Here is a 144,179-nt window from a genome sequence, read left to right as displayed (position 1 = left end):
TTCAGCGTTGCATAATTCTAAATATCTAAATATCACTATCACACCATTATCCGCTGTGACATCATTACCACCCATTGCGCATATTTCTGCATATAAGTGAATTTCCCTAAACGAACGCAAGAGAGTTCGTGGATGCTTACAAGGTAAATATAAATAATCGAGTCTGGACCAGACAATCCCATGATCAACATCAATCTAGGCTACTGAAAAACGATGACATGTGTCAACCAAGTTGGTAAACCGGATCACATGATCCTGTTAGTCTCATCTTACTACAAGAACGGGTTAATGAAGACCGGTTGTACCCCAGATCTTCACGGGTCATATGTGCGAGGGATATTTATCGTTGAGGAGCTTATGTAAAAATAAGGATACGGAATCTGCGCCTCTGATATGAGTGAGTGAATGCTGTTTAACGCCGCATCCTCTGATATGTGTTCCGCGTGTAATCTTTTACTTATGTAATTCTACATGCAGCTTTAGAGGGATGATACCATAGCAGATTTGTCAGGCAATAAAACCTTTTGATCATGCTTTTCGTCTCACGGTAACTGTTTAGAGTGAAGGATGCCTCCCCGAAGGTAGTTTATGTCCTGTCACTTTATATTCTGGAGATCTGTTTCACGACCTATTGCCATTTATCCTGATCAGCTCTGGTTTACTCTGGTTGGATCTAATCATTCCTAGTTGCCAGAAATGCGGTGATCTCATATAAGTCAGGTCACTCAGATTTCTTTTATCAAAGGCATGTAGTAACTAGCTTCAAACAGCCCTTTGATTTTCAGGGATGGGGTGCTGGAAGGGGTTTTCTATGTTGTATTTCTGTTCTCATTCACTTTCAAGGAAAATACAAATATTTGTGCCCATTTCCCTAACTTGTTAAATTTTCTGACCTCGAATATAACCATCATGAAGGCAGTGAGTGAGTTTAGTTTTACGCCGCTTTTAACAATATTCCATCAGCATTACGGCGGAGGACACCAGAAATCGGCTTCAAACATTGTACCCATCTTGAAGAGAGGATTGTTGTTGAAGTATTCAAAGAGTACAACGCACAAAAAAAGTTGAAACACCTGTATCTTCTCAGTGAAGTTTTACTATGTTAAGCATTGAGTGTCCCAGATAAACCAAGATAAATGAAGATAAGGGAACAGTCTAAAATTCAAAATATGTATACGAAAGTTTGAAGCTAGCAGCTTTGATAGTAGCTGCCACAAACAATGTATATATACGTCTCACCTAATTTTACATAAATAGCATGTTAGCATGTGAACACATTTCAACATGCGTTTAAAATTATTGTGCGCTAGGCCAGAAGTAAACAACTACCTGTCTGGTTTTCTAAAATCGTCAGACAGAAGTCACACTGTTATGTAGATCACGAGCTCTGGGCGTGCCGCGACGTAACAGATGTCTCGTCAATAACTCACACTTAATTTAAAGCATGTACACACAATGTCACACTCACAATGTATAGTATTCCCAGAAATTATTGAGAATCACGTTGCGTCATGTAACTCATTACGTTTATTAACTTCTGGCGTTTTACTTACGTAAACATGTTAAAACATCATCCTTTTACAGTCTCAGTCTTGTTTTAGTAGTTTGTTAGACCGCCTCGCTCAGCAATGCATGCCTGAATACGCCTAGGCACACTACCCATCAAAGTTTGTAGGTAATCGTGTGACAGGGTATCCCAATATTGGACCACCTCGGCCTTCATATCTTCAATATTTCTCAGTCCCTTTTGGTTTATTCTGTCCTTCATGGCTCCCCACACATTCTCAATTGGGTTTAGGTCTGGGCTGTAACTGGGCCAGTCTAAAACTTGAACATATTCACCCGACAACCACTGTTTTGTGTAGCGCGCAGTGTGTTTTGGGTCATTATCATGCTGGAAAATCCAATCATCTTCATACAATGTTTGTGCTGTCGGAAGAAGGTCACCATTTAGAATGTCAACGTATCTTTCTTTTGTCAAGTTTCCCGTGAAAACACACAATGGCGTCACTCCGCGAGCCGATATGCCACCCCACATGTGAAACTTCGGGCTATGTTTTGGTCGCTGGTAGATAGGTTTGACAGTATCTTTGGTCCAAATTTTCACACAATTAGGGAAAAGCCAAACAGAACTTTCATCCGAAAAGAAAACATTATCCCAATCTTGATTTTCATGAGCCCGACACCAGTTTAAACGTTTTTCCTTTTGTGCATCTTTCATCAACGGCGAGGGAATTCCACGTTTTTTCACCCAATTAAGTCTCTGTAATTCCTGCCTAACTGTTTCGTTGCATACCTGATGACTTCCTCTGCTAATCATTTCATTTCTGATGTTCTCAACACTTTTCAATTTGCCCCCACTCACAATCTGCCCAAGTCTTCGGCGATCCACAACACTGAATTTCCTAGGCCGACCTGCCCCTGCTTTGTGCTCTATCCCGGTTCCTGTTTGAATATTCTTCAAAGTTCTGTATACTGTAGACAGAGGAATACCATGTCTACAAGCTAACACTTTAGCATCAGCCTCACCCCTTTCAAAATCATCTAGAATGAGCTTTCTTTTCTCTCTTGCTGTAAATTCTGCCATGTCAACACAGGAAGCCGTCTGCTCAGACAAGGGAGATAACTCTTGACGTAATGAACTGCCTTCTAAGCCTTCAAGAGTTGTCTCCCTTATTTAGTGTGCTTAGTGCATAGTGAAAGCCCTTTTTCAAATCTTAGCATCATTAGAAAAAAAACCAAAGATTTTCTCAATAATTTCTGGGAACACTGTACATGGGTATACAATCATTCAGAAATCACGAGTTTTAACTTTGATGAGTGAATTCCCAAAAGGGAAACGTTTCTATTTTATTTGACTGATTGGTGTAAACGGTGCTGTCATTAGTCAAAAGAATTTCGTTTCTGAAACCGTATTATCTGTGGTTCGAGTTTCGAATATAGTTAACTCTTGATTACACAATGCTATTTAGAAAGTAGTCAAATGTAACATGTTATATTCTTAATAAACTACAAATTTTAGTACTTCATTGCGGTTGAGTCCCTTCCGGGATTCGAACCCGCACCGTCAGAGTCAGGCACCTAATCGCCAGCACACAAATTCAGGCGCCTAACCCGCTCACCCACCGCAACTTCCACAAACAAATGAACATGTCATATATTACAGTTGACTCTTGTAAATACAGATTGGAGCTGTGCTGTTTCGTTTTGTTTCCGGGGAAAACATGGCGTGAGAAAGCGATAAACTGTTTTGTCACTCGATTCACCATTAACAAACAACACATGTTCATTTATTTATCAGTATGAAAAGCAATATCAATATGAAAGGCAGTTGTATGTTTTTTTAAGTTGGGTAGGCGTGTTAGGTAATATTATTCAACGGTAGATCGCTAGCTGGTTATTTGAGGATGTCAGATGCGTGCGTAAATTTTATTTGAGGACGCATATGTTATAGCTCAAATTACTGAATCACAGCGTATCCTCTGGTATGTGCGATAGGAAACATAAGCCTCTACACTATTGCAGATATAGAGCAATGCATTGCACCATATCACCAAACGGAATTCATCAAAGAGTGACCAGAAATATGGACCCACGTATTTTAAATCAGTATAGCGGCTTGTGAAAAATGAGTAAAGCTACAAATCTCAGCAATATGTTACATAAACTGTGTTATTTGTAGTTATGGATCAGAAGACGACCTCACAAACAAATCAACGAAGTCAATCAACTATAATCAACAAAGTGACATTAAGGTCCCTATCTAAGTTAATGTTAATCGCCACGACCTTCCGCACTAACCTTGGGTTGAATTAAAGGACCGTACATATATCAACACAAACATCATTAAACATAAAACAATATTGATTTGAAGATTTCACCATTTATCTATGGTAGCAGTGTTCTTTCCCAAACAACATGGCTTCCATCCATAATTCCCCCAAAGGAAAGTTCAACGGTACTTTGGAGTTCAAACGACCCATTTCTTTTTTAAACTAGAAATCAAAATATTTCTGTTGACACCTAATTCACAGTGGTACACCCCCGGTAGACCTGTTCCAGCTTTTGACACCAGCATAAGTCACATGACTGTAGGTTTCCTCCGCCGCAAATTGCTACAGAATCTCACTGCCAGACACGGAATTAAGGTACATCCCATCAATCAAACCATAGTCTTCCCTATCGTTCCGTGTTACAGTTATTTGGGTTGAATTTTGCTTGTCTGATTCAGAAGAAACACGTTTATTCCAGAATCCAAGGACATTTTATGTTATCCAGTATCTGCAACCACGTTTCTCCTATTTTGGAATAGGTTTCAGATAATCTGATACCGCGTTAAAATAAGGTGAAGGTCAAGGCCATCTAAACTACGCCATTCGGTGTCAAAATGCTCTTTGTGACATGATCAGACATGAATAGAGGTTTATGATAACATGTAGGGAAACATGCGTTTCCACACGGTTATGACATGGTAGTTTGAAGCTTTAAGCATGTGATGAGGTAGATATGACAGGCCAAGCTCCGCACAGCGATCGTCCACAGTATGTCTCTCAAACTCACCACTCAACTCAAGCTCCGGCACAACGCCGTCGGGTGGCGTTCATGCCGCACTGACCAGCATAAACTGGTTCTTCTGCTCATTTGCGCAACAAAAGTAACGATGGGCGCGAACAGGTGACGGTTAAAACATGTTGCACAATTTTCGTTAGATGACCGACAAATTGTTATATGGCGTCAACATAGTATCCTAAGCAAAAATAACAAAGCAACCAACAACATAATTATCTTCAAAACGTTTTATGTAGTAACACACCCGTGAATCCGGGCACAGGCTTGTCGTACGAGTCTAATGTGAGTGGGGAATCGAACCCGATTCTTCTAGGTGACGAGAAAAACACTTCAGCCACCAGGCAGCCTGACATCCTCTTAAGTACCTAAACAAATCTAGATCACAAGTGATAGCATGTGGTCGATTCCTGTTGAGTTGCATGTTGAGTTGGTAATGATGCTTATCACTGGAGTGTCTGGTAGTGACTCGATTATTACAAATTGTAGTCATACAGTGATAGGTAGACAGGTGGAAGGCAATATGTCCTCTGATCCACCTTATTAGATTAATAGCCAGAATGTTTTTTCGTAATTATATTTATTTGTTGTTTCATGCCGAAGTCGGCAACCAGACAATCCTGTGACTGATATCAGAGCTCCAGACAAATCCATTTACTCAATTAATTACAAATGTGGGAGGAAAAAAACGCGTAAGAATTACTTAAAACCCAATAGGTGTACCTTGAGTATTTTACTCAGTTAACCAAATTGGCTTGCATATGATTCGTCGTGGCGCCCAAACTCTACAACAGCATTATCCAATGGTAGGCGATGCCTGTGTATACATATACTATTGTAGCCGTAGCCACTGTCCGGCATGTACTGTAACAGTCACATGACTTCCTAGGTTGAGTATTTAGAAATGGCTGCCAAATCTTGGCAATATGTCAAACTTTTAGTCCGTTGAGATGCATATATGTTTAAATGATACATTTAGAAGAGTTAATTACCCAATAATTATAAGATACTTTCTGTAAAAGTACTCGATTCTTTTCACCAGTGGAAACATACAAAATGCTAGTTAGTCCTCCAAAAGTGCAATTACTCATGCATGAACAGACATGAGAGTAAATACCCATTTGCATGAAAAATTATCTGGAGCTGTGCTGACATCGTTCTCACGTGTGTTAACCAAGTTAGCGAGTCTGGACACCCGATCCCGTTAGTCGCCTCTTGTGACAAGCATGGGTTACTGAAGACTTCTAGCCCGGATCTTCACGGGTCTTCAGCAAACTGATACGATGACGCGTAAACCGAGTCAGCGACCCTGACCACCCGACCCCGTTTGCTGCTTTTTGTGACAAGCATGGGTTACTGAAGACTTCTAGCCCGGATCTTCACGGCTCTTCAGCAAACTGATACGATGACGCGTAAACCGAGTCAGCGACCCTGACCACCCGACCCCGTTTGCTGCTTTTTGTGACAAGCATGGGTTACTGAAGACTTCTAGCCCGGATCTTCACGGCTCTTCAGCAAACTGATACGATGACGCGTAAACCGAGTCAGCGACCCTGACCACCCGACCCCGTTTGTTGCTTTTTGTGACAAGCATGGGTTGCTCATGGTTGTCAGTTACCTATATCCACTGTCGCTGTTAATCCCCTCAATGCATGCCCTTTGTATTTTTCGTTAATCCCTTATATTATATGCGCCATCTTAAGGCAGTTTATCCTCACTTGCCACCAGGCCACTAAGGGTTAACATAGATTGTAAACCAAAAGTCATTGTGTTCTGTAATCTGATTGGTTATCTAAAAAACTGAAAAAGACGTGTAATCTGAAAAACACGGTCAAATTGTATTCGATTCCCGGAAATTGCAAGACTGTTCTCTGCGCATTGACGCATAGAAACATCGCGAATAATTGCTTTGTTGTGTCATCAACAGTGATGACGTCATTCAAATCATATCGTGACGTAAAGGTAGAATGATGTCACAACTGAGCAATGCCAGATGCTATCATGGGAACCAGCTAAACAGTAAATTCCTTTGCCTTGCTTTTTTTGTTTACAATGTCGATAAACATAGTTGGGTACTGAGACTTATTTTCCTCAAATTTGATATGAACGTGCTCAGCCCCACGTTACACGCCATTTTGTAGCAAGGCGTGGTATGTAATGTTCAGCCACTGGGCTGCTAGTCAGAACAGAAGCAGTTCTTGATGAGTGATGAAATTTATTTTGTTGGAAGTTTGGGAGGAAATCAGAATGAAATGGTGATAATAATGAGAATATGTGTGTGTGTGTGTGTGTGTGTGTGTGTGTGTGTGTATGTGTGTGTGTGTGTGTGTGTGTGTGTGTGTGTGTGTGTGTGTGTGTGTGTGTGTGTGTGTGTGTGTGTGTGTGTGTGTGAGGCTGTGGGGGATTATGAGAGGACTGGTTCTTGTATGGCTGTAACTCAATCAGAGGTATTTCCACCACCCTGCTACAAATGCAAAATGAACCTAGTATCTTGCTCTTTATTTTGTTTCAGTTTGTTTTTGACTCATTCATTAATGTTTTAATGTCTGCTCAATAGAATTTTGTCATGATGCAATATGTACTTTTTTTTCGGAGAATCATTAATATATGCCTTATAGCCTGTTTACTAATCCATTTTTCCATTCTGTCAAGTTGTGGTATATGGGAATAGAAATGTTAACATTAATGCTAATAGGATATTGTTTAAATCAAACTGCGTGTCTGGTTAACAAAACTGCGAACACGCAATCACAGATTACCGATTGAAACCGGCAGACGGTGTGTAATATAAACACAGAAAATAGACTATGTGCAATTTGTAACCACCATTCTATGTGACGAATTTCATATTATCTTATCATGCAGAACTCTATATTTTTGTAATAATCCCTATATTGATAAATGTATTTCCATTATCAAATCTGACTATTATCCTTTTGTACAAAAATTGTCATGTTTAACGAAAATTGTATTACCCGTTTTAGTAATACATGTATTTTATACTAGTATTCATTTACATATAAGCCGTAATGACACATTGTATTTATTAAAATATATGCATGTTCACTGTATTATTCTATATGACTTATAAGAATAAAAATCCCGATTCCTGATTCCGACAGAAGATTTCAAGGTTTCAAGTACAGACTGAAGAGCTAGGGGCACAAGCATACACCAACAAATCTGCTTAGCTACTTGTCCAGCCACTATCGACACTGTCGAAGACCTCATAACAACACTCAACAGCAGCAACAATCATGAATCTAGCTCCACCAAGATTGCTATCGTCAATTTTGTTTCTTCAGTGAAGTTCATGGTTAAAGTGGACAGCAAACCTATTCCATCTATGTACCTGGCAGAATTAAATGGTATGTATATGCAAAATTATAACGTAATGTATGTTACCCACATGCAGAAACTGCGCAATGTAACACCATTATCCCAGTTGTTCTGTTGCAAGGTCAAGGACGTTATCTGGCAGATGAGGAAGACGGCGTAGACGTTGATCCATCTCGTCCCAAACATGCTCTATCGGGGAGAGATACGGTGAATTTGCAGGCCAAAGTAGTAAGTCAGTATTGTGGTGTTGCAAGAAATCCACAGCAACCCTTGCCGTATGAGGGCGGGCATTGTCCTGTTGGAATGTTAACCCAGGATCATGACGTTGTAGAAAAGTAATTGCCACAGGTCGAAGACTCTGATCCTTGTAGCCCACACGGTTAAGCTGTCCTGAACAATCACAAGATGAGTTCTTTGGCGTGCTGTTATTCCACTCCAAATCATCACGGAATCACCACCACCAAAGCGATTCCTCTCCAAGACACTGGCCTGTATACCGATCTCCCACGCGTCTATAGGCAGGTTGACGTCCATCACCATGGGAAAGTTTGAACCTGTACACATCTGTGAAAACAACATTCCTCCACCAAAACAAGGGTATGTGGACATGATTTCGGCACCACATTCGACGAGCTTGTCGATGGCGTTGTGTCAGGATATGTCGTATGGCGGGACGTCGTGGTCTGATCCCGTGATGACGTAAACGTTGTCGAACTGTGGGGTGAATACGGCGAAGTCCCGTGATGCCCCGGGCTGTCATCACTACAGTCTGAAAGCTGTGGCGAAGATGGGTCACCATCTGTCTTGTCTTGGCGTTGTTACACGTGGGCGTCCAGAACGTGACTGACCGATGACGTCATCTATGTTCTGGTAGCGTTTCACCAGTGCCGAGATGGTATTCCGGTGGTAGTGGAAATGTGTAACAACTTGTCGTTGAGACATTCCCACGCGGACCATTCCAATGACGTCATGACGTTGCGCGGAAGTTAGCCTTGGCATGCTATGCGTTTCAATAGCAGATTAATTTTCTTGAACGATCGCAAGTCCAGGTTTTGAGATTTCCAAAGTGACAAGATTGTGCGGCATTAATTTGCTCTGTTTCTCTTTCCCGGAATGCACGTGCAACAACGTATTGCATGTCTCAAGGACGAAACCACTGACGTCGCGGAACGTCGCACGTGCATGCATATTGGATTAATGTCACTAATCTCTTAGTTTAAATTCTTATGTGTCAACACAGGTTTGATATATTTAGATTTTAAATTTTTGTATGCACAGTTTCTTTATGTGTCTATCTATCTATCTATCTATCTATCTATCTATCTCTCTCTCTCTCTCTCTCTCTATATATATATATATATATATATATGACAAATGTTCAGTCTCGATACTACGAGGACAAACCAATGAAATGCTATCAAATACAAAACGTTACAAACAAACAATTTTTCACACACCGTGTTTATTGATATGACATTTCAAGAAAAGGTAAAAATAAACTCTGCTCGATAACGACCGACAAGGGAGCACACATCAAAATTCACATTCCACATCAAAATTGACAAGTATTCTATGGCAGTGAGTGAGACCGAGCCGTTACATACCGTCGCCGTGTTGACGTGGATATACTTTTAAGGGGCGATGGGATTACCTTCTTACAAACCAAGAAATGTCAAGATGGGAGGATATTTTGTGGGGAATTGTCCTGATGGGGAAGTGTTTCGATTGCCACAATTTGAGAACAGAGGTCACCGTTTACGACCGAGATTGACAAGGTAAACAGTATGAAGGATGGTTTGACACAATCCGAATTCAAACGCATAAAATGTAGCTGAATATACGTCACTTTGAACGAGAAACCCAACCCATGACATATAAGACACAGGGTGTGTGTGTGTTTGGGGGGGGGGGGGGGGGTGTTAACATGTGTCCCATTGTACGACATTACTGCGCTGTTTTCCTTTATAATTAATACACATGGAAGGACGAGAAAAATAAAATTGATTACAATATTAAACGACTTTGTCAAACAAGCAGGGATATCAACACGTTGTCCATTGAGAGCCCAAACTGCCATCTAACCATATCTGAATGCATATATAAACAATAAGGTTATAGGGGCTTATAACATCAAATTATAAGGGTTTGGTACCTCAGGGAACGGGCTCAGGGTACATAAGCAAACATCGAGGGTACCTCAACCCATGGTCCGAACACCGCAAGGTTAATTCTGAACTGTTTGAAGCAGGGCTATCGGATCGCATACTTCAGCCAACCTGTGTGAATCGGATTCGAATCTTGCATCTTGCTGTTTTTTCCCGTAGGTATTGTCTTAGTAAAGTCATCGCGATGTAATTCCCCTTCTTAATATTCACAGAACTACATTTCAACGTTTTGTCGAAACTTATTTATTGGAAAGAGAGTGAAATGTTCTAGCCATCGCTTGATTTTGCGGACGACACAAGAAAAACAGGTTTAGAGTCATCTCCCTTCCACCGATTTCCATTCGCAAAACATCAGTAATTTCCGTGCATCACACGTGCTTTAATGAAATTCGAGATAAAAAAAGTAACTACGACGAAGTACCGAATGTGTTGCTGTTGGCAGCGGGGTGTATTGCAATACACCTCGCTTGTATATGAAGTACATCGAAAACAATAGAAGTGCTCTCAGCCAATCAGACAACGACAATGATATACTATCCGCAAAGAGATACGCATAGATACAATAGGTAATTAATGGATTTTTAAAAAGCAAATCGCCTATGCGTTTCTTTTTGGGGGATAATATACAAGCGACATCAAAACATACTCACTCCTCCTTTTAGGCTGCTGATCCGTTAAGGTAGCTGTGATCAGTGGACGGGGACAACTGAGGCCAGACAGTGGTCAAACAAATCCACCCACACAAGTCTGCAATGAAGAGATTTCCAGCATTCCATCTGTACGGAACTGATAAAACACCAGAGTTCTCCAGTGATCATTTCTAATTAATCTTGTCAACGTTGTATATTTTGTACCCATTACATAGAAATGGTTTCATCCACTTGTTCGTTACCAACATCGAGGCCTTTCCTCCTTTGCAGGCGTTGTGGGCTAGCCTAGTGGTTAAAGTGTTCGCTCATCATGCCGAAGACCAGGGTCCAATTCCCTACATATGTGCAATGTGTGAAGCCCATTTCTGGTGTCTCATGCCGTGATATCGCTAGAAGATTGCTAAAAGCGGTGTAAAACCCAACTGACTCACTCATTCCGCTCACGGTACAGCGATCTCTGCCGAAATGTCCTATATTAATTGAATTGTAATTAATTGTTATTGTAAAAGTATCCTACCTTTAATGTTAACTTCAGTGAAAGGTTGATCAACATGGACACAGTGAACGCAGACACTTAAGACAATTATCTGTGGTATTGACGCTTGTACTCCAACATGCTGCTCTAAACTGTTCATCAAAGTGCTGCAACCGCATATTTGCTGGTACGTTCTCGGTCTCCCATAGAATGATAAGTGAGGTTAGTTTTACGCCGCTTTTAGCAACAATCCAGCAATATTACGGTGGGGGACAGCAGGAATGAGTTTCACATCTTATATCCATGTGGGGAATCGAACCTGGGTCTTCGCCGTGACGAGCCACTAGGCTACCCCACGTGGCCACCATGTCAACTCCTCTTTCTGGGCATTGATGCATATTCATGGCACCTTGAGTCAACTGAGCACATTGTTTCACAAGTCTTCAAGAACGTACTTCGATCAGCTACTTGCAAAAATGGCTTAGCACCAAAGCCAATGCAACAAAATGGAAAGATGTTCCTTCTTTCGCTACTGTAATGGAGTTGGCGGTGGAGATTAAGTGTACCAGGGAGAAACTTGAGGAAGACATGCAGTCCTGATCTCGAGATTCTTGTCACCATAGCAACACTAGAAATGATGCCCATGATAAGGAGATGCCACTGACCTAGCGACATATTGGTATTCTCTATAGAGAAGGTACCAGCTCATAGTAATTCAGCTCTGTTTGAAGATGATACAGAACTGATTTCACTATGGTTAAAACCATGGTGCAACACCCCCAGTCTTAACAATCAAAACAGACAAACATCCAATCTGAATGTACACCTGCTGAATTGTCCTACAAAAAACAAAACAAAACGAAAACGGGTAAACTTAACCAGCATCCGGAAGAATGCGTTGAACTACGTGTGGTGCTTAAATATGGGGATTTAAATACTTTGATCCCATAGAAAAGGTACATGTATTTGCCTGCAAGAAATTTCTTGGGGTGAAGATGTGTACAGCAAATGTTACGGTATATAGGGAAATATGGTAGATGCCATATCTTCACAAATAAGGGCGAATAAATATTGCATGAGGTTCCTAAGTATGCCATGCTACCTTTCACCAAAAATACTATATTATGATGTTACTCTATGACAAATAAGGTAAGAAGCATTAGATAACAGATGTTAAACACCTACTATTTTCGGCTGGATTTATTTATGGTATCAACAAAAGGTTGAATGTTCGTCATTATTTTTAATACATTCACGCAAAGATTAAAAGATCTTTTCTATCAAAAATGGTTGGAAACAATTCCATTAGCTACACAATGTAATTATCATTTAAAAAATAATTATTATGATTATGATTATTATTATTATTAAAAACACACATTCATACCAAACGTTATTTATCATGTGTTAATGTAAAAAAAATATAGGACAACTTTAGCTCGTTTCCGTTGTTCATCTCATGATTTATTAATTGAAAGAGGTAACATTATGAATATCAAAAGAGAGGATAGAATCTGTAAATGTTGTTAAAAAATGTTATAAAACACGGATATCATTTTCTTCTAATATGTCCAGCATATATTACTATAAGTAAAAAATATATCAAAGAACTCTATTTTGTCCATCCACCAATAGATCTATTCTCGTCTCTACTGAATTCTTCAAATGGAAGTATCATTAAAAATGTTGCGGTTTTCATTTATCAAGTCATGTCGGTAAGAAAATTGTATATGAAATGTACTGTAGGCTTCCTTAGAACTGAAATAACGGGTGAATTCCGTACCGACTGGAGAAGGAACATTCCCGTGGTCTGGGATACAAAGGGTGTCTAAAAAGAAAAGAAAAATAATCACAGGATATATGATTCTTCCTTTGAGGCACTTATGAAACAGAAACAAAATAATTACGCACGAAGAAGTTATGACTACAATCCGCGAAATTTGGAATTATACTTTTCCATCAACCAACTCATTCTCAGTCACTGCCCCTGAGATTTCTGCCTGATCCTCAGAATTAGCACAGATTCAGTTGGAAGCCGACTCGTGAAGATCAGGGTTAGAAGTGTTCTTCAGTAACCAGTGCTTGCAGTGAAAGGCGGCTAATGGGATCGGGTGATCAGGCTCGCTGACCTGGTTGACACGTCATCGTATCCCAGTTACGTAGATCGATACTCATGCTGTTGGTCACTGGATTGTCTGGTCCATATTCGATTATCTACAGACGGCCGCTATATAGCTGGAATATTGCTGAGCGCGATGTGAAAGTAAACCCACTCACTCAGCCTTTCCTTACTTCACAGTATCTTTTCAGTATATTGAAAATTAAACTCTTTAAATGCCAGTAGGTCAAGAGGTGTGAACGCGTCTATCAACCACCAAAGATCAGATGTCCCTGTGAGCATTTCAGTAAAGAACAATCCAAGAAAATTCGGTCACGGCCTGTAAATGTAGATTGGCGCAAAGTCGATGACAAAAATTTACACATGCACGCGATGGCTTTAACTCACATTATCTGACATTCAGGTTCACAAACAAACAAGGATTACGGCCTTGACCTCGGTGTCTACCACGAAGTTGTTTTCGTTTCGTTGAAAATGAAACTGTCGTACAGATATTGTGGTTATTATGATGCTAGGACAACGTTTGCACTGTGTGTATGTACCTTGAATCTAAAACCTATGTCTCATGGACATAAAATGTTACATCGGACGAATATTTAATAATTATTTCACAAGGAACTGATCATGTAATCTACAAATCACAAACACAGAGGCACATACACCAGCATACACACAATGGAGCGCACGCACGCACCCACGCACCAACACAGACATACCAGCACAAGCAAATAGCTTAATTTCAACGGTGATACTATGGGGGTGGGATGGTGGGAACTTGGAGAACACCCCAAGCGTCTGCTTGGACAGTTGGTACATAGTGTGTCTGTGTGTCCTATTCCCGTGAAACATCGCATGTACCTCAATGTGCTTGAATTTGAACACACACACGCGCACTCACGCACGCACACACGCATGCAGACACACGCGAACGCACAGACACACACACTATCTATCTCTCTCTCTCTCTCTCTCTTTCGTTCGCTCTCTCTTGGAACAACGTAGTTTATGCGGCAAACAATTTCAGTTTCTCACAAGCCATTCGTGATATTTTTTCCACAAAGCCCCAGTTTTTTAAGTAACATTTACCATCAAAATAATGCTTTCTGTTACAGATTTTTGCAATTGAATGGAATGATCTAGATTTTCACTTATTGTACACTTTGCCTCTGTTCTATATTTTATACCTGTCCTATCACACTTTTATGAATTGAAAAGCATTGCTCTGTTTCCCGAACTTATCAGATGGTCCGCTGATGCAGTAGGTCGGGAATGGATTTATATTTTACTTAGATCATCAATGACTTATGACATCAGTGCAGTTATTGTATGACAGGAACTCTTTGATGTGCGAACTAACACTGGCTTCATCAGCAATATTCCAGCAATATGGTGGCAGTCTGTAAATAATCGAGTCTGAACCAGACAATCCGGTGATCAACGCTTTGAGCAAAGTTCTCGCAGTGAGATGCGATGACGTATGTCAACCAAATTAGCAGGCCTGACCACCTGATCCCGTTAATCGCCTGTTACGTCATTAATGGATTGCTGAAGACCAATTGCAACCAATGTTTGCAATACTTTAATTTAGGAGGCTGTAATTTACCTGGGCCTGCTGCTATCTGTGGTTAGACTGATGTTGACATTCCTACATCAAAGTGTAAGGTATCGTAACATTATGAATTGTGGATGATTCCCAAACATTAATGAAGTGAAAAAGGGGAAACCTTCCAGTTTGAAAAATAATTGATCGATGATTTACTGAAGGCCATAAGGGCCTGCGCAAATTTGAAACCACCGGCCTGATACAATAACAACAGTGTTGGGCTTCCGGGGCGACTGTTATTTCGTACGCTGATTGTAACTTGGATCAAATGTTTACGTTCTGTGATTGGGATATACATTTGATAGATGCAGTATGAGAACTACTATTTCTAGAACCGATTTTACAGACGACAGAACTAAACGTAAACTTCACTTGACTTCATAAGACGCAAACTTTCAGAAAATACTCGATGGCAAGTTCTTGACTTGCATGATGCAGGGATGTCGTGTAGCAACACAATGATGACCGTGTCCTAATTCGCCAGGCGTCAATCACACATCGGTTTTTATACATCGTTTGATAACCAGCTCTAGGCAGGAGGACTACAAGTGCCATTCTTAAGAGGAGCGGTGCCAAACACAGTTCTATTCTTACAAATCTGACGTTATAAATGTAAATTTTATTTAGAGACTGTGCTACTATTTTAGCGCGAAAGTCCAATACTTACGACCCTCTTGCAACTAATATCGCTTTGGCAATGGGACACAGTCCCGAAATAATTATCAAAAGTGATCCTATTTAAAGCCATCCTCGATATTTCCAAGGTACACTTTCCGATAAGTCTCCCCTATACCCTGGACGCATCTATGGCCCAAAAACTTTATTACTTCCCTTTGCTGGCTGCGCATTCTGACAGTAGTCAATCAGCTAAGCCGCCGTTACAGCTGAGTTTGCCAGTATCAACAACGGTAGCGGTCGCAGCTGCGAAGATTTGCTCGCAGTGCGACTCAGACCTGGGGGAACTCATACAAACACATTGATAGGTCCGAAAAAATTATAAAATACATGCAAGAACTCCTTCTGTGTCTTTCAGACAACATGTGCACAGTTTTTATCGGTTAGGCAATTTAAAAAGCGAAAGTGAGTTATGATTGGTTCGCTCAACTTCCCAGCGTATACACTTGATTGGATTGAAAGCCAGCGAGGGGAGGTAACAAATTTATCGGGCTTAGCCGTAGATGCGTCCAGGGTATAGTGGAGATTCATCGGAACGAATACCCTGGAGATGTCGAGGATGATTTAAAGCTTCACTTTCGACGAATGCTAAAACTAGTGTTAGCTAATGTCGCTTTATGCAGAGGAACCTGGTCAACTATCAAGCTTTTTTTCACCTTCTCTTTGTGAAGCCTGTTTAACTTACGTCTAAGCTAGCGTTAATTCTAACGTTAGTGGTTGATGTAACCCTTAGCTAACGTGGCTTTGTACAGCGGTGATCTAGTTGGTGATGTATTGATTTAAACACATTTATTTCATGAAAAAGCAAAGACAGAATTTTCATGAACTGGACTGGTCAACAAGCTCAAGAGAACTTACATGAAGACCGCGCGAATATAAATAGATATATGAAACAGTCTCATGACAACATAAGATGATATCTAATGAAAATTGATGTTATGACATGCCGTCAGAAAATTAAAATCATGATGGTTTCATACATTTATGTCGTTTGCGGTCGGGATTCATAGTACTAAAGTTGTTGGTGTTTGTGTGTGTTTTTTTGTTGTTGTTGTTTTCTTTTTATAATTATAGGTTGCAGTGTACGCTTTGCTCAATAAAAGTGCCAAGTTTCAGCCATAAATAGATCGACTGATTTTAAGATATTTGATTGAGTTTGGTTATTCATGGGGGACGTTCCCTTATAAGATTGTTTCTAATGAAGAGCCACTGATATAATAAAATTTATTTACTCTTATAGCATCAACTCTGGGACATACAAAGAAATAATGACGTGCATCTTCGGTAAGATGGCCACACAGACAATCTGCTGTCTCTGATATATGTCTGTTGTATTTGTCAGCATTGAGAACGCTACTTATTCTTCTGTCGCAGAGATCATTATTTCGTTGATCATTATTTCCTTGAACCTTATTTCGTAGATCCTTATTTCGTCGATGAGAACGCTACGTATTCTTCTGTCGCAGAGATCGTTGTTTCCTTGAACCTTATTTCGTGGATCATTATTTCCTTGAACCTTGTTTCGTAGATCCGTATTTCATAGATCCTTATTTCGTCGATGAGAACGCAACTTATTCTTCTGTCGCAGAGATCATCATTTCGTAGATCATTATTTCGTTGATTAAGCACTGCTATGTAATGGTCATCAAATATTACATGAATGGAAGTATCATCGGCAAATAATCGTACATTACTGTCAATGTCTTCAACAATGTCATTTATGTAGACCAAAAACAGAAGCAGTCCTAGAGCAGAGCCTTGCAGGACGCCAGTTTTTACCGGTTTAATATTTGAAGTATAACCATTTATGACCACACGCTGGCATCGATATTCTAAATATCATATGTATTTCAACCATTGTAATAGTGAACCATCAATTCACAACATTTTAGCTAATGTACGAGACCTCTGTGCCACACTCTGTCAAAAGCATATCGTCCATTGCCTTGGCGATGAAATTATAGAAATATGTCAACTGATTCACGCAACCTGGATAAGGTTTTATTGTCTCCAAAATAACTGATAACATGTTTGAATATACATTGCCCAAATATTTTAGACACACAGCTAGTTAGAGCTACTGGTCTGTAATTTATACAATCATTTACTCTTCCCTTTTTTGAATCGGTGATGTATTTGTCCGTACGACATCGTATCCTGCGAGCGTGGGACGCTGCTTAATATGAATGTTTATTGGAAGCAAACAGAGCATCACAAATTAAATGAATAGGTCTTTTGTTATGGAAATATGATTTAGTGAATTTGAAAATTGTGAATGTAACATCTGTTCTCAAATAACAATCTGTTTAGAAACGCATCGTTACTGATTCTCGCCAATGGAAGGCATGATGTTGTTCACACTGGATTGTCTGATCCAGACTCGATTATTTTACAGCCATAACGTGTACATCTTAATGAATGTAGGTCGGTTGTTTGTCTGTGATGCATTTAGTTACCAGCAGGCAGCCAAAGGTACTAGTCGGAACACTGAATCTGCCTAATTCTCCAATTTCCCGTTAAGACTGGCCATGCTTGGGATTCTTCATCACTTTAAGTCCATAAAAAGCGCTTTCAGACGGAAATATGTGTACATACCTGCAATTTTATATACATAGACTACATTAGCTGGCTAACATACATATTTGTAGCCCATAAAGGACAAGGGGCGTGTTTAGTCATACTTGTCAATTGTTTAATCCTTTAAGGCGACCTTGCCCTTGCCCTTGCCCGTGCCTCAAGGCCAAACCAAACAGACAGGGAGAGACGTGCGTCAGGTATACTTGACGGTGATCTTTGAAGTATTGCTGTGACAGTATTGGTTGTCTCACCATTCCAGTGAATTTCGCTCATGACGAGTTCAGCACTTACTGAATATATTGTGTTCCAGTTCACCACTTACTAAACTAAGAACTAGTCTCTGAAATGAACATATTTTACTCAAACATTGTTCATAGTAAAAATAAACAATATATTGAAATGGAGCCCTTAGACTTTCTTCTGAAGCTAAGTGTTAAGGTAATCTAGACTTGCCACGTTTTCTAGACTTGCGTGGTCTTTCTTGGATATATATACTTCAGAGTCTGTACGACAGACTAACCACTTACTGAATATATTGTGTTCGAGTTCACCGCTTGCTGGGTATATTGAGTTCGAGTTCGCCACTTGCGGAACATATTAACTGTGTTCGAGTTCACCGCTTGCTGGGTATATTGAGTTCGAGTTCGTCACTTGCTGAACATATTAACTGTGTTCGAGTTCGCCGCGTGCTGGATTTACTTTGCTTATTATTGAACATTAGAACGCGATCGTACCATGCGTATCTGAACACTGAATTACGACAGTCGTCGTGTTTAGACAACAAGGACTGGTCGATACAGACTCAGCAGAATGTATCTGAGTGGGGCATTCATGCTTAACTGCGGCATGGTATCTCAGTGACCTAGCACTATAAAACCAGCTCAGCAGCCACTCATACACAGGCATGCAACTCAGGCATGCTCGTCTCATTGCGAGGATCAAAGGATTTTTTTTAAAAATATGAAAATTTTGAGATGGCCCTCAGAAACCCATGCTTGCCATAAAAGGCGACTGTGCTTGTCGTAAGAGGCAACTAACGGGATCGGGTGGTCAGGCTTGCTGACTGGGTTGACACATGTCATCGGTTCCCGATTGCACAGATCGATGCTCATGTTGTCGATCACTGGATTGTCTAGTCCAGACTCGATTATTAACAGACCGCCGCCATATAGTTGGAATATTGCTGAGTGTGGCATAAAATTAAACTCACTCAGTCTTTATTGTTATTTCTGCAAGTCGATTGAAAACCGATTTGACCCTCAACTAAACGATCTTGACACAAATGGCGGGCGATAGCAAGCGTCGACCAATGCGATCGTCCGTACTTTCACAGACTTTCGACCATAACAGCGATAAGACACCGTTCTGAAACGCGACCAAATATGATGCATTCGCGGAAATTTATATACTACTAGTCTTTAAGAAATCTTTAAGTTGTCTTTTAAGTATTTAAAAATGCCAAAAGTTACTCTAAAACCAGAAGTTTCATGGCACGATTGGTCCACTGGTGTATTTTAATTATTTAACACTTGTCATCATAGTCTTTCACAAAAGCCGCCATTGACAGGTTGGACATGACAGACAGTGACATTCAGGAAGCACAGGACGGTGTTTGGCATTAATAAAAGGACCTAAAATAGTTATTGTTCATACAATCTTACATTCATAATTAACCATGGTTTCACAAAAAAGTATTCAGCATCGTTTCATTAAGTACACTTCATTACTCACGCACACAAAATGCAGATGGCAACATTACTTAGTGACTCACTAAACACTCATCTAAAGAATGGCTTCATTAAAACTCAGGCATGCACAACACCCTAACACTGGATAGAGTATTACCGATAAAAAATAGGGGAACTGATGAACTGACAGCGAATGTGAAATTGCTCTGAATGTCCACTAAATCAAATCTAGGGGTGAAGTTGAATATCTGGTGTGTCTACCATGTTGGGCAACACATTCACGACACCTCGTTGGCATGCTGTTAATGAATTTCCGGATGGTTGTCCGTGTTATTGCCCGCCATTCGTCCTGAAGAACTGCACCAAGTTGGGTCAGGTTGACGGGTGCGTGGTCCCTGGGTCCCCTGAGAATGTCATCTACATATTCAGTTGAGATCAGTCCAGTGTCTGTATACCCTCTCATCGGAGATAAGCTGTGGCAATTTAGGCCCGATCCTGTCGTGGTGTCGTTGATTTCGGTCTACCACGCCCACGTGTCATTGCAACCCCACCTGTTTGACGGTACATCTCCAACAGGCGTGAAATTACACTTTCTGATTTACCCAACATTCGGGCAACGTGACACAATGATGGGAACACTAAACACTAAATTTAAGGAAGAATAAGGATAGAAATAACAACAGACGTCTGGTTTGAAATACCTACCTAATCACACACGCGCGCTCACGCACGCACGCACGCACGCACGCACGCTCACACACCGATCAAGGTTATTAAGGTCGTTATAAACTGTATGAAACTGGCCCCCGCTGTACTCCAGTTTGATTCCAAGCATGTCGTAACTGGCGCACATGACGCGTATATCGAGTTGTATGTACGTTAAACAATGTAACCCAGTCGCACCATACGACATCATGATGTTTATAAGCTTACATCACGTGTTTCATGCATGCTAGACAAACACACTGAATGAGTCACTTCGTGTCCCTGCGATTCTGCTCAACAGAGACCTAGGTGACTAGAGTATTATAGTAGAGGTGTCAGTGAAGAGAGGACAATGTCGTGACACTCTTGTATAAATAGAGAAGAAAATAATGTAACACCGCTGTATTAGTAGAGAGGGCAATAGTGTGACACAGCTGTATAAGTAGAGGGCAATAGTGTGACACTGTTGTATATGTAGAGAGGACAATAACTTGATACTGCTGTATATGTAGAGAGGGCAATGGTGTGACACTGTTGTATAAGTAGAGAGGACAATAGCTTGATACTGATGTATATGTAGAGCGGGCAATAGTATGACACTGTTGTATATGTAGAGAGGGCAATAGCATGACACTGTTGTATATGTAGAGAGGGCAATAGTGTGACACTGTTGTATATGTAGAGAGGGCAATGGTGTGACACTGTTGTATATGTAGAGAGGACAATAACTTGATACTGCTGTATATGTAGAGAGGGCAATGGTGTGACACTGTTGTATATGTAGAGAGGGCAATAGTGTGACACTGTTGTATATGTAGAGAGGGCAATGGTGTGACACTGTTGTATATGTAGAGAGGACAATAACTTGATACTGCTGTATATGTAGAGAGGGCAATGGTGTGACACTGTTGTATATGTAGAGAGGGCAATAGTGTGACACTGTTGTATAAATAGGGAGGACAATAGTGTGACACTGTTGTATATGTAGAGAGGACAATAACTTGATACTGCTGTATATGTAGAGAGGGCAATGGTGTGACACTGTTGTATATGTAGAGAGGGCAATAGTGTGACACTGTTGTATATGTAGAGAGGGCAATGGTGTGACACTGTTGTATATGTAGAGAGGACAATAACTTGATACTGCTGTATATGTAGAGAGGGCAATGGTGTGACACTGTTGTATATGTAGAGAGGGCAATAGTGTGACACTGTTGTATATGTAGAGAGGGCAATGGTGTGACACTGTTGTATATGTAGAGAGGGCAATAGTGTGACACTGCTGTATATGTAGAGAGGGCAATGGTGTGACACTGTTGTATATGTAGAGAGGGCAATAGTGTGACACTGTTGTATATGTAGAGAGGACAATAACTTGATACTGCTGTATATGTAGAGCGGGCAATAGTATGACACTGTTGTATATGTAGAGAGGGCAATAGTGTGACACTGTTGTATATGTAGAGAGGGCAATAGTATGACACTGTTGTATATGTAGAGAGGGCAATGGTGTGACACTGTTGTATATGTAGAGAGGGCAATAGTGTGACACTGTTGTATATGTAGAGAGGGCAATGGTGTGACACTGTTGTATATGTAGAGAGGACAATAACTTGATACTTCTGTATATGTAGAGCGGGCAATAGTATGACACTGTTGTATATGTAGAGAGGACAATAGCTTGATACTGCTGTATATGTAGAGAGGGCAATAGTGTGACACTGTTGTATATGTAGAGAGGGCAATGGTGTGACACTGTTGTATATGTAGAGAGGACAATAACTTGATACTTCTGTATATGTAGAGCGGGCAATAGTATGACACTGTTGTATATGTAGAGAGGGCAATAGCATGACACTGTTGTATATGTAGAGAGGGCAATGGTGTGACACTGTTGTATATGTAGAGAGGGCAATGGTGTGACACTGTTGTATATGTAGAGAGGACAATAACTTGATACTGCTGTATATGTAGAGAGGACAGTAGTGTCACACTGTTGTATAAGTAGAGAGGACAATAGCTTGATACTGCTGTATATGTAGAGAGGGCAATAGTGTGACACTGTTGTATATGTAGAGAGGGCAATGGTGTGACACTGTTGTATATGTAGAGAGGACAATAACTTGATACTTCTGTATATGTAGAGCGGGCAATAGTATGACACTGTTGTATATGTAGAGAGGGCAATAGCATGACACTGTTGTATATGTAGAGAGGGCAATAGCATGACACTGTTGTATATGTAGAGAGGGCAATGGTGTGACACTGTTGTATATGTAGAGAGGACAATAACTTGATACTGATGTATATGTAGAGAGGGCAATGGTGTGACACTGTTGTATAAGTAGAGAGGACAATAGCTTGATACTGATGTATATGTAGAGAGGGCAGTAGTGTCACACTGTTGTATAAGTAGAGAGGACAATAGCTTGATACTGCTGTATATGTAGAGCAGGCAATAGTGTGACACTGTTGTATAAGTAGAGAGGACAATAGCTTGATACTGCTGTATATGTAGAGAGGACAATAGCTTGATACTTCTGTATATGTAGAGAGGGCAATAGTGTGACATTGTTGTATAAATAGGGAGGACAATAGCTTGATACTGCTGTATATGTAGAGAGGGCAATAGCATGACACTGTTGTATATGTAGAGAGGACAGTAGCGTGACACTGTTGTATATGTAGAGAGGGCAGTAGTGTGACACTGTTGTATATGTAGAGAGGACAATAGCTTGATACTTCTGTATATGTAGAGAGGGCAATAGTGTGACATTGTTGTATAAATAGGGAGGACAATAGCTTGATACTGCTGTATATGTAGAGAGGGCAATAGTGTGACACTGTTGTATATGTAGAGAGGACAATAGCTTGATACTGCTGTATATGTAGAGAGGGCAGTAGTGTCACACTGTTGTATAAGTAGAGAGGACAATAGCTTGATACTGCTGTATATGTAGAGCAGGCAATAGTGTGACACTGTTGTATAAGTAGAGAGGACACTAGCTTGATACTTCTGTATATGTAGAGAGGGCAATAGTGTGACATTGTTGTATAAATAGGGAGGACAATAGCTTGATACTGCTGTATATGTAGAGAGGGCAATAGCATGACACTGTTGTATATGTAGAGAGGACAGTAGCGTGACACTGTTGTATATGTAGAGAGGGCAGCAGTGTGACACTGTTGTATATGTAGAGAGGACAATAGCTTGATACTTCTGTATATGTAGAGAGGGCAATAGTGTGACACTGTTGTATAGATAGGGAGGACAATAGCTTGATACTGCTGTATATGTAGAGAGGGCAATAGTGTGACACTGTTGTATATGTAGAGAGGACAATAGCTTGATACTGCTGTATATGTAGAGAGGGCAGTAGTGTCACACTGTTGTATACATAGGGAGGACAATAGCTTGATACTGCTGTATATGTAGAGAGGGCAATAGTGTGACACCGTTGTATAAGTAGAGAGGACAATAGCTTGATACTACTGTATATGTAGAGCGGGCAATAGGATGACACTGTTGTATATGTAGAGAGGGCAACAGTGTGACACTGTTGTATAAGTAGAGAGGACAATAGCTTGATACTGCTGTATATGTAGAGCGGGTAATAGTGTGACACTGTTGTATAAATAGGGAGGACAATAGTGTGACAGTGTTGTATATGTAGAGAGGACAATAGCTTGATACTGCTGTATATGTAGAGATGGCAGTAGTGTGACACTGTTGTATAAGTAGAGAGAACAATAGTTTGATACTGCTGTATATGTAGAGAGGGCAATAGTGTGACACTGTTGTATATGTAGAGAGGGCAACAGTGTGACACTGTTGTATAAGTAGAGATGACAATAGCTTGATACTGCTGTATATGTAGAGCGGGTAATAGTGTGACACTGTTGTATAAATAGGGAGGACAATAGTGTGACACTGTTGTATATGTAGAGAGGACAATAGCTTGATACTGCTGTATATGTAGAGAGGGCAATAGTGTGACACTGTTGTATATGTAGAGAGGGCAATAGTGTGACACTGTTGTATAAGTAGAGAGGACAATAGCTTGATACTGCTGTATATGTAGAGAGGGCAGCAGTGTGACACTGTTGTATATGTAGAGAGGGCAACAGTGTGACACTGTTGTATAGGTAGAGAGAACAATAGCTTGATACTGCTGTACATGTAGAGCGGGCAATAGTGTGACACTGTTGTATATGTAGAGAGGGCAACAGTGTGACACTGTTGTATAAGTAGGGAGGACAGTAGCTTGATACTGCTGTATATGTAGAGCGGGCAATAGTGTGACACTGTTGTATATGTAGAGAGGGCAACAGTGTGACACTGTTGCATAAGTAGAGAGGGCAACAGTGTGACACTGTTGTATAAGTAGAGAGGACAATAGCTTGATACTGTTGTATATGTAGAGCGGGCAATAGTGTGACACTGTCGAATATGTAGAGCGGGCAATAGTGTGACACTGTTGTATATGTAGAGCGGGCAATAGTGTGACACAGTTGTATATGTAGAGCGGGCAATAGTGTGACACAGTTGTATATGTAGAGCGGGCATTAATGTGACACTGTTGTATAAGTAGAGAGGACAATAGCTTGATACTGATGTATATGTAGAGCGGGCAATAGTATGACACTGTCGTATATGTAGAGAGGGAAGTAGTGTGACACTGTTGTACAAGTAGAGAGGACAATAGCCTGATACTGCTGTATATGTAGAGCGGGCAATAGTATGACACTGTTGTATATGTAGAGAGGGCAGTAGTGTGACACTGTTGTATAAGTAGAGAGGACAATAGCTTGATACTGCTGTATATGTAGAGAGGGCAATAGTGTGACACTGTTGTATATGTAGAGAGGGCAACAGTGTGACACTGTTGTATAGGTAGAGAGGACAATAGCTTGATACTGCTGTATGTGTAGAGCGGGTAATAGTGTGACACTGTTGTATAAACAGGGAGGACAATAGTGTGACAGTGTTGCATATGTAGAGAGGACAATAGCTTGATACTGCTGTATATGTAGAGAGGGCAATAGTGTGACACTGTTGTATATGTAGAGAGGGCAATAGCTTGATACTGCTGTATATGTAGAGCAACCAATAGTGTGACACTGTCGTATAAGTAGAGAGGACAATAGCTTGTTACTGCTGTATATGTAGAGCGGGCAATAGCATGACACTGTTGTATATGTAGAGAGGGCAACAGTGTGACACTTGTATAAGTAGAGAGGACAATAGTGTGACACTGCTGTATATGTAGAGAGGGCAACAGTGTGACACTGTTGTATATGTAGAGAGGGCAACAGTGTGACACTGCTGTGTATGTAGAGAGGGCAACAGTGTGACACTGCTGTATATGTAGAGAGGGCAGTAGTGTGACACTGCTGTATAAGTAGAGAGGACAATAGCTTGATACTGCTGTATATGTAGAGAGGGCAGTAGTGTGACACTGTTGTATATGTAGAGAGGACAATAGCTTGATACTGCTGTATATGTAGAGCAGCCAATAGTGTGACACTGCTGTATATGTAGAGAGGGCCATAGTGTGACACTGTCGTATAAGTAGAGAGGACAATAGCTTGATACTGCTGTATATGTAGAGCGGGCAATAGTATGACACTGTTGTATATGTAGAGAGGGCAACAGTGTGACACTTGTATAAGTAGAGAGGACAATAGTGTGACACTGCTGTATATGTAGAGAGGGCAACAGTGTGACACTGTTGTATAAGTGGAGAGGACAATAGCTTGATACTTCTGTATATGTAGAGAGGGCAATAGTGTGACACTGCTGTATAAGTAGAGAGGGCAACAGTGTGACACTGCTGTATATGTAGAGAGGGCAACAGTGTGACACTGTTGTATATGTAGAGAGGGCAACAGTGTGACACTGTTGTATATGTAGAGAGGGCAACAGTGTGACACTGCTGTATATGTAGAGAGGGCAGTAGTGTGACACTGCTGTATAAGTAGAGAGGACAATAGCTTGATACTTCTGTATATGTAGAGAGGGCAATAGTGTGACACTGTTGTATGTGTAGAGCGGGCAAGAGTGTGACACTGTTGTATATGTAGAGAGGGCAATAGTGTGACACTGTTGTATATGGAGATCGGGCAACAGTGTGACACTCTTGTATATGTAGAGCGGGCAATAGTGTGAAACTGTTGTATATGTAGAGAGGGCAATAGTGTGACACAGTTGTATATGTAGAGAGGGCAATAGTGTGACACTGTTGTATAAGTAGGGAGGACAATAGCTTGATGCTGCTGTATATGTAGAGCGGGCAATAGTGTGACACCGTTGTATATGTAGAGAGGGCAGTAGTATGACACTGGTGTATATGTAGAGAGGGCAGTAGTGTGACACTGTTGTGTAAGTAGAGAGGTCAATAGCTTGATACTTCTGTATATGTAGAGAGGGCAGTAGTGTGACACTGCTGTATAAGTAGAGAGGGCAACAGTGTGACACTGCTGTATATGTAGAGAGGGCAACAGTGTGACACTGTTGTGTATGTAGAGAGGGCAATAGTGTGACACTGCTGTATATGTAGAGAGGGCAGTAGTGTGACACTGCTGTATATGTAGAGAGGGCAAGAGTGCGACACTGCTGTATAAGTAGAGAGGGCATTAGCTGGACACTGTTGTATATGTAGAGCGGGCAACAGTGTGACACTGTTGTATAAGTAGAGAGGACAATAGCTTGATACTGTTGTATATGTAGAGGGGGCAACAGTGTGACACCGCTGTATATGTAGAGAGGGCAACAGTGTGACACTGTTGTATACGTAGAGAAGGCAATAGTATGACAATGTCGGTAAGTAGAGAGGGCAATAGTGTAGCGGTGTAAACGTGAGATGGACACTATTCAGAAAGTGTTTGTCATCGTCTTAAATTAGTTCAGAAGACACCTCGCGGAATGTTTTGTGAAACATGAAGGAGACCGACCTTGATAATCTTGCCACTCGTTAACTCTCGTTACAGTACTGAGTCAACATCATGACATATCTCTCTTCTCGAATTTAAAGCAATTCATTCACAAAGGTCAAGTATCAGGCCCCACAAGTGGGAGCTGAAACACAAACACGTCAATATATCAGCTGTATGGGTATTTTACTGTTAAACAAAGAGGTGTTGAGAAGCGCTCCAGGTCCGAGTATATGTATTTAGACACGGTCAAAATGTTTAGAATCTAAACACATTCAAAACGCGGTGGGCGAGCGGGGGCGCAGTGGGCGAGCTGGCTGAAGCGCCAGTGATCCAGAGAGGTTGAGGTGTCGGGATCGAGCCTACCTGTGACCGGGATGGGGGGTGGAGAATGGAACCCGAACTCAAACCAACCCCATAAAAATAACATAAGTACATAAAGTTATTCCAGTTCCTGTCGTTTTAGGAGTTTCATACACTGTCAACGCGATGTAAAAAAAAAGACGATTGGCATACACCACCTTGTGTTGCGTGACCCCATTCAGAAGTGACCGGATCATGTGATCTGAGGTCATGCATACGAATCGCTCGCTCACGTGATCTCTAAGACACCCCATCGGTCTTCCCAACACCCTGAATAAGAACGCATCGTTTATCTGACAGGTGTGAGGTAATTATAACACAGGGCTACCAGAATGTTTTCACATAGGTTTCTGTTAAAGCAACGTCACACATTTCAGAGCAATTTTTTTTCATGTGATTCGAAGTAATTTCAGAATGATTGAGAAACACGTGTCCCAAAGATTACATTGAGAGACTATAATTTTTTTCACGTTTCGTTCCTTTTTAACTGTAATTAGGGATGCGTGCATTAGGGAAGAAAGTTGATCTTTGATTGTTTGTTTGTTTGTTTGTTTGTTTGTTTGTTTGTTTGTTTGTTTGTTTGTTGGATGCCGGACTCATCAACATTGCAGGCACATATGAAGACGGTCTGTAAATCATCGAGAGTTGATCAGACAGCCGAGTGATCGACTTCATGAGCACCGATCTATGCAATTTTGATACGCTGACAATCAAGTCAGCGAGTCTGGCCACTTGACCCCGTTAGTCGCCTTTTGCGATAATCGTTGCATTATGCGGATATTCCAACGTATGCATGACGCTGAGCATCTGGTAATCATCCCACACAGATACTGTGGTTCTCTGTATCATTAACAGAGCTGGTCAGATTGTTCCAGTTTCATCTCTATAAATAATGATAACTGATGTTCAGTAATCCACAGTCAGGAATTATCACCATTACGTGATCTTTTACATCATATGGAGACAGTTTAGTCATTTATTCGAAATTATACTGTGTCATGGACTTTTGACACCCTAGAAATTTACACCCATTGGTGAAACAATATGCCATCATCAGTGATAATGTATAGTTTTAAATGACACGGTTAGCAATGTTGATAGAAACAGACACAGGCAGGCAAATGTACGGTGGCCCATAAGGACCAGTCGTCTGTTTTAGTCATGCCGATTTATCACCGCTGAATTCTACACGTTGTTTTTCAGATTTTTAAATAGTGCATTTTAAATATATTATATGAATACTGAAACATCGACATCAACAAAGAGTAAAATAATAGCAACATTTTGACGACAACAATGAACATTGTTAATATATCTTATAAACAAAGTATAAAAACAGCCATGTTTGTTATTATATTTTCTCTGTAAAAGACATATTCTAGTAATTTTATTATGTTCGGTTTCATCTGGGATTCGAACCCACACTCTTAGAGTCAGGAACGCCAGCACGCAAATGCAGCCATCTAACCCACTCATCCACCGCGTTTCCGGTCAAAATGGATGTCGGTAGTCTTGATCATGAATTTTGTGTACCCTTCTGACAAGTTGCTTTATTTGCGGACGGAAACGGTTGGGAAAATAGATGTTTCGTGTATACATGAGGGGAATGACGGTTTGGAGTCTACCAATGGTGACCTGCTTTGATACAGTTTTTTTGTTTTAGAATAATCCCCTCACAGTTCCATGCATCTGTACTGGCTATGTTTGAGAGCTTGTACACTCTACTATTAAAAGGCGTCCTCGGGATGGTGTGAACAGTCCTCCACAATAGAAATGACGTCACCATTTGCCAAGTGCTTGCTCGACTTACCATTATTCCCAGAAATAAGGTTCTAATTTGTGATATATATGTCTACAAAATAGCATACGGGATCGTGAAGGAGCCCAGAACAATTCTTAATTTGTTCTTTCTTCAAGATGATCACTGTTCATGACAGTGCTGGACTTATCCAACTGCAGCATTAAACAACAATCCATACCTCAGGAAAATCTAGACTTTTTCATATAAGGTAGACTAACGTTTAGTCTCTAAATATATGTAATTTTGACACAAACAAATAATTCCTTTTAAATTATAAAAGGGGCAAGTGAACTGTAAGAGATCTAAATTTGCTTCATTTATGGCTTTAGCATTGTTAAAAGGGCAAGGCAGAAGGGAAGATAATATTCCAGTACAGTGAGAAAGGCTACATTCACGGCCTTAGCACTACAGATAGGGATGGGCGAGAAGGAGCCACTTTAGTTCAGAGACAGTGAGACAGTCTAATCCAGACAGTTCACCAAACACAGTTCCCAAACCAGGATTAATGTGATCAATCAGAAATCGATCGCAAGAGATATCCAATTATTACCAACACCGAAGTGGCGGAGAAGCCTCACGTCCACAATAAGCTTCGTAATTCTGGACATTGTGGCTAATCAGTATCAACACTGATCTGTCCGAGAGTTCCGAAATAGCCTAGCTTCAAGTCTATTGAAGACAAGCCCATGTATGTTCAGGTATTCTGTACATATATAATCAGAAATTCTAGACCATGGTGGATGGTGGTCTTTTAATGGAAATCGTGTTCTCGGTATCTATATGGTCTGAAATTGTGATTTAAAGTAACACTCACCTCCTCTGAGAGAGTGAGTATGGTTTTACGCCGCTTTTATGTATTTTCCAGCATAATGAATCGGGGGGCACCAGAAATGGGCTTCACTCATTGTACCCATGTGGGAAATCGAACCCGGGTCTTCAGGGTGACGAACAAACGCTTTAACCACAAGGCTACCTCACCGCCTCTAATCTCGTTGGAGACTTGTGCAAGTCTTATTCCATAACCAAGACATGAGACGAGACGTTAAGGTGCTATTAATAGTTCATGGGTCAATGGTATCTGGCTGAAATGCTCTTCTGGAACTCCCACGTATAGATCTAGATGAACGAGTTGCCGTGGAATAGTGCTGTGTAATGGTGTATATGATAAGACCCAGAGTCCCTGAACTATAACAATTTCTCTTATATCCATCATATGTGTGTGCGGAGAGAGAGACAGAGAGAGAGAGAGACAGAGAGAGAGACACCGTATGTATGGTTTCGAGAATAAGGGTCCAGATTGTAAGTCGCATATCTGCCTTTAGAACCCGGCAGGAGATACAAGCAAAGGGGCCGGCAGCCAACGGGAAGAGCATGGACAGACCAGCAGAAGGCAAGTCAAGGAAAGACGAGCACTGGCTAGACAATCTAGCAACCTACTGTCCACGTGTCGGGCTGATTTCGTTGCCCTCACCTGATATTGTTTATCGGAGTCCGTGTAAACAGTTCGTCCGACGGACAACACGAACCTGTTAGGCAATGACTACTAATGGAGCTGACAAATTGGCATGATAATTAAGTGTGTCTAAATATCTTATTATTGCCACTGGCGTAATGATTACCAAACTGACATAGTACTATATCTATTTATGATGCATGTTGAACTCAACAAATATGCCTAATCAAGATAGTATTTCTTAGTGCTACACTGATCCATTCTAAGAAATAGTTATCTACTTGAGGATGAGCTGTTCTCTCAGCCAGCCAGCCAGCTCCCTCCCTCCCTTTTGGCAACATTAAATCGCTCGGTATTAATTAATCACGTGTTTATAAAGAATAACTTTGGTGTTCCGCTTAAGACTAACCACAAGTCTTTCATATGTAATAGTTAAAAGAGTACAAAAACTGTACGTTTAGTCGTTCTGTAAGCGTGGGCTAGTACAAGCAGCCACACATACACGCTGCACGCTGTCATTTGAGGGGAAATATTCTCAAGTACGATAGTAACACTTATTTCCCCTCACCTCGCCTATTTCACTAATACCTACCAGCGAATCACTACAACAAGCAATGTAAACAAACAATTGTCTCATTGTTAAGACGCAACCTTTTTTCACTCAGTCAATATTCCATTCATTTACTATTCTTTCGACATATTTTCTCATTCTTTCTAACCCTGAATGAATGAATTCACTTGAATTGGGCAGTTAATTCAATAAAGGTCTGGTCTTCTCTTACAAATGATGACCTACTCAAAGAACATAGTTTTTATCAACTGCTATATGAATTACACATGAAGAGTTTGCGTTGAAAGGTTTTTATGGATTAATTAATTCAAAAGTGGTGAAAAAAGTGGTGTCTTTTCCAAAGAATTGGTGTATGTGACACAATATGCATTCATTACTTGACAGATAATCACCTAAATTTACTTTAAGTCTCATGTCCAGATTTGGTGCACTTTTCAATACATCATTACGTTAAAGAGCCCGAATCACTTGAGTATGTTGATTCGATATTGTTTGATATCTTGATCATCTTGATCGTTATTGAAGTCATATTAAATGAATGAATGAATGAATGAAATGTGGTTGTGTTGCAGTTATTTACCTTTGAGTTAGTGACCAAATTATCAGTCTTAAATGAACTCAACTGACTGTACCTGTTATGGGATTATACTTCGATAAAAACTAAAAAAGCCATGCTGTGGTTGTTATGCCCGAAATAAAAATTAAGGTAAAATATACATTTAATACGTGTTTGGAGTGCTGAGTTGCAGACACTTCAAATGACCTTTAAAAATTATGTCTACATAACATTATGTGGCTGGTTATGATTCTCCATTTTTGATAAGATCAACGGAGTATTTATGGAAATGAAATTTTACTACACGTGACTGCAATCCAGATGCCATTACAGTTACGTGAACTGCACACATGACAAAGCCTATGCGTTGATGAAAGATGACGTCTACGGTTTTAAACTCAAATATAGAGAAAACTAAACTATGTCCCATGTAATACCATATTTATGAAAAGAGTGAATGGTTTGGTATTTAACGAGTGAAAGCGACTTAGATACCAAAAATACCATTCACGAGTTTCATAAATGTGGTGTTACATGGGACATAGTTTAGTATTTTAATTATTACTCGAGCAAAGTACTTCTTTCCTACAAGTGTGGTGACACTCAGCTTTCCGCGAGTCAAGTAAGGTCTAATACTACTGTGACAGAGTATTAGCACTGTGACGTCATAACTTTGACGTCATTCATAAGGCATCACGCGATGTTAGTATACTATGTGTAATAACTTTATAAAATTATTAAACAGTGATATCTTCAACGGGCGAGTAATAAAATGATTTATCATACAACGGACAGGTGGTCTTGAGTTCGAATTACTGAATAAACATATCCATTGATCCATCTACCTGTTGGTCTATCCAAGACACAAATATGATAGGTAGGTACTATTTTCCCAACATGGCGTCTCCCTTATCAGTTAAACACCGGCAACGAGGAAAAACTTACCTGGATAATTGTCATAATACTAAAAATCTGCTTCTTTCTTGGCTGAAGCTAAGGCATATTATGAGTTTGAGCAGCTTTAGAAATATAATAGCGGAAAATGCCCGTGCCGTACATTGGAAGGGCATTTCATCATTTTCATCTGTTGCGCATGACCAGGATATGTCCGAAATTTTACATTGTGTCATTCGTTGTCGATGTCCATTTTCGATTTTTCTGTTTTAAAATTGGTAATAACTTGTATTTCGGGTAACTGCAACAACTGATTCTGGTAATTACCACTTTTTTTGGTAAATACCACCTTTGAAATTGGCAATTACCTTTTATAAAACTGGTTATTGCCACTTTATTCTATTTACACCAACTGACACGCACTTTATAAGCTAGTGGACATGTACTCAATACGTCTGTGGAGATGTACTTCATACGTCAGTGGAGATTCTTACGTCAGTGGAGATGTACTTCATACGTCAGTGAAGATGTACTTTATACGTGAGTGGAGATGCATTTCATGCGTCAGTGGAGATGTATTTCATACGTCAGTAAAGTTGTACTTCATACGTCAGTGGAGATGCACTTCATGTGACAGCTGACATGTACTAGTACTTCATACGTCAGTGGAGATGTATTCATACGTCAGAGGAGATCTACTTCATACGTCAGTGGGCATGTATTTCGTACGTCAGTGGACACTCACTTCATAAATCAGAAGTGCTTGTCGGCCGGCATGCAGGGTAATAAAAACACTCTTAACGATGTTTGGTATGACGAACTGGAGTCGAACCAATGACGTTCCACACTCTGGGCAAACACTCCTTCCATTAAGCCACAGAGACTTATATCGGTTGAAATTCATTGTTCTGCAGCTGTGCTAATGCTTGCATGTCAGCTCATTTTCACATACTATTCGTCACAGACTGTGAAACATGACATGGGAACAGAAGCGATCTAGTTGAGAGATTGTTGCCTGGTTCTTGTTTTCTCAAGGGGTCGTGTGGTAGTCCAGTCGTTAAAGTGTTCGCTTACGACGCCGAAGACCCGGATTCGGTCCCCAAGATGGGTACAATGTGTGAAGCCCAGTCTGGTGTCCGCCACCGTGATATTGTTCGAATATTGCTATATGCGACATGAAGCTAATCTCACTCACATGTTATATAAAACAATAAATCCTTCCTCAGCTTCCTTATTGGCAATCTGTTACAACGGTAGGTGTCATGAGACAGGTGGTGTAAACCGCTTCATGCAGGCAACAGCCGGGTATATCAGCTGGCAAACTGGTATCACTAACTTCTTCTCACCTATCCTCCAAGCCCGGCACTTCACCAGATCATGTTACGAATGGAAATTGTGCAGTCGCCAAACACAGTTCCACGACTGTTTCAAGATATAGGGGTGAGCGATCTACGTGAAGATAATTTTTCTGATTGAGAGCTATCGGCTTTTTGGTTACAACCAGATGACTCTAGCTGCAAACGCCAGCACCCGCCCACGCTAGCTTGTGCCTTCACAAATCCTACAATTGATTTTGGCGATGAACACCGCCCAATTGCGTTTCATTATTGAATTGCATTCGTCCTTACTGATCGCGGAAACAGTAGCAAACAATTAGGTCAAGGAAGTAGATTCATGATCACGCAGTTACGTCTTAACCAGCAAGCTCAATTTGAGGCCCGGATTCTGTTTGTTGTCTGTTCGTCTTTCAAGGTCAGTGACGAGAGGTCATTTAAAGGAGCAGCTTACATTGAGGGCGTCCATGTGTGTGACTGGGTAAATGTTGCTTATGCAAAGTATGCAAATAGTCATGTCTGTGTAGGTTTGCAAACAGGGGTTGATAGCATGAACAACCACCAGCGCCGACGGTGGTGCACAGTGTTTTTTTATTTGTTATTTGACATCGCCCTCGTTATGTGGCGGCAGTCTATAAATATTCGAGTCTCAACCAGAAAAATCTGTGATCAACATCATGATCACCGATCTACGCATTTGAGAAAAAAATGACGTATGTCAACCAAGTCAGCGAGTCTGACCACCTGATCCCGTTAGTCGCCTCTTACGACAACCACGGGTTCTTATTCGGATCATAACGAATTTTAAATTAATCGATTGGACAATATGGGTTGAACGCTAAATTTAATAATGTTTGTTTTGAATAAATTCATTTTGGACGAATCTGAGTCACAAGGTGTATGAAAGTAAACTAAGCATTGGTGTTGAGGTGTGCGCATTAAAACAGTTTTACAAACTGCCAAATGGTAGCTGTGCTGAAAAATATCCCTGCAAACAAACGATAACAACATTACATGTATCTTCGTCGAATTACCATTTCGGTTTGTTTCATTTATGATCAGTTTCGGGACGGTGGGGCAGCCAAGTGGTTAAAGCGTTCCCTCGTCATACCGGGGTTCAAGGCCGGGGTTCGATTCCCTATCAGCACATTCTGCGAAGCCCATTTCTGGTGTCCCCCACCCTGATATTGCTGAATTATTGCTAAAAGCAGCTTAAAACCATACTCACTCTCTCAAAGGAGATGAGTGTTACTTTTAATCACAATTCCTAGATTGTAAGAATATCGAGACCACGTATTCTCATTAAAAGACCACCGTCTGCTGATCAAGAATAATATGTATGGTTACAATCTGGTTGTCAGTGAGAACTGTCATACCTGGTAGAAGTTGATTTCAGGGTTACTGACAAGATTTATCTTCTGTATATAAAAATGATTTACTCATTACAAGAACAATCCATGGCGTTTTTGCTCAGTAACCGAAAACATATATGAAGATCAGACTTGTTTGCATAGACTTGTCGTCAGGAGACTTGAAGCAAGGCGAATTCGGAGCCCTCGGGCTGATCACTTGTAATGCAGCTTGCAATATGTTTAACGAATGATGGCGGCGTTCGCTCGTCATGCCGTCATGGGTACAATGTATGGAGTCCATTGTTAAGTGTCCTATGCCTTCATATCGCTGGAATATTGTTAAATGCCGCGTCAGACTAAACTCACTCACTCACAATAGCCAGTTTCAGACTTGGGAAGGTTTTCCTTTGCCCGTCGTGGAATTCAATGAGTTTGACCGTTTAAAACAATGGCGTATACCAATTTTGTCTATTCTTCATCGAATTATCTCAAGGTAATTTGTCATACATGGATAACCTCTTTATGTCTTGTTCATTCAAACAAATGATGATGGTGGGGTAGCCGAATGGTTAAAGCTTATGTTTGTCACACCAAAGACTGGGTTCGATTCCTGACATGAGTACCGTTTGTGAATATTATTTGAGGTGTTTCCCGCGGTGAGTATTGCCGTACTCACTCATTCTTATGTCTTGTTCATTTAAATGGATGAAGGCGGTGGGGTAGCTTCGTAGATTAAGAGTTCGCTCGTCACGCCGAAGTCCTGAGTACGATTCCTCACATGGGTACGATGTGTGAAGCCCGTTTTAGTTTGAGAATGGGTTTTTAAAGGTCAATTCCCACATCTTATCAAGGATTAAAACATTTTTATTTTAGAATTTTACTTAAATTATTGTTTTCATAGGCCTCTACATTGGTATTTTACGAACGCTTTAAATTTTAATTTGTGATTGTTTCGGTATAGAGTTATGTATTGTAAACAGGTCCTCTGTCTTTACGTTACTAAAAAACTTCGGGCTTCTGCAAATGAAAGTGCCCTGTAAAATTGCGTTCGACTTAAAACATGTGTCGACAAGCCACTCGGGATCGAAAAAATGTATTTCTTGCGTGATTAAACACACTATAGAAAAGAACCCGAAGGTATATGAAATGGAGCATTTGTCTTCATGCATAGCGTTACGTTAAGTAGGGAATACGGTTACTAAAACCGATGATATAATGAGTGAAAAGGTTTAGTTTTAAGTCGCACTATTAAGCACACCTTGGTAATGTTAGGACATCGCGAAAGAAGCGACCCCGCTAGTTGTGAGTCCGAAACTGGCGGACCCCTATGGCGAGACAGGAACACTGTCAACACTGCTACTATGCCCAGACGTTGAAGCAGGTGATTCACAGTCAGTTCGAGAACTACATGAAGATGCCTTTGTAACTCTTGGGGAGGGTGGGGGGTGGAAATAGCCAGATATTTCCAACTCATCAAGTGCCTCATCCCATTGGGACTCTGGATGGAGTACATATCAAAATCCGTGGACACCAATCAGACGATCAATTTCGTATGGCATCACATCAGAGTTACCGGTTGGAGACTTGTACAGTAAGTCCTGGTTTACCATTACCGTGAACTAACAGGCTTACGGATGTTCCATCGAGGAACCCACCTTACTTCATACTGGCCGATGGTTGCCGTCAGAACACTTACGATGAAGCCATGGTCAAAGAGGAACCAAGCAGGAATTCGACCTATAATTACTGTATATCAAAGAAGACGTGTGGTATTAGGTTCACAGGTTGGGGAGTATGATCATTATATATATATGCTGTATCAAGCCCCTGAAAATGTCCAGACCATAACCGAGTGATGAATAGCAACTAGACATCCAGAATGCCGTGAAGATGACAATCACGTCAGTTTAGGTAGATAGAGACAAGGGATAGAACTATATAAACAACGCTGGTCTGGGGCCTCCAAAACTGGTCGCGATCAAGGGAATAGCTCGGGGAACGCATGTTAAGATTGTGCGACTGGCCTACGAGTTTATTGAGACAATACTGCTGGCAATTTCGGTACCTCACTGCGATTGACACCAGTCTCACAACTTCTGCGAGAGTGAAGAACCATTCTCTTAACTCACCAAACCTAAGGCGGGGAGTGATGGCGATCACAGAACTTTCGGTGAGACCAGTCACCGCTACCCAGTGTATGAAATAATTTTCAGAATCACTAGCAAACCAGGCTAGGAAGTTTTAAAAGTTACCAGTCCGAATGAAAGTTTACTAGTCAAAGTAAATAAAGATACAAAACTCTCAAAAGTAGTTACTTATTATTTTTTTCATAAAATTTAAAGTGAAACATTATACAGATTCTTTCTTTCATAAACTTCATAGTGAAACATCAACGTTACAAATTGTCAGGACCAGATGATTCAGCACAAATTTCAGATTTATATCTATTCGAACAGAGTCCAGTTAAACATTCTTGTCAGTCACTCATAATGGAAACGAGACCATGGCACCATCTGCAAATGATGAAGGATGCGCCGACAATTTTGACTGGTGTTTATATCTTAACAAATCTTATGACGTGCGTAGTTTCAGTAAGCTCAGAAATGTCGGTTTCAAAACAAAACAAAAAATGTTAAAAGAATTAGGAATTTTTTAATGAAAAAAAAGGCCACGAACAGAATTGTTCATAGACTAATTCACACCAGCAAAACAGGACCTAGATTTTCGCAGTTCTCTTATAGTCGTAAGTTAATGTTAATGTATGGCACTTACGACAGTCTTAGCGATAAGAGAGCTTCGAAAATCTAGGCCCAGGCTACACTGATTATATTTTTACTAGCCCGGGAAAGTTTTAGCTAGCATCGGGCTACCGGTCTAGTGGTTATTTCGAACGCTGTTGCTACCCCACCACGACATTATGCGAGGGAGTGCGACCGAGGTCTACTTTTCGGTCATATATCGCTCTCACACCCGTTATAAATACTGTATGAACAAGAAACCAACCTTGGTGGTGGACGTGACTCTCCTACCCATATCAACTTGACTCACCAACATGCAACACCAAGTACAGGTGTGCCATAAATGGTATCAACATCACATCTGGACCAGACGATCCAGTGATCCACGCTATGAGCATCGATCTACTTTACTGGGATATGAGGACAACTGTCAACCAAGTCAGCAAACCTAAACACCCGATCCCCTTAGTCGACTTCCACAACAAGCGTGGGTTGCCGAGACCAATTCTAACCTGGATCTTCACAGACTCAGCTTCAAAAGACCCAGATTTTTTATACATGAATTTTTAATTATACATTTTGTGTATGTGACAAGGTCATGACACTGCTTTTTAGAAAAAGACCATGCACAAAAGACAATGTTTATAAAAATCCTGCCTAGTGATTCTTAAGTGATAAGAAAACATATTTTTGGTTACCTTTCAGCATGTAGAAACTGGCTTACAGTTTGGTTGTCTGTGAGAACTGCTACACCTGGTAGGAGCTGATTTCAGGGATACTGTTAAGTTTTGTGTTTTGTATATGGAAATGATTTACTCATTACAAGAATAATCCAAGATGTTTTGCAAAGTAAGTAAAAACCTGAAGATCAGCCTTATGGGGAAACGTGAAAATCTTCAAAGATGTTCATACATGGTGATGTATATTCAGTCATGCTAATGGGTAGAAAAGTGAGCTAGTCAGTTAGGTTTCAAGTTTAGCAATATTCCAGCAATACTACAGTGAGGGACACCAGAAACAGGCTTTGTTCCCATCCACGTAGAGAATCGATTCGGTCTTCTGTGTTACGAGTGAGAGCTTTAACCAACAGGCTACTGCACAACCAGACACATTCAAAGACACATACAGACAAGCAGAAATATGCCAGATCCAGAATTATAGGCTTCTGTTATAAATAAGAAACATGTTCATGATTTCAACAAGTTCTTTAATGCTTCTGACAAAAAATGCCAACATTTTCACAGACTTCAATGCACATTTGTAACTTGACTCATTTCGGCATAGGCAATTAGACACATTCTCTAATGCGTTTGTAAACAGCACCTTAGTTGAAAGAATGTAGTATCTGTGGTGATATCACTTGATCTACCCAAAATGATATTTCCTCTGGAGCCAGTCGTGGCTGATAAATTCAAATCAATAACCCCATTTGTAGAATCATCCATGACCCATCTCCACTATCACCCTTATGTACAATCCTTCTAAACGTTACTAATAACAGTAATATCCCTCTTGTTCCACCTGATAATTCTTAAAAATTGCCTCACTAAATAAAATAAAATAATCTTTCAACTTGTACCAAAACCACATTTAAGATTCCAAGTTGATACCTACAGGTTCTTCTTCCATCAACTTATGGTGGTCAGGCTTCAGCAGTTGGTTGACACATTTCATTGCATCCCATCTGAGTAGATTGATGCTCATGTTGTTGATCACTGGACTGTCTGGTTTTGACTCCATTATTTACAGACTGCTGTCATATAGCTGGAATATTGCTGACATTCAGAAAAGGTGTGAATATTCAGATTCCACTTTTCAAATTGGTGTCATGCCCTTCGTGAACATCTTTATTACTCATCCCAGTCTGACACTTCTCTGGCATGATCTGTCTAACCTTCATTGAATGTCACCTCAAGTAAAAGCCACCTACACTGACGAAGGAGTGAAGGAGGTGTGTGCTTTCTTGTCAAAGAGACTGAAGCCACAATGGATACATCTAACTGACAGCACTCTCCAGTGTCAGTCTCCTAGACATGTAATCAAAGAGCAAAAAAGTTCCTACACCACTGACTGTGTCAACATTGCATGTTTCAATATCACTGTACTATCTCTATCCAGAAATGCTTGTTATTTTTTTATTTTTAGGTACAAATGCTGCCAAAATGTCTTATACTCTCTAGAAGACACCATTGCCTGATCATAACTGGTCAGCAGACCTATGGTAGAATGTATCAGATCTTGATGCAGAGAGCTATCAATTATAAGTGGCAGGTATGGTTTTAAGATTAACAACTTGCACTTTTCTGTATGTTATGCATGTAAGGGAAAATTTACTTTCTTCAAATAGGAGTCAGCCATGTGACTCTTTTGATATTCTATGGAAACTGGAAAATTCCTAATTATGTTGTAGTCAAATTGGAATATTGCGATGATTGGAACAATCTGTAAACTTGGGAGAAGATTCATATCTGAAGTCAGCTGTTGGTATTAATTGATTGTCAGTAGCACTAAGGACATTCAACATGAGCACTAGGAAGACAGCTGTACCTTGAAAACTCCCAAGGTTTGTCACAAACCATGCTTGATGGATGGAATGATACACCAAAACAGATACTCCACAGTATGTGGCCTCAAAATACTACAAACATTAACTCTATTTCAAAATGAGAAACATACTGACCTGGGGCTTCTTGTACAAAGCACAAAAGTGACTATAAGTCACTGAGGTAACCTTAGAGCAATGTTAAAGAATGTGAGTTAAGGTTAACCTTACTAACAGAAGCCCTAGTATTGCAAAACATGACACAAACTTGCTTTTTACAAACTTCCTTAACAGAAAAACCCTTCCAAACCCTCTACTGCTTCCATGTACAGTTTTCACAGCCTGGCTTGTTACCCAAAAGTTAAGCATAGCTGAAGGAAGGGAAAACTGAACATATAGATTCCCCACGTACATTTGACATGAAAAGAAAACAGGGAAGATAGTTTGTTGCCATTGTTCTGGTAGCCTGTGACACCTATCATATCACTGCCACTCTGTTTTCATAAGTATCATATCACTGCCATAAGTATCATATCACTGCCACTCTGTTTTCATAAGTATCATATCACTGCCACTCTGTTTTCATAACTATCATATCCACCTCTACATCATATCCAAAAATGTCATTGACAGATTGAAGGTCAAGGTCAGGTTTTGACCTTTGGTGAGAAGAAGCTTGAGATGCTCTTCATTCCTGTCTTGTCGACTTTGCTGAGCTTCTTCTGAGCCACGGTCAGCTTAGTCTCCTGAAACAAACCACAATGCTGGTTTTACTTTCAATCGGCAATTTGGATCGGAACACATAAACACCAAGATCACCATCAATAAACCAGCTCAAATTAATGTAAACTGGAATTGCCATATTTGCAGGGGAAGTGAATTTCTTGACAATGGACGTAATGAAATTGACAAGTGCAGAAGTGAGCACAGTTTACACACTCCCGCCTTCCACTTAGGGACATGGAAATGACTGATATTGATATATAATGTGACAAGGATCAGCAACTTACAAGTTGTTAGATGACAACATGTTAGATAATAGTGTTGATTACAGTAATAATTTATGGAAACATTTTTCAGAAAAACTTTTAAAATCGCATAAGGCACAACAATGGGTAATGATTAACACGTGTGTGAAGTTTGATGAACCTAGCATGTAAACTTTAAGAGATATGCTCCACAAAAAAACATCAAACACATTTGGCATTAAGTCGTGTTTCCATGGAAACAGCACAAAACAAAATTCTGAAAAACAGCAAAAGGCACATCAATGCGTAATGATTAACGTGTGAGAAATTTGGATGGAAGGACAGATGCAAGAACAGAGTGAATGCTATATATACACGTTACCTCGTAGCAGGGGTATAATTATTACAGGGATTCAGAAGAATATTCAAAATACTTTTTGTAAGGATTTCAATCAAATTACCATAAGTTACTAGTGTCTATTACAAGGTATCTTTATCTATACACAGTAAATGAATCGCTTCAATATTACAGCATGGATAATAATGGGAGTCCCATTTCAAAACTCCAGGACACCTGCAAATTGAGCATATGAGTTCCAGGAACCCTCAAATAAAGGACCTGAGGTGAATCCCTGCACATTTGACATGTAGACATCCTAACGCCTTAGAATTTACATGAGATGCAGGTCTATGTTTGAATGTAAGGAATTGCATTTAGGCTGCATGCTACACACTTTGGAGTTTTGCTTTTGGGGGCCATTGGATTTGCTGTAGTCTTCACTTGGGGTGATGTCTTCCAACTTAACTCTCTGAAACAAAGAAATGAGTGTGAGAGTGAGTTGTGTTTTACGTCGCATTCAGCATTATTCCATCAGTATCACAAGGAAACCAGAAATGGGCTTGATACAGGTGGGGAATCAAACTCAGGTCTTAAGGTGAACGCTTTCAGCCCAATATACCACCCTCCTACTTCAGATATTATTATTATTGTTTATTCTACCATGACTTCAATAAATACTGGATTGTGACTGGTTAATCAAAGTCATTCAGAGGTTACAATCACAAAATATACCTCTGACTTTCCAACACATTATGTATTTGTTTAAAATCTGAATAAAGCTGTTATGGTAGAATGGTGATAAACTTATTGTGTTGGAAAATCAAACGTATATAACCAAATTAAAATAGCTCTAAATTTTGTAGTTAAAACGTCATGTTACGCGTTTGGTGTCAAATCAGATTTAGAGCTATTATAATTTTGTTATATACCTCTGATTTTCCAAAACAGTATCTTTATCTCCTAATTATTATAGGATATCTATATAGCATGCAACTAGTGCTTGCTCAAGTTGCTGATATTTGTTTCTCTCGATCATTGGATGTCAATCTCAGCATCACCATATTATTAATCTCAACTTCCTGGGGAGTATACAACTCTTTCTACCACTAGGTGAATCGAGTTTATTGAGGTATTCAGTTCACAGCTGGGTGGACTGGTACATAGTCACAATACTTTGTCCAAATTTACAGCACGTTGATGTACCTGCAACTAGGTGTCCGCATGTATTCATGTGGTCACCATCTAGTCATATACCAACAAATCTGTGGGTTCTTTTAAGTGCACACTAGGGTACTGTACACTAGGGGTTGTGACAACACGGAAAAGTGTCTGCACACAAACTTGACTCAAAGGTTGTTACACCCGGTCACAGGTGGGCTAAATCCCGACACCTCAAGCTCACTGGGTCACTAGTCTGGCATGTTAGCCAGCTTGCGTACAGCGTACTGTGCCCCAGGACTCATTCAGTAAAGTACAACTGGAGCTATGATGTGATTCATACCACAGATGAAGAAACACGGAAAAAGTTATACATACATACTACATTTCTTTATGAATACAACCTGTGCAGATAAAGAGTTTGGATTTTTTTTATCAGAATATATCTTGTATCAATGGAAAGATGACACCCCACTGACATAACTGACACAGGACAAGGACCCCAACGTACTTATCGCAGGCATCATACATAAAATGTCAAGAAGACCATCCGTACCTTGGCTGGCGGTTCCTCTGATGGACTCTTGACTGGCTCAGGAATGTCTGCAACACTGCAATTAAGGGGATTTTTCATTATGAGACTCTCCTGTAACCAATGTAACCTAAAAAAAATCAATACTAATAGTTTCATCATGGTTCAAGGCTTAATATTTTGGCGTCTAAAACAACTTTTTCAGGTTGTTTCAATATGTTCATTGCAATCACATAGTAAGCAAATGTTTAATAAGGATTGGTAAGAAACACTAAAAATACCCAATAAAATGAGGACACATCCCAAATGTAATTTCAGAAAGCTCATATTTGTTAAATTAAAAACTTCAGTGACTATTGTTTTGAAATGACTGAATTCCAGACTATGCTGGTACTTTTTGTATATATTAAAATACAACTTTAGTTTACACAATTAAATGGTCTGCTGTAAATTTTTTTATGGAGGGTTATGATTATTTGCAGACTGGCAGGACACTTTAAGTAATGCTTACCCCAGGTAGTCTCTCAGATCATCTGCTATCTGCGGTGGTAGGTAGTCAGACACCATACCACATGCATACTTGATGTACTGCTCTGAAACACGTTGCCAGAACACATACCGGAGTTGACATAAAACCAATTGTCCACAAACACAGCAAACACTTGCAAGCATGGGTATACAGATCAGGTTCATGCACCTGTCGTACTTGGTTTCATACTTGCATACTTGGCTTTCTAATGTAATCCACGCATGGTTTTTGTAACAAGGCTTTCCGATATTGCTTACTCAAGATTTTCACACTTGCTACGTACATGGTTTCTCACATTTTGATAATAAATGCAATTCATCGGTGGTATTCACACATGGTCTTCATATGCTGTGTTAAAAGTCTAGCATGGGTTTCATACAGGACTGAAACATGGCTTTCATACATGAATCACACATGGCTTTCATACAAGACTCAAATATGGGTTTCATACATGAATCACACATGGCTTTCATACAAGACTCAAATATGGGTTTCATACATGAATCACACATGGATTTCATACATGAATCACACATGGCTTTTATACAAGACTCAAACATGGGTTTCAGACATGAATCACACATGGTTTTTATACATGAATCACACATGGGTTTCATACATGAATCACACATGGTTTTTATACATGAATCACACATGGCTTTCATACATGAATCACACATGCCTTTTATACAAGACTCAAATATGGGTTTCATACATGAATCACACATGGTTTTTATACATGAATCACACATGGCTTTCATATATGAATCACACATGACTTTAACGATCACATATACTCTTTGGGGTGCAAATGCATAAATCACTCATCGACATCGTTACAAATTAAACCCTGACATTAAAACTGCTCATTTTGATCTTTAATTACCTTAAATCAAACTTTTTCACAACAGTGCACAATTCTCAACTGCAAACGAAAGAGCAACCAATCAGAGCGGCACGTCTCCATTACGTAATAGTAGGTATAGAATTCATCTACATTTCAGGGGGTAAACTATTTCATTTACAGGTTAGTACATACCTGAAATCGCGACAGCTGTTGTAAAAAAATGAAAGCTATATGTTCTCACAATCTACTAACTTTCAGGTTTGTCTCCTGCTTTGCCTAGTTTCTGAGTTACAACCCTTGTATCCACAGACGATTCTGTCAAAATCACTTGGTGTCGCTAGGTTGTAATCCGTTTTAGGTGGTAAAAACCTACACGTTATTTGTCATCATTCACTTGATGATCAGTTAATGAATTTACAACAGGTATAATTAGTGGTAACACCACTTTGATTAACCGACAAAGGTCCCCATTTAGCATTTCTTGTGTCTGGACCAATCAAAGGATTAACCGATAACACTCTGATTGACTAACTACTTTCATGCGGATTTAAATGGGCATTTTTCAAAAGGTAGTGCTTATGTATGTACATTTATTTATCTTTACTGAATACAACACCCTTCTTTCAAAGGACTAACTGCCAATACATTGATTGATTGCTCATTATTGGCTTACGAAATTACTTTTTCACATATTCGTATACTAGACTGTTAAAAGACACATCACTTGGGAAATCTGCAGATAAATTATATATCACTCGTTTTTGTGGACATTGATGGATACATTCCTTGAACAAGGTAGTGGCCTGACATTGCTCCTATAACTTTAATGTGTTTTAATTTTAATATTGGCATTTTGTTTTTATTAAGTGTCATAGCTTTCAACAGAATCATTGTTTTCATTGTGCAGTGTAATGATACAGAAGACATACACTAGGGCGTGCGTATGAATTATGATTCATATAGGCAACCTATAAAATGTCTAGATATTACATTCCTGTTATACATTCGCAGATCGCTTCTAACTAAGTTTCAAAATGCATACAAGTATGATTATAAAGTAATTAGGATTATGAGACCAAATATAAAGACGTATATTGACAAATGTCTACATACTGGTCAGTGAACATTTACAAACCAAGTAAATTTAGCAAGTGAAGAAATTTATCGCGCAGTATTTTCACTTCGACCCTGATCTCGTTTATGTTATGTTACAGGTTGTGTCATGCAAACTTCTTTTGCTCATGATTCAAATACATGTTTAACTACTAGTAGAAAGTAGTTTTGATGTTCTAACTTGATGAAAACAAACCATAATTCAAATGGACTTTAGTCTGTGACTTCACGATTTTCAAAAATGGCGGCGCCCTGTCTGAGGATGAATGCTATTTAAGTTTGTTTTCACTAACTTACAAAATCAAAATTACTTTCTACTGGTAGTAAAATATGTATGTTATTGATGGACAAAAGGATTTTACATGACACTGCTTATAACAAAACAATTTCAGTCTTGGAAGCGAGGCAGGGGTCGATATAATATTACGATAATATTGTCACTTGGGCTATGACCTCGCTTACGAGGAAGAAAGAGTTATATTCATGCAAAATCCTTTTGGTCAGCAATGTTTAGTAGGTAGTCTTGATTTCATAAACTTTATGAAACTTGAACTCCATTTTCTATCCTGGAAGCGTGGTAGGGGGCGAACCATTTGATTTAGTATATACCACAGGTCTCCACAACTCTCGCTTCGCACACTCATACAAACAATTTAAGCACAAACTACAGGGTCCAGTGGAAATCTGTGCATAGTGACACCATCACCCGACGCCAAGGAGCAAATGATGAGCTTCCTACACATTTTCTACACAACTAAGTGAAAAATGTTCCTTCTATGACGTCACTGCACAGCTCTGGCAACAGAGTTACATAACCTGTCTTTGGTTTCGTTTGCGGGTGACAGAGAAGCAGACGGCTTCTTAGCATCTTTTAAGTGCTTGGTATTAATTAACCACAAGTTTATAAAAAAATGGTATTTCGTTAATGACTAACCATAAGTCTTTCATATGCAGTGGTAAAAAGAGTACCAAAAACTTGAGTTTCTCTAATACATTATCACACATGGCTTTCATAGATGAATCGTACATGGCTTTCACACATGACTCACACATGGCTTTCATACAAGACTCAAACATGGTTTTCAAACATGAATCAGAAATGGCTTTCACACGTGAATCACAGTTTACAACTTGGTTCACATAAGGCTTTCACATAAAGTTTTATCCCTTGATTCAAAGTCAATGATCAGACTTTTCTGGACTAAACTGCTAAATAAATGTTTCAAACACCTTTTTCTAATTAAAAAATCTCAGGCTGAACAAATATCATATATAACAAACTTCGACAATGCACATTTTAGAATACAGATGCTCAGGATGAGTTTTGACCAAAAAGTATCAATAGACAGTGATGCTGAATTGAAGATATGGAGGATGGAACATACATGTGGGATGGGACATACGTGTGATTACTGATTTTCCTCTTTCTACACCTGATTGTATCATGGATAAAGTTTCATGAATGGACAAACAAACCAACCAACAAACTAATGAATGCTCCATGAATGAACGAGTTTTTAGCAATATTCCTGCAATATCAGAGCGGGGACACCACATTGTATTCATGTGAGGAGTCGAACCCGGGTCTTTGGCGTGACAAGTGAATGCTTTAACCACTAGGATCCCCACCATTCCCCACGAATAAAAGATTGATGGATGGATAAAGAAGGGGATCTGCTCTCTCCTACCTCTATCAACAGCTTCCTCCTTCTTGCTGCGGATGAATATAGAGCTGTGGGCACCTGAGGAGCTGACACTTACATCTTTCTGCTGGAGAACATCAGCCACAATCTCCGTCTGTAACCATGGTAACAGTAAGTAGAATATTTATCTATGTCTACAGGTCTACATGACAAAGTCATTCTACAACAAAAATCTGAAGATCTGGGTCAGAAATGTTCTTTACTGACCCATGCTTGTCATAAGAGACGATTGACAGGATCGGGTGGTCAGGATCGTGGACTTGTGTAAATCAATGCTCATGCTGTTGATCACTGGACTGTCTGGACCAGACTCAATCGTTTACAGACTATCACCATAAATCAGTAAACTCAATCAGTCTTGTATAGTCGCCTATCTTCATAAGAATTACAAGGCCTAGCTTAATCAGTGGCTATTCTGCAGACACACCAGTAAGGCCTAGGTTTTGGTATGGCTGATCTCCAAATGGCTGCTTATAATGTTCATGCCACCTGGCATTTTTCTAATAGATGTCTACCCACGAAGGTCTGGGGTAGAATAGGCAAATGTTTGCCATAAAAGGCAACTATGCTTGTCGTAAGAGGCAACCAACAGGATCGGGTGGTCAGACTCACTGACTTGATGCTCATGCTGTTGATCACTGGATTGTCTGGTCCAGACTCAATCATTTACAGACAGCCACCATATTGCTGGAATATTGCTCAGTGCAGCATAAAAGTCAACTCACTCGCTAAAAGATGTCAGTTTCAGGTTAGGTGCTGGGCAGCTGCTCTGATTAAACCATGAGAGGCATGCAAAATGAGTAAGCAAAACAAAATCTAACCTTAAGCTTCAACCATGATAATGTTTTGTCCTTGTCAAACCTGTAGGCTTTAAAGTCATCATCACCTGAAAAATACATGCGATACAAATTTCACATGGTTAAAAAAAGGGTATATCGTCATGGTGATTTATCATGGACCTGACAAAGTAGTATTACCATGGCTACAAAAGAAGACATGTGACTCTTCTGGTCATCTATATATTCATGAACTTAACCATGATGACAAGTCTATCTCAGTGACTCATACTTTCACTTTTACATTATAAAGTAGGGGTTCAAAATGTTTTTTAAAAGCAACTTGCCATAGGGCAAGTGACGTCAAGAATATTCCACTTGCCCTGAGTTTATGACACAATGTTTGATGTTAATGTTTACTGGACTATTTATTGAAGAGTGATAACTTTCAAAGAACAACAGCTCTAAATTAATATTGCAAAATGTAATAGCTACACTATGAGCAGATATGAAATGAAATCCAAATTTATTTGCAGTTTGAAACCATAAGTGGAAATTATCTAGTAGTCCAAAGAAAAGTAAGATACCATTATTTGATTGCCCGAAATGAGAACTGACTCTGTCACTGGTATTATTGTTTCAGACGTGGCATTACAACTCTGTCACTGGTATGTTTGTTTCAGAGGTGGCATTACAACTCTCTCACTGGTATGTTTGTTTCAGATGTGGCATTACAACACTCACTGGTATTACTAATAAAACTAAGGGCAAGAGTTACCTCCCTTAGGGATGCAAAACATCTGGCTAATAAAAGCATGTGAATTCCAATCCAAGACTTGATCAATTAAAATCAAGAGCCCTGATAGCCCATCGGTTATCTAAACAGTATAGAAATAAACAAACATGGAATCACCTTTGTCTGCAGACTAGACTAAAACACAGGACCATTGGGGACACTGACAATATACTGGACCAAGTTGTTCTTGTGGTTGAATTAGTAAATTCAAGTTACAAGGGGCAACATGTAAATAATCGTGTCTGAACTTAACAATGCAGGTGGTGTATATTGTGAGTTACACCATCAAGCAAGCCACCAAGCCAGTCTGTCAGTTAAATTGTCATTTTGTTGTTTAGTATATTTCTCCTGTTTATGCAAAAACGCAGGAGGATGATGGCATGCACAAAGTATAAAATAAAAACGAGACCATGATCTAAAAAGACAAAAGTTATGAGAAAAAATACCTTTGACCTCTGTGATCTGATACAGTTCACTTAATCCTGAGCATTCATGCAGTCTGTTGCATTCTGGGTAATCCTCATCAATCACAATCTGATCTAATGTCATGAACTTCCCAGACTGAAACAAAGAAAATCAGGTCAACTTGCTGACACTTGACTTACCAAAGTTTAGCTGGTTAATCTCGAATTTGAGAGACATTTATTTCCATTATCAAAAAAAATAAGAAATAAGAAAATAAGTAATCACATTTTCACTTCTCAGATGTGGCAGCCTACGTGCATCTGAACCTGACGATGTGCCACCTACCTGTCCCTCCTTCATTAGATATGGCATCACCAAGAACAGTGGATCCACCGTTGTCAACATCAGCATTCCTCCATCTGAAACACCAACATCTCTTCAGGGGTCTACACAACACACGAAACTTTAAAACGGACATAATAAACCCAAACCCTGAATACTATGTCCGGAACAACTAACAAAAATATCTACAGCACATCAAGAGTAGCTAGCTACCTGCTCTGAAGTAATTAGCTACTTTAACTTGGTGTACCTAAATGGCTGCAAGAATTGTATAGTCCCCATGGAGTTGAGATTGAAAAATATGATGTGCAGTTGAAATTGACATTCCAGTCTCTTAATAACCTGAACATGTGATACACAACTCCATTTCAGTACTTTACAGGATCCAAATATTCACTGACAAGAACCCTTAAAATGTATTGATGGGGGTCCCCAGCACCCCCACTCTTGTAAGTACAGATAAAACCCAGCATCTTGTCTTCTTGCAATATGTGTCACCAATATTTCAAATTCCATGTAGCTATTACATTTGATGCTTAATGCCACTCTCAGCAATATTCTAGCCAAACCCCTGGTCTTTAAATAATCTTTTAGACCACACAATCAAGTAAGTACTACTGAGGGCAACTGTATGAAAAATACTTAAGTTTTATCACCAACCAACAGCTTGAGGCGACACCTGTGAGCATGACAAACTTAAGATTTCGCAAATCTTCGATGTGTACCAAACATCACAGGGTTCTGGCACATGTAAGGGAGGCAACTATGCATGACCAGGAGCAGTGCTATGAGAATATTCATTGCATTTATCTCAGTCTTAATGTCTCACCATGCTGGACTGTATCTCCAATAAACCAAGATCTGAATTCCTCTTTATATTGTATGGCTTCATATACGTCTCGACCTCCATTGGCAAACAGGAAAAGGCAGCCAGAATCTGTTATTAAATGGACATAAAAAGATAAATACATCCATGACAAAGAGAAGAAGAAAACAAGAGAGAGAGAGAGAGACGAGTGAGTGAGTGAGTTTAGTTTTACGCCGCTCTCAGCAACATTCCAGCTATATGGCAGTGGTCTGTCAATAATCGAGTCTGGACCAGAAAATACAGTGATCAACAACTTCAGCATCGATCTGCACAATTGGGAACCAATGAAATGTGTGTCAACCAAGTCAGAGAGCCTGACCACCTGATCCTGTTAGTCACCTCTTTCGATAAGCAGTCGCCTTTTATGGCAAGCTTGGGTTGCTGAAGGCCTATTCTACCCTGGGACCTTCACGGGTCAAGAGAGAGAGATTGAGAGTGAGAGGGAAGGGCAGGTAACAAGTCGGAGATAGTAGGTCAGTCACAAGTAGCAGCAACAAGTAGCTTTCTTTCCTACCACTCGAACAGATGTCATATCTGAAGTATGTCTCATCAAGGAAATAAATATTTCCCAATTCATGTTTGAATACTTTTCATCACAAATGTGATCAGCTTGCCTCAGGACCAATAGGAAGACAAGTCTTGAATATTTCAATACAAATGAAATATTGCAAAAATACCTTTTCAACAATCCAAATTTGAAACAAGATTACAATGTATTTAGTTCAATCTGTGAATGTAAGGAAGTGCTTGTTGGAGAAACTCTTACCAGATTTGGGATGTCTCAGTTTGCACATAAATGGCCTGCTTTCTTCACTGTCTTCATCATCCTCCAACACACAATCTGCAAGCAGAACAATTAATATATTATATACACTCAAGTCTCGTTAATCTAACACTGTCCATTGCACAGTAAATTGTGGGATTAACGTGGATGTCGGACTAAATTACATTCATTTAATTTGTTACCAACAAAAGCATCACATAAAGTACAAAGTCAATTGTCAGATAAACGAAGGTCACTCTAACGAGACTTGACAGTAGTTCTCATGCTGAGTGCAATGCAGGGTAGCAACTAATACCATCTTTTCACCCACTGGGTCAATGTATGGATAGTTGCATGCTAATCTTGTCGCACAAGTGTCATATCGCGTTGACCTAGGTCGTAACTACTTGATCTGAGATTCTAACAATTTGATTTGATTGGAAAATGAAACACATGAATTCATTATTGAATGTAAACTTTGGGAACGTTGCCGAGTCGCTAATTAATTGTGGGTGGAACTGTGACATTATATCCTTTGAAAAAGATAGACACAATGTTTCCACTAGTAATGTTAGCTGAGTGAAGAAACTGCAAAGCAAGAAACAGGGTGCTACAGAGTAGTTTACTGTGGGAGGCTGTTCGAGGCGATGACAACTGACATGCATTGTGACATCGGTTATCAAGAAGACAGACATAGTGATGTCATTACAGTAAACGTCAGGCAAAAAGTGTACAACGATAGAACATTCTTCCTCAAAAGTCTTTCTGGAACCAGTTTTGGTTTAAAACTATGAAAATAACAAACATTTTGTCAGTTTAATGCATGTACAACATGGGTAATAAAAACAATACCACACTCGATCTCATTACTTACAAAATTATACAAAACTTGTGGCCTTTCTATGGTATCTGACCGAGTGACACCATAGGAGGGGCACTCCTTTTGTACAATTCATATGTAATGAGACCTTGAGTAGTATACTCTATTTAAGCATTATGACACACTGAACCAACTGCCTTACATTCTTTTGGAAGGCACTCTATTCACAATGGAGGTACTGCACCTTTCTGGTTTCAGCAAAACGTTCAGATATGCTGTTCAAGAAAGTGGCTGTTTTCTTGTCTTCAGTTTTGATCAGTGTGTTCATCCTGGAGTTGGGGGCTCCATGTATACCCTACATTTCACTTTCTGGTAAACACACCTTCATAAATTGGTAAGAATTCCGCCTGTTTTCCCAACCCCCATCAAACACCAAAATTACAAGCTGAGGTATCACTAAATACAGAGACTATAAACAAACAGTGTTTCAGTGTTGGAATATTACACCGTGGAAGGACTGCCCTGGGGCAAATTTACTACTTAAAATTGGGGGATACGTGTGGAACTCTTTCCAATAAATTACATGGGGCAACAGTTTCATTTTCGCTTACAGTGTGTACAAATCAGTGACGGAGCACTGTGCACAAAATTGGAACAGTGACGATAAGTGACTAATTCTGAAAGTAAATCAGCACACCAATATCATACTGATGCGCTGACAATTCCAATCCATGAAATATAGGAGAGGCCACGGTGACGTCAGTGTTTTGATCACGTGACGCGCCCGAGTACTTCCGGTAGGCAGAAGTTAAACATAAACACGAGAGAACCACACAAGCTGCATACATTTGATCGTTGACTTGTCATGCGTAACAACTCCTCCCGATCTGGTTTTCTTTTTTCTTTTGGTGTTGTATAATGAGACAGGTACACAACCTTTATTTTTCTAAAACATTTGTGGAAAGTATCTAATTGACAATATCCAGATTTCATACTTCAATGAAAGCAAGAATGTAATGCAAAAACTCCCAAGTGTTTGTCTCGCATTTCTTTCAAACAATACAAATTTTAAACAAATAATCCCTCACATACTGTTTCTTTGCTTACATATTGTCAGTGACATAATCAGGAAAGGTGAGTAATCTGCCTCACCTGCCAGTCATACATGTTACATAAACACCACCCCAAACCTTCCTTGTCAACTATAACAACACATGCATCTAAATGGCATTGAGTTACCATTTTATCACAGCTTTTCCTTCTTATGAAAACAGATAAAGAAGTAGCATTGATCTAAGCTAAATCTTTAAATGGCATTGAGTTACCATGTCATCACATTAATTCCTACTTATAAAAAACACATACAAAAGCAGCCTTGATCTAGGCTAATCTCACCAACAGGGTGGTTTCAAAACTTTCCAGACACACTTGTAGTAGGCATCAGCAATATATTCTTTATTCCTAACAATTCAATATGTAAGTTAAACAGTCATCTCACAAACATAATTTTCTCGTAGCAGATATCCAGCAAGCACAGAGGTATTTTGTCATCGACATTGTGGTACTGTGTCGGAAAAACGTGTCCACTTTCCACATATTCATATGCTTTCAGTTACTTGAGGGTCTCACAGATTCGAGGGTGAACTGACCTGGGGTGTCTATCAGATAGAAATAAAATGTTAAGTACATAATCCGACCATTGTTTGCCTTTCATGCTACACCGGTTCCCATCGTTATCATCAACCATTGTGGCTTTCTGCCTACCCATGTCTGAGTGAGCGTGGTTTGTGACGTCACTTCCGTAAACATATGGACACCGCTATATTTATGTCGTGATATCTTCATAAGTAACTAACATATTGTGTCATACGTCATTCGGACTCCGCCTATTGCTGCACATCTGTTGCATACGCACCTTCAACCATCATAACCCATTGTGATTGTGCATCGTGAAGCTTCTTCGATTCAGTTGATGATGATTTGTCTAGGCTTGGCTGTTTCGAAGATCGTCTGCTTGGCGGCATGTTTATGTTGTTTCAACCACTACAATCTTCTTCCCAAGGTGGCGGGAAAACTCACGCCTTGAATCGGAATCAATTTAAAAACATTAGAGTGACCTCCCCTTAAAAATGGCCGCGCCCGTGCTTTCCAAGGGTGAAGCAAAGTCGACTTTAGGAGAGACGGTGAAACAGAAACAAAAGAAAGAAATAAAGAAGCAGAAGAATGTCTTGTTTAACCCCCTTACATATAAATGGCATGTCATATTTATGTGTTTATTCTTTATTATTGAAAGTGAGCTTGCAAAAAGCGAAAATACATCATCATCGCCAAGTCTTCAAATAGCTCACTACAACACGTTTCTCCGTAATATTAAGTTTTTTAATGAAAGAGTGAAACAATTCAGCAAAGTTTTGATGTGATACTTATCACCATCTGCATATTATATGATATTGTTTTATTTTTCAGGCCAGTGATAGATAAATATTTTGAAGGGAGAATTCTGGATGAGCTGCAGAGGTAAAAAACGGCAACAACTGAGTCAATCAGGGACATTTGATACACTATTACTGAACATGGAGTCCATAGTATTCAAGTTAAGTCATGGCCTTTGCAATAAGTGATGTTATTCAAGTGTTATGTCATGGTAACTGATAATGCCTCATGGCCTATGAAGCATTGTGATGTACTTCCTATGCAATATCTGTTTCACAGAAAACACGTGCTAACGTGACATAGATGAAACAGTGTTCATCAATACTGAGTTCTAAAAGTCTCTTCTAATGATAAACATTAGTTTTAGAGCACCTGGGCTTGTCTTCATGAGAAGGTTTTGTTTCGTAGCACACAAAATGTTAGATGAAAGATACTGAAGGTTTCAACCCATGAAGATTTTGGAACCCATGCTTGTTGTAAGAGGCAACTAACAAGATCAGGTGGCCACACCAGGTCGACACTTTTCTTTATATCCCAATTGCATAGCTAAATTAACTTCTTTAAGTGGCATGGATAGATATTCGTAGTGGTGACCAGTGGATTGTCTGGTCCAGACTTGAATACATACAGAAAACAGACATATGGCTGGAATATTGCTGAGTATGTCATTAAACAAGGTTCAAACAACACAATCTGAAGGATTTGATCATCCAGTGCACTGAAGGACTGCATATAAGTTTGCCAGATGTTTGAAGATTAAGTAATTCCTGTTTTGGAGTTCACTAAGCAGTTTTATGACTTTATCACTGTTTCAGCGTGCTGAAGTCAATCCCAATCAAAGTTCCCAGGAGACCTGCATCATACTTCAAAGGAAAAAAGCAAACAGACAATGAACAGCAGCTGTCAGAGGAAAAGAAGAATGCTGAAAACGAAAGACGGAAACTCAGGTACAGATCTACATGTATTTATTCATCCACTCATGAGGATACTGTTTAGAACTGGTCCCCAACAAGGTCAAACCTACTGACCTAGTTGTTTACACAGGGCTCTACATTGCAAGTGAAACAGTTGCATATGCGAGTGAATTTTTGAAGTGGCGACTTAAAATAATAAAACACTTATAAAATGAAAAAATGAAACATACAGCTTTATGGATTACAACTTCTTGTTTATTACGTTGAGTGATGTTTCGATGTAGATTCTTACATCATTTTCAAGCTAAATGTGAATACAACCAAATAGTGAGAAGCGTATATGCATGGTATGTTGTGACAAACAGTGGATTAACATTAACAACAGCATGTGATAGAGTGAACAAGTGGTACATGATTGGAGGAGGCCAGTAGGGAACTAAAACAACAATGAGCACTACTGATGAAGCCAACGAGTGGGATGAGTAGTAACAACAAACAGACACAATGCTTAGATAGTCTATGGTTTGATTAGTTCTTCATAGGCCGATGATATGTAGTATCCTTGGTCTCTATTGATCAAAGGTTTGTAGCGGTGGATTTCGATGGCTTCCAACAGTTTCCTATTTGTGAAGTCCTGGTTTTGGGTTTTTTAAAAATTTGGATAACACAAAGAAATGGAAGTTTGTCAGATACTTTCATGGGTGTAAAAACAATTTGGGGTTTATTTATGTGTCTAGATTGGTATTCTTCATGCTTACTTATTATTAATATTGTCTATTTCTACTGTGATATTTCCATTCACAGTAAATGTTTAAAGCACACATAGAATTAAAATCATAGTCACTTGTTATGAAACTAGTCATCAGGGAATGACAGTCTATAAAGATGAGTTTTGAGACTTTATTTGAAGTCATGCAGATCTGAACAGTTTTGCAAATATTCAGGGAGTTTATTCCATGTCTTTCCATACATGTAATTTGTCAGTGTGTCATCAGTTACGCCTGTATCTTGTGCTCAGCCTTGTTGACTCTTAACAATAAGGGGTGGTGGGGTAGCCTAGTGGTTAAAGTGTTCGCTTGCCACATCAGCATTCTCCTCACGGATACAATGAGTGAAGCCTGTTTCTGGTGTCCCCAGCCGTGATATTGCTGGTGTATTGCTAAATGCAGAGTAAAATCCAACTGACTCACTCAATAAGGGGCATGTGGGTAGTCTAGTGATTTAAGCATTTGTTTCTCGTGTCAATCACCCAGATCTGATTCTCCGCATGGACACAATATGAGAAACCCATTTCTGGTGTCCGCTGTGATATTGCTTTAATATTGCTATTTGGCTCTTAACAATAGATGACCCCTGTAATTTTGATCTAATGATTTCAGCAAGTTTATTTCAGTAATACTGTTGGAGTCAGTCCACAATAACATTAACCATCCTGTCTGTGCAGATCTCAGATTGTGTGTGGTGTCAGGGAAGTTACACGAGGGTTGGAGAAGGATGACCTTGACCTTGTTATAGTTTGCCGATCTACGCAACCATCAGTCATCACGAAACACCTGATTCCATTGGCTGCCAGCCGAGGATGTTCAGCCCTCTGTATCCCAGAATTCAATCCCAAGATTTCCCCGCTGCTTGGGATGACCAGTTTAGTTGCTATGGGGTTTAAGGTAAGGCTGTAACTGTCAGGCTCAATGACAGAGGACTGCTTTAATTGTTTCAGGAATATTTCAGGAAATGATGAATGACAAAAGGATACACTGGCCATCAGGAAGAAATAAAGGAATAAACCTCACACTAATTCACTAGCAGAAGAAAATATCCAAGCCATTCAGACTCACATTTTTCACTCCAAAATATATTATATTGATTAGTTTTTCTCTGAGTGGTATTTGGAATGGTGGCTAGGATGGAGTGAGCTCCCTTTGGTTTTGTGTCCAGACACAGCAACGTCATGAGCTCATGGAACGATGACATGTTGGGACACAGAGACATGAAGCTCAGTCTCCATTCAAGTAAACAACACAACATGATATTGTGAGAGCTTTTGATTTGATTTTATGAATATTAAATTTAAATTTTGACAAGGGACTAAAGGTTTTAAGAAAATAGTATCTGTAAACAACCTAGAAATAGAGGAATATAAGCAGTCAACATTAGCACTGATATGGGGAGGGGAGGTGGGGTCCATTGAATCACCTACACCTCTATCTCATCTTTATAGCTTGTTTATAAACACATTCACTCATGAACCGTGAAGGTGCAGGGTAGAATAGACCTTCAGCAACCCATACTTGCCATAAAAGGCGACTATGATTGTCGTAAGAGGCGACTAACAGGATTTGATGGTCAGACTTGCTGACTTTCTTGACACGTCATCGGTTCCCAATTGCGCAGATCAATGCTCATGTTGTTGATCACTGGATCGTCTGGTCCAGACACGATTATTAACAGACATATTGCTGAAATATTGCTGAGTGCAGCGTAAAACTAAACACACACACACACACTCAAATTCACTCACCCTGTTTTTCATCACTGTTTTGCAGAAGGTTACAGCTGGCAGCAAATCTGACTTCACTGAGTTCGTCGCATACAGCAAGAGTCAAGCTCCACCCCTCAATACACCCTGGTTAAACAAATCCCAGGAAGTGAGCTCAAGTGATGATCCCATTCTGTTGCTAGAGTCTTCTACAGATTGTGGAGCTGGTGATGCCTCTGCCATCACAGATGATGCAACTCCAGAGGGAAACAGTGGAGAAAGTCCACAGCACAAAACGGGCCTTGGATCCCTTCCTAAAGACAGATGTTTCTCTACTCCTGGGACGTCCAGTGGGTTTATTTCGCATGAGATGGATTCTGGCAGAAAGCTGTTGGATGATTCCAAGAAAGAGGCTCAAACTAAACACTCTGCTGATAATAAAACTGGTTTCTTATCTTTGACATTAGAGTCCAGCAATAAGCAACTTGCTCCCCAAACTAAAAACACTGCAGAAAATGTCCAGGCTGTATTTTTGTCTTTGACGCCAGACTCAGAAAAAGATCTAGATAAAGATGGAGGCCCATCACAGTCTCAGCTTTCAACCTCATTCGAAAAGGATGGAAAATCCACAACTGTACACACTGCTGATGAAAAGGCAGGGAAAGGTGCATGTCTTGTCTTTCCCGTCGATGGACCTCCACCATTTGTTCCAAAGAAGGACTACTCACATCTGTATGTGTATAAGGGTGGCAAATCATTTGGTGATAGCTTCATACCACTGTCTGGCTCTAAGGGCCATAAACGTGTCCTCTCACCACAGCGATCAACATCCGAGTCAGAATCTGCTGAAGAGGATGTGGTTGGTATTCTGGGACTGGAACAGCCAGTTGCTAAGAAACCAAAACATTCCTCAAATATCCACCAGTCCTATCGACCTGCAGAAGTTCGGACAATGATTCCAAATTTGAAGAAGAAAATTAAAAGGAAGAAATAGTTCATGGATTTTGTTCAAAGAATAAAGCTTAACAAGCTGTTGCTGCTGTTTGCTATTTATGCAATGATTTATTTATCAATGAATAAAATCAAATATGAGAATGAATGTGGTTATGTGTAACTGACCACATTACATACTGTTTCGTATCCAGATGCCATGTCACAACACTGACTTTATGTGCTGGTGATTACGTGCCCGACAGAGAGTGTGTGGCTTGAGTCTCAGATGAGACTACACTAAAAATGAAGTACAAATTATTGTACTTTACAAAGAAAGTAATGCCAAATAGGTGGCACTGGTATAAACGTATTTGGCCACATAGTTTCTTGATTGGGAAACATAATGGACAGGCAAACTGTTGTGCAAATGGGGGTGCGCGGCATAGAATATGACAAGTCTTCTTATAACGCCATTTTGACAATGTCGTGTGTTTGTACAGAACCCCACTTTGCTCGCATGTAAGAAGACTGGCCATATTCTCTATGCTGTGCCAGGCCATTTGCGCTTTAGTTTGCTTGTGCATAAAGGAAAAGTGCAAGCTTGATGAACAGCATCAGTCAAATCAATACCCTGAATATGGTGCATGTGTTGGTCTTGTAATGTACAGGATAATGAGGATGAATTATGGTAAATGTGATGAGTGAACGCTTTAACCACTTGACTGCCACCAACCCTGAGAATTATGATGAATGTTGTGTTTTTGATGTGGAAAGATAGGATGGTAGTCCCTATGGTGGACAAGGTGAGTTGCATTCCACATGTTTAACTTTGCACTCGAGACATTCATGCATGTGGTTTGTTTAATCTCCTGATATGTGCCAGGCCAGATGTTCCTGGTTTGCACCACTTCTATCTGGCTTTCGTGAGTTAGAGCTCCCCAGAGGTCAATCATTTTGAAAAGAAAACAAAAGCATATTTTACTTTTAGATTTATTCACTTGTAAAACTGACAATTTCATTGTCAACATGTTTTAATTCAACACAGCTCTTGATCAAAATGGACACTGTGAGTCAACACAAACATTCACTTGGGATCATCAAAGCATATGCCCAAACTTTAACTCCTGTGAAATAACCAACTTGTTCCAATGACATTATGGCTGCTTAGCTGCCAACATACACTCACAAAGCTCCAGACTTTAACAATTACGATGGGTTCTGCAGTGATGACATTCACATAAAACAGAGGAACAGCTGCCATCATACCCGACATGATATTTCGTTATGTGAAAGATGCGTAAACACTTCAATTCTCAAAAGGTATCAACAGTCAAGATTTGATTCTTATGACTTCAAACAACCTCTGTTATCCAGAGCCTCCTTTCAGAAAACACAAAGGTGATGTAAGTCACTAAGGTAACCTTAGTTCAGTGTTAAAGAATGGGAGTTAAGATTAATCTAAGTAAAGGTTGCCTTGTGAATTGAGCCCTAGAATATATTCTCAGCTAAACCCAAAATGTTAAGACAAGGAACAGTTTGGGAGAGACGCTAAAGACTGCAATACTTGATCACATCCTTTCATCTTCGTGCCCCAGTTTCTTGTAAAACAAAGCCCAGTAAACATAGCATGTTTACTTATTTGTCACTTTTAGCAATATTCCAGCAACATCATTGCTAGTTTTGTCAATCTTTACATTTTGTCTGTTTATGGCATATGAGCCTTGAACTATGTCCTACATTAATCTACACTTGACCCGTCAGTTTTGTGTGTCTTGGAGAGATAACATCCCAATGGAGAGTATATATATCGTAAACATATGCTGCTCAATTTTAAGAAGTGAATGAATCCTCACATAATGAATATGTTTCTACAAAACCATATTTTCTTGAACTTTGACATCATTTAGAAGTATATCAAATACACTGAGCTCATTCAGGTAACATGTATGTCTAATGTGAGACTGATACCCATTAGCAAACTGCGGAACACATGGAAAACTCTACCTCTAGTGGGTTGTGCTCAATAACAGCATATTAGCAGAGCGATTCAATAATTACTGCTATGAGGCCACAGTTGCTGGTTTCTTTAGTTTGACATGAACCTGTTACATAAAAACACTTGATTTTAACGGAAATAAATATCACTTAATGTGATAAAGCATTGATAAGCAGAGAGACTAAATCACTATTGTCAGAACTGTAACAAAATATTAAGGCAGTTTCCTTATGAATGTGTGTAGGTAGAGTTTTAAGCTGGTATAAGCAATATCGCGGTTGGAGACACCTGTAATAGGCTTCACATACTGTATCAACTTGGGTTATCAAACATGGACTATACAAGCACATGATGGGATATATAAATATATGTAGTCCTATTTTTCATTCATTAGTAATAAAAAGGACAGGTTCAGGATTATGAATTTGGGGATAAATTAATGAAATTGTGAAAGGCTTCGCTCATTTATAACCATCCCCATAAATAACTATGTTCCTTTAACATCCTTAGTATAGTAAGAAGGGCATTAATGTTCTGTAGATGTATATTTGTCTTATGATATCTGTCTTCATGTCAACGTTGAATGCATCTATTGGAGCAATAAGCTCAGTTGCCAGGGAAACCCATCACAAAAATGACTGTTATCAAGGTACTAAACAATTCTTAACCCAGCATATCAGATCATCATCAGTGCCTGAATTTTATGTTTTTCCAGCTAATTGTCCAAATGTTGGCAACGAACACAACCACAACAGAAAATGGTTAGCACTATTGATGCAGAAACATTAACAAACAGGCACAGTCACAAAACCCCAACTACAAACGTGATTGTAAATTTGAAAATGAGACTGGGAAGACTTGTTCCCTTTGAGTGAGTGAGTTGGGTGTAATGCCACCGAGAACAGTATTTCTGTAATGAGTGAGTGAGTTTAGTTTTACGCCGCACTCAGCAATATTCCAGCTATATGGCAGTGGTCTGTAATAATCTGTACCAGACAATCCAGTGATCAACAAAATGAGCATCAATGTGTGCAACTGGGAACTGATGACGTGCTGACTAAGTCATCCAATCCCGTTATTGGCCTCTTACGACAAATTTCTGTAATGCATACTATTGCAACAACACAGTATAGCCCAGGGTTACAACTCTTGTTAGTTCAGATTACGGCGAGTGAGTGAGTGAGTGAGTGAGTGAGTGAGTGAGGTTTACAACCACATGTATTCAGTATGCATGCAAGTGAAAGTTCAAACAGTTGACAGATGTACAACTGGGCCTCAATGGTGAATTTCACAAGTTGGGGATGATGCAGACAAACCATACAATAAAATATGGGACTTAAACACATGACCAAAGAAAACTGACAGAAAATGTCATTGTGACTTTAACAAAAATCACTGATCTTATGTTAATGCCCCCTCAAAATCAATTCCCCAGCTTTATCACATTGACCTGTAACTTCACAGGTGGTTGAAAGTTGACTGGCCCTAACAGAAACCTACTGACCACTGGACAATAGGCCGGCAGTTTTTTTTAACGCTGTATGACACCACATAAAAGGAATGTCATGAGACTTGCCGTCAAGTCATCCACTCTCTTCTTGAAGCACCTCTTTCAGTTTAACACACCTTTCAAAGCACCTCTTTTTTTCATATAGCTCTTTAAGCACCTTCAGTCTTTCTATCTCACACACCTCTTGAAGCATTACAAAAACCTCAAAGCACCCGCTAATTCACATACAGCTCATTCACAACGTCTTCAGTCTTTCTACTTCATGCCACTTTCAGTTTCACACACCTCTAAGCACCTTCTTCAGTCTTTGTTTCATACACCTCTTGAAACGGCACAGCTCTCAAACATTTCCTATATTCACATACAGCTCTTTAAGCACCTCCTTCAGTCTTACTATGTCATATCCCTCTTGAAGCACAGCCTCAAAACACCCTTTCATTCAGCTCTTTAAGCACCTACAGTCATACAGTTACTGCAGAACATCTTCTATCTCATACACCTCCTAATGTACCTCTGACTCACTCCGCATAGCACAGCACTTGAAGCACACAGTGATACTGAAAAACCTCTTTCAGTCACACGTCACACAGAGATTTTGAAGCACATCTTTCAGTCACATACCTCTTAAGCACCTCACACGAGCCTATCACACTAAAGGTGGGAGGGGTTGGTACATTCTAGGAAAAACCTCATGTGAGGCAATACACAATTTTCAGACACATCACAGTGCTCATGAATAGTGTTTCAGAGCAACAAGACATTGGGTCCTGTAAGTTACATGTCAGACTTTACATTTCTTTTGATTGGCATTGCAATGAGGAGTCACATGCACAAGTACCAACTTCAGACAAAGTCATTGTGAAATATTCTGGGGCAGGTTGGTGATTTCTATCTGACCATAGGCAAATGTGCGAATTTGTCAGAGGGTCAGACGCTATTCATGAACACTGACATCACATTGAAGAATTATAATTCAAGCCAAATCCTCATTAGAAATAAAACTGTATGCTCTGGGTGAATGAATCATCTGTTTGTTTTGCTGGGATTTGAACCAGGAATTTTGATCTGAACTTGTCACCTTGTCCATATGACCAATATCAACAAATTTTAATTTCAATAAACAGTCGCCCACTCTCATCACCTCGTTACAGACAACACTAATTGCTGTCAACAAGTTTCAAACACTTTAGCATCCAATATACTATCAGACAATTTTTCAGTTGATACACAGTTCGAACTGAAATGACATTACACAAACCCTAGTTTCTACATGAGCTGTAAAATATTTCAAATAGGAGCACTTGTTGAGAATACTGGATATACATGCAAGATCAAGTGATCACAAGATACTTCCTTGTTGGATCGATCATCATATCCTATCTGAAAATACAACCTCTGAACTGGGTCTAGAATTATTTTATTTCTGTACGATTACATTCATTTCACAATAATTACTCAGGAATTTTATGGCATAATTAATTAGCAATGAGCACTAGTTTGGGAGTCCAAGAAGCGACAATATCGGGACAAGTCAATTTTTGTAAAATTTGTCGGTGTTGCTGAGCCACTAGTAGAAAAGAACAGTTTTACAAATCATATGTCTACCTGTCAATATAATCCTTAGCTGTATATTTCATAGGGATAAACTTGGGCAACATAGATAGTATGACATAAATGGCAGTGCAAATGGATTGTCCTGATAAACGACACACTGACCACAGTGATGGGATTCAACTATCTTCAGTGTGACATGGGAGAACGAGTTCCCTCACATCAGTCAAATTTGATTTGATCAGAATTTGATAGTCCTCGATTGGGTTTTATACCCTCTTCATTAGGATTTATTACTCCCTGTCATCGGGATTTGATATCCCTATTCATCAGGATTTGTTATCCATATAGAAAGATATATTATTCAAAAAGCTTATTAATTGAGATAAATGATCATACGTATGATTCGTACTACACCTGACAATGAAACTGACAATTGTAAACTTAATGACGAAGCCCCTTTGCTGTGTGGACATCTGGGACACAGAACTATTTGAATGTCAGGAATGAACCAGTGGTGACAAGTGAACAGCCTACCAACTGAAAGCACTTGGCTTTTTATCTGACTGTCTAGATCTGTATGTTTAAGAAGGGCAAGCTATCTCAAATGGAAAAACATTCTGAAGAAATCAACGTATTTCACATTAACGGTGAGAGGTGATATATTTGGGCATGAATGACTTACAAAAGAGCCTCACATAATTTAGAGACAGCCCATGTATCAAGGGCAAACAATGTAATAATTTATAATTTTTATGTATCATGAGAGTAAATTCAAACTTTCTTCTGTTCAATATTATCAATGTCACAACTTACAAATCAATAATCATTTACCAAAATTTTCATTGATGATATTTATAATCAATCTTTTAAGCAACCCTATGGTTCAGTTTAGATGTTATCATCGATATTCAATCTTTTTAGCTAACCCTATGGTTCAGTTAGGAGTGCTAAATACTTAATATTTCCCTGGTTGCTGATCTGGTAACAAAGCAAATAATTCCTTCTTTCTGGCTCATCAAATCAGACATGCATATGTAGTTCTGTGATGACGGTCTGTATTGCTTTGTTATATTTCTCTATCCTTATTGTGATAGGATTCTAGTCATATCATGGCATGTAAGTATGCTGTGAAGTGATGCACGTCAAAAGTGATTAACCAGGGCGCTGTATTCTCGAAACGTGTGTAGCCCTAAGAATTCATAAGAAACAGCAAGATTGGTTAAATCTTGAAGCAAGGTTATGGTGCCTAAAAACCATGAATTATGACCAAACACATTGGGACTCAAACCCTGATCAAAGGATTAACCTAAAACATTTGTGTCATCAACGTCCCCTTAATTCATGTAGGAGCATGTAATTGAAACACTATGTGTTGAACAAAAGCATCTCCAAAATAGAAATTGTTGGTGAACCATGATTCAAACACATTTCAGATATTGGCTATGTTTGATTGTTTTGGATAGTGAAGATTGGGTTTTCATAGTTTGGGTTTAAATGAAGCTAACATCCTCTGCAATAAATGTCATTAATTAATCTGTTTACAAGTTTTGAGACTGATAAAATTTCATTCTTGTTTCTAAAGGTATGACTGGACATGTAATGTGTTTGTTTTGTCTTACATCACACAGGAAGTGCAGGGTTTGAGAACTAAAGTAGGTACCAACAGGAATCACAGACACTTTGCAAGACAATTGCAAACCAGAAAACATTTGCAAGAAAACTGCAAATGAGAAAAATTTGCAAAATATCTGCAAATCACAGAAAATTTATGAAAATCAAAATTAGGAGCATGATATTTCAAAAGTTCTCCTCACTGGTTGAAAACAAATCCACTATTTTACTAGCTGTTGTCTTGGAAACCAGTATATTTATCCGATCCCAGGCATCCCTGAATCTAGCAATGTGTCCTCTTGTGAAGTGTTTAGTCTTCTTGCAAAGCATTCAGTTTTCTTGTGATGCATTCAGTCCACTTGTGAAGCATTCAGTCCTCTAACAATGCATTCAGTCATCCTTGTGAACAGACAGTTTTCTTGCGTAGCATTCAGCACTGATTATGATGAAAATGGCAAACAACACAAATAACATTCGATCACAAAAATCACATGAGATCCATCCATGAAAGTAAAGAATTCCTAGAATTGCATGTCTTTGCTAAAATATCACAGGTAAATGTTGCTATAGCAACCACAGAATCTGTCACCTTGCATGAGGTACAGTCAAAGAATTTGATCTGTCTCTCCGTGGTTCCCCTTGCACCATTGAGTCCACAAACTGTTCTAGCAACTTGATTAGCACTTTCTTCTTAAATCTTGCAGCTTCATGAATTATGTCCCTGACTAGCGAGCACCGAGTATCCAAACCTCCCTGCACTGTGTTCAGTAGAGAAAAAATACCATCGTAATCTGAAACAATACAAAACTCCTCATGAATACTAAGATCAACATCAACTCACGTGTTGTGTACACGGTGAGTGTAGTTTTAAGCCACACTCAGCAATATTCCAGGTATATGGTGCCAGTCACTAAATAATCGAGTCTGGACTGATCAATCCAGTGATCAACAGCATGAGCATCGATCTGCACAACTGGGAAGTGATGACATGTGTCAAACAAGTCAGCGAGTCTAACCACTCGCCTCTTACAAGCAGTCGCCTTCTGTGGCAAGCATGGGTTGCAGAGTGACTATTCTACCCCGGACATTTACGTCAAACCAAATTCTAGCACCATCGCCATGACATTGATGGAACATTGCTAGGGGTGGTGTAAAAACTTGTTCAAAAAAGAAAGACATGAACAATTTTGGAAACATGCTCTGAACAACCAGTTTCTATACTGTCTACCAAGCACCAGATCTTTTCATAAAAACCAAAAAGTTGATATTGGTGGGATGAGGGATTATGATGTGAAAGTTGTGTTCTGTTTTTAATGCTTCATTTAGCAACATGACAGCAGCCAGGAAAATGGATTGGGTTTGGACCATATGATCCAGTGACCACTGTGAGTAACCACCCATACTGTTGGGGTTCAATGATATGCAATCAAATAATTCAAAATTATAGGATCCTGCAACACCCAAACTCTGCACCGCCAATTCTAGGACCATGAAGGTCATATGTGCCCAATCACAGATACTGTTTCAAAATATATAGAGGATATTACACGAGTACCCAGGTCATACTATGGTTATGACATGAGTGCCTAAATGTTCGTATTTCTGGAGTGAGAGCAAGTGATATACAATATTTATGCACAAGCATCATTAACATTGTATGATATAGGCACAAATATAATGTTGCATCAAATGGAGAAAAATAAATCAAAATCTACTTTCAAACATATATGGCTACTCGCCATTATGGTATGTAGAACACAACATCATAGAAGTGTGACGTCATGACATTGTCCCTTACAAATTGATATTTACCCTGGGCATCGTATGATAAATGCTTACTCCAACATTTTCGCCCTACTATGTAATAAAACCTCTGTACTTGAATCTCCTATCTATATGTAATCAGACAGCAGTAAGGACATTAAAGGATGCATTAATGTCAAATACAACTAATGATGTCATGAACAATAAATGCCATCAGAGACAGTGGATGACCTCACACACAGTGCACAATACAATGAAAGTTAACTGTTTTGCAGAATAGTTACAAAACAGCAGCACATTTATAAAACCTCCAACAGCAAAGAAAGAAACATCATTTCCCTGTGAGACTGGACAAAGATTCTAATATATGTACATATCATAAACAAAATCTGCAAAACTTACTTTTCCCTGGTCGTTTGACCTCCTTCACCAAGGACATTCGTAGCTTGGAATTATGGCTGCACACAGCGGCAGCGGCGTCTCGCCGAGAATTCCCAATCTTGTTTCCATGGTCAATATTGTTCGTCAGTCTAGCGTCCACATTATTTGAATGATTGTGGTTCTCGTTTACATGATTGTTCGTTTTTTCAGGAATTGTGACTTTTTCTGGAGAACTGTCATCACTTCCAAGCACTATCTGTAGTGGCCGGTCTTCTGCACATAAAATAACAACATCAGTATTCAAACCAACAAAGCTGTTTAAACACCCACTCCAGTTGGGGTGCTATTTATGCACTGTACTCTTCAAAGCCCAGTATTCACAACAGAAACCCTGATGTGTGCTTCCTAACTATATATTAGGTCATCTCTTGTTTTCCAAGAATAACCGCATTTGCAGTTTTTGTTTTGTAAGCGAGACCTCTTCCCAGGTTTTACTTTTCGTTAGTTTACACTTTTTGTAATTTTCTTTTCCCAACTCTATATGAACATCAACATTCAAATGGTATATGAGTGTTTGAAATCATCTGGAAAATATTGTTCAAGATTAAGTTCAAAACGCAAATGTTTTCCCTGACAACTCTCAGATTTGTAGGAAGATACATGGCCACCGGGCCGATGAAGGAAGTGGGGTTGAATGACCTATTTATAGTTACTGTCATTAAACTGATTTTACTCGCGCTTCACTTATTGTTATGTAGCTTAATTAAACGAGGGAAATCCTTCCCCTCTGGTTACACACTGTCTACCAAAATCTCAGAGGCGTGTTTTCTCTTATACATCTAAAATACTAGTATATTTTTGAAAATGTTTTGTTTTTTTCTGTTGGCAACACACTCAATACTGCAACTTTATTCCATGCATTGATGTGTATTAAGTTCAGCATCATGGTTTCAATCACAAGAAAATGACATCTAGAGTTATGTCCCTTGAATGTGTGTGTTTAAAACCCATTATGAATGGAAATTGGAAACTGTTTCATCAATCACAACACACTCAAAGGTTTTTAACCCATTAATTACTACTAAATCCTCATAATACATGTGTAAAAAGGTGCAAACCATGACAGATTTCAAATATACTGAAAAAATCATAATCAGATTTGTGCCAATGATTACAATGTTGATGAAGAACTTCAGGCAATGATGCTAGCACTGTACTTGTACTTAGAGACCACTAAATTTTGATTGCTAACAGAGACACACAAATACTCAAATAGATTCCCAACCGCAAGTCATCACAGTCTAAACTAAACACAGCACGCAACAGAACAGTGCATTTGGTTTCACACCACTTCTAGCAATGTTCCATCACAGCAGGGATACCACAAAGGGCCTTCACACATTGTGCCTATGTGGGGAACTGAACCTGGGTTTTCTACATGAGCAACCACTTTAAACACTAGGATACCCCCACCACCCTACCTATGCAAGAAGTGCATACATATACTTAACATATTGCTATGTTTAATTTTAAACAAGATTCTATGATATGATATTCTTAACCAACAGGCACATTTTGTAATGACATTTGACAAGTTTAATAACATTCCACTGTGTTATCTTAACCTTCTCCATACTATGAGGCCAACATGTCTGGGCCGCTGCTTTCAGTCTCTCTGAAATCATTCATCGTGTATAATGTGTTATGTCCGCAATAGTCTTAAGTGATAGGACATAACAGTATCCATGGCAACGCTTATGGGAAACATAAACAACGTGCAGATTTACGAAAAACATGTCCAGAAACATTCCAAAAGTTCAACATTATTTCATCAGTTGACTGATCAGAGTTCTATCGATTTTTATTCTCATCTCCCTGGGAAGTATGCCATCCACACTGCTTATGAGGCAGTAGGATGTTAACTACATCTTTCTGCTTGGAACCCCTTCACTACTGGACCAATACTAGCATGTTTCAAACAAAATCTTTTCCCTGTGGAGACTCACCATGCACAATGTGGGGCAGGACTGAAGCTGAAGAGATTCTCAGTAGTCAAGCTGCTAGCCATCCATCAAACTTCTCTCAGTAACAAATATTGCTTTGCTACACGTTATTTGTGACTTTATTTCAGCATAAAAAGTGAAACATTGATAATATGCTCCATAATTACTCCAACACTTACCCAGCACATGTTCCGATGTATCCTCGGAGTCCATCTCCTCATCTTTCGGACTCTCTGGGACTGGTGATGGGGGTGGTGTAATGAGTTGCCGAACTGAGAGTTCCCGTGGCAATGGGCCTGCTTTTCTCTTCTTGGGCCCAGGTGATGGCGGTGGACTCTCGGATGACCGCTTGTTTCGTGTCTGTGTTCCAAACATGGCTTCTTCTGCTTCATCCACCATGAAAGTGTTCTGGTTCTGAAAGAACAAATGGAAAGGTTTTGTTGGCTGTGTTGTCAACACTGCATAACGCCAGTCACTGACGATCCATTCACTGACATCATTAGCTTTGGTCTACATAATAACCGCAGTCAAAAACAAACACAGAGATTTAACTAACTGATTTGTCTTGTCCCTACCACTTGCTGTATATTCTGAGTAAGCCACAACCATAGTTAACAATTTTGGAATATGATGCCATGCATCAACAATGATTTTATTTCCAGCAGTTGAAACTTACTGATTTATTGACTTTGAATGGATTTCCAAACATGTGTAATCTGACAGGCGAACTCTCCAACTCGCGAAGGGCAGGAGGTTGTTTCTTGAGATATTCCTGATAGTTTCCCATCTGGCCTACCGGCACACTGTGCAGATTGTCTGAAGAAAGGAGAACAGGCAGTTGGCAATTGCAATCATCATCATCATCATCATCATCATCATCATCATCATCACGTTTAATGATAAATCACAGGTCATCAGATCAGTGAATTTTCATTGCACTCTCAAGAAAAGAAAATCATATTCCCAAACCATCCCTCCTGGTACCCATTTACAAAGAAAGAGGAAAAGAGATGACTGAGTGACTGAAGTGAAGATGAGTGAGTGAGTTTAGTTTTATGCCACACTCAGCAATATTCCAGCTATATGGTTGCAGTCTGTAAATAATCGAGTCTGGAACAGACAATCCACTGGTCAACAACATGAGCATCGATCTGTGCAGTTGGGAACCAATGATGTAAGTCAAACAAGTCAGCGAACCTGACCAAATCCTGTTTGATGTCTCTTACGACGTGCATGAGTTAAGGAAGGCCAATATTTTAATCCAGATCTACACAGGTCTGCAAAAGTGAAGATAAAAGGAAAGCACTGTATTTAACAACATAAATGATGTGTGTTGGTGTGTGACAACTCACCTTCATCACAGAGTTTTGTGTTGGTGTAGGAAGACTGAAGAAAGTTTGTTCTCATCCGTGTCACCTGGTCAAGCAGACTTTTCCTCGGAATATCATATGGGTTCCTGAAACAAAACCTTTTTACAATCTGGAGGGCAAGGCACTCAATGGCAAATTGATGCGAGTGAGGTATTGAGTAAGGTGAGGTTTACAAAAAATGAAGTGATGTGAGCGAGGTGTGAGTTGAGTTGAGTTGAGGTGAGGTGAGGTGAGGTGAGGTGAGGTGAGGTGAGGTTTGATGTGACAAAGATGTGACATCTCTCAGGAATATTCCATGCATATCATGATGGGAGGGCACGAACAATGTCGTTCCAACATTGTACTTATTGTGAACAAATCTACCTGAAGACATCAACGACCATGCCACCCCTAGCCTTCACATACATGATAATCCAGACTGTCCACTCTCACCTATAGTACTGAGGTTTGATGCCCCGGTCGGGCACGGCGATGCTGAATGTGGTGTATTCCTGCAGGTCCTGCTTCAGCCAGGCCATGTTGCCGCCCAAGTTCTGCATCAACTGGTTGAAGTCTTTCCTTTGTAGCACTGATGTCTGACTCCTGAAACAGTAGCAGCAACATGACCCAACGTCATCTCAATGTCAGCAGTCACACTTCCCCTGGCCTTTGTTTCTGGGAAAGCTTTCCCAGCTCTCAATGTCCAAAAGCTATGTTTTACAACTCCACCCAGGAGAAAGTTTGTTTGTTCGGCTTAATGTTGCTTTCAACAATAGTTCAGTTATAATTTGTCACATCAGCTTAATTTTGGAGGCTATCTCAAAATCTATATCAAGCTGACAACCAAGGGTCATGCAAAAACACAACTGGTGGATCCTCTTAACATTAAGGGGACAAGTCAAAGATAAAGAAAATATGATCTGTTTTAATATTCAAATTGTGAGCAAAATATTTTTTTCCAAGCTATTTGTCACGAAAAAGTTTGTAATCCTACATATAATCATTTGCGCTTGACAAAATATTCAGTTTCCTTTCTTACTTCAATACAATTAATAACAATAATGAGTGCTTTTGTACTGGGCTCAACTCCAGAGGGCATGCTCATAGTGAACAGGTGAAAGTGATTTCAGCTGAAAATCAGCTAGGGCTATGAGGGCCAGGATCTACTGATTTGCATTTAAATCGAATTCGCAGATTCGCAGAAAATTGTCATCCCTGGTTAATATGGTTTGGATATTTGTTTTGTGAACATTTTCTGTGGTAAGCACATCACCTGGAGCTGACTTTGATTCCATCATTGTGCTGTGGCTTCTGCCCCACTGACGCAATCAGTCTGTCCATTTCTATCTTGGCCTGTTTGTAGATGAGACATCACACATTAACAACACTGTGCATGTTCATATAATCAGCCAAAACTGAAACCAGTCAATGGATTCGGGTCAATCTGACATTCATTCTCAGCTCCCCCCCTAGGATGTATACAACCCAATGCTTGGTTTCAGGACTCGGCAATATTCCAGTTAAATGGTAGTGGTCTATAAATATTGTAGTCTGGACAAGACAATCACGTGATCAACAGCATGAACATCAATCTACACAACTGAGATACGATGACATGTGTCAACTATGTCTGCAAGTCTGACAACCTGATTATGTTAGTCGCCTCTGATGACAATCATGGGTTGCTGAAGACAAATTCTAACTCTGATCTTCACAGGTCAGAGCAGGTGAAGTTTTTTCCAAAAATTCTGTTGAGTATTTCTAGCTTTTAGGCTGTTTACAAGGTCTCTGTGTGACAATGTAATTGCAAAGTTTTACTTGTCAGAAAGTTACAAGTTGTGTGAGATGTACCTGGTTTTTAAGTTTCTTGAGGTAGGTGATGACACTGTAGCTGAGGCAGTTGTCCATGTTGTCAGGGACGAGGTTCGCTGCACCCATCCTGGCCATAGCCCGACGCAATGGCTACAGAGGAGAACACAAATCATTAAACTCTAGGACAGTTACACTATCATTGAGCCAGGACAGACTTGAAACAAGACAGACAGTAAAACAAACACATAACTAACACAGTAAAACAACCAGACAGTCAAACACTTGCTTAACTTAAATAAAGTAAAACAAAAATAAACTAACCATGATACAGTTCAATGAAAAGCGACAGTTAAGCATGAGTGAATAAACCACACTCAGCCGTGACAGGGTAAAACAGAAATAGTCATGACAAAGGTAAAAAAACACACAGCCATGTTAAAGCTAAACAGAAATAGTCATGACAAAGCTAAACAGACACGAACCCATGATAAAGTTTAACAGAAATAGCCATAACAAAGTTAGAACAATACAGAGCAATGACACTCACCCCTGCATAGTAACCAGGCATTGTCTTGAGGTAGTTCTCAAACTGTTGCCTCCATTTGGGTGTTGGTTTTAATTTGTGGACTTTGAACAGCTCCTCTGGTGACAAAAACACATACACAACTACAGAGGCATGAAACAGACTGATTTATCAAACATTAAGAGCATAGGCGCAGAACAAATATCTGAAATAATAAAGTGTAAACATATCTGGAAAGAACAATTTTGTAAATGTTCAGAATACAAACACAAAATGTTTACCACTAAAACACTGATTCAACAGCAATGGTGAGGGAGTTAAGTTTTATGCCTCACTCAGCAATTTTCCAGCTGTGTAAATAATCAAGTCTGGACAAACCAGTGATCTACAATGACTTGTCAATCAAGTCAGCAAGCCTGACCACCCAATACCATTAGTCACTGCATTTGACAATTTGACAAGCATGGGTTACTAAGGATCCATTCTAACCTGGTGCTGCATTTCCTGAACACCATCAAAAGTGCAAGAATAGTTCAGATTCATTTGTCATGGACCCATGATTCAAACCCACAAACTATGTTATCACTGAAAACAGGATATCCTGTTCTGTGCACTAGGATCTAAAATGACCATGCCCATGTCAAGCCGTGAGATTGAGAATGCCAACAATAAACAGTCTGATGGAGCACAAAATTAGGTTTTGAATCAATTCAGTTGGTAAAATTTATCACATTTTTTGTTAAATGTTGTGCATTATGTTATAATTCTAGTCAACTCACTGAAAATATTGCCATTTGAAAATTTACCGCACCATGGCAGGCAAATGAAAAGCTATTTCAATCAGGGCATAAGAATTAAGAGATATATAGAAACAAGTCTCCTGCAAAATAATGTCAAGATAAACTGCCACCAAGCAGCTGTAGTTGAGAACTGACCCAGTAGAGGCAGCAAGATGGGGTAGTTGTATGGCATTACGAACAGGTTGACACAGCTCAGGACACTACTGGCCTTCAGGTAGCCGAACGGATGACAGATATCGCTGTACTTAGCACTGTTAGCGATAAACACCTGCAACAAACAATAAACAATTAACTGATATTATTTCCAAGTAATTCATAAATACTCGTTTAGGACTTGGCCCAATTGAATATGAGCTACTTTAGCAGAGATTTCTAGTAAGAAAGTCTCATAAGCTGATGGAGTTCGGTTTTATATCGCTTGTAGCAATATTCCAGCAATGTTCCATCAATAGTATATCAATATCAGACAGGGGATCCAAGCAATGGTCTTCACACATTGTACTCGTTTGGGGAAATGAACCTAGGTCTTTGGCGCGAAGAGAGAACGCTTCAGCCATAAGGCTATTCGGAGAGAACGATCAGGTTGACTAACTGGGGAGAATGATTGAGTTGACTGACCTGCCAGCAGGAGTTTGGCTGCCGTCTCTCCAGGATGTACTGAGTGAGTGGTGATGGTTCTAGCTCATACTTATCAAAGGGGAGGTTCTCAATCACCATGGGGTCACATGGCGAACAGGAGAAGCGCAACACGGGATGGGCTGAACGGGGAGGCTGTGGAAACAAAACATACACAATCATACATAGTGACAAATACAACTGACCTGAATATATATGTGTTACGGACAGTAGCAAAATATGTTTATTTGCATGAAACAGATTCACCTTACATGTGCATTGAAGAGTCAGATAAGAATTTTATTCAGGTGATGCAATATTTTGTTACACAATCTTGTATTGTAGCCAAGTAGGTCCTAAGAAATTGTTCATCCAGAAAGTTTGTCTTTATCTTCAATATTTCCATATAACTTTTAACTAACTAGTGTTCCCCCTAGGGTTCAGGAAGGGCAGGGTAAATTCATGGAAAAGGGCACTTCATGATCTAAAAGGGCATGTTGGTGAGAATTATTGAAAAAATAACAGAATGTATATGAGTTCCAATAGTCTTATAATTCCAATTCTAAAGTTCATTTTTACTCTCCTCTCAGTTTGTATTTTTAGATTAGAATTTGAAGAAAAAACACATTTCAAGACATTAATCTGTTATCACATTTGTTTACAATCTTACAAAACACACAAAAAACAATTTTCTTTTCTTCCTTGCCAAATGAACGACTGCAATTGAGGCGAAAAGGGCAGGGCGCATAATAAAAAGGGTAGGGCGCAAAAATCAAAGAGCAGGGCGCTGCGCCCTCCTTAATGTGCCTTGGGAGAACACTAATTAACTTTTTTACATACTTGTTACCAGATCGTGTATTTAATCATTAACACGCTAAGTTCAACATGTATGACAGCTGCAGTGAGAATGCTAAGCTGTTGAGGAATCGTAGTCCTCAGAGCTACCAGTCATCCATAACAACCATCATTGGATTTTTAACTGTCTTCAGCACAAATTCGTAACCTTGGATTCAGTGTTTGCAATACTTTAGTTTACCAGCTGGCCATGAGGGCCTGCTGCTACCTTCAGGCTATAAAAATCTACAGGTCCTAAATGAAATCTACAGGCCTAAAAGCAAAATAGACTGTGTACACAGTTTCACACTGTTCAAGATCAAGCGAAGCCTATGGCACACAGATGAGTTGTATTTGTTAGACTAGTTGATGACAATCCTACGCCAAAGTGTTGAAATACCAGGGAGTGAAACTGTTATCGTAACATGATGGATCGAGGTTGTTTCCCGAAGGTAATAAAGAAAAAAAGGAACACATTCCAGCTGAAAAATAATAGACAGATAGTTTACTGAAGGCCATGACGGTCTGCACATATCTGAAACTGTCAGCCCGACACAATAATCACCGATGCTGGGCCTCCAGGTTGGCGGTTATTTCAAACACTGCTTGAGTTAGTAGACACACAAGAACTTAAAAACTGGTCTTATCTATAATCAAGGATCATAGAGATTATCAATCATCATATTTACGGCTCTTCTAGGGGCTTCTCAAAGTCCAATCAATATAAGTAGTTGTTTAGACAAATGTTGGACCAACCATCAGAGGTAAATAACTCTGCTACATCACTGACCTGGGGATAAGTTGCTTTATGATGGAGATTGACTAACACCCACTATTATTGCAAGGAACTTTCATTATGTATCAGTTTCCTGCAAAATCATACCTTTTAGAGCAATTACTTCCTGTTTAGGTCAAACCATAAATGAATTTGGGCATTTTTAGAGTAAAATGTCCAAGTTTCTAGACTTTTCAAGCCAGTGTGAACCCTGATAAATAAAAACAAGCTGCCAACTCACCAACTGTGGACTACTGACATCTGGCCAGTATGCCTCAGGAATCGGCCAGTGACCAACAGAGTATCCCTTCTGTGCTGATCGTGGGACATAGATGAGTTTGCGGCAATTGTGCCATGCGGCATTCATCTGAGACTGCTGCAAGTTCACCTGTTTCTTATCTTCATTTCCATTCTCACGGTCAGAGATAATCTTGTTAGCATCCTGGTTCTCAGTCAGTGCAGGACCTGGAAGACAATCACATGGTTCTGGTACCAAAGACAATCAAACTGACCATCAATACTCTCTGGTTTTATTGGTTGAAGGAAGTCATATCCTTTGTTTGAGAGAACAGTCCATTTTAAGCAATGTTTAACACGTCGGACTGTTGATACCTGTAATTTGTGGTGTTCCAAGGATCAAAACTAATCGAAATTAGATCAAAAGGACATATTTTTTTTATTAATCATTGTTTTAGTATAAGACACCTGAATGAAGTAAACTAACCATTAAATTTGATGAATATTCACATAAATACAGCGTAAAGCTATGCACATTGTATTCATAGTTTCATATTCGTTATAATCAACAAATGTTCAACACCAGTCTTCCGGTAATAGTGGGTTTGGTTTCCGAATCCCAACACTACCCATAATCGCCATGGAGAAAATTGGACTTGTGTCTTCCAGGTTTGGGAAGTCTACTATCATAGAGCAAACTGTCACAGATCACGTCATAATGGCACAGATAACACTGTACTAAGAATGAGTCACATACAGCAAGCATAACAAGCTAAAAGTCTAAAACAAGCTAAAACAGAAGCAATGCTTGAGCAAAAAAGTTAAAATTCACTGTAGATCCATAATTCTGTAAGTTTGTTTACCAATCATGGAAGAACAAATTCACTGAGCAATTATGGACTGCAGTTTGAAAATCCGAGATCCCATAACAGAAAAGACACCCTACTATAGTGAAAGTAAGGCCATGGACAATAACTACATTGAATTGACATTTGTCTGCTTTATTACACAGAAGAACAATTTATTTGAACACGATACCTTTTAGAGTTCCATTTAGCTCTGAGGTGCCGTCTGCTTTAACACCTGAAATGAATTTACATTTCAATGAGATGTACATGCTGTATCTGAGGAAAGGGGGCCTCAAGCTTATCTGTTGAATTGAAGAGACACTAAAACTAGCAACACAACAACTTGAACAAGACCTAATTGTCTTCCATGCTGATTTAAACACTGTCCAACTCTCGCTTACTAATCCTTTCTTCATTACCTATACTGCCATCATCAATCCTGACCTGAAATCCCCATGAAAGCAGATATTTTTAATGTAAAGATTCTGAAGTCTTTGAAAGTCATTTAGGAGTGACACACATAACGCAGTGTCGGAAAGCTTGCCTGTCTCAACGTCAAAGACAGGTGAATTTTGTGAAGGACAGGTTAAAAAGAATCTAGTCCATTATGTCGGGTCAGTTTTAGCAAACCAATGACACAACTGGCAAGGATGCAGATTCAGACTATGACTTTGATGACTTGTGTAAAGACTAGTCCGTAATGTTGTAACCAGATGATTTCACTAGCAGAGATTTAACAGTCCAAACTGTGTGTGTGCATATTAAATGATAGCTTAATATAAAACAAACCAGTTTTAAGTCTTGAAATGGTGTTTTATTTCTATTTGGAGGACAGGCAAGATTTTGGAAGGATTGGTAAAAATTCTGACCAGCCAGTCCTGTGGACACGCTTGAGTTTCTACATATTTCACAGTTTCATCGAAAAAAAGTAGTTGAATAGACTGGTTCAAATGAACAGCTCATGGCAACTAGACCAATGTCATACATCAATAAACAAAGTTTCTTCGAAAAGAGTGCTGAATTTGATCTCTCAAAGCACAGGACATTGCAACAGTATTTATATGCTGCAGGTGTGAAGGTGTGACCTACCTTCATTGATTAAAGGTGGAGGATCATTTCCAATTTTTTCGAAGTTTATCACCACTCCGCTTTGAACTTTCTGCACCAGAGATTCTAAAGCTCCATTCAGCATCTTTTGAGTGAAGACAGCATACGACCGGCCTAAAACATGTCAACACAGACATATTGACAGCCTCTTGTTAAATAGCACACCAGTGGAACATGATCAAGTCTGAACCTTTCAGCCATATTGTGGTGAGAACATATTTAACACTGACATAGAATATATGGATATAATATGGACCTGTCGTCATGGGACAGTGAAAAAACTACAATATCACAATTAAAATTAAAACTAGAGTGGAAATTTAAAAGTAAAAGTACTATTTGGATAATGCAATATAAAAACAAGTTACATATTGCCAGCAACTGAAGGTAGATCACCATAGGGACTTGCAGTACCTTTGTTTCCTGCATGGACCCTTGTTGGATTTACACCATCCCCTTTTGCTGCTGGCTATTGGAAGAAATGTCAATAACAAGAATACTCCGTTTAAAAATTCTGGAAAGTTTAAACTGACTTTGATAGTTTTAGGACTTGGGCAACAATTGAGCGAGGTAAGTTTTGAATAACACAATAAAACCAGAACTGGGCTTCACACTTAGTACCCATGTAGGGAATTCAAACCCAGGTCTCTGGCATGAGACAATGGTTTAACCACTGGGCTACCTCACCGTGCCAACTTCCCAAAAGTGAAGTGATTAATACTACAGCTCACCTCCGGTTACATCACACATGGCATCTATTGGGTGGGATTCAGCAGGCAGGATAAACGGGAATGCATTCTCTGGTGGCACACTACCAGGCATTCTCAGAACAATGCTGAATATTCTTTGGTCCCACCGAAATGGTTCCTTTGTCAACTCTGTGCCAGGGACATTGTTATTCATAGGTAGATTCAACTGGAACACAAAACACAATCTTGTCTTAGAACTGAAGCATCACTTTATCACAAAGATAGTTCTGTTCTTATCTAAAGCATTATTGAATGACAATATAGTCAAGTCCTAAAAAGACACATTCTCTTCCCACAGTGGTTACTTGTCATATCTTCCTATGTAACCTCTGTTCTAATACGACCCTTTCATGGTGTGAGTGTTCAAGACTCGTGATTGGGGGCAAACAGATTTAGTAGTGCAATCAGCGACCTTGTTTCAAAAGTGATCGTTCGCAAGATCTCAGTAATATCTGGATGCATCGTGAAAACTAGAACCTCTTCCCGAGCGAGATACTTAAATGTTTCTTCTAGACAGAACTCAGTCATGTCATATTTGTTTCTCCACATTGCTTGCATTTGTCAAGTTAAATCTAGGTCGATGTAACACGTGTTTTGATTGGACTGAAAAAAAGGGAGATAAATCTGCTGCCATTTTTTGCTGCTAGGGGATTTTATGAGAACCGCGAAATATGGACGTATTAGAACAGAGGTTCATAGGAAGATATGACAAGTAACTTCTGTGGGAAGAGAATGAAAAGGACACTGCTCTGGTATGCTAACACACAACCAATAAGACATTGAGTCACATGATCCTGTTGGTTGTCTCTCAAACCCAGCAAAGGTTGCTGGGGGCCTGGGCCCTGTCCCTCAAAGCGATCATAGCATTAAGATGATAGTAACTCTGATGCTTTAACATAGACATATGTCTGTTGTAGTACTACAACCTCTTCGAGGTCCTGCACTTTGATTTTTGAAACTCCCTAAGCACTAACATATCCCTAAGTTAATGTTAATGCATGGCACTTACGACTATCTTAGCACTAGAGTTTCGGAAATCTAAGCCCGCGGCCAGCTTGCACAGAACAATCTTAGTTACAATCAATTTTAGGCCCCTACACTCAACTTTACAATCACCATAGAATTGCCCTAATCCACTTGCACAAAGATGATCTTAAGACAGCACGGATTTAAGATCACGATCTTAACTGAGCAAGTGAGTGGGTGAGAGTTGAGTTTTATGCTGCACTCAGCAATATTCCAGCTATATGTCGGCAGTCTGTAAATAGCGAGTCTGGACAAGACAATCCAGTGATCGACAACATGAGCATCGATGTGCGCAATTGGGAACCAATGACATGTGTCAACCAAGTCAGCAAACCTGACCAACTGATCCCGTTAGTCGCTTCTTATGACAAGCATATTCTATCCCAGGACCTTCATGGGTCTCGTGATCTTAACTAAGACTACCTTTGCAGAATTTTCATGAAATCAAAACAAAAAAAACCTCCAAAACAAAACAAAACAAAACAAAAAAACAAAAAACAAAACAATACCCCCAAACCCACAAATCTCTGAAGGAAATAATATCATATATAATCAGTCGTACCTCGTGGGATATTCTCCAATTTTTCTACATTCTAGTTTGATTTATGAAATAAGAATTTGATTTTGCAACCACAGCAATATCAGTTTTTTTAAAAATACTGAAATACAAACAAATACATTAACAAACTTGGGTCTGAGTTAATGACCTAATAATCATGTAAATTAAAAGATAACATGGAAATCAAATTTCCTTATGATATAACACCTAAACGTTCCATGATTTATCAATAGCTGTCAATGAAACATAGTTTGGCATCTGGTCGGTGTTATTTGGAGTAAAATCCCAAATATATCCAACAAGCATTAAATTTGTAAAGATATGAAAGGGTGACATGACTGTGGGAGTGCTGAGGAAAAAGTATGACAGGGAAATATGAAAACGATATTATTCTGTGTCTGTTGTATGTGTTGTTAAATACTTATCAACAGTATGTTAATTACTTTACTCTAGTTTGTTGATAATTATTTCATCTTCTTCTTGAAAAAACTTTTTACACAAATTTCACATACCTCAGCAGTGTATTTTTCCTGTTTGAAGAATACTTGTATAATATTAAAATGCATATATTAAAACTCTTGTCTCAGATTTAATTTTAGATTTTAGAATTAGAAAAAAAACCAACATATTTGTACGTTATCCAACTGTAGACTATTTCAATAATACACTAAGACAAAATCATTGACTGAAAAGAAATATATGTGGAGATCTGCGACGTCACAATAGAACATGCATTGTATTTGGGCATGGCAAATACCACTCCCATCTTGCGTAAAAAGTAAGATTAGCTGCCCTTGAGTTATTGAAAAGGTCATGGCCACTACTAATCACATACAGAAACCTTTCGTTACTATCCTTTCCTTAAGTATCACAAAGGTTTGGTGTTAATACTTTTTCCAACACTGAAACGGGTGAGAATTGTACCTTATGATATTGACTGCATAATGATTTTGTTCACTACCACAAATAACGATATTTCTGACGTTAAATCGATGCTGCATTCTCCGTGTTGTTGAAGTGTCGAGGCGAATCATACAGTTGTATGCAATACAAAAGCAATCCCCAAACATAAAGCTAATTACTTGTGAGAAACTGACACCAACTTGAATCCCATTTTGCTACTGACTACTATGATCTTAGCTCCTTACAACAGATTCTGACCAACTGTAAGTTTTGATTGTAACTTACAATGATCTTAGCCTACAATCGCTTTGTGCAAGTGGATGGTGATTGTAGCTGAAGCCTAAGATCGTGATCTTAAGGATTTACATTAATTGTAGCGGTAAGATCGTCTTGTGCAAGTGGGCCCAGATCTATACTTGTGTCACAACATACCAAATTATCTCCCCTGTGACTGAGAATTAATGTTACTCTCAAATATTTATGACCCAGTAGAACATGTTCACGGACATAACAGAAACGTTGAGCCACTAAAGGACTTTACCTCAGCTTGCACGCCATTCATGGTTGTGAGGTAGCCACCATCAGTAATCACGATTATCACAGCTGGCTCCAGGAAGAATGGACTCCGCCCCTACAACACAAAATGTTCTCCATCACACACTTGTACCATTCACATAACAAATTAAAATATAACAAGATGAAAGATTGAAGTGAAAGTGGGCAGGGATTTCTTTAAAGACTTAATGCACTGCATAAAATCTAGCTGTGTAGTCAGTGTAATATGTCAACCAGTTAAAAGAACTGTCTAAAAACTACCCTAAAGAGCTTCAGCAAGTTTCTGCTCTGATGAAAGACAGTATCTTAGGGGTTGAAAATTATTTTGAAAAGCTACTTGCCATAGGGCAAGTGACTTTAAGAAAGTAACTTGTCCTGACTAATTTTTCACTTGCTCTTATTTATGACACAATGAGTAATGTTAATGTTTAATGGATTATTTATCGAAATAGCAATGTCTTGATGCCAGAGCTGTTCAAAGTTAAGAAGATAAATCAGCTGACATATTCATGCTGACTTTAGATTTTGTGTTGATTTATTTCGCACAATTTGACTTGCACCTTGTGCAAGTTACACTCTTAACAAGAATGCACTTTGTAATATTGTGTTGCACCAGTGCAAGTAATAAATCACTAAATCAAACCTTGATTCAACATAAGATTTGCCACAATCAACATGCAATTGGGTGACCTTTGTGCATCTACCCTTCAGGAAGGGTGCATCTACCCTGTGACATGAAGTAGGTTACATACCTGTCCATATGTATCAATCCCTGACTGCATTCGGTTGATGTTGAGCAAGTCAAAAGCATTCTTCAGGGCTGGACCAAGAGTGGACAAGTCTCCAGCCTTCAGATTCTTCAACTCTGATATGAAAGTAGCATGGCTCTCCTTCCACCCTGCCTGCAAAACAGTAAGCCAAACTCACTTCAGACAGAGTGTACCACATATCATAAACAATGAATGCCAGAGTTTGTTTGTTTGTTTGCTTGCTTGTTTGCAGTATTCCAGCTATATGGTGGCGATCTGGGCCAGAAATCCATGTCAACCAAGTCAGCAAGCCTGACCACCTAATTCTGGTAGCCACAACTTACGATAAATATCGGTTGCTGAAGACAAATTCTGCATGACATTCTTCAGATATATGTTTGGGTTTTACAAAATGTTTGCTTTTTGATTAACGCTGAACTGATGAATCTGGACCACGTAATCCAGTGACTCACATCATATGTGCAACTGGAATGTGATAACACGTGTCAACCTTGTCATCTGAACTTGTTAGTCATTTCATATGATAGTATGAGTCTGCTGAAGACCAATCCTAACCTAGGATCTTCACAGGATGATTCACAAACAGAAAAGTCTCAGTAAACTTAATCCCAGTATTATTCATTACACTGGCATACTGTCTAACAAAGGCATCAGGTAATCTTTGAGTGATCTATGGCTGTCCAATTAAATGCTCGACGGCCAAACAGATTTAATCAATCAGAAAATGGTTACACTTCAGGGTACGGCAGGACTTACAAAATTCATCTCTTCATCAGTCACTGACACTACTCTCTCTCAACAAATGATAATATGCATTAAACACTGATATTTGGCCTGGAGTATTTTATAGCTGGCCCTATGCACCAATACATTTCCCACGGGTATATACTTGGCCATGTCATTGACTACGCGATATATTTCGAATATAGTGGTAGCTAGATGTCTGCATAGTTCATGATCAGTCAAACCATAACTTCCACAGATCAGACTACCCATTTATCTAACACTAAATGTGACTGGTCTAGAAGATGCTTTCAGCCAATGAATAATGTTGTTCTTTTCTGCTTTTCTGATTCAGATGGCAGTGACACTTAGCAAATGAGTGAGTGAGTTTAGTTTTACGCCTCACTCAGCAATATTCCAGCGGTCTGTAAATAATCGAGTCTGGACCAGACAATCCAGTGACCTACAACATGAGCATTGATCGGCGCAATTGGGAACCAATGATATGTGTCAACCAAGTCAGTGAGTCTGACCACCTGATCCCATTAGTCGCCTCTTACGACAAGCATAGTCGCCTTTTACCGCAAGCAAGGGTTGCTGAAGGCTTATTCTACCCCGGGACCTTCACGGGTCGACACTTAATGAATCAACAGTGACCAATAAGTTATGATTTTAATAAATTTGCTTTTGCACATGTTTAAGTTTACCTCACTAAAAGAAATTCATTAATTACCATAGTTTAACACAACAATTTCTTATTTTAAATACAAGGCTAGTTACATGTTAACAGGGTTGGCAACATTTTTAGTTATCAGTCCCGTGGGCTTCCTGGCTTTCTTTAGGAGCTTCATGCACTGCTATCAGCCGATATTTCCTCAAGATGACATCCTGGAATACTGATGTAAAAAAAATCCTATTTTCAGCGATTGTATGCACGCTTTCGCGAATAATGGCATCCTGCATGTGTATCACATAGAGAATCGTAAGGAAAATAGCATTCGAAATCACACAATTTTTCAAGGTAAACATTCAAAAGGTATGTACGAATGCTCATTTGCACAATTTGCTAAGCTTTCTGATCGGTCAAATTCAAAATATTATCTGACGCAACCTTGTACTGGGGTTTGTCAGACTCAGATTTTGAATAATACTGAGCCCTAGTTTACTTAGCCTGCAAAGAGAGGCACTTATTTCAGTATCATTATCTGAAGGTATGTTTGCAAATATTAGTTAACGGCTGTGTATTGTATTGCTGTTTTAGATTAAGATACCTGTATCAAAATACAAACTATGACATACTGGATACTAAAGAATTTCAAAAATATTTTTAATAACATTCACTTTCTTACGATTAGTCAGGAAATCCTTTGAAACTTCCTGTTAAAAAGACCTTAAGGGACACATGCAACCAAAGGTCAAACATAATTAAAATACAATTATCACTTATTCATGACATATAATATACACTGCTGCTTGTAAAAAAAACCAAATAAACAAAATTATAAGCGTACAATCGCGATTCAAAAGTGCAATATTTTGTATTTGGGCTTGCTTCCCTCGAAACGAAACCCTCAGGAGACTGAACCCAGTCATAGCGGGTGGGGGTGCAGTCAAGTGTAATGATGGCTTCCGATTGGCTGGTTCATTTGCTGATACGCTGAGGGCTCATTGTGTGTACAGAAAGATGATCTGTTTGGTGGGCTTTTTAGAAATACGGCGAGACACAAGAAAGTAAGATTCTTTGTGGATAACAACTTCTTTTATTGTACTTCTTTTATTCATATACCGTTGTCAAACAAAATCATATACACTAGAAGAAGTTGTTATCCTTAAACAATGTATATAGAGACATTGGGTTTTATAAATACATGTTCTATGAATTTGTGTATGATCCAGACAAAAATCATCCCTGTAGAGATGGTGAACCACTGTGTGGCTGGAATCTGTCATTCGTCCAAGTACAAAGCAGTACTTGAAAGTGACAAGTGTTTGCTCCAGTTTCCGTCAGATCCAGTCATCGGAGAAAAATGAATGTAGTTTGTTTGCAACCCACAGACATAAAAATTTGTCATTTGTACCAGTATCACACCTGCCTAATTACATAATGTGGCAGGGACGGGACTGGTGCACATGTCATAAATCAATTTATTTTGTTTATGTTGTACAGCCTGATAGGTGTTAAGTTCAAATTGCATGTGGTCAATGATTGAAGCTGTGTATTGCTTATTGCCTTTAGCAGACAAGCAGGCAGACATATAGGTGTCCATAAATCAGACACTGAGCTTTGTCTGTGACAACGACAATCAACAAGTTTTTCTTATGTAATGAGTAAATTATTTACTTGTTTGTGTACACAACCAAGATTAGACTACTGCTCACAACCTCTTACTCATGCATACTGTTTGAAACTCTGCGAACCTGTTCACTGCACATGCATCATGACCGCATTGCAGCACAACTGTTGAAACCACTTTTCATCACATTTTTTTAAACTTTAAAGGTTGAATTGGCATTTTTGATGATTTGTTTCGGTAAGTGCATAGTGAAACGTAACAGAATCTGCAAAGATGTGTTTTACGTTGCATGTGACCTTTAACTGTGATACCTATGAACAGAAGGAGTGGTGTACCATGCAGAGAATATGCTGTATGTCATATACAGACTTCATACACTGTTAAAATGCATTATCTGTAATCTGTACATACAGCTATATAGTACTCTGAATGTTGTGATACAGTCATACTACAACTGCAAGAAAAACGTAAGACAGAGAATCTTTCAGCGATCAATTTCCTCAAAGAATTATTCATTATATTGACAATGCTAAATCCATGGATGTTTAATCAAAGACACCTTGACTAATAACAAGGACACCATTAATGACAAAAAAGACATCTTGCCTGATAACATGGGCAAAACAAAAACAACCATGACTGATAGCTAAGATGTCTTGACCACTCACAACACCATACCACCTAACAAAGATACCATGATCAATAACAAAGACACCATAACCAATAACAGACACCAAGACTTCTAGCAAGGACACCATGACCAATAACACGGAAATGATAACCACATACAAAGGACACGATGACCTCTAAAAAGGACACCATAACAACTAACAACAGACACCATAACCGCTAACAAGGACATCATAACCGCTAACAATGATGCCATGACACCAAGACCACTAACATGGATGCCATGACACCAAGACCACTAACATGGATGCCATGACACCAAAACCACTCACAGGGATGCCATGACACCAAAACCACTAACAGGGATGCCATGACACCAGGACCACTTACAAGGATGCCATGACACGAGGACCACTAACAAGGATGAAATGATGCCAAGACCACTAACAAGGTTGCCATGACACCAAGACCACTACCAAGGTTGTCATGACACAGGACCACTAACAAGGACAAAATGACACCAGGACCACTAACAAGGGTGTCATGACACCAGGACAACTAACACGGATGCCATGACACCAGGACCAATAACAATGGTGCCATGACACCATCACAACTTACAAGGATGCCATGACACCAGGACCAATAACAATGGTGCCATGACACCATCACAACTTACAAGGATGCCATGACACCAGGACCAATAACAATGGTGCCATGACACCATCACAACTTACAAGGATGCCATGACCACTGATGTGATGAATCATCAGGTAAATGTATAAAATGTTGTTTATCATGATTTTTCACAAAAATAATATTTTGATTACTCTCAGTTATAAAGGAAAGGATGATATTATTGTTTCTTCCTTTGCTCTACTTACAACCTAGAAGCCATTATCCCTACACAGAAATCTAAAATGAATGCATGATGTTAAAACTTGCATTCATGTCAACATGAACTGCTATTTCAAATTCTAGTGCCACTTAGAACTATTTTCCAGTAGCGTTTTGTGGCACATTGTCAAATGCTTCCTGTCTTTCATGCACCTTGATGATTTCCACATCTGCTTTGAACAAACAGGTGTAATCTTACATCACTGGATTAATGGTTGACGTCTCTCTGATTGCCCTTTTGACAACTTGGGACCATTGTAATTAACATCCCCTGGGAGTCACAATATAGATAACACAGGACAATTTGTGAATCTGAATGTAAGAATGGTGGGAAACTGGCGTGATATTTTCTTAATCTCTGTATAACCACTCACATAGGGAATTTGTTGGATGAACCCCAATTTGTTCAGACACATGTGCATAACATGGTTATTTACTATATCCTTAGTTTGAGCTGCATTCTTCATTTTGACAAATTCTAATCTTTGAACAGATTTTGTGCTACAAAATTTGTTATTTCTTAAATATAACTTTTCTTTATAATTGAACATCTTGACACAAAATAAGAATGATTACATGATGCCATTTAGAAAGTGGTCAAATGCAACATAAGTCATATCTGGAATTTCACTTTCTCAGTAAAGTACAAATTCTAGTACTTTTTTTGGGTCCCATCCCAGATTTGAACCCCACAAAATAAGCACATTGTTTATTGTGTATATACCATTAATTTACTTTTGAAATTGGTACAGTGTGATATGTCTGTGATATAACTACAGCAGAAATGTTGATGCAATTTTTTAATTCATTCCTTAATATCATTCCGTCATTTTCACACTATTGCCTTCATGGTGACACGGATGATTTGAATATGCTAATTAGACCTTGTTGCTTAGCATACCCACAATGCATCGCGTCAGAGGAGCAGGAAAATGGCGGGTGTACAGCTGGAGAATTTACCTCTGCAGTTTGTGCCTGCATTTAGCTTCTAATGGGGAATGGGGTAAAAGAGACGTGGCTTTGACCACTGGCCCAATACAGATGTAATCGACCATAACAATTTCAAGGGGAATGTACGGCCTGACACTTGGATTTTACCTTAACATTAGCAGGAGGATCTTCAAATGTCAGTAGCATGTATCGGTCCCATCGGCTATTCGGATCGCGGGATCTTATCTGAATAAAGAGAAAGAAAACATTGATTTAGCGAGGATGTCACCACATAAGGTCACTCCTTGAAACATCCGATTACCGCGATTTAAGCTGATTTAGTCAGCTTTACCTTCATAAATGTCTCAACTGCTGCTTTAGCGACATCGATAAGGGCTGTTCCCATGTACGTGCGTTGATTCATCGACGCACTAGTGTCAAGTAGAAATAATATGATCGTCATATTTGTTTGATATCGGGGAATGAGGCCTATATCTTCACCAGCCGCATGAAACGGCGGATTTTGTCGGAACCCCCAACAATCCCCCTTCCCTCGAACAATGGCGCACCTCGACTAGCTGCTTTCGACAGCTCGAGCACGCCACGAACACTAACCACGTGACTTGAACGCCATTATATTTTGATTGGTTGATTATTTTGTATATCGGGGTCAATTCGTAAGACTAAAATTTGCCGGTAGAAGAAGCTGCTCTTGTACGTTCAGTTATCACGTATGTAACAGTTTTGTTCTTTAGTATCAGTTTCTTACATTTATTTATGAATGCATGGTATGTCTTGGATGCTGTTAATCTGCCTGTCCTGCATAATTTCGCGTAAAACCACTGCTATAGAAAACGGGTCAAAGAAGCCTCCCTCGCGTCGGTAACCCCGCGTTTAGTGAGATTGTTGCATGTGAGATGTGATTCGGGAGCATTTCAGGGTTGATTCGTATGATCATATCCACAAAGGTACAAACAACAGAATTTATATGTCTTACAAAAGACTTCTGCACATATTTTAGGTGGCTATTTACTATTAAGGCCCGGATGTCCTCGTATTAAGGTCAATGGTAGCTATTTATAGCGACAGGTGCTCCCTTGTGTTGACAAAACAAGGCGATTACATTTTCGGACAATTTTTCATTAATATATATTTTTAATAGTCGAATCAAGCAATGTCATTTCTGTTTAGGGCCATTTGTTTATGTGATATGATTTAGCAATTGGACCTCAGCCGTCAATCCATTTTCCTTCAAAAGAGTTGAGTTTGCAATCACGGGTATATTTTGTAGATAAACCATATGGGCTTGTGTATTCTGTTCGTAAGGATGACGTTCAGTGATACGGAAACCTGTTTGAAATTTAAGAAATACTCTGTTTGAAATTCGATAGGTAAAACACCAGTCACATGTTTCATAAGTTTAATTCTTGTTTCAACTGAGAAATACACCAAATCTACATCATGCAGTTAATACAGAGTTTTATTATTTATTTCAACCCAGGAATACACCAAACCTTCAAATGTTACAAATATTACAGTCACAGATAGTTCCAATGAACTGATTATTAAACATTAGAGTATAATTCTGTCAGCAGATGCTTGGATATGTTTATGTTAAAATATCATGAACATATTTGAACTCTGAGACTATACTAGAAAGAAAATGCAACTATCTTTCAGAATGAAATAACAACACAGATGATAAGGCATAAGGATGGTGTTCTGACGATAAACTAATACTTGACCTTGTGATACCTACACCCGTGTCCAACATTGTAGGTCAGAATGGAAATATCAGGCTTGCACCACATTGTAATACTGGCTGTGATAACATCGTGTGACATGTCTGCTACATGTCCTAGTGGATGCTTCTGTGACGAGGGACAAGAGGACCATCTGATGCGTGTTACCTGTGAAGGTAAAGACAGTATTCCTCAGATGAAGAATGTTCAGTCCATCAACATGAGTGCTAACAGCTTGTCAGTGATACATGGAAAATCGGTGGAAAAAACATCAACTCTAAAATTGCTTGACTTGAGTTTCAACAACATAAATATGATTGAAATTGATGCATTAGGGTCTGATGTTGTTCCAAACCTTCTGATGCTAAATCTGTCTCATAATCATTTGACTTCAGTACCCAAAAACATGACATCAAGCCTACAGTATGTCAGACTGAGTTCAAATGACATTGAAATTGTTCATTTGAGTGACTTGAGTCATTTGATAAATGTCATTCATGTTTATCTGGAGCATAATAAACTAAGGGAGATAATCCCGGTTGGGCAAGAGGATGAAAACAGTGGTGATTGCTTGGAGAAACTTGAAATCCTGTCATTTCGTAATAATTTTATTGAAAAAATTGACAAGACAATATGGAAATGTGTAAATGGTGTGACATATTTGTCTTTCGCTAACAACAGAATACAAACACTTAAACAAGATGCATTCAAAGGATTAAGAGGCCTGAGGTATCTTGACTTGACTGGCAATAGAATAAAAACTATTCACCCTAAGACTTTCAAACATTTGTGGGATTTGAAATTTTTGTCACTATCAGGGAATTACATTGAAGATATTCCTGATGAACTCCCTATGACAGAATGGTTTGATATCTCCTACAATAGAATCACTGAGGTGCCTGAAAAAAAGAAAGCATCACTTTATCCGCAAGAAGTATTCCTGTTTGGGCAAAATCCTTTGAATTGTGGATGTGAAATGCTTTGGTTAAAGGAATTGTTCGACACAAGAGAATACCAATTGAAATTTCTTGATGTAGAAGCTGACAAATTTATCCCAACTTGCTCAACTCCCAATCATCTCCATGGAGACACTTGGGATGTGCTGGCCAATGAAGCTTTCGGTTGTAATGAGCCTCTTTCTGGAGCAGCCAATGAAGATGAAGATGACAACTTGCTGTGGCGACTGAAAGATATTTCAGTCAGAGTTACAGAGATAGGGGACACTTACCTTAAGGTTGAGTGGGATTCAGTAAATATTGGAGTGCCGACAAAGGAGAAACATGTCATTGTGTTTAATATTCATAAATTTGGCAGAAAGAAACATCGTACCTCGGTTTCGGTACATCCCCAAGTGGGGAGGTATGTTTTGAAAGCTTTAAGTCCTGCCACTGGGTATATAATATGTGTGACAGTTGTGTCTGAGAAACTGCATGAACCAAGGATTGCGTACAGTTCTGATAACTGCTTGGAAATTGTCACAAGGGAGACAACTGTGACCGAAGTGTTTTGGATGTGGGAGATGTTATTAAATCCAACATTTTATCTTTCTGTCATAACATTGTCAGTGTTGGTCTTGTATTTTAATGTCTGGTGAGATGAAAGGCAAAATAAAGTTTCATGTTACATGACGGGATGAAGAGTCGGTGGTTTTAGAATTATGCCCAACTTTATGAAGTATGGTGTACAAAGTGCAGGTGTTATATATTCAACGTGGTGCAAGTAAAGGCATGGTGAAAGTAAAGTCAATATAAAGTTTCTTGGAGGGCAAAAGAGTCTATGGTTTTCAATTTAACTCCAAACTTTGTCATGTATATGTTCAAGATGTTGGGTACACATTTTCACATTTACGTGTATAGAGAGGTGATATGTCTTTCTTTACATTATAAATTGATCATATATGAAATTACACTTTATTGCCCTACAAATGACCATGAATTCAAATGTATTTGATAAAGAAATCAGTTTGTCAAGCTGCCAACATATCAGATACATAATATCTGGCATGTGATGTAATATGGATGGCTTGGTTTGGCAACAAGGATCTATACAGAGAGTCTGTGAGTTTGATCTCTCTGTCACTGTAAGCATGAAGCACACCATAGAAAGGTACAACAGAACTAACAGTGTCTTTGGTACAAAGTTAGAATGTCTGATACTTTCAAAGGCTTTTGAACATCATGTTTGACAAATCTGAAAGTCAATTTTCTAATTACCTCTGTCAGTTTTATTTCTCCTCGAAGAAGATTATATTTTTACAATGACCTTGAGGTGTTGTCAATGAAAAGAATGGGGTTAAAGATAGTGGCATTGTGATACCCTCCACATTTCTGATGGGTTGTTATGTTGCAAGGTCTTGTGCACAATGAAGAGAGTGATCGCTTGTCCAGTAAAATTTACAAATGACCGGTATTTGAAATGTGAGCCGGTCACAGTGTTCAGTTCCGAAAAAAGCCAGCAGAAACACTGCCGAGCATTGTTTTCATTGAGACCGATGGCTACACAACAGCATCCTGGTTGTTGGAGAGTGGCCTGTACATATTGAGCCTTGATCAGACAGTCCAGTGATTGATATTGTTACTAAGCAACTGTGAAAGCACAATTGAATCACTGAATCAGAGCCACTTGATCCATTTGACAACCTTGGACTTTAGTTTTTTCTCAACCATAAAGACCCAGGATAGAATAGGTCTAACGTAATTGGGTGGTCTGACTGGCTGACTTTGATGACATGTCATTGGTTCCAGATTCCACACATTGATGCTCATGCTGTTAACCACTGGATTGTCTGGTCAAGGGTTAATTATTTACAGACTGTTACCTTATAGCTGGAACATTGCTGAGTGTGGCGTAAAACTAAACTTACTCACTCATGTAGTTTTTTCATATCTACTGCAGCAAAGTGGGCATAGCCATTGACTTTGAAAACTGTTTATTTTTGGAGCACAGGCTGTGGCCTACTCAGTAAAGCTTTGCGAAAACTTTGTGCATGGTGGGTTATCCTAGTGGTTTAAGCATCTGCTCATCATGCTGAAGACCCACATGGGTACAATGTGTGAAACCCATTTCTAGTGTCCCTAGTGTATTGTTGGAATATTGCTACAAGCAATGTAAAACCTTACATGCCCTTGTAAAACAGCTCAAGCAGGTACTAGACTTGTTCCTGTGGCTGTTATTTTTATGTTATTTTTATCATTACTCCTGAATTTCTGCACATTTATTAGCCCGGTTAGGTTTGGTGCTTATTGTTTTTACAAAAATTGTTCATGAACTTTTGCAATTTGTATAACTGGGTGTGAATGATCGTGTTATAATTTTATGAACTTTCATTATGCACAACACTGCTATTGTCATTTTTATGGAATGCTTGTTGAGGAAAATCTGAAGAAATATTAAAATTATTTTTGCTGTTATGAATTTTTTGTTGTCATTTTTTTTCTGTACTTTTCTACATTGCAGAATGTGGCACTAAACAAGAACCAAACTAAACTAAAAAATTCACTTTTAGTATGTGTCTGCATGAAGGCAGATGTACATTTTGAAACTTGTGTGTTACTTTCTTTTTTTGAACCAGGGACCTTCCAAATCTTGCATTTTTTGGAGTGTCATTGATTGGAAAGATTTCTGTCAATATACTGACAAAATTATGTATTGATATATTGATGCAGATAATGACTATGAACTATGTTAGTTATTCTGTATGTCATGTTTTTCTAAATATCAAGATTTGCAATTAGTCAAGTTAATGCTAATTATCAGTATGATGAACTAGGCTAATCCAATATATTTTTTAAATTGAATTTTGAATACCTTTCCTGGGTCCTTATCCATGGTTGTCATGGCAACAAATTTTAAGTATCTCTATCAAAAGTTCATCAAAACTATGAGATATGGTGACATACATCTGTTAACGCAAGACCTATGATATTTACTTAGAATCCCATAATATTCAGTGTATCCTGAAACTCTATAATCTTTGCATCAGTATACCATAGGGATATGCAGTGTTGGCTCAAGAGAGAGTTTTGGAGTGTTTTGACTCCTCAAATTCAGTGAGGACCCCCTCTATTTTACATCTGCCCATCTATTTAACATTGGAGGGGGTCCAGAAACATTATTTTCATCAATTTGGACCCACTCAAAAATTTCACCCAAATCTAACACTGGATATGCAGAGATGCCAACCGTTGCAAAAAAATTGTATTTGTTACAAATTCTGGGGGGAAAATACGATATTACGACCATGTAGTAAATATATATGATTTTTAATTATGTGTCTACACAGTTTTTTTGCCTTGTAAATAAAGACAAAAATACAGCGTCGTTTATCGGCTGATTGACTTGTGTATATAACTTTTGCAACCAGTTTGTCAAAACCATATGGAATACATCGTAAAACATCGTTAACATTGCAGACAACAGTAGATGAAGGTATGTTAAGGCCTGTTTAAGTTACAATAACATTATAATTTGTTTCAGGTTAGTCAAACAGTTGGACACGTAAAAGTAATTGTGATGAGTGTGTTACTATTTTTTTCTCCGAAATATTTTTATTTGTGATGAATACTATTTGAAGCAGATGGGGTTGGCATCTCTTGATCTGCATTGCAAACATTCTTATTGTATGAGGTCACGCCCTTTTTTGAAACCACATTACTGATCTGCTGTCTTCCAAAAAAACACTTTTGAAAACATCCCTACTATGATATTGCTAAAAGCAATGTAAAACCATAGTCACTCATGAAGGAACGAACGATTTAGCCAGTCTACAATTGCTTTAGCTGCCACAATTGTTAATTTGAATTTATTGTCACATTCTTTTCAAAATATACTAATATTATATCCACAGGGCAAGTGACCTCAAGAAGGTAAACTTGTCCTGACTAATTTTCCACTTGCCCTGATTTTATGACACATTGCGTGATGTTAATGTTTACTGGACTATTTATTGAAAAGTGATAATTCCACTCTCTACTTTATTATTGTTGAAAACTTTAATAGCTTCATTTAGAGAAGATATGAAATGAAATCCGAGATTATTTGTAGTTTAAAACCGTAAGTGGAAATTATCTAGTAGTCCAAGGACAAGTAAGATGCCATTATTTAATTGCCAGAAATGAAAACTGACTTGTCACGGGTGTCAGGCAATGGGATTTTTGAACCCCTGTATATCTAAGACTAAATGTCAATTCTACATTATGGGTTTTCAAAACAATATTTAGTGCATTGCAATTATTTGGGAGACGGTAAGATCCCTTAGATACATTCATTTCAAATCCAACCATGTTTGAAAGGCTCACATACTAATTGTACCTGCAATACATACACTCAGTGTACAAGTTTGAAAATGAGATTTTCCATTACAGCTTGCTTGTTCATGAGATTTGCATTCAAAGGAATGTGACATACATTTTTGCTTTGTTGCTCAATTGTATGCATTGAGGGGTTGTCATCAGAGATGGCGTCTACAGAGGTAGCACAGTTGACTCAAGGTGTAACAAGTGGTTGTGTCGACTGAAATCACTAAGACATGCTAAAGGAGTCCTAGTTCCACAGAATGCTAGAAATTCTAGCAGACCTCTACACTATATCAATGTCATTTAATGACCTATTGCCACTATTAATGCTGTGGAAAGGATCCCTGGTTTGTCCAAGCTATTGTTATGAGTTCTATTAAGATTGTTGCTGAATTCATGAATTCGATACAAGTATAATATCTGCATGACATTATTTCCATCACTACGGTGCTTTAACATGAGAACTGATGTGCCATGATAAAACTATAATGCTGTACAAAGCTGTTGAAACAACACTTACGTTCCATTCCACTTGCCCAGGGGTGGTGGCGTAGTCTAGTAGTAAAAGCATTACCTCGTCATGCCAAACCTGTGAAGATCCAGATTACTGATCTTCATTAACCCATATGACAGCTGGAATATTGCTGGGTGTGGGTAAAACTAAACTCACTCACTACACTCAGGATGCAAATGACTCAAATTTGATTCCCCTCATTTGTACAATGTAGAAGCTCATTACTGGTGTCCTCTGCCATGATATTGCTGAAACATTGCTGAAACATTGCTAAAATCAGCGTAAAACCAGCATGCTTGCTCATTCAGTTTTACATACTGACCTGGATCAGAATCCACTAAAATGGAGGTTTATTGATCTCATCTTCATGAAATCACACCATGTGCAGTATTGTGCAACAGAAATATTCTTCAGTAGCCTTTTGTATAGCATGACCCAACTCCCAGTATGATATTACAGTTTTGTGTTAATAATAGGAAGGTGAGTTGGTGTTTGGTTGATGTGTCTCAATCCCTGAACCACATCAATTCCCCAACAGGAAGTTTTCTCTGCAAATGAAGCAAGTCTAAGTTCCTTCAGGTTACGTGGGTTCATTTGTTACTATCAACATTATAAATATTCAGAAACTAGACATTAGTCTAGTGTTTGGGGATGGGGGTTTCATATTTTGCTCGCCCATGGGTGACCTTCACTTTCTTTTATAAATAAAGCTTTTGTAAAATGATGAATTATGAGTTGTGACATCACCCCCTTTACCCCAATACCTTGGAAACCATTTGTTCCTTGTCACATTTACTTGACGTCCACACATGTTAGCACCCCTACACACCTACATGTTTCAGTGACTAGTGTCTATATTTACAAAACACTGTGTTTAACCTCCGCGTTTGTCCTCATCTTGATCCAACTTCATACTTGATGTACAGTGAGTATTTCCTGGTGTCACGTATCTGTGTGCTGATAACAGTAACGCCTTGTTCTGTGTGTCAGGAGTGTTGTGAACCGCCTGTCATTAACAGATGTGGTGCTGAGCAATTTACATTTTGCTTCTTGAAGTATGATATTTTTTGAATTGTTTGATTCATGTTTGTTGTCTAATGCCGCACTCAGCAATATTCCAGCTTTATACCAGCAGTCTGTAAATAATGGAGTCTGGACTAAATAATCCAGTGATCAACAACATGAGCATCCATCTAGACAAGGCAATGAGATGTTGTATTAACAGTCATCAAGTCTGACCATCTAATCCAAGTGGCTGCTTTTAATGCCAAGCATGAATGTTTTGCACATGTGATGGGCTGGTCAACTGTGGGAAAAACTCAACAGTGCACAGCCCGAGTCCCAGATACGTTTTACTAAATTATAAAAAATATAGTTAAGAGGCACAGGCTTAGATACTGATTCTTGGTCTCTCTGTCTCTACATTTTGCCTCCCTGCACCTCACTTCCTGTTAAGTTTCATAAATAGATATCTGACAGAAATCTCAGAATTGTCCACAGGTAATGACATTGTATTTGGGAAAAGCAGTCAGCTCCTTATATTCAAAAGTTTACAAGAATAACACTTGTCACCCACAAAAGTGAGAACACTCCAAAACAGTTGTACTAATTATATACAAGTTGAAGAGCAAACATTTTGTATGGCTGTACTTAATCTGTCACGGCTGCAAGCTTCCTTTGAATATTACATCGATGCCAGATGTTTCCATGCACCAGGGGGATAACATTACGATGGATATGACGAGTAAAACTCTTGTAATGTCTGCCTAGCCTATACTTGCCAGCTTATCACTGCATTCAGCTCCATTGCTTTGCATGTCAAGCTGAAAGAACACCAGCTGGCTTTAATTACTGGAAACATTTAACAATCTTAATATCTTCACATTACGTTTCATTTGTGGAAATATGGTGGACTAATTATTTAGTAATGAACTGGGTTGATTTAGCACTTCTTGTTTGGTCTGAATTAACGACCAGTCGTCACGGTCAACATTATCATTAATGCTGTCATCCATTGGTTCTGTACTTCATTATCTGGTAAAGAATTTACATGTACGTTTGTCTGATAGTTCATGGGTAACAAATATTGGATGCAAGCTGTGGTAGCTTTGGACAAAAAAAGGGTCAACTGATTGGCCAGTCATAGAACTGAGTTGCACACAGTGTTCAAGGTATTATCTGTGGGAACTGGATAGGAATATAAATTCACAATGCCATTTGGTAGGAATAGATTCCTAGTAGCCTCCTTCTTGGTTTGTCTAGGGTGTTTATTTGTAGTGAGCTCTGTTCCCAATACCCATTCCCCACCATGGCTTCTTTCCTACCCCCATTCTGGGGTGGTGAGGTAGCCTAGTGGTTAAACTGCATCCTCATCACATGGGCGCAATGTGTGAAGCCCATTTCTGGTGTCCCTGATGTGGTATTGCTGGAATATTACTAAGTGCAGTGCAAAACTATTAACTTATTCTTTTCCAGCCTCTTTCTAGGGTGGTGGTGTAGCCTAGTGGTTAAAGCATTTACTCATCATGCCGAAGACCCGGGTTCGATTCCCAACATGGGCACTCTGTGTGAAGCCCATGTCTGGTGTCACACTGCCTTGACATTGCTAGAACATTGCTAAAAGAGGCATAAAACTATACTCGCTCTTTTCCAGACTCATTCTAGATCGGTGTGGTAGCCTGGTGGTTAAAGCATCCTCTTGTCATACATCCAGGCTCAATTCCCCACCTAGATACAATGTGTGGAGCCCATTTCTGGTGTCCCCCTGCTGTGACATTGCTGGAATATTGCTAAAAGCAGCATAAAATTCATTCATTCTAGCCACATTCTGATGGCATAATGCTGCAGAAGCAGACCAGACATGTTGCAAGGGAAGTAAAGCTGTAGCAGTCATTCACTGTTTGTTTAGTCTTGATAGAATGGAACCATTATACACTGGAAACTCAAGGATGCAGTGAGGTATTTCATGCTCTTAGAGGAGATTAGGAACTGTAGGAATAGGACTGATTATGTCATGATGTGAGCTACTTGTATATCAGGCCTAATGGTAACAACCGCTGGTATGTTAATGTCAAATTTCAGCGTTAAAGTTAATCTGAATTTTGGACAGCATGAGCTTGAGCGAACCTAATCAGTCTATCAAGGGCACCAAGTGCTAAAAATGTGTGAAAATTTGCTGTCTAATGCAGTCACTTTCCATACACTGGAATCAACAGATCATAGAAAAGGTCACCTCTTAGAACAAGAACTCATTGCTGTTCCAGCGATAAATCAGTTAAATAGTGATAATAACTCTTGTGCAAATGGCTATAGAAGCAGCCAGAAATACACAGTTAGCTAGGATTATTACAGTTCAAAGAAACCACTAATTTTGGTTTGTTACAATCTAAGTTCATCATAAGCATCTCAACTAAAATACATAGCATGTCGTTTGTGCCACACAAACTTTGTTGTATCCATTAATTAATTAAAAGCAAGTTTGTTATGAGCCTCATTTGTCAAGATTCAAAATTCACTGTTTTTCAAAAGACACTCAGATCCAAAAGATACAAATAAAATATTATTCTGTAGCATGGAGATTGCACAAATTTTATGACAGCAAACAACAAAAGAGGTAATAACAGACAAGTAAAATTGAACGTCCACGTCTGTGGCATGGTGATGCTGAAACTTGCAGTCTCAATGACGGGAAGAAAGACAACTTTCCAAACAGCAACTGCTTGCAGTCTTATCTCCAGGTGAAATGGCCACTGAAAGATGAAGCTGAAACGTTTGCTTGTTCTTTGCATACCTAAACGTCTTTCAGAATGAGAATGGAATGCTTGAATAAAACTGCAGATCATCACTGGAAGTGATATTATATGAGAGGAATATACAAAAGATAGCATGGACCATTATTAATTTTGGTCACAGTGAAGGATGGGTAAATGTACACTATTGCGCTAAACTCCATTCACAAGGTGAATGCTCATAGTGCTAATGATCACAGCACAGCACAGCTCATTACCCCAGATAACCCAAGCTGTGAGGTGCTGGAAGGTTAATAGTCATATGACTTACCCCACTGGGCACCTATTTTCTGCTTGATGAACAGGGGTAATTTTGAACGAACTCACTTGCCTAAGCAAAATAAACTAATGCCTAGTCTCTGAATATATATACTTTTGATAGTCACAAATTAACCCATATGAATTGAGGAGCACAAGGGAGACCAAAACCTGGGGAAATCCAGACTTGGTTCACTGACTGTGAGACAGATTAAAGGTGAAACCACATATATCACATGTGTTTCATTGTAGGGCAGGACTGAAGTCATAGAAACTCTGAGGAGTCAAGCTTTCACACATGGCCACCCATCTGAGGACTCGCCATGCCCAACATTGCTTATCGTGCACTAATTGTAACCTGAGCTCGATGCACAGGATCACACACCATCACATTACTTTCAGATAGATCCAAAAGTTGGTTTGACTATGACTCTTGGGGTAGGGGACTGATACAGGGAGTATGCAGTTCTTCATTTGGACATATTCTTATGCATTTCTGTAATATATCATTTCTATGAGTTAGTTGTATATCCTAAATCCGACAAATACATCTTTGACTGTTTGCCTCCTTTGTGACCAAATTGTACTGATGTTGATTAAGGACCTATGGTTTAACTGAATTGAAATTTTGTTTTAGACTGATGATCTCACTGGACAAGATGGATGCTACAAAAGTGTGGCGGATCCTGGTAGTTGTGCGTCTGCTCAGTGTCTTAGTGCCGCAGTCTGGGTATCTCCATCCGGATGAGTTCTTCCAGACCACAGAAGTTGTTGCTGGTACGTACTGAATTAAAGTGTTCGGAGCAATTGTTACAAACCTCTAGACAGATGAATTACTTATTCTAGACTGGTAACACATGTTATATTTGAAATTACACATTCTCAGTAATGTGCAATCCCAAATTGTTGCGTTGAGAACTGTTTGCTATTTGAACCCACACTGCTGGTGATAAGCTGACTCTGAGAGTGTGGGTTCAAATCTCGGATGAGACACGACCCAGTAATTGATTGCAAGAACATGTTAGATGATGTCCTTGAAGTCCAACTGTCACTCACTATAATGCTATGTCTCTCCATTACAGAAGATGTCCTTGAAGTCCAACTGTCACTCACTATAATGCTATGTCTCTCCATTACAGAAGATGTCCTTGATGTCAAACTGTTAGTCACTATAATGCCATGTCTGTCTGTTACAGGTGATATCCTTGATGTCCAGCATCAGAGAACATGGGAGTTCACATGGGAAAACCCAATCCGCACTATCCTGCTCCCCTATGCTGCTTATGGACCGGTCCTGTTCTTGTTGCGTGTGCTGAATCTTGCCACACCCTGTCTGGTATTGGTGCTGCCAAGGCTTGTCATCTCAGTCGCTGGCATCATTGTCGACAGCTGCACCTTTGACTTGTGCCGCAAGTACAATAACAGAGGCTACACCAGCATGTTGCTCTATGCAACATCCTACGTAGCATGGACATACATGACCCACACCTTCTCAAACTCCATTGAAACCATTCTGTTTTCAGTCTTATTGGCTATGACAAGTGGAGCTTGTTCTACAATGTCGAAACAGAGAAGGGGAAACCAGTGTTCATCTTGTGAAACTGCTCTCATTGCTGCCATCTTGACTGCTGGGATGTTCAACAGACCAACATTCCTCGTATTTGCATTTGTGCCTGTTACTCTTTGGTTGTGGAATACTGTTGCTTCTGAAAGGTTGTTTTCTGATAGGATCAATCGTTTTGTGAGTCAAGTATCAATCATGTCCTTCGTTTGTGCCATGATTTCAGTTGTTTTTGTAGTTGCTGATACATTGTATTTCAGGTACGAATCTGTCCGGCATATCCCAAAAGATCTCGAGAATTGTGTGTTCAGTGACGAGAAGATTGAGTGTCTCAGGAATATGTACACTTCGTACAAGCGATCAATAGTTATCTCCCCTTACAACTTTTTAGTGTACAATTCTGATTCAAGCAACTTGAATCGCCATGGCAACCATCCTTTCTACTTTCACACACTGGTCAGTCTTCCATTGTTGTTTGGGCCGATGGTGGTCTTTGTGTTGTGGCGACTTCTCAAGAACATCTTAAATGTAATGCTCGGTGGATCTCTCAAAGTCAACAGCGACTTTCATCTTGATGATATTTACCTTGTGTCCTGTTTCGCTTTCCCACTTGTCGTGTTTTCGTGCATATCTCATCAAGAACCCAGATTTCTGCTACCACTGTTTCCATTAGGGGTTGTCATAGCAACGAAAACAATGACATCATTTAAGATGAAGAAGTTGATTTTTACAAAGTTCTGTGTGGTCAACTTGCTGGGTCTACTAGTATTTGGGTTTCTGCATCAAGGGGGGATTGTGCCCGGGATCTCAAACCTCCAGAAGAAGATTGCCACTAACAAAGGCGATAGTCACGTGGTTTTTTATCACACCTACATGCCACCACAACATCTGTTTCTCCGCCCAGAAGAGTCAGAATCAAAATTGTACATCTATGATCTTGGAGGAGCATCTTTTGAGAAGCTTGAGAAGAAGATGGAGAACATCAGAACTATTGCTGCTGACAAAGGTGAAAGGAGTGGAATTTGGATCGTGGCACCCAAAACAGTTGTAGCAGACGTGAAAAAGCTGAGCATCAAATATGGTACTGTTGACAAATATTGGCATCTAAGTATGGAGGATCCACCCAGGATGGTAGAATGGTTCAAACGTGAGCTGTCGTTTTCTGAGATTGTAGGTGACTTTAGTCTCGTTGTGGCAGAAGTAAAGTCATGGAAGCTATTCAAAGATGGTGACCAAACTAAGAAAAAGAGTTCCCGTTGATCATATCTGTACTTAATTACCATCAGTACTTCATCCCTTCCATTGAAAGAACTTACTGTTTGTTTACAGCCTCTGATTGTCATTAATAGGAAGATTATTTGGGTATTACACAGTCTTTTTGTGAAACTGACTAAAAAAGAGAATTTAAATGTATGATTTGAAATCTGGTTAGAAATCTGTTTTATAATTATATGAAGTGAAAGAAACTTAGAAGATTTTCTTACAGCTGTTTTAGTAAAATTGATATTAACAGTACATATCAAAGTATTGATTTTGTAGAATTATAAAAAGGTAGTTTTATTTTACAATTATCTTTAAGTATAACGTGTGAGATTGTTTGGGGTTTCTTTTTTATTAGACCAATATTTGTCAACAGGTTATTCTCTGTAGGTTTTCATTCATATTGAAATTAAGGTTAAATTTTGCATTAATCAAATACTAAAAAATGAATGGTGTTATTTTGTATTAGACTTGTTGTCTCATTTGGCACTGAAATGACATGTGTCCATTTACTGAACAATTATTTAATTACCTTGGCAGATAAATGAACATTTAAACAGATATAACTTTAGATATGAGACTTTTTTTGTCAAAACATGGTTACAGATTGGAGTTTGTGTCATTTCCATGTATTTTTCATCCATTAAGTGAATAATTTATTAAGGTCATCCACAGTCATCTCACATACTGTCTGATGCTTTATCAGACAAGTCAGGCCAGTTCTTCATGCGTGAAGTCTCTCAGTGATTTCATTTTCATCAGTAGCCATTTCCTCAGGTTTGGTATGATATAGAAAAATTACTGACACCTATCAATGGACTCTATATAAACGTATAGAAGGTCACACTAGTGCGTTTGGATGTTTTGTATTAAACAAGAAAATGTCATTTGAAAAGAGAAATGACAAGTTCGAAGAATGAGCTCTTTGTCCACTCCCATGACATCTCCAGGTTCAATACAAAACATCTAAATGCACTAGTATGATGTTCTATATATATTATATGCTCAAATCTTGCATTAATCTGTGACTTGATAAAACAAATCGTATTGTAGCAGCAGGGGTTTAGCATGGAATCTGGGATGCAATACGGAATTTGACATCATCCTCATTGCACCACTGTCTTACTAATCTAAGTTTACATGGGTGTATAATAAGAAGTATTACAGGTTTAGTGGAAGTGTGGTCAGAAAGCTGACAGGATGCCATGCCTGCTGATGAATATAGCATGAATATATTGATATGATGTATGACATTTGATGACCATGACACGCTGGCAGCTGTTAGAGAAGAGTTGTGTATTTTAGAGGTGGGAGTGTCCTCAACACATATCACAATCTCCAATGGATCGTTATTGAATATAATAAAGTGAACATTCTTCTGCATTTTGTCTTTTAAGGGAAGTTTGAGAAAAAACGTTTATAAGGACGAAAACATGACAAGTACTTAAGGAGGGAGTTTTTTTTCAGTATCATATAGTACAATATAGTTAAAAATAAGTATGGACATCCCCAACCCCCACCCCTTATCATCCAAATGAACTTCTTCCTGGTAGTGTGTAGATGGAACGGATGTCCTGTCAGAAGTCTGCCACCCGTGAGACATTACTTGCTGTTAGGGAGACGGTATCCAACAAACCAGGTCAAGTACTGCTGACATCATAGCTCTGTTTACATAATAAGGGATCAGGGTGGCTATATTTAGCATCCTGTCATTCAGACTCCTGCACAGTCTATGGTAATGAGTGGGCTCAGGTCATTTACCATATTATCTAACACTGAAAATCAGGGACAGAGGCAGGGAGATACCAAATCTTTTGTTTAGCAGCAAAATTTGAATATATAACTAAAATGTCACAACCAACTGTTGACAGTGGTTAAACATATGCATTTTAACCTGTTTGTGAAAGGTTTTGTGTAGGAGTATTTTTTAAGCATCTACCCAACATCAACAATGACATTTTATTTATCTTTATTTTTTTGCATTGTCTGAGCCTCATTTACAATAGTGTTAGTTGAAAGTATTCTAAATACACCATCCTTCAGTCATAAGAGTGAAGTTTACTATCCATCAGACAAACATTATTATGTAGTTTGTTGAGGAGCATTGTTTAAGATTACCAAATTAGAGATAATTGTCCAGTCAGTGGGGAAGTAGATTGTGTTAAGTAGTTGATACGGATCGTACTGCCCCCAAAGGATATGACTGTTTCACCCACCTCAAAGTATTCATAAATTATGCCAATACACTACCACAGCTATATATGAGCGTAGCAAACCGCATAACTTGTCCCAAGTGATTCACATTGGTATTATAACAAATACCGGCGACGGTGTTATGGTGATTCTTGAGACACAGACCAGGATAGATAATATTTAGGCCAAACTAATGATATTTGTGTTTTGGCAAAGGATCCTCATACAGATCAATTTGTCTTTTCATAAAAATACATAAATTGTTTTCTATTTTTGTAAAAAAAAAAAGAAAAGATTAATGAAAGCTTATATAAACTTTACAGGGCACTCTTGGATTTGTTGCATAAGGCAGTATAATTTGTTGTGGAGTGTTTGCCTTAGACTTTGATGGGAGTTAGGCTCTTTAGGCAGCATGATCAAACTGGTTGTAGGGTTTGAATCCCAAATACCCCTGATGTTGTTTCTAGATGTGCATCGGGATACTCATGCATCTGGTTTATTTTCCAAAGTGGTATTTTGTTTTCTTCACATGTCGACCGTTGTGCATGTACATAAACTGATATTTTGTTCCAGGTAAACTACACTCACGATCACTTATAACTTCATATAGTTATTCAAAGAACATGACTATACAATCAAATCTGTTCTCAACTTCCTGGGCAGTATACGCAATGAGTGGTACACAGTAACTAGTAATGGTTATAGGGTTGTTTAGAGATATGCTGAAGTCAGTAGTTTAGGCAGATTGAAAGCAATATTAACGATAATGCACTGTAGACAGTGATGGTATTCATGGAACTGGTGCTATTTTGAACACAGTTTTACCATAATCGTAATAATCAGAATTGTGTGCTTTTCATGTTATTTATTGCATTTAACATTTACTCGTAGAATAATTCTCTTACTAGTTTGTCTATTTGATGTTGCTGTGAATATATGTCGGAGTAATTCTTTTGGTTTAGAAAAGTTGATGGAAAAAGAATTTCCATAAGATAAAAGTTTCTTATCTCCACTTTCCGGTAGAACAAACGCTTTGTGGCAAGAGACGTTGGTTGTCACAGATCTTTGATAGCTGTGGGACTGAGGTCTTTTGGAAGATATGGAAAATGTTATGATCTACAACAATGAATCAAATCATATTTTCACCTTCTTGGTGGCCATGTGGGAAGGCATTGTCTTATGATGTTAAAAACATGGGTTTGACTCCAAGCATGGTATGTGTGCCATCCATTCTTGGAGTGTCCCACTGTGGATACTAAAATCAAGTCTGTTTCACTGACCACAGTGGTCTCACGTTTTGAAAGTCTCTTTGCGGAGTTGTGATCCTCTCTGGGCTAGAAATCTGGGCCTATATTTTCAAAGCTCTCTTAGCGCTAAGATAGTCGTATGTTAATGTTAATGTATGGCACTTACAACTGTCTTAGCGCCAAGAGAGCCTTGAAAATATAGGCCTTGGGCCTAGATTTTTTAAACTCTATTAGCGCCAAGATTGCAGATCATGTGAATTAATTTTCTTTGTACGTTTCTCCTATATCAAGCTGTCCATGTTGGTATTAAGCAACAGTCACTGACACACTCATCACTCTTAAGAGTGGAGTGTACAGACAAAGTTCATACACAGTTCTCTCCCTTGCTTCTGATGTGCCAGTTGGACTAAATATGAGAGCCTTTAACATTTTATCCCCCGCAACTTGTTCCGTCCATCTGTGCACATTTATCATTTCTGGAGCAGAACTTTAAAACCATTTAATATTTCTTCACCAAACTTGCACATAGATAGCTCTGGTGGTCCTTTTGGTAGTTTTTTAATTTTGATTAAAATAGTTTGGCATTGCCATGGCAACAAGTTTGCCTTTCAGGAGCAGATCTGCTTGAAACCTTTCAGTGCTCTCCTTCCACTTTTCTATATACACACCAAAACATTTGACATAATCATACCTTGTGGACATATTCATGAAGGTTATTTTGCTGTTGTGGGGGATATTTATGACTTTGTCTTCTTGCTGTTTCTTGTATTGTATCAGATGAATAAGAAAGTGTTGGATTAAATTTGTTTTAGTAAATATTTTATATTTCTTTGAAACAATATCAAATTAATTTGTTTTATTTTCCCTGTGTGTGGAAATATAGATTGAGTAATTAATGTGTTGTGGCTTTGGTGAAACAAACACATAAACATTGTAACATATATCTTTTATTTCTTTACAAAATAACATACAATGTTACATAAATACATGTTTTGATTACAGCAATGAACACGAAGACTGTGGCGTGTTGATCCATTACGTGTGTAAAATACAACTGAGAAAGGCATATAGGAAAATAACTTTGTATGCATTATATTTTTATATTTTATGTTTTAATTACTGCCAAGATAAGTAGATATATATTTGCAAATAAGTGACCACATGAGACAATTTCTTTTGGACATATTTTGACACAAAACCTCAATCTGCAAAATGTTGTTCCTGAACTTTTTGTCATGAGTATAGTTCATGTGTTGTGATGTAGTGCAATGTCGGTTGTGACAAACAATAAATATAGATGAATCAGGACTAGTAATTTATTACCTTGGGTTGAGGGAAAGGAATTAAACTAAGAATGGAAAAGAATGGAAAATGTTACACAGGGTGAAGATTTCAGCAAAATGGGACACAGTCCTGAGACAAATACCTCGTGCCCGTTAACATCTATAATTTCTGTAATAAATTACTACCTGTAGTTTCTATAGTACTGATCATGTGCACCAAGTTGGTTTGCATTGACACTTTAAGTTTGAGTTTTTGTGCATGTTTGATGTATCATGAAGCTATTTTTGTATCAGTACACCCATCACTGTCAGATGTGAAGCTGCTTATAATTAATGTACTGCTTACGCTAGTGCTAAGTATGTATATCATGTTTTATTAAAGAACAATCCAAAATAAATGTATACAATTAATTTAACATTGTTTATTCTATATTGTCTGACAACAAATATCTAATCAGGCTGTACTGTTTTCTATTTAGCCAAGTGGGTAAGGTGTTACACATCAATCCCAAACCCTGGTTTAATCCATACAATGGATACAGTGTGTGAAGAACCTTTCTGCAGGTGCCTGCAGTGTTATTGCTGAAATATTCCTGAAATTAGCTAAAATGTCAGCTCACTCACTCTGAAAACCAACCAACATGTACAATTCATTTCCTAGCTGTTTTATTTTTACCCAAATAGTTGTGTTGAAAGTGTCGAGAAATACAATAGAAATGCTTTAAATAAGCAAATAAGGCACTATAGAAATCGTAGAAATGTTTAGTGGTATGGACAAGCCAGAGAGTTACAGGGAATGCAAGATTACCTCTTCTGAATGATTTGCTGGAAAAAGTAATATATATCCATACAAATGAAACAATTCCAAAATATTGGAATAAATTGTCACATTTTCCCTCATATTTCTCTTCATCATCTGTTTATTCCATGGCTTCATCATTTGCATTTTATCAATCTTGTAAATCCACTATCCCCTACTTTTTTTTAATAGTATAGGTATTCACCACTGCACGTACAGTCAAACACTTTTCAGCTGAACCTACAGCATAAGCCAGGCCCCTGTGTATACCTTACATAAGGCTCACTATGTAGTTGTGTTGAACCTCAGACTGATTAAGCTAGAGCTGATGTCAGTCAAATTATGCTTGTCGTAAGAGGTAACAGCAACAATGAGGACTTAGGTGACTATGTCTTCATATACTGAACAGCAAAGAAATGCAAGTTTTTAAGTAGAAGATATAATAATGAACATTCATTTATATGAAATTTCATATTTCATCGTTTAATGCTGCACTCAGCAATATTCCAGCTATGTGGTGGCAGTAAATAAATGAGTCTAGACCAAACAATCCAGTGAACAACAGTATAAGCATCAATCTACTTAGCTGCGATACAATAACCAGTGTCAACCATAGCCTTCAAGTCAGCAAGCCTGACCATCTTATCATGTAAAATGCTTCTTACCAAAAAAACAAACTGTGAATACAGTACACTGCGGCAACAGTCTGTAAGTAATCAAGTCTGAACCGAACACACAGCTGTTTATATCTGGCCCAGGCAGGCTCTTTAGTCTGATGGCTTGCGCATGCGTGTACTAACTGTTGCTATGGCTGGCATCATCATTTACAGATGGCGGCCATGTTAGCAACCCTTTCCATCTGAAGCTTAACTCACACTATTTCTCCACTCTAACATTGTTTGTATTAACATAATTGGTGTTATCTTAACACTTTACTTTGTGGCAAACCATAAATGAAGATTAATGACTGTCTGTAGAAATCTTGACAAGGGAGGTCACAGTAAACAAACCCAGTCTGGAATCCTGTAAAACTGAAAAGTATGTTTAGTTGAAGTGTCACAATTATCTTATCTGGGTTTTCTACAGGAAACTGTTTACGCTGTCGTAAAGCCTCAAATACCATCTTTCAGATGAAATTAACACAGTTTATTCAAGCAGGGTTTGTTTTCACATGAATCTATCACAAACATAGGTTTCATTCAAACAGTGTGGCAGACAGAGTACGCTGGTTGTTGAACATTCTAGTAGCACTTAGAGAAGGTTTGAAGCTGCATTTTGTGTATTCTATATGGAGCAAGTTTAAGTGTTATTTTCGTTGGCATTTGTACTCAAAATGGAAAGAATATGTGAAAATCACTTTAAAAAACTGGAATTACTGTGCCGAAAATGTGCTATTAACTGCAGTGGATGGATTTATCAGTTTCAAAACAGTGAGTCCAAATTCCTTATAATTTTGAGGCCAAATACCCTGCTTGAACATGACTGCATGACTGTATTGGTAGAATTAGATAACACACTCAATGTGCATAAATACTGAATTGCAGGAAAATCTCTAGAAAGACCTCTTAAAGCGATTTGAAAATGAACAGATTCTTCTTATTATAATGTTTTGAAAATGTACGGAATGTCAGCTTTCTGCCTGAATAAATCCAATACATACATACATTTTTTAAACAATAGTAGATAGCAGTGATGTATGTGACAACCTTGACCAAATTCCATTGTATATTAGTGCCTAAAGGGAATACCCGCAACACAAGTGCAGGTTTTATATAGCATGTGCGGTCTAGATCAGGGCTCAGGAATGTACAGTCCAACCGCACTGCCTTGTCTCTCTCTGCCTTCCTGACTCAGCCAGCCACGCGGTGTGTATCAACTAAGATGCCTGGTCCTAAACAGCTGTGAACAATCCAGTGATCAACATCATGAACATAGATTAACGCAATTGCGGTGAAGTGTCAGCCATGTCAGCTAGCATTATCACTCCGATCCTGTTCGTCACCTCTTACGACAAGCAGAGGTTGCTGATGACCATTTCTAACTGGATCTTTATGGGTTCTGCTGTATACAATGATGTGCGAGTTGATTGTTTACATGCTGCAGTCCCATATCTAAATCAACAAACAAACATTTAATATTAAAAAAAAAGAACGGAATCTAATCCAGACTATAATTTGGTTCTACAGTTTAGACAGCTCAGATGAAAAAGAAATCTGATTGAAACAAGGAGGGACATCACCTTATGCCTCAAACAAACAGTCATGTTTCGTTTGTCAATTGTACCTCAAGAATGAGCCTAGTGGGTAAAGCATTCACTTGTCATGTCTAAGGCCCGGGTTCTATTCCACACATGGGTACTATGCATGAAGTCCATTCCTGGTGTCAGCGTAAAATTAGACTCACTCTCAGACTTACTGAACATAACAAGTCCTCCATGTGTGTAGTTCATCACCACTGACGTCAAAGTGTGTCCGTCACCAATGAATGTCTATGTTATTCGACTGTGAGACAATAAAAGGCAGATCAGGTATTTGTAGATAAAGATATAAAATGTTTGATAGGTAAAAACTCAGTAAATATGAGATCACACTATCTTTGTCAATACAATTAATTATTCATGATATTAGATATATGGTAGTGATATGGTGTTTCATATAACACTTTCTTCATCAGGGTAGGGGGGAAGTGGCATAAAATACAAATTTTAACGGAGTCACATTGTTGATAACTGATACGGCTGATTCAAATTTCAATATAAGCAAACTTCGTGATGAGGACAGGAGTAACCCTGTTAGCATCCAAATATGTTCTCACAAATATGTTACCTTATTTACCTTGAACTTTTGAACTTTCCAGATCTCACTTTGAAAATAGAATGTTTCTAAAATTTTATGTATATTTGTCTTCAGTTCTATTTTGGAAGAAGAAGTGTAAACCAAAGAAGTGATTGTGAGGCGTAATATTTAACCACCATATGTAGTGAGGAGGATAGTATTTGCAGCATGGCATGTGCTGTGAAAACTATATACTTGATAACTGTTGATATTGCCACCCATATTCTGAAACCTACATGAGACATATATTTTCTTAAAATATTAACCAACAGTTAAAAAATAAAATCATTTTGGATTTATATATTGCCATATTTGTAACTGTAAAGTGATAGCTAAAGTTCAGTGTATTAAGTTAATAAAGAAATAATACCAAGTCACCTACACCCAGCTACACTACAAGTGACCAAAAAGTTTAAAAGTTTGTAAGTACAAGCAACAATCCAATAAGGCTTTTGTCACATTTGTCTAACTGCACTGTCAGTTTGCGTCAAAGCAATATTTGTATAAATGCAATATTCAGATGAATTCTGAAGGAGAAACTGATACATACAAACCTAAATTCAAGCTTGACCACATTTCAAACAGCATGTTTGTAGATGTAAAGAGTATCGATGTCTTCACTGCCTGTGGATACACTACTGCATCACGTACAGAAGCAATTACCTCCCTTGACCAGTGGAATGGACAATTAAAACACTTCACCTGCCTTTACACATGTGTTCTCTTTTGACATGGATACACAAACCTAATCCTCATAATGTCAAAGGTATATTTAAACAGAATGACATGTGATTGCAGCTGTACATTCAGGGCCATTATTGAAGGGTCCCCAGGATATGTATGGCTGGGACATGACATAGACAAGCTAGTTCACCTGAGACTGCTAGCAATGTGCCTTGGTTGAAGAACACGTTTATTCACATCACACTTTTGGATGCTTTATACACTTGATTGGTTGGCTGTTTAACGCGCCACTCAGCAATATTCCAGCTGTATGGCCCCAGTCTGTAAATAATAGTCTGGACCAGACAATACAGTGATCAGAAGCATGAGCATCAATCCTCGCAAATGGGATATGATGACATGTGTCAATCAAGTCAGTGAGTCTGACCACCTGATCCCATTAGTCGCCTCTAACAACAAGCATTTATAGAACATTTAAAGTGGAAGAAGACAATGAAACAAGGTGAAGGTGATCAACAAAGAGACTCAAAGTCTGCAGACAAAGATACATAAAAATTTACAAAGTGGATACAAAACAGTTCATTCATGATCTGCACTCTTGTCAGTTGATAATGTAAGATTATTTAATGCTTTTACCTCGCATTATCTCCTTGACTCCCTCCACAATGATGCTGAATTCAGGTTTCCTTTATATGATATGAATGTCAGGGGCTCGTTTCACGAATTAAATAATTATGCATAAAAAATATAGGAAGGGGAGAGGGGTTACTGACATAAATTTTAGGGGCATCACTCACACTGTGCATGTTTCTCCATAAAAAACATCATCACCGCCTGGTCATAGATTATGAACGGTCCCCTATCACCACACATCGGCAGGATCAGTCGGTGTCTACATCATCATCTTCGAAGCTGTCACTGTCTTCATCGTAGTTGAACTCTTGCTCGTCTAGTCTCCCGTATTTCATATCTTGGCTTGCTAGAGGTGACAGACGAGCATCGCCAGCACTAGCAACAGGACTGCTTCCGCTTCCGTTCCGTCGCACAGGAAGTCCAGACACACGCGGAATCCCAGTCCGGCGCGAAGGAATCGGCTGACTCTTCTGGAACGTCAAGATGCAGTGGAGGTTCCTACCAACCTTCTTTGTCTTCTTCTTCTGCATCCCACGGTACAGACGGCGGATATCCAGGAAATCAGGTGATTGGTTGTTCAGATCTGTGGAAATGTCCGACCATCTGGAAACAAAAACAATGAAAATATTGAAACCGTTAGACAGTGCTGTTATCGCACACAACATGCAGATCCATAGTTGGAGGTCAGTAAACAATCAATAATCGACATTGTAATTGTAAAGAGACTCAGGCAGGCACCAAAAGGACACAAACTGGACGTTACACAAATGTTTGATACACCGACCGAGTGGACTGAGATACACACATTAGTATGCTGTTATCGTCAAGAAACTGCATCAGTTGTTCATGTCTTCATTTAACAAGCATAACATTAAGAACTATACTTTCTAAAGTTTAACTTTACGTATAATTTTTCATGCAATATCGATTGATCTCCGAGGCATATCAATAACGCTGACACAAGTGAAATCAATCAAATAACAGCATATGCTATAACCACTCCAGCACTACCATCAGACCAATCTAATTACTTGTTATGGCCAGATGGAATATTTGGTTTGAACCTCTTGAAGAAATTGTTTCTCATCATTGATGGGAACAAGGACATAAAATACTAGTTTCTAGATCTGGGTGGTTTCTGAGAAGATGACAAACTACAGTTGGAGTACAAACTTGACATGATGTAAACTCACTTGACCTTCAGTCAGGTAACATAGCAGAAAATTCCTATTTTAGAAGATAATCTGTCTAGTCATGTTTTATCTCAGATTCTAAATATTGTCTATTCTTGTACAACCATGCTGATGACTTTATAGGAAGTGAAAGATTGCCCTTTACTCAAAACATACACCACAAACACACTACAAGTGTAGTGTTTGTTTGTCTTTTGGTTAACGCTGCACTCAGCAATATTCCATTGTTTAATGCTGCGCTCTGCAGTATTCCATTGTTCGATGCTGCGCTCTGCAGTATTCCATTGTTCAATGCTGCGCTCTGCAGTATTCCATTGTTTAACGCTGCACATAGCAATATTCCAGCCATATGGCAGCAGTCTATAAATAATCAAGTATGGACCAGATAATCCAGTGATTAACAGCATGAGCATCAATCCACACAACTGGGATGACATGCATCAACCAAGTCAACAAGCCTGACCACCCCATTCCCATTAGTTGCCTCTTACAAGCATAGGCTGCTGAAGACTAATTCTGACCCGGATCTTCATGGGTAGCATAGATTTTTATAAATGCATATGACCAACAGCTGAAAATGTCATCCCTTTCTGTCTATTATGAACATAGCTTTCCGTACTCAATTCTCCACAATTCTAAGACCTGTTCTCAGTAAAACTGATATATCTGCAAAATTTAATTATCAGTAATTTATAATTTGGAACTCTCCAATTATATTTCTGTTTGAGTTAATAAATCAAATGAGCTTTTCTGAATACTTAGCTTGCTTGTATGAATAATTTTAGAAGTTTTATCACTGATTATCTGATTTGAAGTTAATCTGAGGTATCACCCTGAAGAGGTGTCTTCAGTCTGCATACAGTCAGGTATTCTGAAAGACTTCTGTTTGTTGAAGAGAACCTACCTTTTGCAATGTATGCTGGGATGGCTTGCGCTGGGGTCACCAATCAGTATCCATGTGTTGACCTCCTCCTGGGGCAAGGGTCCACTGACATGGCAAAAATCAACAGCATCATCAATGAAAATATCCAGTAATACATAATCGAAATATTCCTTTAGACACACTTTTTATTTCCTGGTCATGTGAAACAATGATCCTTATCTCCAACGTAACATTCCCTATCTAGTTGTGATTCAACTTTCACTCCCTTTTAAAAACATGTAAGTTTCTACTTTTGCAGATTCGCAATTGGCTTATGTAAATCATGTAAAAAAATAATCTAGTAACATTGGTCTCATACTGAAGTTTATTTATATACTATTATAAGGGTAACGCTATTTTTCAGGGCATTATCATTTGCAGAAGCTGGAGGTCTTTCATTAACAGCCCGACGAAGGAGGGCAGTTGAAAAGACCGAGGGCTTCTCCAAATGATAATGCCCTGAAAAAATAGCGTTACCGTTATTATAGCTAAAATGAATAGAATTTTTAATAAAATAAGAATAAAAAGACCAGGCTACTGACATCATTTGTATATTTGTAGGTTTATGATATGAGATTTGTTATTACTACATGGCTAACACTGGCTGCTGTATGATAAACCGAGTTACCTGTAGGCGGCGTCTGCTCGCAGCGGTGTGTCATCGTAGCCTATAGGACAGAAGTAGTGGTTCTGACAATGGTAGATATAGGCTGTGTTGGGGTCCTTCAGTCCAGTCTTCAGGGTCTGGAGAGCATCTTCTGACGTGACCCCAGATGTCCGGTTCTTTCCGTTGGGTTTATACATGTAATAACAGCGCCCTTTGACCTTGAAATGGTCATTTAACTGACGAAACCATCTGTGAAAATTAAACTAAGTTCTGTTAACATCACGTTATGACTGTCCTAAAATGAAAAAAAATAACTTACATTTTGCATATTCATATTTTGTCTGCATCTGTTATATTGCTCAACATGCTGTTGTCTCTCCAAGGAATTCCAAAACAAAATGGGTCATCATACTTCTCTCAAATGAATTCAAGGACAGAATAGGCACCCAATATACAGTACACCACCTCAAAGGATACATGTACTTGATTTCAAGGGTCCAAGTCAGTCCTGAACTCCCCATAAACCTAGAGACAGTCATCACTCACCTCAAAAGTGTTATATTCCCTGTAAAGGGGCCAAACCCGATCTCACTGAAGGGAGGCTGGAATCCCAGGATGACAAGAGCTTCTTCCTGTGTGATGGGGCTGAGGCTGTGTAAAGATGAAATAGTATAGGGTCTCGTTGGACTAATTGACCTATTTCGTAAGCCTTCAGAGAGTTACAGTCAGTTTAGTCCTGCAGTTACTATCAAGAACAGGCACCTTAAAGACCTCTTGTTACAGGGTGTAAATCTACGAAACAATGTTAATGTTACATTTACTTGACATCTAACTACAGGAGCAGGCACCTTGAAGACCTCTTGTTACAGGGTGTAAATCTATGAAACAATGTTAATGTTACATCTACTTGACATCTAACTACAGGAGCAGGCACCTTGAAGACCTCTTGTTACAGGGTGTAAATCTACGAAACAATGTTAATGTTACATCCACTTGACATCTAACTACAGGAGCAGCAACGTGCAGTAAATTTGGTACTGTGACTATGTGACCCAGTCCACCCAGCAGTGAATAGGTTCCATGAAACCACGCTAAAGCCACAATAAATTCAGTGTGCTTTGTGGTAGTGCCAAGTGTTGTATATTCCCCAGGGAGTTGAGATAGACAATAAGATGTGCCACTGAGACTGACATCCAACGATTGAGGGAAAAAATACCAGTGCCTTGACCATGCACTAGCTGCATGGATATGTGCCCGATATAAATATCCTATAATAAATAATAACATATGTCTGTGACAGTCACAGCACTCTGAAGCTTAAAAGTCATAAAGGACCAACATACTTCACTCTTGTAATCTTGATTGCAGTCATGTAATATTGTGCTGGCAACTGGCAACTAGATCAACTTCAAAATTACAAGTCACCTGCCTTGTCCCACGGTACTGAACAGGTCGATACAACTCGTCTGCCTTGTCCCAAGGTACTGAACAGGTAGATAAAACTCACCTGCCCTGTAACAAGGTAGTGTACAGGTAGATCCAACTCACGTGCCTTGTCCCAAGATACTGTACAGGTAGTTACAACTCACTTGCCTTGTCCCAAGGTACTGAACAGGTAGATACAACTCACTTGCCTTGTAGCAAGGTACTGAACAGGTCGATACAACTCACCTGCCTTGTCCCAAGGTACTGAACAGGTAATTCCAGCAGGAGACGAGGGATGAGGCCCCGCAGGATGTCTTGTACTGGGGACGACTGATGCAGCACCTGTACATCAACATTTACATGAGTAAGTGAATGTTGTTGCATGCAGCACTGAACAATATTCTAGCAACCTGAAAATGCACACATCTGGGCCAGACAAACCTGTGATTGCTAGCATTAAAACAATACACCTTTGAACGTAGCTTTTCGAAGCTCTCTTAGTGCTAAGATGGTCGTAAGTGACTCATGAGTAGTATCTTAGCTCTAAGAGAGCTTTGAAACAGATTAGCTTAGCATGGATTATTGAAGTTATTTTTTAGTATGTTAAGCACTTAGATTTGATTTCATGCCTCAACCTATAGAGGCCATGACTGACACAGTTCACATGGATTATCAGAAGATTGATTTGCATCCTATTATGGAAATCAATCAAAACATATAATGCACCTTCATAGTTTTCACAGAAAAGACGGGTAGGTCAAGTCTTACCATCGCTTCATATCAAGGACCTTCCTCTGGGCAATGTCCTCATATGTGGCCATGACCTTTGAGGGCGTGTAAGTTTCGGTAACATCCTCCTTCCCCTGCCTGACGCCTGGTGTCCTTAGACTTGGGATACCTGGAAGGAGTTATCTCCCTTATACTTGAAAAATCTGAGCCTAGATTTTCGAAGCTCTCTAAAAGCTAAGACAGTCATAAGTAGTGTTAATGTATGGCACTTACGACTATCGTAACTCTAAGACAGCACTGAAAATCTCTAAGTTGCAGTAGCTGAGCGGGCTAGGTGATTAACTTTGTGTGTTGGCGACTAAATGCCTGACTCAGAGGGTGCAAGTTTGAATCCTGAAGGGGACTCAACCAAACAAGTACTCTGATAAGAAAGTGTAATCCCAAATATGATATATGTTGCATCTGACCACTTCCTGAATGGCACTGTGTAATCATAATCATTGCTACGTCGCTATGACAACATTATTGCTTCAAATACTCTTTTAACTTATTCACAACATTGTCTGAAAATTCAACAATTGTCCGACAGTCAGGTTGTACATATAAAAGACCAAACAGTGACTGGCACTGCATTATTTTGACCATACTTCGTAAAATAACCTAAAACATACTTTAAGTCAGTCAATGAATTAAGATTTCTTGTCACATTGGCAATATTTCAGCCACATTGTGACTAGAGTTGTACATTTATGACAAAAAAAAAGCACAGGGATGTAAAAACAACTTGAATGTAACAGATACAAAACTAGCAATGTAAATCTACAACTAATAATTAGTAAAGGTAGATCACCATAAAGGTAATGTTGGTATTAATACATGAAAACAAGGTCTCAAGGATGTAGAACAAAAGCTGACATAGATATTCTGGGAACTTAATGGCATACATACACACGTACATAGTTTCAAGATACCTACATTGTCTTCTGTAAACTGTTAGCATACACATATCAGAAAGTTTGCTATCTCAATTCCTCGATCTTGGACTTCCTTAAAGCATATCACACCTAAAGGTGTTTCCAGTGTCTGTGTGAAACAAGTCCAGTGTAGGGCATTCACTGATGTTAATAATATTTGAGCCATATTCAAGAGAGATTATGATAAAACGACAATGCACAATTATGTCACCTTAACATTCTATCTTGATTAGTTGAATTTTGGTTTCGAACTAGCCATACTAAACCCTTTTATGGTTTTGTGCAGAAAGCAGTAAGAACTTTACAAGTCTGCTACTCGTATGTTCATCACTAACACTTCCCCAGGAACATAGATAGATCAGGTCAATCCCCATGTGAATGTCTGCACAAACGTCCAGAAGAGATTAACTATGTTCTCTTTGGGTTCAATGAGAATGATGAATGATTAAGTAACTCAAAATACGGACAAATGCAGAAAACATAAATTTGACACATGGTCCTGAAACCTCTGTACTCAACAAAATCTGAAATATGACGTTTTATGATCAATCATGGAAAAAGTTGCCGAAGAAACCATAATGCAATGTTGTTCTGCTTTCACACTTCACACCGAGGGGTGGCAAACGGCTGGTGGAACACCTGAATATCACATAATGGCAGTCACACACTCTGCCTTCGCTGTTCCACCAGCCATTTGTCACCCCTAGTTTGAAGTGTGAAAATAGCTCAATGATGATTTCTTAGACAATTTTTTCTATGATCGATTATGAAATGTCAGATTTCAGATCCTGGTGGGTAGTGAGGTTTCAGGACCATGTGTCATCTTTATGTTTTGTGCACTTATCCCTATTTACATTTTTTTATCATTTATTGTTCTCTTTTGAGCTCAAACGGACTGTAGTGTCAACCAACCAACCTGACTGTTTCTTGCTGGACTTTTTCTTCCCTGAGATATCAGCCACATCAATCTCCCACACCAAGTCCTTCACACTGTCTGGCATCCTGGCACCATTCTCCAAGACATACCTGCTGTCCCCATTCATTGTGTCAGAGTTATCTCCCTTGTCTTGAGAACCTGTTGAATCACTACGGCAACTTGAAGTAGATTTTGATAAACTTTGTCGTTTGAGTTCCGTCACAGTTTGAGCATGTATTTCTTCTTTGCTCATCAGATCTCCAGAATATTGCAATGATGGCGGTAAATTCCCTGCTAAATTATTTTCATCAAATACTAAGTCATCATTGGGTATATAATCAATTTCTGGTTTAGTGTTCGTCAGTGCTTTGTTTTTCTCATTCTTCAATTCAACCTGTGCATCATGTTCGGCAGAATCATCAGAGTTATTTCCCTTAGCTGAAGGTGATTCCACCTCACTTTTGTTAAGTGAACTAGTGGATATAGCCTTTGGCTTTTTCAGTCTGCTTTTGCCAGCTCTTGGTATACCACTTTTAGGAGTAACCGGCGCACCTTCTTCTGCTTTGTGAGAGAAATCCCCATTGGTTGTTGTCACGGCTTCTGATGAACCTTAGAGAAAGAACACTGAACTCAACATTAGGTTAAAAAACCATACATTAAGGAATGGTTGCGACTTGTGATGGTTAAAACTGAAAAACAACCTGTTTTTTCTTTTGACAGTCCCACTTCAGAAAAAGTAAACAAGCTGAAGCCATTAATATTACATTGCTAGAAAACATGGTAATCCTAAATGCAAATAGACCTATTTTAACTGAGGAATAATGCCACCTAAAATCAAGGTAACTGTTCAAGACGGTTCTTAATTTCTTAATGAATGATGAATTAATGAATCATGTGTTTAAATGCTAAGTAAGGATTTCATTGCCTGAATTGGATCCACACTACAAATATCAATATCCAAGTAAAAAGCAGCAAATGGTTTTTCATGTTTAAGGATCTTTTTTAACAATGAATAATGAATTCATGATGTATTTGTAAATGTGAATTCTTTAGAAAAATGAAAAAAAAGAAAGAGCAACACATGTTACTAGTTGAATGGACTGTGTGATGTGTGACAAATTATCACGGTTGTATAGTTACAGGTTGACCATGAGGAGAAATGTATAAGGCTGTCGATGCCTCACCTGTTTTGAGACCTTGTAACAAGATGGCCGCCTCGTGGGCTGCCTGGTAGTCCTGGTTGGCAAGGTGACCAAGCAGCTCTTCCACTTCCTTCACCAGACTGCTGACCACGTCCACACTGGCTGGAGCACTCTGGCCATTTGTGTCTGTTACCCGTTCATCAGCCTTTCCTTCTTTCTGATTGGCTACTGGATCATCTTCCTCAAAGTCATCTGAGTCATACTCATCAATGATGTATGGTTTAGACTTCCAGTTCCCCATGATGTCATAACTGAGAATAAAGGAAATAAAAAAAGTCATGGTTTGTGAGTGGGTAGATTGAGTGAGTGGTTGGGTGTTTCAGTGAGTGAATATTAGTGAATGAGTGTGTGGGTGTTCGTTTTTTCTTGCAAGATGTTTTTAGATTCAGAAATATGATCTGAAACTAATGAATGTGATCAGGAATGACATTACAAACTTTACTAGGCACATAAAGAAACTGCACATACAAACATTTAAATACTAAATTTATCAAACCTGTGTAGACATATAAGGATTTAAACTCAGAGATAAGTGACATGAATCCAACATGCATGCACGTGCCACGTTCCATGACGTCAGTGGTTTCGTCCTTGAGACATGTAATGCGTTGTTGCACATGCATTCTGGGTCAGAGAAACAGAGCAAGTGAATGCCACACAATACTGTCACTTTCGAAAGTTCAACCCCTGCCCTTTCGATCATTCAAAACATTAAATGGCTACTGACATGCATAGTATGCCAAAGCTAACAGCTGCACAACATCATGAGGCCACTGGGATGGTCAGTGGGGGAATGTGTCAAGGACAAGTGCCTGCACATTTCCACTGCCACTGGAACACCATTTCTGCACTGGTGAGAAACACAAATGACGTCATCGACTGGCCACGTTCTGGACATCCACATGTAACAACGCCAGAATAGGACAGATGGATAAGGGTGACCCATCTTCGCCACCAGTTTCAGACTGCAGTGATGACTGCCCGTACAACCCCATTACTTCACCGTATTCACCTCAAGACAGTTGACCAACATTTACATCATTACAGAATCAGATCAGACCACAACATCCTGCTATACAACCTATCCTGACACAACGTCATCGACAAACTTGCCGAATGTGGTGCAATGGATGGAAGCACAGAATGAAAGCTATATCCCACGTTACTACGTAGGTGGGGTATAATGAGTAGCTAAACAGGTGACTGAGTGAGAGGTGGCTGAAGGGTTGAGAGGCTGGGTGCTTGAGTGATTGAGTGAGAGGTGGTTGAAGGGTTGAGAGACTGGGTGTTTGAATGGTTGAGTGAGAGGTGGTTGAAGGGTTGAGAGGCTTGGTGTTTGATTGGCTGAGTGAGAGGTGGTTGGAGGGTTGAGAGGCTGGATGTTTGAGTGAGAGGTGGTTGAAGGGTTGAGAGGCTGGGTGTTTGAGTGGTTGAGTGAGAGGTGGTTGCAGGGTTGAGAGGCTGGGTGTTTAAGGGGTCGAGTGAGAGGTGGTTGAAGGGTTGAGAGGCTTAGTGTGTTTGAGTGGTTGAGTGAGAGGTGGTTGAAGGGTTGAGAGGCTGGGTGTTGGAGTGGTTGAGTGAGAGGTGGTTGACGGGTTGAGAGGCTGGGTGTTTGATTGGTTGAGTGAGAGGTGGTTGAAGGGTTGAGAGGCTGGATGTTTGAGTGGTTGAGTGAGAGGTGGTTGAAGGGTTGAGAGGCTGGGTGTTTGATTGGTTGAGTGAGAGGTGGTTGCAGGGTTGAAAGGCTGGGTGTTTAAGGGGTTGAGTGAGAGGTGGTTCAAGGGTTGAGAGGCTTGGTGTTGGAGTGGTTGAGTGAGAGGTGGTTGCAGGGTTGAGAAGCTGGGTGTTTGATTGGTTGAGTGAGAGGTGGTTGCAGGGTTGAGAGGCTTGGTGTTTAAGGGGTTGAGTGAGAGGTGGTTGAAGGGTTGAGAGTCTGGGTGTTTGAGTGGTTGAGTGAGAGGTGGTTGAAGGGTTGAGAGGCTGGGTGTTGGAGTGGTTGAGTGAGAGGTGGTTGAAGGGTTGAGAGGCTGGGTGTTTGATTGGTTGAGTGAGAGGTGGTTGCAGGGTTGAGAGTCTGGGTGTTTGAGTGGTTGAGTGAGAGGTGGTTGACGGGTTGAGAGGCTGGGTGTTTGAGGGGTTGAGTGAGAGGTGGTTGAAGGGTTGAGAGGCTGGATGTTTGAGTGGTCAAGTGAGAGGTGGTTGAAGGGTTGAGAGGCTGGGTGTTGGATTGGTTGAGTGTGAGGTGGTTGCAGGGTTGAGAGGCTGGGTGTTTGAGTTTGTTAGTTTTTCATTCACCTGATGAAGGAGTAAGTAAAAGTACTGGTCTCAGAATTTAACCGGGTTTACTGTATTGGACTAAGATTTAGACATGGCTTACTGTACTGGATTTAGAGAAGGTTTACAGTAGTAGACTAAGATTTATACAAGGTTTACTGTTGTCAGTTAAGATACAGACAGTGGATTTGCACATGATTTACTGTAGTGGATATAAACAAGGTTTACTGTATTGGACTAAGATTCAGACAATGTTTACTGTGTTTGATTTAGATTTAGACAATGTTTACTGCGGTGAACTAAGATTCAGACAATATTTACTGTCGTATTTAGACAAGGTTTCCTGTAGTGTATTTAGACAAGGTTTACTGTATTGGACTAAGATTTAGATAAGATTTACTGTAGTGGACTAAGATTTAGACATGGTATACTGTAGTAGATTTAGACACGGAATACTGTAGTGGATTTAGACAAGGTTTACTGTATTGGACTAAGATTTAGATAAGATTTACTGTAGTGGACTAAGATTTAGACATGGTATACTGTAGTAGATTTAGACACGGAATACTGTAGTGGATTTAGACAAGGTTTACTACGCATTCACCTGACGAAGGGGCAAGGAATAGCCCAGAAACGTTGTGAAAACAATAAAGAAGAAGTTGACATCCATAACATTTTGACGTATAAAGGTTTACTATTGTGGACAAAGATAAAGACAAGGTATATTGTAGTGAACTAAGATTTAGACAAGGTTTACTGCAGTGGACAAAGATAAAGACAAGGTATATTGTAGTGAACTAAGATTTAGACAAGGTTTACTGCAGTGGACAAAGATAAAGACAAGGTATATTGTAGTGAACTAAGATTTAGACAAGGTTTACAACAGTGGTATATGAATTAGACAAAGACTGCAGTAGTCTTAGAATTAGTGGAGGACTAAAGTAGTCCCCGAGGCCAGTTGAGATCTGAGGGTCACACAAGTACTTTCTATAACAAATCAGTTACGAAGTACAATATTTAAAATACTCAGCACTCCATAAATGCGGCTACAAAGCACTAACATTCCATGAAGGTTGTTACAGAGATTTACAGCTGTGCGTGTGTATTATACACACTAAGTCAGCTCAGTGATCACATACCTGTGACAGCTACCCCAATGACATGACCCACTTGTTGTTGAAAAGATCAACATTTAATGGACACCCAACATTATAAGTAGATGAAAGACACAAGGAAACAGTGTCACATATCCATATACAGGGTTCTCAATACAATAACTAACATCCACAGAAAATGTGACATACAGACATTTTTGCTTAATCTTCTTTCACTAAAGATACTATACAGAAACCTGATGAATCTGATCCTTAGGGGATTACTGTTTCTGGGTCTGAAGAACAGAATAAAACTGCCGCAGCCTGCGGACATCTTTTCAAGTGCAATATTGAATGACTAAAGTTTAAGAATTAAACAGGTTTCATAAAAACCAAACTGAGTTTAAAATACATTTGCCTGGATTAAGAGGCAAATTATTACTTTTCATGAGTTTTTTTTTTTTTGTTTTGGTTCAACATGAATGCAGCTGTATTCACCTACAAAGCAGCAGTCTGTGTACAACAAAGTTATTACATGCCCCAGTGGTAGATATCATGAGCATCGACCAACACATCTGGGACATGATGACAAGGTGGGTAAACAGCGTTCTGTTTATTGCAGTGACAAGATTTAATGCCTTGTTGTTTGTTTCTTTGTTTTTGTTTAATGCTGCACTCAGCAATTTTCCAGCTACGTATGTTACATTTCATATTACAGTAGTTATTAGTAATTGAGTTTGGACCAGAAAATCTACTGATCAACAGCATGAGCATCAATCTTCACAACTGGGTCATAACGACGTGTCAAACAAGTCAGCGAGTCTGACCATCTGATCCCGTTGGGTTGCTGAAGACAAATTCTAACCCAGATCTTTACAGGTGTAATTTCTTGTAAGATCTGTAAACTGGAACGATTGTATTTCATTAACATACTATGCACACAATTTTCCTGGATTCTAGCTTTTGGATTTAATCTGTAAATCGAGATAATAAATGATATGTACATAATATGATACTCCTAACCTACAATCCTGATATCATATAAAGGAAATAGCCATATGATTCCATGACTCGCAATGTAAATAACCTTGTGTTCATTTTCTGTTTAGACCACACCTATTTATTTCTTGTTTAACAGATGCACCAGTCACATAGTTTTACTAGTAAGAAAAAAAATGAATTTTTTCCCCCATATACACTTCATACAATGGCCAAAAGTAATATATTTTTAGCATTTAGAAGGACTGGTTTGTATTTTCACTTTTTTCCCCTCCTGCCTTAGGGTTTTCTAAAGACATAAATATGCAAAAGTAGGAATATAATTAGTCTTGCCTTATATTCATTAAATAAACATCTGGAAAAAACATTGTTGATTTTTCTTATTACAAACAACCTTCCAAGACAATTTGCCCAGAAGAAGACAGATGAAGATTTCAACAATAAATATTTAAATGAATTTTTCAATGATCGGGTTCCCGATCCACAAAGCATATCTCATGGTAACTCTACTGTTTACCATTGGCTTACAAATGTTGTAGTGCGATGAACACTTGTGGATCAAGACCCTGCTCTTAATAAGTTCAAATGATTCTTGTGAATTTTTCATTAATATATAAAGAATCAAAACTCAAAATACTAGAGCCTTGTGACCATGAAAGCTAGCCAGCCAGCTATCAATAAACCTGCCATGTAATCAGACAGACACGTTTCAGTGAGCAGCCTGGTGTGTCGACACGAAGCATTAACATGGTCCTCATATGACAAGTACCTGTATTGTATAGGTAGGTGTAGCCCCTCAATCACCTACAGTGGTTACAGAATACATGCCAGCGACGCTCAATCACACATCTTACACGGTAATGGATAGTGACTAGACATCAATAGATCCACTTCTAGGTGGACCATCTGTAAATTCCTTTCAACTAGAAGATATCTATAAGAGATCTTGTCCCCTCCAAGTTTGACCATAAGGATGGTGAAAAGTAAAATATGTGAGCATTAATTTAAATTAATTGTGGACAGTCAAAGATATGATCAATTCATAATTGTGAGATAAAAGTACGGTGTTTGAAAATTAGAGATATATAATGAAATTATAATAGCTCTACATTTGAGTTAAGACTGAAGCGTAGGGTTTTAAATAAACCATTTAGAGCTGACATAATTTCATTATACACCTCTGATATTCAGACAGTATGTTTACCTCCATTCTTCCATAAGGACATTATCAAGAATTATAAAAATACATACTGTTTTGGAAAGTCAGAGGTATATCATGTGACTTTAATAAACAATCACAATCCAGGATTTACTTGAGTCATGGTGGAATTGTCCCCATGCAGTTCACATTCTTCTCAATCAATGTGGTGCATAGTAAATCACATCAAAATGCTACTGGCGTACATTTATCATACTGACATCGGGAAAAAACAGTTGCCATACAACTTAAAATGTCACTGAGTACATTATCACTATATTAAATATAAAAAGGCAAAAATGTGAAAGTAAACATCAACATCTTCTCAAGATCTAAAAAAATGCTACAGTTATACATTCTTCATCCAGGTACACATTCTTCATACAGGTACACATTCATCATACAGGTACACATTCATCATACAGGTACACATTCCTCATACAGGTACACATTCCTCATACAGGTACACATTCATCATACAGGTACACATTCATCATACAGGTACACATTCCTCATACAGGTACACATTCATCATACTGGTATACATTCATCATACAGGTACATATTCATCATACAGGTACACATTCATCATACAGGTACACATTCCTAATACAGGTACACATTCATCATACAGGTACACATTCATCATACTGGTATACATTCATCATACAGGTACATATTCATCATACAGGTATATATTCATCATACAGGTATATATTCATCATACAGGTACACATTCATCATACAGGTACTCATTCATCATACAGGTACACATTCATCATACAGGTACACATTCATCATACAGGTATATATTCATCATACAGGTACACATTCATCATACAGGTATATATTCATCATACAGGTATATATTCATCATACAGGTACACATTCATCATACAGGTATATATTCATCATACAGGTATATATTCCTCATACAGGTACACATTCATCATACAGGTATATATTCATCATACAGGTATATATTCATCATACAAGTACACATACAGGTATATATTCATCATACAGGTATATATTCATCATACAGGTACACATTCCTCATACAGGTACACATTCATCATACTGGCCGGCAGTTGAGAAGAGCTAGTTGACATACAAAGCTTTTATCAAATGTTATTGACTACAGCCACAATATCAACAAAGACGAAAAAATGAGAAAGCAGAGACCATATGATAGAATATAATCTACTATATGGTCTCTGGAGAAAGTGAATACTAAAACTTAACAGACCTTAAATATCAAAGCAAAGATGTAAATAAACCTTTGTAGCTTTCTGGTCCAAAGAAATAGACTGCAAACCAGATGAAAATAAATTACCATAATTTTAGATATTTTGACAAGATGAGACATGACTTGAAGTGACTAATTAGTTAATTGTTTAGAGTTCAGACATTTATAGAGAAGGCAACTTGTCATGCATATGTCAACCCAAGTTATTCCACTGACAAGAGGCCAATCTGACAGCTATAGGCCTGTAGTACATATTCCCAGACACACCCTTTGTGATAAAAACAAACTGTGTCACTGGTCTACACAGTCAACAAACCTTCAGACATCAACAACAGTCCTGGTTTTATCCAAATGCTGAATGTTCCTCTTGAGAGGAATGAGTGTACTTCATGCCACTGTGGTGGTTCCTGAAGGTCTGGCCAGCGCCAACAAAGACAAACCAGATGTTAAACCAGATGTGTGGGGGGACATGTGTCAGACCAATCCCCTGTCAAGCAACAGTACAGACCAGCAACACTGTAACACGATACCCTGGGGCTTCTGTTGATACGCTCCCGCTCTGTGGGCCCAACTAACTCTGTCGCCCTCACACTGGGGGAGCTTCTGAGCTTTCTCAGTGTACTCAGTCTATAGGAGCATCTATGCATTGATTAACTCTCATTAAACCTGCTTCTCTGTATTAGACACTCTCTAAACTAGCTCCTCTGCATTGGATGACACTCTATAAACTGGCACCTCTGTATTGAAAGACACTCTATAAACTAGGAACTCTGTAGTGACAGAACTCTGTAAAGCAGCATCATAGCACTGGCCCTGTATATTGACCAACACTCTCTACACCAGCACCTCTGTATTGATAAACACTCTCCAAACCAGCACCTCTGTATTGAGTGACTCTCTATAAACCATATTCTCTGTATTGATAAACACTATATAAAACAAAATCTCTGTATTGAGTGAATCTCTATAAACCATTGTCTCTGTATTGACAAATACTCTATAAACTAAACTCACTGTATTGAGTGACTCTTTATAAACCAGAACCTCAGTATTGAGTGATTCTCCTTTACAAATCAGCATCTCTACATTGAGTGACCCTCCATAAACTGGCATCTCTGTATTGAGTGCATTTTTATAAACCAGCATTTCCATGTTGAGTGATTCTCTATAAATGGGCATCTCTGTATTGAGTGACTCTCTACAAACTGGTATTTCTGTATTGAGTAATTCTCTTTAAACCAGCATCTTTGTATTGATAAACACTCTATAAACAAGCATCTCTGTACTGAGTGACTATAAACCAGACTTATAAACAAGCATCTCTGTACTGAGTGACTATAAACCAGACTTATAAACAAGCATCTCTGTACTGAGTGACTATAAACCAGTATTGAGTCACTTTCCATACACCTGAATCTCTGCATTGCCTAACTCTGTATGGAATACCATTTATGTACTCAGAAACCCTCTAAAAACTGGTATATCTGTATCGGATAATTCTCCATAAACCAGAATCTCTGTATTGAGAAACCATCTATAGTATCTCTGTATTGAGTGACTCTCAATAAACCAACATTTCTGGATTGAGAAACTCTATGTGGGCCATCATCTCCGTACTGAGCAAGTATCTATGTACTATGTGACTCTCCATCAGCACTAGCTGAGTACCAGCTGACTTACCATGAACCACTACCTCAGTATAAACTCTATAAACCATCAACTCCCTATACAGCAGGATGCACTATGAGCATCTGCACTTTCTTTCGACCTCTCTCAGCAAATTAAGATAATGAACATACATTTGCCTAGATATTTAAATGATATTAGCATACGGAGGAGGCTTCTTGAAGACAGGTGGAGTGATTTAATTTTGAGTTAATTATTACTCCATTTACACTACAAGCAGCATGCACAGGTGGTGTGTGTGTGTGTGTGTGTGTGTGTGTGTGTGTGTGTGTGTGTGTACGTACGTGTGTGTGTGTACGTGTGTGTGTACGTGTGTGTTTACATATGTGCATGCATGCATGGATGTCTGCGTCTGTTGGTCTATGTCTGTCTCCATGTCTGTGTCTGTGTATGTCTGCCTGTCTCTCTCTGTGTGTGTACGTGTGTGTGTGTACATGGGTACGCGTGTGTACATATGTGTGTGCGTGTACATGTGAGTATGTGTGTGTGTGCCTGTGTGTGCTGTTTGTACTAACTATGACTAATGGTGGGTTAATAGAGCTAGCCCACTGAATTGCCATCACAGAGTGTAACACAGACTGCAACCGAAACAGAGTTTACCTGCTATTACATACACTGTGCAGACCTGCTATTACATACACTGTGCATACCTGCTATTACATGCACTGTGCACACCTGCTATTACATGCACTGTGCATACCTGCTATTACATACACTGTGCATACCTGCTATTACATGCACTGTGCATACCTGCTATTACATGCACTGTGCACACCTGCTATTACATGCACTGTGCATACCTGCTATTACATGCACTGTGCATACCTGCTATTACATGCACTGTGCATACCTGCTATTACATACTCTGTGCACACCTATTACATACACTGTGCACACCTGCTATTACATACACTGTGCATACCTGCTCTAACATACACTCACCGACATATGCATGCACACAAACATGCATTCATTTTTTCACACATTCTTAAACAAACAAACAAACAAACAAACAAACAAACAAACAAACAAACCCTTGATCATAGATGCCAGCAGCTTGATACCATTGTCACCACTGTTTCTGCAGGCACTTGGGGATCTTTGTTTACAGTATCAATTACTGGATTGTCTGGTACAGATTTTTTATTATTTATAGACATTATTTACAACAGACATTATCTACAGTCGGCCGACACAGAACCACTAAGTACAGCATTTAAATAGAAACCTAAATCAATTCAAGGAACGCATTTTACTAATCTGTTAACAATATCACAGAAAACATATTTTCCAGCTGTAAAATGACTTTTACAAAACAAGATAAAAATTTCACCTGCTAAAGATCAGATTCTTAGATTAATGTTCCTGTGTTTGTTTCCGGTCTCTCACTGACCTTTAGAAACAAGGAAACCAAGACTAACAACTGCTGCCACCTGTTACATATGGTTCACATGTACACACAAACATACAAAAACACTGCACTCAGTTATATATGGTCACAATACTTTAGTTTCTTCAGGTGCTTAGTTTGTGACATATGAAATCAAGCTGCGATGTGACAGGCTGTTTGACAAGTCCCCAAACCCTGACACCTACCATGTGGAAAGTGAGTGTCCAGTACAATCCTGGTCAGTTCCACTGTGGACTGACCAAGGTCAGGAGAGTATTGAAGAGAGTTCACTAGCTGTCCATGAGCCTCACCCCTCTGGGTCAAAGCTTACCCTCTGAGATTTACAGAGCTTCACAGAGGCATTCTGAATGAAAATGAGCTGGGCTGGCTGGGAGAGATGGGTGTTATCTTCTGTTCAAATGGGTGATACGCTTCACCGACAGTTGGCAATCTGCATTTCTCTGGGGAGTTGGATACAGAGTTATGGGGATGAGTTAGTTGTACACAAGGTGCTGTGCAGATGATGTGATATAAGGGGCGATGGGGTAGCCCAGTGGTTAAAGTGTCCACTCGTCATGCCAAAGGCCCTATTTTGATTCCAAACATGGGTACAATGTGTGAAGCCCATTTCTGGTGTCCCCTGTTGTGATATAGCTAAAATATTGCTAAAAGTGGTGAGGAACCATTCTCACTCAATCCAATCATACAAAACCTACGGAACATTTAAATTAACAACAAAGATGTGTTATAAAGAGGCATGTTATGCTCCAGAGAATATGGTATAAAGAGGTACTTGTGTATCCAAGCGAAGTGAATTGTTTACATAATTTCTGCTTTTAGACCAAATGTGACCTGTGTGTCCCAACATCTGCAAACTGTGTCCAGTTATTAACAGCAAGTCATCAAGGACTGCTGTCAAATTGGTTCATTCATTTTAAGACATTCAAAGTCATGACTAAAGACATACTGTGCAAACAAACTTTGTTCACATTCAAAGGGAATCAGTTTGAAATATTGTTTTCTTCTGGCAGTTATTAAGTTTTTTATTTAAACTTTCATGACAACAATTTCAACATTTTCAGCTTCATATTTAATTTTGAAAAAGTCCAATGCATCAACACTTCCCCCAAAACAAGCAGACTAAACAATCAAATTGCTATACAGAAAGTATACAGAAACTATGAGTCTTTTTAACTGATATTTTCAGCTACTTTTACATAAGGTTTGGAATAATGACAAAGCTAATATTTATTTCCCAAGAATTTTTGAGCAACCACATTTTCACTAACCTAAACCGTAAATATATTTACAAGTACGCCTCTGTGGAAGAATTACTGTAGGCTAAATTTACTATCACCTCTACTTATTATTCCAACAAACCAGACAAGCAAGTCTCCCGTCAGTTGTTTATGTTCTACAAGCCATGTATGACCTGCTTGAAAACAGTATTACCAACACAGAACAAACAATCTGTTCCGCTTGAGTGATACATGGGCATATCACATGGTACAGAGAGGTGTTATTCTACAAAACAGTGCACATGAATCTATGAAATAACGCCAATAATTTAATTCCAGTTTCTCAACTTTTTTGTCCATATGTCTACTCACAGACACCTCCAAGCATGACAAGAATTTAGTAATTGTATGATACAAACAGGTACAGGTGATTACACAAAATATTATTATGAGTTTGATGAATACTTAAATTCCAAACTTTAATTGTTTAACTAGTTTTTGAGGCACTAAGGAAGATTTAAAAAAGTTCTGAATCTATACGGGAATGTAGAGGGACAGTGTGTCAATCAGGTATATGTAGTAAATTCATTCAAGTCACAAATGCTTTGATCAATAAATCAAAAGTATGTAACAATAACTAAATTGCAGAATCTAAGATGCTTCATTAAGAGATCAAAGGAGCAGACAGACAGTACCTTTTTGCATCGTCACATTGTACTGACATCACTGTGCCATTCTAGTCTCACCCACACCACCCCCAGTAATCAAAAGCAGGGATTAAAACTGACTTGACAGACACTGTCATGATAATTTTAGTGTGTCATTTCATTTTAGGTGTGCCATAAATTCATGATCTGTTAAAATGAACTTCAAAACATTACATGACTTGAAGTGAATGTAAACGTTGTAACCATGGTAACATTCTCTAATAAATCATGAGAAATTAAACAATGCTAGGTATGTAGTTTTGTTTATTGACTGACCTCAAACTTTGAAAAGACATTGATGACTTGTTTGGCTGTCTGACCTGTGTACTTTATCATTAACAGTTGTTCAGAATGTCTCGTTAAATCATGAAAGATACTAATGGTGAAAACATTCTTTAATGCATTTTCGCAAACAAATCAAGTCTGGCATAAGGCAGAGATGCCAACCCCAAAGAGTTGCAAATAGTAGTTTCAATGTTCAAAATTAGTAGTTTGACCATACAATTTGTAGTCAACTAACTAAACAAAATCATGATAGATTGTGAGAAAAAAATGAACGATATTAAGGTCACATGGTTAAATTATTTCCGCAGGAACTAAAAGTGTCAAATCGCAAAGGTATTGAAATCAGCTTTGCTAAAATTACGTTTGTTACTTGCAATCATTCCAGTTCAAATATGTCATTAAATATGATGAATGGAAGGTACACAAAGTCCGAAAATGTATTTCATCCTTAAAAATATATGTTTTTGTCTATATATTGGAATTTTAATGCAATTTATTCAGTGTTTGTAGGATTTCTAGTGGAATCGTATTGATGTAGTTTGAAGTTAAAATTTGTAGCGACTACAATAAAATCGTAGAGGTTGGCATCTCTGCATAAGGGCATGCTCTTAAGAATTTAACCGTGCCATTTCAGTCTTTGCCATTTGTATGATGGCACTAATAATTTTGATTCCTGAAGTGTAACCTTGGTAACCAACAGTTCACATCAGTTGTCATTGCCCAGTACAGTCTCCTACCATGAAGCTAATTCTTCAGCAACACACTTCAGATACCTACAGGCAAATGTCATATAGTTAGGCAGAAACCAGTGAAGGGGCCGTTGTCGGCACAGGAACTACAGATATATACCCCAAGTATGTATCTGTATCCAGTAATGTACCCTAAACAAGGTCAAAATACAGAAACAAATCCAGCACCTTCAACGGACACCGAACCCAAATTTTGCAACCAAAAACTGAAACAGTATGTATAGTTGTTTCTTTTTAACAAATGGAATTGTGCTCCGAAGCATATGTTATACAACTGTATGACAGTTCAAATAAAAAAAGCAATACACTGCGGAATGGAGTCGTCCATGGGTATGTTTCTGTATTCCGATTTTGGCTAGGGTACTTTTCTGTATAAAGAAATGTACCTGGGGTACATATCTGTAGTGCCCATGCTGACAACCCCTTCAGCTATATTTAGCACAATGCTGAATGCAGAATTAGACATTAATCCTCACAATCCTCATTATTTAAGTTATGTTTGGGATTCTAGTACTATTTTGCATTTGAGATTCTAGTACTATTTTGGGTTTAGTCCCCCAGGATTTGAACCCACATCCTCAGGGTGAGGCACCTAATCCACACAACCCTTTGCCAGCATATAGAACAGTAACACATACCTTCACTGTCAGGCACCTTCTGTTTACACACGTCTCCAGTCAAGTGGTCACACTTCTCACCCTCAGCTGACCCTAGTGACCCATCGCTGTAGACACTGCTTGTTCTACATACACGCCAAGCCCCTCTATCCTACAGGCTACATTACATTTTCAATTACCACATTTTTGAGGCTTGGCAGTGTTTGTGTAAAGCGTACTAGATCAGGTTGGTCCCATTTGACATGTACAGTTATTCACTAGATATACATTGATATATATACACGATTGATTTAAGGAAAGAAAATGCACTTGCACCAACTGGAACATTATACAATAACTTTGTTGCACCAGAGAGAAACAGGTTGCATCTGCTGCCACGTGTAATAAAGTCAACTGTCTGATTACACAATGCCATTTAGAAAGTGGTCAAATGTAACATGTCATATTTGGGATTACACCTTCTTAGTATAGAAACAAAGTCTAGTACATCTTTGGTTGAGTCCCATACGGGACTCAAACCCGCACCTTCGGGCACCGAATTTACACTTATCAGAGGGGTACACAAAGTATGCAGTCTAGACTACCAGTTGTCCGACTTCCATTTTTGTGGAAGTCGTGGTGGCTGAGCGAACTAGGCAGCTGACTTTGTATGCTGGCGATTAGTTGCCTGACTCTGAGGGTGTGGGTTTGAATCCTGTATGGGACCCAACCAAAGAAGTACTAGAATGTGTACTTTATTGTGAATGTGTAATCTCAAATGTGATATATGTTACACACAGTCAACTCTCATTCATCCGACACTTGTGGTTGTAGAGAAATGTTGGATGCAGGGTTGGATTAATGTATTTGTGTGAAAATGTCACTGTCTGCTAAATGTCATGATTGCCATACTGTTCTATGCATGTCATAAATGACAGACCTAGTTATGTTTATTGTATGTGAAAATATTCACAGGAACAAAAAATACTTAATGAGAATAACTATCAAGAGCTGAATGTAGATCTACAGGGATTGGGAAAGGCAGGAGCCATGGGCCATTTTGTGTATTAGAATAAAGAATGGCCCATTAAAATTTTTAAGTTTACTATGGATACAAGAGTCGTGAGTGGCCCATTCTAAATTCAGAAAAAGATTAATAATCTTGAAAATGGTCCATTGTCAAAGATGTCTATCCCAATACCTGCATGGATTTATAATGCTTCAGTTTTTGCATTGATGGCATAGTACATTATTATAACAAAAGTAAAATATTTCATCTTTCTTCACGTAATTTCATGACATGAACAAATAACAGTCACTGTCCGTGTAGTGATCAGAGCCACTCCACAAAACCAGTTTTTCATCATTTGGTTCTCTAGCGCTAAAGTCTTTTTTGAATATCAAAATATCAACATGTACTGCTTGCAAGCTAACAGAAATCTGAGATTGTATTTTGCAGTTTCAAGCTGCACTAGCGCGATGTCTAATGCTTACATTGAGCCCTGCATAATGACAATGTTATATCACTTAACACAAATCATAGAGTACAGGGAATGCCAAGATAAAAATCATTGTTAATACTCATTTTTGACATACTATCTGCTACGTGTGATTAATGATTCTGTTTCAATTTTTTGCTTTTGGCCAGACTTATTACATTTCATGTTCTATGGATCCACCAGCCATATTTTTTAAAGGATAGGGAACAAAATAAATAAATAAATTTTCCCTACTCAAAAAATAAAATCGTAATGTTTGTGTTTGATTGGCTATAAATGTGTAAATGTAAACTTACAACAAATTATTTTTGAGATTTTTTGCCCCATACGTATTTTTGGATCCATTATAAAAATCATATGAATACTTCGATGTAACTGATTTATGGGTGCACAAATGTTCACACTAGTAACATGTCCTGCGGAGAGAATCATATTGCTTAGTCACTTACTGCCCAATTAAAACACATGACAAAAGCTACAAGATACTAGAAGATTTACTGCAACCTGTCACTAAAGGCAACCTGCATCAGCCATTTTTGACATGTACCAGTGCAGGATGCAAACATGACTTCTTCACAAAGTCATCAATATCCCCTGCATCTGCAAATTATTCTTCAAGAATATGTCTGCTAATTATGATTACAGCATGTCAATGTTTTCGTGTGTATATGGCAGAGTGGAATGAGAGTATTGTAAGGTTTCACTGTTCTGCTCCTGAAAAGAGCACTAGCACCAAATTCAGGCGAGTTCAAACTTGTTGCCATGGAAACGCAAAAAATATTTTATTAAAAAATCCAACACTACCAAAAGGCTCCATTATACCACCAGATCTAGCTATATGCCAATTTTGGTGAAGAAATCATGAACAGTTTTTAAGTTCTGCTCCTGAAAAGAACACAGTCTAACTAAACCTTATATGAGGTCACATCAGGTAACCTTTAAGATTGACCAGTCAGTACACAGCTTACCAAATTGTGAAAGTGCACATTCACACATATATTTTGAACTTTTTATCTCGAAAACGTTCGTACCCGAACGATTCCAAATGCTATTATCGTTTCCAGGGGATGCACACGGCGTACGTACAGCCATGACAATGGTGAATAAACACTCGCTGAAAATAGTGTTTTGGCAATATTCAAGGATGTTATCTTGCAAAAATATTAGCTCATGGTAACCATGTCAACAGAAACCCCAAAGCGTATACACTGCAGGTCAATTAACTGTGCTATATGTGGATTTTTGTTGGTGGAGAAACCTGTGTCAGTGACCTGAATATTTTGAAAGTCCCCCTTGATCCCTAATTAGCAGCTGTTGTCTGATTGGTTAATTCTTTTTAACTGTCTCACGTTTGACTGGACAGTCATTGGCCGCTCAAAGGTTATCTGACGCAACCTTCTACTAGGTTTTGTTAGACTCAGGAGTGGAGTGTAACGAAAGACACTGAGACTAAATTTACTTAGACTGAGTAACCTTCATTCATAATGAACACACTCATAACAAAGTGCTTCTTTTTGGTACTCGCCATTTGCTGCAGAAAAAAGATACAAGACATTTATTGTGTAACATTCCATAAGAAAACAGTTACAATATTCTATAAGCTACATAAATCAGATACATAAAAAGTCAGAGTAACAATCCATACACTAACAGAAATACATGCACGTTTAATGACCTATGATTACGTAGTAATCTTCTAGGTTTGATTGAAGTTATATATATGATTGCTGATTATAATTGAAAGAAATACAGTTCGTTCTACCACCATGTATAGTGTAATAAAGCACACTTTTACCCTGAACTATTATATTGTTAAAGCACTCGGACGCTAAGAAATACAGTTTGTTCTACCACCATGTATAGTGTAATAAAGCACACCACCATGTATAGTGTAATAAAGTACACTTTCGCCCTGAACTATTATAGTTAAAGCACGAGGACGCTGGCGTTGGCGTCCTCGTGCTTTAACTATAATAGTTCAGGGCGAAAGTGTACTTTATTACAGTATACATGGTGGTAGAACGAACTGTATTTCTTTTCTAAGTATTTAACAATTTCTAAGCCTAATTTCGACTAATCTATGGCAGAAAACAAACGACAGTGTCTGTGACCTAACTTAAAAATCCTCGCACAGGGCTTACTGACGCGCTGTTCTTTTAACGTGTCAGCCCCCTACATTAAGATGAAGGTTACTAGAAAAACAAATGATGAACAGTTTGGTGATGGTTTATGTGCAGGTTAAATATCTTCCCTAGATCATTCTAATTACATCCGTGATTCTCTTAAACCATACAAGGCAATATGACCGTCTCATTTCTACTACCAACGGAAGTTTAGATCAGTACATTCAGCTGAAGCTGACTAGTCATGCAACATTCCACGATTGTATTGTGGAAATGTAAAGATTGCAAACATTACTGTGTCTCTGTAAAGGTTTGAGTCGAACTAGTAGTCGAGGCATTTTATCCTTCGATAAACACAAACATAATGTTTCCACCGATGATGTTAGCTGTTTGACGCAACTACAAACCAAGAAACGGGATGCAAAGAAACAGTTTACTGCGGGAGGCTGTACGAGGTGATGGCAACTACAAACCAAGAAACGGGATGCGAAAAAACAGTTTACTGCGGGAGGCTGTACGAGGTGATGGCATCGTGACGTCGGTTACATTGTGACGTAATACAAAAAAGTTCGATTACGAGAGGGCAGACTGGAATGGCGCAGTGACGTCAACACATTATGACATAATGCAAAAAGTGCATATTATCGTCTGATAAAGTATTGTCGGCGCCTTTGATCTTTCACAGAAGCATCTTAGAATTTCTGTTAGTGTATGTTGTTAATAACAAAATCACACCCTGATAAACCATGGTCATAATGAACTCAAAGGGACCACTAAGTTTAGTTTGTTCTAACCATATTTTGTTATTCATATTTTCACTAAAACATGCAAAATCTTTACAAAAGTTGAACCAGATAGCTATCATAGATAAACCTGACATCATTAAAAAGACACTTCCCAAACTTTGTAAACTGAATTTCCTTCATTATTTAACCCATGATTAATTTCTTGTGAAAGTTATGTGTTTGGTTTTATTTATATCAAATTTAGAACTATTATAATTTTGGTATATACCTCTGATTTCCTTACACAGTACGTTTATCTTCATTCTACCATAACCACGTCATTAAGATTGTAAGAAAAACACACTGTGTTGAAAAAACAGAGGAATATAACGTGATTATATATCTCTGAATGACTTTGATTGATAAATCACAATCCAGTATTTACTGTAGAGTTGTTTTAAATTATTGCTACTTGACCTGTGTGTCCCTTTAGTTTCAGATAAGTGGGTTCCACTGGATTTTTATTGTCCATAACAGGTTGTCAGATTTTACAGTTCCATGCTAGTTTGAATTCTCTTTCTGTGATAATCTAGTTATTTTACTGCTTTGTTGGCAGTGTTTTACACTCTAATTTTGTCTATTATGAATTTATAACTTTCAAGTCACAATATGGTTTAAATATTGCCAAAGTGACTATATATTCACTCACTCAACTGGATTTCCTTTTGGGTCCATCATTTATTATTGCTTTTCATTTTATTCTGTGAGTAAAACCTAATTTACTACTTTAACAAATGGATAATATTTTAATTTTCTACTACTTCAAAATGGATAATATGTTCTCAAATATGCATTTGTATAAGGTGTAGAGTTTTCCTTTGAACTGATTTTGGTTAACTGATTAACAGAATATTGATATCTCAGGATAATAATTGTGAATTTATAAAGCACTTTTTCAGTTGAATGAAGAAGGAGCAAGAATAAGCTTTGAAACGTTGTGTAGAAAACAAAAAGAAGTTGTTATCCATAAAACATGTCATGTATTGAGGCATGTGTACACGGAAAACACAATCGCTGTCTTTCTTTGATGCAGACAATACACATAAAACAAACAAACAGGTGTTAAGTTTTCGTTGGCAATGTATGTTTACTAGAGATTTTTGTATGCAGGCTATTGACATATGTATGTTTAAACAGGAATGGCATTCAACTATTAATAAAAGTTCTAGATACGATTCATATCGTCATTTTAAATCGTTGCTTGAGCCAGTGTTATCTTGCTCACCTTCACTACAGACATGTTTGCAATACTTTCATACATCTTTGTATAGGCCTTAATGATTTATTAATCAACCACAGAAGTTATGTTTTTATCGTAAAAAACAAAGAATATGTCCATTCTGTTACACCATTGAAGAGGATTTCCATTTTATGTTTATTTGTCCTGTATATGAAAATCTAAGTAATAAGTATCTACCACACTTTTCTCTATTTCAAGTCAGTATTAAACTATTGTTTTGATTATTTACTGCAAAGAACCTTCTAAACAACACAAAGTAGCCCTATTTATTTACAATGCATTTTTTTAAAGAAAATATTTGACTAGTTAGAATTAAGGTTGATTATATACGCCAGTGTTAAGATGTATCTCTGTTGTATATGGGCCTATGGCCTTTCACACAATAAAGAACTGAACTGAACTGAATTGAATTAGCAATTAATTGCTCTTCATGGTAAGTACTCCAACAATAAACTAGATTTCGGGTCCACACTTGCACAAAAGTTCTCACGAAGTGGAGACCCACACATTGCAATATGCAGGTGACCCAATTCTCTATTAATTCCTTTCCTGTGAGACACTGAAGGATGTTATGATAAAAGTAGTCAAATCTGAATGTACACGGTTTTCATGTTGCCATTTGTGTTTCTTAAGTTTTGTTTCTTTTTGCAAGGTTAAATTTAGATAATGACATGTCCTTATGAAATCAAGATGGGTTTCTCCAAACTGGAGTCCAATGACAACAGGCAATCATGTCTGCATTTTCAGCTACCAGCCGTTATTATCCACAACATCTTGATTTCTCAGGTCACCTGGATTTAAAGCCAAAATAAATATTTTGTTTCTTAATGTGAAACAAATGTACTTACTTGGAGTTATGGATGAAATGTAGTGTCAACTCGTTGTAAACTCGTTGCAAGTGTCGCCGGCAACTTCGTTGGTCCGTTGCTATTTGTAAACAAATTCCACATGTAATATTCCGGAAGTACTAAAGGGAGGTAATCATGTCAGACATGTCTTCCAGAAATGTCTAGGACAATGAACGTGAGTTCAAATCCCTTAAATCAGTCGTGTTGCGTAAAATACCTTTCTTGACGTTTAAAAATCATATCTAATGGCTGCGGGGAAAACCATTCCATCATCGACTGCCCAGTGTATGTACTATACATTCCATTATGATTTGAAAACCTTGCACCTATGTGCACAAAAGTTACTTAACTGAGATAACTGGTACTTTAACATAGGCTTGAGTTGTGTTTATTGGGGGATTACTTGGGGATTACTTGGCTTTTGAACGGTTATTTAAAACACACAGCTAAGCTGTGATGAAGATGGGTTCAGGGGGTTTATGGTCCAGCCTCACATTTAAAAAAACAAATAAATGAAAAATGTGTATGAAAATGAATTATAGTCATAAATTGAAAAAGATATAGTATAAAACAGATGGGTTATCATAAGATCTGCAGTGAGGCAAGCTTTCAGGCAAAATGGGTTTTACTATTTCTTCACCTAACTAGTCCTGGAATTATTTTCCACATAGTGGAGCAGTGGTTGGCCTAGTCTGTCTCACAGTCCCTGAACCACATTATTTTCTGTACAGCCAAACCCTCCCTGCAATGCTAAAGCCCTAAATGAAGCAACTCTAGATTTTCCCCGGTTCAGGATATCCAAGCTCCCTGCTGATCTCTTTCAGTTTAAATGGGTTTATTTGTCACAAACAAAATTATAAAGAGAGAAAGTGTTAGTCTATGGCTAGCCAAAAGGTTGTTGTTCCTCCTGATTTACAGCAACACCTCAGTTCACCTAATCTTATACAGTTAATCTAGGATATGGCAGAAGGATATGTGGTTGCTTACAACTCAGGAAACTGCTTCCCTCTTCACAATGGATTAGTCCAGCATTCAGGTGATAGTAAGTGTGAAAGATTAATGTTTATGTGCAGGACTTAAGCCTGCTTATCAAAACAATGATGTGTTCTATTACTGTTCTGTTTTACAACTGTGAGGTCACTTGGAGCATGGTACAACTAGAATCACTTTTGCATACATGACTACAAAATAAATATATTATGATGTATTAAAACTACTATGTGGGTTATAAGCCTTTAAGAGCATTTTGCAATCATATGACACCATGACTCCTGAAATTGCAGCTCATGCTAAACTGTGTTCCACTGTCCCCCAAGTTTGCTCCATTGTCTCTGAACTTTGTTCCATTGTCTATGGACTTTATTCCATTGTCTGTGGACTTTGTTTCACTGATTCCACACTTTTTCCACTGTTCATACTGCTTTGACCTTCGAAGCTACATCCTCATACAACGACTTCCATATTTTCATGTGTATCATGTTAATGATAAACAGAATTAGAAAGAAATTAGAAGAGACCAAGTTTGAGTCTGATCCTTGTATTATTTACAAGTTTGAGAACAAAGCAAACAGTGAACTCTACACCTGGGGACACTGCACCTCTTTCAAATTCACCGGCAGTGAATCGGTACCTGGTTCGGTTGAGATGAAAATGTGAATGTTGACCTTCAAGCACCTGGATCACTGTTACATTTACTCCTGGGTGATGATGATTGTAAATGAAATGCCCTATGATCCCCTGATTGGAGCCTGGACCAGAAAAACATGTGATCACCAGCATGAGCATCCATCTACTACCTGACACGTATCAGATGAGTCAGCACAGTGAATTCATTCGTTTGTGACAAGCAGGCGGGGCAAGTAATCTGGACGAATACACTTGGTTGCTACTCGTAGATTGGCGATTACACACGTGCAATACATGCTGACCGTGGCGTGAAATGATTACCACTACTGTTTAACATGTGACTCACAGAGCAATTTAGTTCAGCAATACATCATCACGACACAATTTGCACAAGGAAATTGAACTTTTTAACATTTAGACAACAACCTGTTTCCCTTTTGTTTCAAAAGGAATGTTCTGGAAGGTGTTTCCATAAATGCAAACTGGGGGTCATTTGTCAAGTTGTGGCTCATCTAATACTTGTCAAGCAGTATATGAAGCCATGTAACCCAGTCAGCAAACCTGATCTCCCAATGCCATTAGTCACCTCTTAAGAGCACGGGATGCTGAAGACCAGTTCTAGCCTGGATTTTCATGGATGCAATGTGAATGTAAAACCTCCTGTCAGTCAGCTGTCACTTGGTTCTGAACATCCCCAAGTGAAGCAGCATGCCCGAATGTTATGATTAAACCGGGAAATTATGCAACACAAATTCCTGCATCCTATACACATAAAACTGACAACAGACACAACCAAAATTTATTAGCTCATCAACAGGGAGGAAGTAAAATTCCAAACACTCTTAGTTTAAGTTTCCTGTCAAGTAACAATCAGTTGGCATGGAGTTTGCTACTAGGTTATGGTAATATTTTCAATATAATTATTGTAAATTTAATATGAAAATCATGATACACAATACAAGAAC

The 144,179-nt window shown here is 38.8% G+C and overlaps 6 protein-coding genes across 8 annotated transcripts; 3 read left to right on the top strand and 3 right to left on the bottom strand.

Moving 5' to 3' along the window:
- Positions 1–39,747: 39,747 nt before the first annotated feature.
- On the bottom strand, positions 39,748–55,148 carry LOC137281879 (ribonuclease H2 subunit B-like). The gene is made up of 11 exons (XM_067813556.1): positions 54,975–55,148; positions 52,243–52,317; positions 51,438–51,545; positions 50,612–50,685; positions 50,308–50,422; positions 49,111–49,175; positions 48,275–48,383; positions 44,609–44,690; positions 44,122–44,176; positions 42,802–42,876; positions 39,748–41,845 (listed from the first exon to the last, which is right to left on the bottom strand). The coding sequence occupies exons 1-11, from the start codon at positions 55,081–55,083 to the stop codon at positions 41,747–41,749; spliced, it is 966 nt and encodes a 321-aa protein (XP_067669657.1). The 5' UTR covers positions 55,084–55,148; the 3' UTR covers positions 39,748–41,746.
- A 21-nt stretch (positions 55,149–55,169) lies between these two features.
- On the top strand, positions 55,170–59,981 carry LOC137281878 (uncharacterized). The gene is made up of 5 exons (XM_067813555.1): positions 55,170–55,313; positions 55,526–55,576; positions 56,308–56,439; positions 57,851–58,070; positions 58,950–59,981. Exons 1-5 carry the CDS (start codon positions 55,189–55,191, stop codon positions 59,874–59,876), a joined length of 1,455 nt encoding a protein of 484 aa, XP_067669656.1. The 5' UTR covers positions 55,170–55,188; the 3' UTR covers positions 59,877–59,981.
- Positions 59,982–60,791: 810 nt separating this feature from the next.
- On the bottom strand, positions 60,792–90,159 carry LOC137281873 (integrator complex subunit 6-like). Its single transcript, XM_067813548.1, has 19 exons — positions 89,923–90,159; positions 89,739–89,816; positions 84,079–84,228; positions 83,313–83,402; positions 80,266–80,449; positions 79,517–79,648; positions 78,618–78,662; positions 77,584–77,807; positions 75,737–75,889; positions 75,254–75,386; positions 74,343–74,437; positions 73,835–73,945; positions 73,257–73,336; positions 72,437–72,586; positions 71,987–72,090; positions 71,311–71,450; positions 70,814–71,048; positions 68,653–68,904; positions 60,792–67,277 (listed from the first exon to the last, which is right to left on the bottom strand). Exons 1-19 carry the CDS (start codon positions 90,031–90,033, stop codon positions 67,072–67,074), a joined length of 2,673 nt encoding a protein of 890 aa, XP_067669649.1. The 5' UTR covers positions 90,034–90,159; the 3' UTR covers positions 60,792–67,071.
- Positions 90,160–90,220: 61 nt separating this feature from the next.
- On the top strand, positions 90,221–106,473 carry LOC137281875 (GPI mannosyltransferase 4-like). The gene is made up of 3 exons (XM_067813553.1): positions 90,221–90,301; positions 101,804–101,943; positions 102,363–106,473. The coding sequence occupies exons 2-3, from the start codon at positions 101,808–101,810 to the stop codon at positions 103,985–103,987; spliced, it is 1,761 nt and encodes a 586-aa protein (XP_067669654.1). The 5' UTR covers positions 90,221–90,301; positions 101,804–101,807; the 3' UTR covers positions 103,988–106,473.
- On the top strand, positions 90,439–94,717 carry LOC137281876 (leucine-rich alpha-2-glycoprotein-like). The gene is made up of 2 exons (XM_067813554.1): positions 90,439–90,538; positions 91,350–94,717. Exons 1-2 carry the CDS (start codon positions 90,521–90,523, stop codon positions 92,904–92,906), a joined length of 1,575 nt encoding a protein of 524 aa, XP_067669655.1. The 5' UTR covers positions 90,439–90,520; the 3' UTR covers positions 92,907–94,717.
- Positions 106,474–113,224: 6,751 nt separating the features above from the next.
- On the bottom strand, positions 113,225–141,719 carry LOC137281874 (basic immunoglobulin-like variable motif-containing protein). Of its 3 annotated transcripts, none has more exons than XM_067813551.1 (9): positions 141,589–141,719; positions 121,611–121,879; positions 120,427–121,035; positions 118,576–118,705; positions 118,054–118,149; positions 116,929–117,033; positions 116,404–116,631; positions 115,758–115,841; positions 113,225–114,263 (listed from the first exon to the last, which is right to left on the bottom strand). In XM_067813551.1, exons 2-9 carry the CDS (start codon positions 121,867–121,869, stop codon positions 113,909–113,911), a joined length of 1,866 nt encoding a protein of 621 aa, XP_067669652.1. In that variant the 5' UTR covers positions 121,870–121,879; positions 141,589–141,719; the 3' UTR covers positions 113,225–113,908. The 3 variants fall into 3 exon arrangements, with proteins under 3 accessions (XP_067669652.1, XP_067669653.1, XP_067669651.1); XM_067813552.1 differs by lacking the exon at positions 141,589–141,719 and adding an exon at positions 128,759–128,859; XM_067813550.1 differs by lacking the exon at positions 141,589–141,719 and adding an exon at positions 131,725–131,908 and having other exon boundaries at positions 113,751–114,263.
- Positions 141,720–144,179: the final 2,460 nt, after the last annotated feature.

This window comes from Haliotis asinina, chromosome 4 (assembly GCF_037392515.1).
Source record: "Haliotis asinina isolate JCU_RB_2024 chromosome 4, JCU_Hal_asi_v2, whole genome shotgun sequence".
NCBI classification, from domain to species: Eukaryota; Metazoa; Mollusca; class Gastropoda; order Lepetellida; family Haliotidae; genus Haliotis; species Haliotis asinina.
Note: the sequence above shows the minus strand (reverse complement) of the source record. Positions and strands in the feature narration are given on the sequence as shown.

What these genes read in the sequence shown, in the direction of transcription:
- LOC137281879 (XM_067813556.1), bottom strand. Translation starts at nt 55,083, where the DNA reads ATGCCGCCAAGCAGACGATCTTCGAAACAGCCAAGCCTAGACAAATCA. An exon ending in ATGGGTTATGATGGTTGAAG is followed by an intron (nt 52,318 to 54,974) that starts GTGCGTATGCAA and finishes TTCTGCTTGCAG; the next exon opens with ATTGTGTGTTGGAGGATGAT. An exon ending in TGGAGATACAGTCCAGCATG is followed by an intron (nt 50,686 to 51,437) that starts GTGAGACATTAA and finishes TTGGTGTTTCAG; the next exon opens with ATGGAGGAATGCTGATGTTG.
- LOC137281878 (XM_067813555.1), top strand. Translation starts at nt 55,189, where the DNA reads ATGGCCGCGCCCGTGCTTTCCAAGGGTGAAGCAAAGTCGACTTTAGGA. An exon ending in AACGAAAGACGGAAACTCAG is followed by an intron (nt 56,440 to 57,850) that starts GTACAGATCTAC and finishes CTGTCTGTGCAG; the next exon opens with ATCTCAGATTGTGTGTGGTG. An exon ending in TAGTTGCTATGGGGTTTAAG is followed by an intron (nt 58,071 to 58,949) that starts GTAAGGCTGTAA and finishes ACTGTTTTGCAG; the next exon opens with AAGGTTACAGCTGGCAGCAA.
- LOC137281873 (XM_067813548.1), bottom strand. Translation starts at nt 90,033, where the DNA reads ATGACGATCATATTATTTCTACTTGACACTAGTGCGTCGATGAATCAA. An exon ending in CATCTTGCTGCCTCTACTGG is followed by an intron (nt 74,438 to 75,253) that starts GTCAGTTCTCAA and finishes TTTTGTCACCAG; the next exon opens with AGGAGCTGTTCAAAGTCCAC. An exon ending in CATTCAAAGTCAATAAATCA is followed by an intron (nt 71,049 to 71,310) that starts GTAAGTTTCAAC and finishes TTGTTCTTTCAG; the next exon opens with AACCAGAACACTTTCATGGT.
- LOC137281875 (XM_067813553.1), top strand. Translation starts at nt 101,808, where the DNA reads ATGATCTCACTGGACAAGATGGATGCTACAAAAGTGTGGCGGATCCTG. An exon ending in GACCACAGAAGTTGTTGCTG is followed by an intron (nt 101,944 to 102,362) that starts GTACGTACTGAA and finishes TGTCTGTTACAG; the next exon opens with GTGATATCCTTGATGTCCAG.
- LOC137281874 (XM_067813551.1), bottom strand. Translation starts at nt 121,869, where the DNA reads ATGGGGAACTGGAAGTCTAAACCATACATCATTGATGAGTATGACTCA. An exon ending in GTCCAGCAAGAAACAGTCAG is followed by an intron (nt 118,706 to 120,426) that starts GTTGGTTGGTTG and finishes AACTCCTTCCAG; the next exon opens with GTATCCCAAGTCTAAGGACA. An exon ending in AGTACCTTGGGACAAGGCAG is followed by an intron (nt 117,034 to 118,053) that starts GTGAGTTGTATC and finishes ATCTTTACACAG; the next exon opens with CCTCAGCCCCATCACACAGG.